This window comes from Vanellus vanellus (assembly GCF_965231255.1).
Source record: "Vanellus vanellus genome assembly, chromosome: 22".
Classification (NCBI taxonomy): Eukaryota; Metazoa; Chordata; class Aves; order Charadriiformes; family Charadriidae; genus Vanellus; species Vanellus vanellus.
In genome coordinates, this window is record NC_138927.1 from 3,697,205 (window position 1) to 3,837,448 (window position 140,244).

The 140,244-nt window shown below is 53.8% G+C and overlaps 4 protein-coding genes and 3 long non-coding RNA genes across 10 annotated transcripts; 1 reads left to right on the forward strand and 6 right to left on the reverse strand.

Annotated features, from left to right (window-relative positions):
- Positions 1 to 14,643: 14,643 nt before the first annotated feature.
- OPRD1 (opioid receptor delta 1) lies at positions 14,644 to 22,466 on the forward strand (the record flags this gene model as incomplete). Its single annotated transcript, XM_082494049.1, has 3 exons — positions 14,644 to 14,882; positions 20,882 to 21,231; positions 21,934 to 22,466. 3 exons carry the CDS (start codon positions 14,644 to 14,646, stop codon positions 22,464 to 22,466), a joined length of 1,122 nt encoding a protein of 373 aa, XP_082350175.1.
- Positions 22,467 to 31,744: 9,278 nt separating this feature from the next.
- Positions 31,745 to 37,693, reverse strand: RCC1 (regulator of chromosome condensation 1). Its single transcript, XM_082494175.1, has 10 exons — positions 37,670 to 37,693; positions 36,826 to 36,910; positions 36,531 to 36,718; positions 36,070 to 36,249; positions 35,888 to 35,984; positions 35,174 to 35,296; positions 34,805 to 34,960; positions 34,318 to 34,437; positions 33,731 to 33,883; positions 31,745 to 33,112 (listed from the first exon to the last, which is right to left on the reverse strand). Exons 2-10 carry the CDS (start codon positions 36,896 to 36,898, stop codon positions 32,937 to 32,939), a joined length of 1,266 nt encoding a protein of 421 aa, XP_082350301.1. The 5' UTR covers positions 36,899 to 36,910; positions 37,670 to 37,693; the 3' UTR covers positions 31,745 to 32,936.
- Positions 37,694 to 39,310: 1,617 nt separating this feature from the next.
- LOC309680550 lies at positions 39,311 to 40,662 on the reverse strand. Its single transcript, XR_014269958.1, has 2 exons — positions 40,610 to 40,662; positions 39,311 to 39,974 (listed from the first exon to the last, which is right to left on the reverse strand). It is a non-coding gene; the product is annotated as an uncharacterized lncRNA (long non-coding RNA).
- A 1,071-nt stretch (positions 40,663 to 41,733) lies between these two features.
- Positions 41,734 to 86,034, reverse strand: PHACTR4 (phosphatase and actin regulator 4). 4 transcript variants are annotated; one of them, XM_082494068.1, is made up of 13 exons: positions 85,881 to 86,034; positions 56,659 to 56,835; positions 56,138 to 56,218; positions 52,886 to 53,050; positions 52,396 to 52,755; positions 48,370 to 48,967; positions 47,436 to 47,659; positions 46,826 to 46,976; positions 46,121 to 46,176; positions 45,175 to 45,236; positions 44,230 to 44,367; positions 43,458 to 43,534; positions 41,734 to 42,858 (listed from the first exon to the last, which is right to left on the reverse strand). In XM_082494068.1, exons 1-13 carry the CDS (start codon positions 85,894 to 85,896, stop codon positions 42,843 to 42,845), a joined length of 2,121 nt encoding a protein of 706 aa, XP_082350194.1. In that variant the 5' UTR covers positions 85,897 to 86,034; the 3' UTR covers positions 41,734 to 42,842. The 4 variants fall into 4 exon arrangements, 2 of the variants coding, with proteins under 2 accessions (XP_082350194.1, XP_082350193.1); XM_082494067.1 differs by lacking the exon at positions 85,881 to 86,034 and adding an exon at positions 65,335 to 65,573; XR_014269944.1 differs by lacking the exons at positions 41,734 to 42,858; positions 43,458 to 43,534; positions 85,881 to 86,034 and adding an exon at positions 65,335 to 65,573 and having other exon boundaries at positions 44,264 to 44,367; positions 45,064 to 45,236.
- Positions 86,035 to 120,271: 34,237 nt separating this feature from the next.
- Positions 120,272 to 125,225, reverse strand: LOC309680642. The gene is made up of 4 exons (XR_014269965.1): positions 124,647 to 125,225; positions 124,332 to 124,520; positions 123,075 to 123,335; positions 120,272 to 120,543 (listed from the first exon to the last, which is right to left on the reverse strand). It is a non-coding gene; the product is annotated as an uncharacterized lncRNA (long non-coding RNA).
- A 2,154-nt stretch (positions 125,226 to 127,379) lies between these two features.
- Positions 127,380 to 131,770, reverse strand: SESN2 (sestrin 2). Its single transcript, XM_082493995.1, has 9 exons — positions 131,599 to 131,770; positions 131,244 to 131,441; positions 130,607 to 130,789; positions 130,021 to 130,230; positions 129,325 to 129,475; positions 129,006 to 129,121; positions 128,510 to 128,700; positions 128,140 to 128,284; positions 127,380 to 127,901 (listed from the first exon to the last, which is right to left on the reverse strand). The coding sequence occupies exons 1-9, from the start codon at positions 131,713 to 131,715 to the stop codon at positions 127,815 to 127,817; spliced, it is 1,398 nt and encodes a 465-aa protein (XP_082350121.1). The 5' UTR covers positions 131,716 to 131,770; the 3' UTR covers positions 127,380 to 127,814.
- Positions 131,771 to 138,649: 6,879 nt separating this feature from the next.
- LOC309680435 lies at positions 138,650 to 139,728 on the reverse strand. Its single transcript, XR_014269942.1, has 3 exons — positions 139,517 to 139,728; positions 139,261 to 139,349; positions 138,650 to 138,974 (listed from the first exon to the last, which is right to left on the reverse strand). It is a non-coding gene; the product is annotated as an uncharacterized lncRNA (long non-coding RNA).
- Positions 139,729 to 140,244: the final 516 nt, after the last annotated feature.

The window sequence follows — 140,244 nt, forward strand, 5'->3', positions numbered from 1 at the left end:
AAAAAAATTGCTGAGCTCCGGGCTGGGATGCAAACTCAGCAGTTGCCATTCTCCTTCGTTTTTGCGCGTTACTGCGAGAGAATCAGCCGCTGCGCAGCAGCTCTGAAAACCATACGGCTTTTGCTCTTTCCCGGCCAAAAATACTCTGAGTAAAGCCATGGATTTGGCCTGACTGGATATTTGGGTTTCTTTTCCTGCAAAACAAAGGGGGGGGGGGAAAAATCACTTTGTCACCCGCAACGTTTGCGATTCATTGGAGGGAAGTGGTTCATTGAGTCGAAGGGGTACCCTAAATCATCCCCCAACCTCCCCCCGGGCTCTTTGATGATTAAGTGCATCAAATCAGCCCAAACCGGACCCAAACCTTTGCTTCTAAGATGAAACGCGTCGCGTGGAAAATTACAGAATATACTTTTCCTAAAGAAAAACCCGTGCCCTTTTGTTTCCTGGCCAGAGAGGTTTGCTGAGTCTGCAGCGCACTTTGATCTCAGCCTTCCTAAAATCACAGCGCTTGGCAGAGACTTTTTTTTTTTTTTTTTTTCCCCCCAGAAGATAAAGAACCGATTCCCCATGAAAAGCAAAAAAAAAAAAAACAAACCCAAAAAAACCATTCTCCACATTCGGCTGGAGCCATGCACCTTCTTACCTCGCCAGGAGAGAGGAGACGCCAGGGAAAACACCCCCAAAAATGCAATAAAATCACCCCTCCCCTCCCTCCCCCCCCCCCGCTCGTCCGCATGTATTCCCATCCCTGCGCTTCCCACATCGGTAAGTCGACCTAAATATTGCAGAGAAGAAGAAAAAAAAAAAAAATATTATACCACGTTGGCTTTTTCGCCCGACGCTTATTTTTCCCCCCTGCCAGGAGCTCGCGGGCACTCGGCAATTAGGAGCGGCAGATTAATCTTTAGTGATATAATGAAGTGCCACGCGGCTTGAGGAAAGGGCTGGCGAGCGGGGAGCAGGGGCGGTTCGTTCTCCGAATTAGGAAGGTTTGGGCCAGGTTTGGGCAGGGGCAGAGCAGGCGGGGTGGTGGGAAAGAGGAGGGGGCTGGTGGGGGGGGGGGCTCAGCGGGATGGCCGATGCTCATCCCCATCCCCTGGTCCTCCGCATCCCACCGCGGGGAGCCGGCAGGGTTCGCGCCCTAGAAGAGAAATGACTTTTGCGCGTTTTCCACCCCTGCTTTGCTCGTCTGCAGCGTCCCCAAAGCATCTTTCCGCCTTCTTCGCCCCATCCCAGTGCGCCCCGGCCCCACGCGCTCCCCGGCCGATGGTTTTCTTGAGCAAAAAGTGCCCCAAGGAGGGCAGGTGGGGGTTGTGCCCGAGCTCTGCTTCGCCCCAGCCCACGTCTGTGCCTCCTTTCTCCAAGGTCCCCGCGAGCCCGAAAGCCGAGAGCAGCTGGCACCGAAGGCCACATTCTTCCAACGAGCCGCCTTGTCTTTCCAAAGCGAAAGTATAAATAGCTCGTCCTGTAACGAAGTGATTACCCAGGAGCTGTGCCACCACCGCCAGCCGCTCTTAGCAAACCCATTACCCACAGCAGCCAATTTACTCCCAAGTCTGGCAGGGTCAGCAAGCGTCGGGGAAGCAAATGCTAATTAATTGCACTCTGCAAAGCAGCCTGGCCCAGCGCGGCGTGCAATTAGTGAGTTAAATGCAACCGCCGCTGCGCTGGGATTGTGGCCGAAGGGGTGACCGAGCTGCCGTCGGCCGCGCTGGGCAGGGAGCCGCTTCGGCTCCGCAGCAATAACTCCGGGCGAGGGCAATAACTTTGTGTCGGGGACGTGTGTGTCACGCTGCAAACGTGGGCATCGGCGAGGCTGTGGCACTCTGCGTGTGTACATGCATCCCTTCGGTCCCGCCTCACCCACCCCGGTCCAGCGCCCATCTCCATCCCAAGGTGTTCCTGCATCACCCAGCCCAGTCCAGTGTGTCTCCATCCCGAGGTGTCCCTGCATCACCCACCCCGCTCCAGTGCCCATCTCCATCCCAAGGTGCCCCTGCATCACCCGTCCCGCTCCAGTGCCTGCGAGGTGTCCCTGCATCACCCACCCCAGTCCAGTGCCCGTCTCCATCCCGAGGTGACCCTGCATCACCCGCCCCAGTCCAGTGCCCATCTCCATCCTGAGGTGTCCCCACATCACCCACCCCGGTCCAGTGCCCATCTCCATCCCGAGGTGTCCCTGCATCACCCACCCCGGTCCAGCACCCATCTCCATCCTGAGGTGTCCCCACATCACCCGCCCCGGTCCAGTGCCCATCTCCATCCCAAGGTGTCCCTGCATCACCTGCCCCAGTCCAGCGCCCATCTCCATCCCGAGGTGTCCCTGCATCACCCACCCCGGTCCAGCACCTATCTCCATCCTGAGCTGTCCCTGCATCACCCACCCCGGTCCAGCGCCCATCTCCATCCCGAGCTGTCCCCTCCATCAAGGGGACGGTGCTCCCTCTGCCTGGCCATTTTGCAGGTAAACGTGATATTTCCTCGGGGCAGGAGAGCTGCTCGGAATATAAAAACTCCCGGTGATGGGAGATGCAGAGCCCTGGGAGGAATCATGCGCTAATGCCCTTACATTGCTGCCGCGGTGAGTCATCCAGGCCCTGGGAGGATCCCGGCTGCGCTTGGATACGGAGGAAGGTAGAAGCACAAGGCGAGAGGAAAAATTGCTTCGCTCATAAGATATCTTGGCTACAACAAAGAAAAACCGTCCCCTTGCCATCCACCCACAGCTCCGGTCCCAAGGCCACGGGGAGGAGGGGGTTCAGCGTTTGTTGTTGGGTGGACAAGGAGAGAGGCTCATTTAGCGGAGAAATGGGAGCACTTAGCCTGGGAACATTTCAAGTCATTAATGGAGCACAATTATTAGTGTTTTTCTTCCTCCCCCCTCCGGTAGCTGGTATCTTTTTGCAGGCGAGAGGACGACGCATCTCTCCATCAGGGCGGGTTGGAAAAATCCATCCTGGGGTTGGGAATGGGGTTGGAGGAAGACCTTGAAGGTGGTTATGGGCAGATGCTGCCTCCCTCCGCCCGTGGCAGCATCGCCGCTCCCAGTCCCTCAGCCGCATCCGTGCCACCTTGTGCCGCGTTGATGGGGACAGGAGGGTCCCCCAGCTCCCGGGGACCGCGGCCACCCCCGACCAAGCTTTGCTCCCTGCTGTGTGCTGGGAGAGGCACAGCCGCGTTTGCACGGGAAGGGAGAGGTAAAAACCCAAACGACAACCTTAAAATCCCTTAAATCAACAGCTCAACAGCATTTTAGCTAAACCAACACCTCCGTGCACCGGAGCTGCTTCCCGAAGGCCGAGTCGGGGAGCGAGAAGGGATGCACACATCAAACACAACCACCTCCCCCCCAAAAAAAACCCCACCTCTGCTGCAGCCAAAACCTTGGCGGGGGGGAAAGTCTGTTTCCAACCTGCTTTTTTCTCCTCCATCAATAAACATCTCCTCTCAGCAGAGCTCTCCCTTCAGCCCGAGGGTTTCGTTAGGCATCGGTCATTTAATACTGCTTTTTAAATACTTGTGTTTGGCTCTCAGCCGCTTCACCTGGCTCTGAGCGGGGACGTGGGCATTTTGTGTTTAGGAAATGTATGTCTATATTTAGACGGGCGGACGGATAGATGGGGCAGAAGAGCTGTTCCAATCATTAAACTACCCCTTTCAATTTTTCCTTATTACTATTCTTTACGGAACCACAGGTTGGGTTGGCCAACTGCTGCCCGGGGACTGCCCAGCTGAGACCTGCCGGTTTGCAGCCCTTTAGAGGGTTCTCCAGCCAAAAAACTGACCCCAACCCCATAATATTCCCTGCAAATGTCTTCCCAAGGCTACAGCGTGCGGGAAGGGGATGGGAACGTGGCCGGAGGGTCGAGGTTGGTGATCCAGAGGTGAGTCTATTCCCATCTTCGTGCCGGGCTGGGATGGTTTCGGGGAGGAAGAGTAGGAGCGGGAGGGAGGAAGATCCTGCAGATCTGTGAGATGCAGAGGGGGGGGTGGGGGGGTGTGCGTGTGTGTGCAGGGGGGATTTTTATGCCTCTCAGGAGGAGAAGAAAGAAAAGAGGGCAGAGAAATCACCTTCTGTGATCAGCTGTGGCAGGTTCCGCAGGCTGGAGGAGGGGGAGCTGCCTTCCAAGTTGGGAGAAGCACGAAGAGGCGACGGCTGAGCGCGGCACTGCTCCTCTCCCTCCGGCCCCCGCTGCTCTCTGCCCTCGCCCAGCGCCGGACCGGCACCGCGGTGCTGGCAGCTCACCCTCGGGATGGCCAAACCGCCCGTTCGGGGGTGCCCAGCATCCCACTGGGACCTCGGCCGTGCCGCCCTGCCGGGCTCTCACAGCACCGCAGATTTCCTCCGAGATCCATCACTGATGGGATTCAACTTGTAGTTTAAACCACCTCAGACGTGTCTGCGTATCTCCTCTCCGCCAGTACAGACCAAACCAGGGGCGCCAGCACCCCCCGAGGACCCTCGCTGGCATTCCCACCCCTTTTCCCTGCATAACAACCACCGGCTTCGCCGGGAGCAGCCGTTTACTAAATGCCACGATTCGCTCCCTCCCAGCCCACGTCACTTGCTCGATGCACTCAAGGCCACCCATCCAAGTGCCTGACCCCCAGCCGGCCACCAGTAGCACCGAAGTCATGACCACAGAAGAGCCGTGCCATCTCCCCGGTCTCCGGAGGCTCCCGGTGCTGGCTGGCAGACCGGGAACGCCGGCAGCGGCTCTGCCCCACGGCTCAGCATCGCTCCCAGCAGCGGCGTGGGAAGCAGGTGGCCGTCTTGGCGCGACTATGACACTGGGCAGCCACCATCTGTGTCCCTTTGGGGTGGGGGGGGGGGTGGGGGGGAGAAGGAGGTGCTGCCCTCCCCGGGTGGTTCTCCCGAGACCACCGGGACAAGCCAGGACAGACGGCGGCCGCCACCTGATTTTATCAGGCTGGGAAGCAAAAGCAAAGCAGAATCCCCCACGTTGGGAAAGGGCTGGAGAAGGGACCGGCCACGGCGGCGCGACTGCGAGCATCGACGTGCATCTTCTGCAGCTCTGCGGTGAGGGTGGGAAGGTTCGTCACCTTTATTGGAAGCTTTTTTGAGGGCAGGTTCTCACCTCCCGCATATTCACAGCACCCGGGAAAGGAGGAGGCACCACGAGAAATAGGGCAAACCTTCACCTTACGGCTGCGTTTGACGCACCGGAGGGCTCAGTGCTGTAGACACGGAGCTTCCCGTATGTTCCACGGGTGGTTACAGCTCTCAAGGAAGATTCTGGGCACCTCCAAAGCCCCGACCTGCAGCGATTTATTTGAAGACGCAGGTAGGGTTGGCACCTACAGCCAGATGTTTCCAGCCCTCAGCAGCCGCCAGGGAGACAGGCACGCGTACGTGGTGGTCCCTGCGTCTCCGTCGCTCGAGGCACTCCGGGGCTGAAACGCCTCCTGATGTAGGGGGGACGTCTCGAAAGCCAACACCCAACGCACAAGGGCAGTCGTTGGCTCTTCTGCTCTCTGCCCTTTACGGAGGAGACGACGTGGTTTGGAGAAGCCAGGGGTGAGCTGGGTGGAAAGCGGGTGGCTGGTTGGTGACCAAAAAAGCTTGGTTTGGGCTTCAGCCGAGCCCGCGTCACCACCCCCGACACCCAGGAGCGAAGCCGGGCAGGTGAGGGATGCTCCTTCCGCAGCTCCTGATGGTGATGCCTCCATGCCCGAGCCGCCCAAACCTCCATCCTTCAGCCCGAACCCAAACTTTAGCCAAACCCTCCTGTGCTTTCCCACCGGCTTTCCACCCAGAGGAGGTTTCCTCTCCTCTCCCAACCCCAAATCAACCCATCCCACGGGCACTTGGAGGAGCGTGAACAAGTAGAGGGGAGAAGCGAGCGCTGTGCACCGGAGCAAGAGGCACCAAAGCGGCGCTGGGGGAGAGGAGCCGGGCTGTGCCCCGCGATTCAGCACCATCACAGCAGCAGCATCGCAGCTGGGTTAGCGCTGACCTGGATTCACAACATCAAAGGAGACACTCGCTTCCTCCCCGGTGGCCCCGGAGCTCTTGGAGGAGGTAAATCAACGGGCTGAACATCCACGCATCCATCCCATCCTGGCACCGGTGGTGGGTCACGGCAGGAGCATCCCCCCTGCTGCAGGTGCTGTGGCCAGAAGCTAAAAAGCTGCAGAAAAAATGAATACTTTATATGCCGAGACGGAAAATTGACTCCTCCCTGACCAGGGCAGTCGAAGGTGGCCTAGGACACACGGTCCCCAGGTCATGACCAGCCCCAGGTGCCAGGACACATGGTCCCCATGTCACAGCCAGCCCCAGGCACCAGGACACACAATCTCCATGTCACAGCCAGCCCCAGGCACCAGGAACCAGGACACACGGTCCCCATGTCACAGCCAGCACCAGGCACCAGGACACACGGTCCCCATGTCACAGCCAGCACCAGGCACCAGGACACACGGTCCCCATGTCACAGCCAGCATGAGGACACACAGTCCCCATGTCACGACCAGCCCCAGGCGCCAGGACACACGGTCCCCATGTCACAGCCAGCCCCAGGCGCCAGGACACACGGTCCCCATGTCACAGCCAGCCTCAGGCACCAGGACACACAATCTCCATGTCACAACCAGCACCAGGCACCAGGACACATGGTCCCCATGTCACAGCCAGCACCAGGCACCAGGACACACAATCTCCATGTCACAGCCAGCACCAGGCACCAGGACACATGGTCCCCATGTCACAGCCAGCACCAGGCACCAGGACACATGGTCCCCATGTCACAGCCAGCCTCAGGCACCAGGACACACGGTCCCCATGTCACAGCCAGCACCAGGCACCAGGACACATGGTCCCCATGTCACAGCCAGCCTCAGGCACCAGGACACACAATCTCCATGTCACAACCAGCACCAGGCACCAGGACACACGGTCCCCATGTCACAGCCAGCATGAGGACACACAGTCCCCATGTCATGACCAGCCCCAGGTGCCAGGACACACGGTCCCCATGTCACAGCCAGCCCCAGGCACCAGGACACACAATCTCCATGTCACAACCAGCACCAGGCACCAGGACACACGGTCCCCATGTCACAGCCAGCCTCAGGCACCAGGACACACGGTCCCCATGTCACAGCCAGCATGAGGACACACAGTCCCCATGTCATGACCAGCCCCGGGTGCCAGGACACACGGTCCCCATGTCACAGCCAGCACCAGGCACCAGGAACCAGGACACACGGTCCCCATGTCACAGCCAGCACCAGGCACCAGGACACATGGTCCCCATGTCACAGCCAGCACCAGGCACCAGGACACACGGTCCCCATGTCACAGCCAGCCCCAGGCACCAGGACTCACGGTCCCCATGTCACAGCCATCCCCAGGCACCAGGACACACGGTCCCCATGTCACAGCCAGCCTCAGGCACCAGGAACCAGGACACACGGTCCCCATGTCCCAGCCTCAAGGGACCTGCAGCCTGCCCGGGAAAACCCAGCGCCAGCCCCCCCGGGGAGCCCAGGGCGCACGTTCACACCAATTCCCTCCACCAGCAGCTCAAAGCTTTATTTTTTCGCTCCCAGCTCCAGCTGGGAGCAGCATCCCACCCTGGATCCCCCCCCTCCCTCCCCAAGATGGTTCATTTATGAGATGACTCACAGGTTGTTAACGCTCCCGAGGCGCATCCGATGGAAAGCAGTGATGCCACCTCCGAGAGCCAGCCGCAGGGGGGGGGGGGGACGACGACAGCCCAGCCTCACAGCTCCCCGAAATCCGGGGAGACGCTGCCAGTTCCCAATCAATGCTCCATTGTCAGCCGAAGGCGGCACCGAGCGGGGATGTGAAAATACCTAAATAAGCAACAATCAGGAAAAAAAAAAAAGGCTCCTGTGGGGACCGAGTCCCCCGAGGATGGGGTACGGCACAGCGTCCTTCGCTGCCGGCGCGGCTCGGGGAGGCTGGCAGTGCCCGTGAGACATACGCTGGCTCTGTCCCCGTCCCCGTCCCCGCTGTGGGGCCAGGCATGAGCTGGGGTTCGGTAATTCCTCAAATAAAATAATCAATTTGGAGGCATTTTTCAAGGAAACGGGATGAACCAGTTGACGCACCCACCCTATATTTGTAAGGACCCTCGGTGCACCCAGCCCTGGGTGGGAGCGGGGGGCTCGGGGCGGGCTGACACCGTCACCGGCTCCTGCCCGGCGAGGGGACAGTCTCCCTCGCGTCCCGGGGATGCCGAGAACATCTCGGGGACAGGGAGGACATCACCCTTTGGGAGACGGCTGATCTCCCGGAACGGGATCGGTGCCTGCAGAGTGCCGAGCTGAGATTTTCCCATCCAACCTCCTCAGCCCGGCTCCAGCCCCGGCCCTCTCGCAGCACGTCCACCGCTATGCAAATCGCTATGCCCCCCCTGCACACAATGCCGAGGAAATAATGCTGGGAAAAAAAAAAAAAAACAACAAACCAACCAACCCTCCCTCCCTCCCTCCCTCTCGCCGTTCAGCCACGCATAATGGCGAGGCAGAGAAGAATCTCATCTAATTTTAACTCCCCTGACGGATGGGCTTTGTTCTTTCCCAGCAGCTGCCCCACAAGGTACGAAAACACTCACATCTGTTGACATGGGAAAATCAAACACACAAATCAGCCCATTTTCCTCTTCAAGGCCAATTTACCTGGAGCTGTCAGGGGAGGGAGGGGAAGCGATGAGCCCCGGGGAGCAGCCTGGACCCGCAGCTCGGTGGGTACCGGTGAGGTTGGGCTGATGCTCGTGGAGCATCTGGTCCATTCACTCCCTTTCTTACAAGTCCCCAAACGCCTCAGACCTACAGAAAACAGAGCGACCTTCTCTGCTGCGGTTCCTCAAGGTGTGATCCTGCGCGTGCCCCGGGTCACCCTTCTAAACAAAGGAAGGCGGGTGCAAAGGGAGCACCCCCAAAAGCGGCTCACCACGAGCCGGCCTCCATCCAGGTGGTTGAGGGAGACAGAAATCCTCCGAGCACATCCATCCAACCCACCGGGAGGGGCTGAGTTAGGACGGGGTCGATCAGGCCCTGAAGAAGTATAAGGGCAGCTCAGGGGGAGCAGGTGGGGTTGGTAAATACCATCTGGTGTGTCAGTGAAGTAAGGGCATGGATGGATGGATGGGTGGGTGGGTGGATGGACAGATGGATGGATGGATGGATGGATGGATGAATAGATGGATGGATGGATAGTTGGATGGATGGATAGTTGGATGGATGGATAGTTGGATGGATGGATGGATGGATGGATGGATGGATAGATGGATGGATGGATAGATGGATGGATGGATAGATGGATGGATGGATAGTTGGATGGATGGACGGAAGAATAGATGGATGGATGGATAGTTGGATGGATGGATAGTTGGATGGATGGACGGATGAATGGATGGACGGATGAATAGATTCCTGTTCGGGACACGCATATGGGACCGCTCTCACCACCATGTAACCTGGTTTCTGCCTCTCGCTGCAGCCGGTGCTGGTCCTAGCACCCATCCCCTCCCTGGGATGCTCGAAGGGGAACTGGGGTCTGTGGGGACCACGTGGCTCTGGCTGTGTGGATGGGGCACAGCCACACTCAGTCCCGACCTGGAATTCATTTGGGCACTTCCCCACTGCTTCTTTGCTTTCAAAGCAGCTTCCCTGAGGGACACCATTTGCTCTCTGGCTCGGGGAGGTGATGGGCCGGGATCCATCCCTGGGCGGGGGGGGGGGGGTGGGGAGGGTGGATTCAGGGCAGAACACCCCACCAGCCCTCCCGCAGCACCCACAGGCTGCAAACACAACCCTGCTCTTTTCTGCCTGCGGTTTTTGCAGGTGCTGCAGCACCCGTCTGGATTTCCAGCCTTGGGGGAGCCCGGATCCCCTCTCCAACTTCCCATCTTTGACCTGGAAAAGCCCAGCGGCTCAGCCCCCAGCCATCCCGGCGAGGTTCCTCCTGCGGCAGAAGGAGTTATTTTCGCTCGCCCTGCTCTGCCCCAGGTTGCCGTCTGCCTCGCTTAGCCCAGCTGCCTCCTCGCCTGCGCGTCCCCCTCCCGGCTCCTCTTAGGCATCCTGCTATTTTTAGGCTTCACCCGCAGACCCTGCGACGGGTTCGCACCCCCCGAGGGCAGACGGCTTCGCCGAGCAGAAGGGAAAGGAGCTGGTGGGCTCCGCAGGAGCTGTTGCATCCCCCGTACCACGTTCCTTCCTTCCCCGTGGGAGGTGGGGGTGGGGGGTGGTGGGGGGATTGCGTTTGCTAGGCAGAGCGAAAGCCGTGGGAATGAAGTCCCCCTCTCGGCACGGCGCGGATGAGACCTTCGGGAAACTTTCCAAGTTTCCGGGTTTGATTTTTGACCGCTGGTGCTGTGGATTTGCCGAGGCGGTTAATCATTGGCGGCCGCACCGGGACTGTTTTGGCATCACCCAGAGATGCTCAAGAGCCCCACGAAATGCTTTTGTCGAGGGCAAGCGGAAGGGCAGGCAGAAAAATGGTACCGACGCACACGGTGTGTCCTTTCTCTCAGGTACCATCCAGCACCGGGGTCACGCCAGAGCGCTACGAAGGGCCGCGGACAACGACGGGACCGGGATGCAGCACCCGCAGTGGCATTTCAATCGGTCCCCGTCCGCGCAGGATGGATTGCCGATGCTGAACTCCGGGTCTGAGCGGTTTTTCCTTTAAAGGCAAAACAAAAAACCCACTTCAGGAGGCGAGAAAGCGGCGCCCGCCGAGGAAATCCCGTGCATCCAACCCTTAGGGCTGCTCCTCTTCGCCAAAAGCAACCCTCAGCCCCACTGAAAGCCATGGCACCTGGCTGCCCCGTCGCCGCTTCTCCCAATTTTGGGCAAAAATATCCAGTAAAAAAGGGAAGTCGAGCGCCAGAGTGGGGGAATAAAAAACGTAACTTCCCCTCTATGCGTCACAGCCCTGGGCGGTCGCAGGCAGGACTCAAGCTGGCTGCTAAGCTTCGATTTAAATTGTATTTCTATCTGTAAAAATAATTATAATTTTAATATATGTATACACACGCTTATATTATTGTCGTTATATACCGAGCAGAGCTGCCCCGGTGACGGGGCTCCCCGGCTCACACCGGGGCCGTTGGCACGAGACACAGCCGTCCCGGCGCTGCCGGAGCCGCTGAGCGACGCTTCTCTCCGACAGGACCGCAGCCAGACCGGCACGTACGGAGGCTCAGCATCCTCCCGAGTTCCCAAAAATCTTTGGGGAGAAATCGTCTCCCACCGTTTCCTCCTCCCTTAACCTCCAGAGATTCCCACGGATTTTGACTGGAGTCCTGCCAGAGCGGATTCACGCCTCCCGCGTGTTATTTTTACAGCCATTTTAATTAAAAGCAATAAATTCCACAGGGGAAGAGGGTCTTCCCGTGGTGAAATATGCTTTGTCGAGTTTGAGGCCTCCGAGTAAATCAGAATGCCGCTGTTGGCAACCGGGGCTGTAAATCCCGCCGGATGGACCCCAGCTCGCCGGGCAGATGAACGCCATGAATTTTCCTCCTTGACAGCCTCAGCGGCGCTCTCGCCATCTCCATTTGATTTAACTCCTCTCCCCCGAGCAGGGGCTGGTTGGAGGGGAGGGTGGGAGAGGCGGCGTCCCCCCCCCCGTTATCCAGGGGGGCGGAGGAGAAAAATACGAGCGAAGACGATGCTACGAAGAACTTTCTAAAAGAAGAGCAGTCCTCAGAGCAGAGGGGGGGCTCGAGCCCAGATAAAGCGGCGCCGTTAAACCTCAGGGCGCAGAGATGTCCCTCGCTCCTGCCTGGGGAGCGACCGGCACCAGCGATGGGGGTGAGGACCCGCAGGAGCCATCACTTCCCTTCGCCTCCGGCATGTGCCGCGGTGGGGTGACGCTCTCCCCTCCGACGTGACCTCCCTGCCTCAGTTTCCCCAATTGTGGAAACTTTCTCCGTGGCAGCGGACCGACTCGGCAGGCAGAGCAGCAACAACCGAACGCAACAGCAAAGCCCTTTTAAAGATTTTTTCCGTTTGTTTTATGTATCCGCTGGGTTTATTTTTAACAGTCCAGCTGAAAAAAAAAAAAAAAAAATAATTAAACAAATGCCCAAGCTGAGCCGAGCGGACGTGTTTGCTGGAACCTGCCAGGACGATTAGTCCTTTGCAGCTAACCCCTTGGAAAAGCGAAGGGATGAGCCCTCTTCCAGAGCGCTCCTCAGCCATGATAAAAATCTCTTTCGCGCTCCCCGACCCGGCGTTTCCCTCCCTCCCGCCGGGAGCCATCGGCAGCCGGACTGCGTCAGAGCTGCGCGCAAACGGAGACTCGCCGCCTTGCTCTGGGCCGGGGAGGCCGCTTTCGCCCCGGGAAAGTGTTTAAACCCCACGTCCCGGAGGACACGCACCTGCGGGACGGAGTCCTCTGCCCCATTGGGGCTTTCGGTGCCTCCTTGCAAAACCAGAACGGAAACACCCGGAGAAGCTGGTGCACGGCACGAGGACGCAAAGTGCGGGAGCCGAGGAAGATATAGCACGTTAAAACCATCCCCGTCCTCCCAATTCCTGCCCGTACCCGTTCCATCGTCCCTTTGGGATGATGCTGGGACCGCTGCCACCGAAACCCTCGCTCCGTGACGGCAGAAACCCACCGCGTGTCGTTGCTGCCTCCTCGGTCAGCCGCCCAGGAGCCGGTTACCATCTGAACCATCAGATGAATGAAAAGCTATTAATTCCCTCCTAGGTGGTTTTATGAGGCTCTTGATGAAATATCTGGATGCTTCGACACTGCAGGAGTTTTGTGCTGGCAGAGCGCTACGCAGACTGAAAACCCCTTCTCCAGGGTTGAAGCGGCTGCCGACCTTCCCTCCGTGTCCTCCGTCCCTCCTGAACCAAAAGCACCCCAAATTGGGGCAAACCCTCCTCCCTGGCCGAGCCAGCTCTGCCCCAGGGCACGGGGCAATGAATTAATCCATCCCCAAAGCGAAGAGGCGATGGAGGGACCCCAAATATGGGTTCCCGCAGCCCCAACATCCGCTGGCTCTCCAGGAAAGAATAAGGCTTTGCAGCCCCTGAAAAGGGGGTGACTTGCTGGGGGGGTGTCCTGCCCCAAGGAGGGCGAGGGTGACACTCAGCATCCTGCAAGCGCAGAGCAGGCAGTGCTGATGGGTCCGTATTTGCACCCCCACCCTGCAGCATCCCCCCAAATCCCTCACCCTGCAGCAGCACCCCTCCTTACCCCCCCCAGCATCCCTCCTTACCCCCTCAGTATCCCTCCTTATCGCCCCCAGCATCCCTCCTTAACCCCCCAGCATCCCTCCTAACCCCCCCAGCATCCCTCCTTACCCCCCCAGCATCCCTCCTTACCCCCCCCAGTATTGCTCCTCAATTTCTCTTCAGCATCCCCCCAAAACCCCCAATTCCACAGCAACCCCCCAGATCCCCACCAAATCTCCCCCCCAGCATCCCTTACCCCCCCCAACTGACAGCATCCCTCCCAGTCCCTCCCCCAAGCCCCCACCCCACAGCATCCCTCCTGAATCCCCCTGCAACCCCCCCAAACCTCCTTAGCATCCCCCAAATCCATCCAGCACCCCCCAACACTCCCAGTATATAGGGGGAGAGAAAGAGGGGGAGAAAAGGCACCGGTGGGGGGGGGGGGGATAGGAGAACCCCCAGCTTTGCTTTGGAGCAAGGGGGCTGTTTGCCCCCCCCCCTCATCTTCCAGACAAAGAAAACCAGAAACAGCCATAGTGCCGAGATACATGGCCCCCCCTCAAGCCCACTTCCCCCCCCCCCCCCCCCCCCCCCGGCATCCTCACCCCCCCTGCCGGCACCGGGGGAGGGCGGCAGGCAGGGATGGGGGGCAGGCAGGGACCATTGCCGGGGGGGGAAGACAGGGACTGGGGCGGGGAAGACAAGCAGGAAGGGGGGAGAAGCAGGGATGGAGGGGGGGATGCAGGTAGGGACATGGGGGGTGGGAAGGAAGGGGGGGGTGGGGGTGGGTCAGAAAGGGGCTGGGAAGGGAGAAGGGAGGGACCGGAGGGGGGGAGAGATCGACAGGCGGGGGGACGCAGGTAGGGACTTGGAGGGGGGGGGGTAAAGGCAGGAGGGAAGGGAGGGATGGGGGGAGGCAGAGAGCGGGGGTGTGTGTGTGTGTGACAAGGAATTGTCGTGGGGAGGAAGGCAGACAAGGACCGGGGGGGCGGGGAAGGCAAGCAGGGATGGGGGGGGGGAGGCAGGCAGGGATGGGGGTAGGAACAGGGATGGAGGGGGGGGATGCAGGTAGGGACAAGGGGGTGGGAAGGGAGGGGGGTCAGGAAGGGGCTGGGAAGGGAGAAGGGAGGGACCGGGGGGGGTGCGGGTGGGGGCGCAGGTAAGGACCCGGGGGGGGGAAGGCAGGCAGGGATGGGGGGGGGGACAATAGGCAGCCGGGGGGAGGATAGCAGGCAGGGCCGGCAGGGGGTGTAGGCAGGGAGGTGGTGGGGGCGGGCAGGGCCGCCCCCGGCCCCACGTGGCTCGGGGGACACGGCGGGTTTATAAAGCGTCCCCGACCGCCGGGGCGGGTGCGGGAGGCGGCGGCGGCGGCGCTGGGCGGCGGCGGGACTCGAACCCGCGGCGTTCGGATGCGTGCGGCGGCCACGGCGGGGCCAGGGCCGCCCGCGGGCCATGGAGCTGCTGCCCACGGGGGAGCTGCCCACGGAGCTGCTGCCCACGGCTGCCGGCACCGCTTGGGGCAACGACACCGACTGGGTCCCCCCGCCCGGCCACGGGGTCAACGGCACGGGGCCGCAGCGGGCCAAGAACGCCACCTCCATCCTCATCGCCATCGTCATCACCGCGCTCTACTCCGTGGTGTGCGTGGTGGGGCTGCTGGGCAACGTCCTGGTCATGTACGGCATCGTCAGGTGAGAGCGGGGCGCCCCGGCGGCACCCCTGCGCCGGCCTCGGTGGAAAGGGGGAGCGAGGGGGCGTGCGGGGGTGAGAAGGGAGCGCGCACTGGGGTGAGTGTGCACTGGGGTGAGTGGGCATCAAGTATGAGACGGCAGCTGGAGCCACTGTGCACCAGGGATGAGTGTGCACCGTGGGCAAGAAGCGAGACGGCAGCAGATGCGAGCGTGCCCCGGGACTGGGTGTGCACCGGGGGTGCGACAGCGGCAGAAGTGAGTGTGCACCGGAGCTGAGCGTGTGCTGTGTGTGAGACAGCGGCAGAAGTGAGTGTGCACTGGGGCTGAGCGTGTGCTGTGTGTGAGACAGCGGCAGAAGTGAGTGTGCACTGGGGCTGAGCGTGTGCTGTGTGTGAGACAGTGGCAGAAGTGAGTGTGCACTGGGGCTGAGTGTGTGCTGTGTGTGAGACAGCGGCAGAAGTGAGTGTGCACTGGGGCTGAGTGTGTGCTGTGTGTGAGACAGCGGCAGAAGTGAGTGTGCACTGGGGCTGAGTGTGTGCTGTGTGTGAGACAGCGGCAGAAGTGAGTGTGCACTGGGGCTGAGTGTGTGCTGTGTGTGAGACAGTGGCAGAAGTGAGTGTGCACTGGGGCTGAGCGTGTGCTGTGTGTGAGACAGCAGCAGGAGCAAAGGGTGGGTGTGCACCGGGCGCTTGTGAGCGGGTAGCACCGAGATGGGTGTACCCGACGGCTGTGATGTGTGTGAACAGCGCGTGTGCGAGCACACACATGTGCGGAGGATGTCCAGATGCTGTGCGAGAGGAAAAAGCAAAGACTGTGTGTGCGCGGAGCAGCACTGGGGGGTGCAGGGGAGCCGGTGTTTTGGGGGGGGGGGGGGAACTGGGGGACACACCCCGACACCACCATCCGCGTGTTCCTCACGCCTGCGTGGGGATGTGGGGCCAGAGGAGCTGTAGGGCCGCTCACGCCGCCGTTTGGGAGAGGCGAGAGGTTTGCAGGGTATTTATTTCCGCCACGCAAATGCCACCGCTGAGCGCTCGCCCTGTTCGCAGCCGGGGGAGAGGGGCTGGTGGGCTCCCGCTGGTACCCACCCCCCCTCCATCACCGGCACCCGGGATGCTCAGAGCACGAATCGCCCACCCCAGCCCATTCCCGGCTCCGCTGTGAGCTCGTGTTGGTGCCGTCGGCATCTCCCGCAGCCGCCCGACTCCCGCTTTCCTTTAACAAAGAGCAGGAGCCCGCGTCGCCCAGCCCACACCGCGGCCGAGCCGTCCCCTGGTCCCCCCCCTCCAGCACAAGGTACCGGCTGCTGCAGCAGCGAGACCCGCTCGCATCCCGGGGGGGGGCCCTGAACCCCGTTTTGGCTCCATCCAGCCTTGCAGTGGGAAAGCGGGCGCCGGGGCAGGTCCTTGGCTGGCAGAGACACCTCTGCCGAGTCCTTCCCTGGGCAGGGATGGGGGGCTGCTGGGTCTCGGCACCCCAGGCCACGTCGCAGGACCCCAGTTGCCCCCCCCCCCTTTTTGGCTGTGGGGGCACGGTGAGACGCGGCTGCATCCAGCCCGGTGCTTCCGCCGGGGTGGGAAATCTCCTGCCCGTATGAAGAGCCCCTTTGTCCGAGACGTTGGTTGATGTTCTCCGGGTAAGATGGGTTAACGCGGGGACAATAAAGCCCGATCTCGCCCAGCACAGGAGCACCGCCGGCAGCGGGGGCTGGCAGAGCCCCCCCACGGCCCCCAGACCCCACCGGCAGCGGAGGCGAGAGCCGCGCTCGCTGTCACGCCGCTGTCGGCGATGGGGCAGAGCCTTCATCATCTCCAGCCGGGCAGGAGGGAGCAGAGGTCCCGCTGTGTCCCTGCGCCCCAATGCACCCCCCTCCCATGCCGGAGGGGGTTCGTCCTGGGTGGGGGGGACACACAACCCCACCAGGATTCATGGGGTTAATCCCAATTCCCATCATCCCGGGGGTTGCTGTGACCTCAGCCGGGGCCAAAACCACAGCGTGGCTGGATGGAGGCAACCCCCTCCCCAAAAAATCCTCATTTTTAACCGTTTCCATTCCCTCCCTCAGCGCTTTCCGTCCGTAGCGATCGTTGGAGGAGGTCAGCCCAGCCCGGCGCTGCCGGCGCCCGAAATAAATGCGGTGACTCATTTTTGGGGGGAGGAAGGAAACCAGCCTGACCCGTGCCCAGGAGCCGCGCTGCGCTGCCCGGTGGCCCTCGCGTCCCGTTCCCCGCGCTTTCGCTTTGCGGAGCCCCACTGGGTAGTTTTAACCATCCCAGAGGGTGGGCAGACTGGTAAAGGGGACGGGGAGGGGGTGTCGCTCGCTGAACCCTATTCGGCACCAGAGGGGATTTTTCATCCCCGCGAAGCAGCTTTTTTTTTTTTTTTTAAAAAATAAAATAAATCAGCCCTCGACTGAAAAAGCAAACGGAGGGAATTGTTGCGGAGGCGTACGCCACGCCACGCCGCGCAGGGTGTCAGGGTGAAGGATGAGCGTTATTAGACACTCCCCCCCCCCCCCCCCCCTCCCCCCTCCCGCTGGTTCTGCTCTGCGAGGAGAGGGGCGGCGTTGTAAAGAGAAGGCTTTAACGTGCAGCCGAACATCCTCCCAATTTAACTCGCTCCCGGTACCCGCGCTGCGGAAAGCCTGAGGCTACAGCATCCACGGACCCCATCGCCGGGGGTTGTAGCCCGCCCCCTCCCTCCCATTTTCCACCCCACCAGCTGATGCTGGAATTAAACCCGTCTCCCAGGGAATGAATAAACGCTGCCCCCCGGGGCTGCGGGGACACAGCCCCACGGGCGCCTTCGCCCCTTATGTGGCCGAGGCCGCCTGGAGCATCACAGGGCGCCGCTCCATATCTCAGCGGGGTTTAGGCTGGGACCGGTTTGGCTCCACCGGGGAAATCCGTATCCACGCGGGATGGAGCTGCGGCGAGGGATTCAGACCCGGCCGCCGGGGAGATGCCGGGCATTTGCCTCGTGGCCCTGGGGACATCTCCCGGTGTCACCTCCCGCTGCCTGGAGCTACCTACCACAGCTGGAGCGCATCCTGCGGGGCTCGGGGACCTCGGGGGACCTCGGGGTCCCTCGGGACACAGCCGAGGATGCCAGGGAGCGGGTACACACAGGACCCTTTGCCGGCAGGGAGCTCAGCGCCCTCCGACAGCGGCGTGGCCGACAGCTCCGACGGCGGTCGCAATTACCGCCGCGCTGTCGGGCGTTTTTAAAAATACCCCTGGAAGCGATTTGCGATTTGCCCGCGGCCCCGCAGAGCCCATCGACCCCCCACCAGCCCCCACGCGCCCCTTCGCCGGGCGCAGGATTTGTTAAGCCGGGCTCTTTAAGCCCAAATCGGCGGCTTTTAGCTCCTCTGGGAATTTTGCAAGGGGTTTCTTTCGCTTATTTATTCCCCCGAGAGGTTTGGAGAGCTAAAGGGGGTCCTACCGGGGAATCCAGACGCCGACATAGGTGCCGGAACGCGGAGCCGCCCGGCGCTCGCTCCCGTCCCTTCGAGTCTCATCTCTCCCGTCAAACCCCTTCCAGATTGTTTCGTTCAAGTGCATAACTTCCCAATCAAGGCACTCGCTTAATTGCGATGGGTTTGGCAGCCCCCGGGGGAAACTCCATCAGCAGAAGCGATCGGTCGGGTTCGCTCCGCTGCGGTGGGATAAAGCTCTTTCCCGGAGCAGCGGCTTCGTTTGCGGCTCTTGGGGGGGGCGTGGGGGGGGGTCATCACGATGGACCCCCTGTACCCCATGCGGTGGGTTTGACCTTCAGCCCAACCCCGCCCCAAAACCCCCAACTCCGGGGGATAAATTGAGTCATCCCCATCAGCCCCATCGTTTCTTCGCCTTCACCAGCACAGCCCCATCCCGCCCGGAGAGGGGGATACAGCCCCGGTCCCCCCCCACCCCTGCCACATCTGGCACATCTGGCAGGGGGTTGGGGAAGCGCTTACCCAGCAGGGCCGAGCGCGCCTGGCAGAGCACGGCGTGAATAACTTGATTTTTTTTCTTTTTTTCCCCACTTTACATGAAAAGCGGAGATCAAAGAAGTGTGAATCTACCCGAAACGACTATTTTTTTTTTTTATTATTTTTTTAATTTAGGTGAGGCAAAAACCTGACAATAACACAAATCCTCAGGTTCTTGTTTAACCTGGAATGAAACTTTTCCGAGAGATGCGTTCGCAGAAGAGCTTGGAAAATGACACTAAAGAGAACTGAAAAGGGCTTTTCGAGGAAAAGACTTGGTTTTTTGTTTTTTTTTTTTTTTAAAGCCGTACGTAAAATAAACCCAAGTTCAACTCGGCTCTTTCCACCCTTGGGCAAGGGGCTGCTGCTTGCAGCCGGGGTGAAGGAGGAGGGAGAGGAGGGAACGCCGTTGGCGCTGGGCGCCGGTCCGAGCTGCTGGTTTCTCCCAGTGAGAAATGGGTTTTTGAGGAATGGATGCGGGCTCCATCACCTGGCTCTACCGCCAGGAGACCCTGGTGGGTCTCTTCCCCTCTCCGACACGCTCTCCTGACCCTGCTGAGATGGAGAAAAGGGTAAAGCGAAGGGAATGGATGTCACCACGGAGCTCGGGAACCTCTTTCCTACACCAACCCGCTCTCCCGGTCTCCAGCCACGGCGGCAGAGCAACAACCGTCTGAGATGGGATCTACTCGATGCCCTCACCCCAATTGACTCCAGGTACCCCGTCCCACGACGGGGTTCTTCTACGAGCTGTGCCGGTGCCTTTTCATCTGGCAACCAAGGGGTTGGCCCCATCCGCCGCGCACCGGGGCCGAATTCAGCCCCGCTCAGTGTAGGACCGAACCCCGCGCCGGAGATGCTGCAGGCAGGTTTAGCCGCGCGTCGAGGTGCTCGTGTTCAAACTGACGCTTCTGTTAATTAATTAGGGGGCGTCTAAATGAGCTCGGGGCTGCGGGGGGGGGTGGTGGCGGTGCTCTGAGGAACGGGGACTCCCAACCCCACCGCGTTGCCCTTTGGGGACCCCCCCCCACCCCCCATAGCCCCCTCGGCAGCGGGGATGAGCTTCCGCTCGAAGCATCGCCTCCAGCAGCGCCTTCGAGGTTGGGTGCCCCGAGGACACGCACCTCTCCCCACCACCCACCAAGACGGTGCCTCGACCCTTCGAAGAAGGGTTTCGGCGCTCAGGACCGCGCGTTTCTCTCACCGTGACGTGGCAAGGACCAGAGGCGGCGCGCCAGCCCACGGGCGGCTGCAGCCCTTGGCGAATGCCCCCCCTCACCCCCCCCAACCCCCCCCTCCCACCCCGGGGGGACGCGGCTCCGTGTCCCCGAGGGCGGCCAAGGCAGCCAGGCTTCCCCAAAGGCTCCGGAGCTCCAGCCCGGCTAACGGGGCTGCTTCCAGATGGTCCGTTTCCGGGGGTAATCGATCCAATTTCTGCAAGTAAACTCGCCAGGGAAGCAAGCTAGATAATCACGATTTACTGGGTGGAAAATCAGATAAAGGCAGTTTCGGGAGATAAAGGACATTGCGCAAGCGATTCAGGGAAATGGAGTAAATCGATTTAATTAGAGAAGCGACTCCTCTGAAAATTTCTTCAGATTTCCTTTGAATAACGGCAGCCGCGGGAATGAGCGTCACCTCCCTGGCCAGGTAAAGGGATAACCGCTTCAGCAGGTCCTAAGCCGCGTTCTGCAGGCGCTGGATAAGGTCTCACATATAAGCGCAACCCCCCGCCCGGGCACCAGCGCTTCAACACACGCTAAAACCACACGCAACCACAAGTACTTTCTGAAGGTGCTCCCTGGTCCAACTGGAAAGGCGCCGAGCACATCGGTGCTGCAGAAGGGCACGTCACAAGCACGTACCTTTGCCCACCGAGGGTTGACGGCACCTTGCAAGCAGCCGGGCAAAGCCAGGCTGTGCCTCCTCCTCCTCCTCCTCCTCACGTCGACTGTGCACACATGTGCTTGGGCATGGTAAGCCAGCTCTCACCACCTTTAATGGCTCCCTCCTCTGCCACCCCCAGGTACACCAAGATGAAGACGGCCACCAACATCTACATCTTCAACCTGGCGCTGGCAGACGCGCTGGCCACCAGCACGCTGCCCTTCCAGAGCGCCAAGTACCTGATGGAGACCTGGCCCTTCGGGGAGCTGCTCTGCAAAATCGTGCTCTCCATTGACTACTACAACATGTTCACCAGTATCTTCACCCTCACCATGATGAGCGTGGACCGCTACGTCGCCGTGTGCCACCCGGTTAAGGCCCTGGACTTCCGCACGCCAGCCAAGGCCAAGATCATCAATGTCTGCATCTGGGTGCTCTCCTCCCTCATCGGGGTGCCCATCATGGCCATGGCGGTAACCAAGTCAAAAGGCAAGTGGCTTCTAGGGAAAGGTCCCCTCCTGTCCCATCTGTCCATCCTGGGGATGACCCTTCTGGCAAACCCAAGCCACCTGATCCCGTAGCAGGTTTGAACTCCATGATGGGCACCCCTCCATGAGATCGTAACCATGCGCTGCCATGGAAAATCAAAATCATCATGGTGGTGTTTTCCATCTTGGCTGCAGAGGTGGGAAACTGTCCTTCTCCATCTCCAGTCCAACCAGCGCCTCTCCCTAGCTCCTGGGGTGCAAATCAGGTGCCTAAAACCATCCCCCAATGGTATTGCCAAGTCCCCAACTGGCCCACACTGGTCCGCAGCTCCTGTGTGAGGATACCAACCCTTGGCTGCTGGGAAAGCTCTGGGCATCTTGAGGAAGTAGACAGGTTTCAGTGGAAGGTGACACAGGGACATGTCCACCACAGGGGTTGGGAGGAGATAGTGTGGGGATGGCCCAGGAGGCTCTGCAGGGAGCAAGTCCTTGGGTCACTGCACCCACTACATCCCATCGGCACCCCAAGGGCAGGGGGCTGGTGGCACAAAGCGCCCAGGGGATCTCTGCAAAGAGCTGGCAGGTGGGCATGCGTCTCCTTGTGTTTTTGACAAGCACGGACATGCCCCAGCCATGACCAAGCAGATGGTATTCATAGCAGACACCCCACCGGCTCCCTCTTTGATCGTCCTCTCTCCCACAGACGGGACGGTGCTGTGCACCCTCCAGTTTCCCGATCCTCCCATCTACTGGGACACCGTGACCAAGATCTGCGTCTTCATCTTCGCCTTCATGGTCCCCATCTTGGTCATCACCATCTGCTACGGGCTGATGATCCTTCGCCTGAAGAGCGTCCGCCTCCTCTCAGGCTCCAAGGAGAAAGACCGCAACCTGCGGCGCATCACGCGCATGGTGCTGGTGGTGGTGGCAGCCTTCATCATCTGCTGGACGCCCATCCACATCTTTGTCATCGTCTGGACGCTGGTGGACATAGATAAGAAGAACCCCTACGTGGTGGCCAGCCTGCATTTCTGCATCGCCCTGGGTTATACCAACAGCAGCCTCAACCCCGTCCTTTACGCTTTCCTGGATGAAAATTTCAAGAGGTGTTTCCGAGAGTTTTGCCTGCCTTTCCGTGCCCGCGTGGACCAGAACAGCTTCTCCCGCGCCAGAAACACCACGCGGGAGCGCGTCTCCACCTGCACCCCTTCTGAAGCCCGCAACAAGCCGGCATGACTAGACGTGGGCAGCCTCCAACGGGGCTGCCAGGGCCACGGAGGGGACGACCTGCGCTCGGAAGTGACCCAGGTCACCACCACGGAGCTCTAGAAGAGCAGTGGCCTCCAAGACTTTTTCATCCTGGAGAACCCAGGATGGGGGAATCAGGACTCGCCAAGCAATGTAGGGAGAGGATCGAAACGAGGGGCAACCTGAGCAGAGCTGCTCCCACCGTGTCCAGGGACAGTCGGTAGCCTCAGACACCCAAAAAGGGCTGTCACCCTCCAACACACGGCTGTCAGCGAAGCCCAAGCATCCCAGGACACCGTGATTGCAATGACCGTGTGCTTCTCCTGCACGGGCCAAAACGGCGTTGCAGTTCGAGGGGAAATGCTCCCGTGGCAGAAGGGGACTGTGCCGCGGGGTGATACCACATCATGGGGCCTCACTCCATCCCCCCTCTGAGCCGTGTCCAACAAACGGCCAGAGATGGGAAGAGAAAACGATGCCGCTTTAGAGACGCTGTTATCAAAGAGCTCCATGTCCATAGTAAAAATTTTACCGGAGTCCTTCGAAGCGGGACTGGCCCCCGAGGACAGCTTTCTACTGTTAATGTCATTACTGTATTATTTAGAGACCTCTGACTGCAGCCAGGGCAGCCCACATACGGGATATGGATGCGATGCTGGGAATACGGATACGGCCAGGGGACCGGTGGGGGGGACAGAGCAGGGCATGTCCCAACCTCACCCCACGTCCACGTGCCGATGCCGAATTCCCCCGGCGCAGCATCCATCAGGGTGAAGGGAAACCGCTCCTCGCCCATCTGCCTCCAGAGTCATTAAGCCCGAGAAACATCTTATTAAGGGAACAATTTATGGGGACTCGAGGAGTTTCTCGCAGTGCTAAAGCAATTAGGATGGACTAACGGGCGGCGCTGCGAGGGCTCTCCCTCCCCTGCCCGCTGGGTGAAGGACGAGCAACAGCACTGCCCGGAGTTCCTTTAGCAAAGCCAAAAAGGGCAGGATTTTATTTATTTATTTATTTATTTTTAAGGAGAAGATGGGAAAAATATCACCATCATTTCGTAATTCCCCAAGCAGGGGAAGAACAAACTCTTTCTGTGCCGAGAAAGGACCCACAGCCCGCAAGAGGTAGAGATTTTGGGATTTCGTGCTCAGCGCTCACCTGGATGGAGCAACCATCCTTCCAAAGCAGCAGCCGAGCTCCAAGGCCACACGTCCTGCAGGAGCCACCAGCCAGGGACCTCCGGACTGCGTTATCCGCCGCTAAACGATGACTTGATGGGTCCTCCCAACCTTCCGCTCCCCGAATTCCCCACGCCGGCTGTGAGCAGCCTCCGAGAGCCGCAACTTTCCCTTCCCCTCACCTTCCCACCACCGCGGCTGTGGCCGGGAGGTCAAACGGGCCAAGGAAGAGGAGGAGGAGGAGGAGGCGGCTCGGTGGGACCGGTAATAGCATTTAGCGGACAAATTGACGCAGCTGGAGGAAGCAGGCGAGCGCCCGGGTGCACCTGGGGCTCGCGGGTTGGATGGAGAGCCTGGATTGCGTCTCTGGTTTTTCCAGTTGCATCAATTTAGCCTAATTAAGGCCATTACCTCTCCTTACCAGCCCTACCTTTCTCCGGAGCCTGTGGAAATTGCAGTCTCCCCGTTCGGAAGGCAGAACCGATGAGGCAGTCAAACCCCAATATTTTTTGGGGTTGTTTTTTTTTTTTTTTTCTTTCAAAGGAACCAAAAAAGGATGAAATTGCCCATTCGGATCTCAAATCGAGCGCCGCTGAAGCGTGCGAGTGATCCTCCTCCTCTGCTCCCACCGTGTCCCCCAGCCCTGAGCAAAAGCCTCTTGCTCAGCGTCGCATCTCCAGCTCCCGCCCGGGGTTCCTCGGGATCCCTTTGCAGGTACGGATGGAGTCCTGGACCACCAGCAGAGCCACACTTGGTCTCCTCATCCCCTGCCACCACAAGCCCCACCGCAAGCTTGCGGAGCATCGAGTGCGGGAGGACGAGCAGGATGAGCTCCAGGGCAGGAATCGGGGGGGGGGAAAACCCTCAGGGTCCCACGAGGCTGAGCTTCAGCTCCGTGAGAAGAGAGACTGAGGTGTCCAGAAGGAGTCGGAGACCACCCTTCAGCTCTCCACCTCCACCCACCCTGGGGGCAAAACCCTCAGCGCCGCGTGGTGGGAAAGGCTCCTGGTTTGGAACCGGTTCATGGTGAGGTCCCGGTAAAGCTGGGATGTCCCGGCAGAGGTGGGATGTCCCGGCAGAGGTGGGATGTCCTGGGGGGGGGGTTGTGGGATGCCCCACACTGTGGACCAGGACATCCTGGGTTTCGCTCCAGGCTTCAGCATGAAGCTGAATTCCAGCTTGATAATCTCAATTGGGGAGGGGTAACCCCCCAAAATATGACGACCCAACATCATCGAGCTCTTTAACCCGCCTTAGCCAGTCCCTCCGTGTCCCCTAGAAATACCGCCCCCCTGCTCGAGGCTGGTAAAGGCACGGCGCAGAGCAGCGCTTCCAACCCCCGCGGCGGTGGCTGCCGAGAGCACAGCGGAGAAACCGGGGGGGACACGGAGGAGGTGAACCCCATCGGATGGGGCATCTCTGCCCCAGCGCAGCCCCTTCGAGGACACACCATCGTGTTGGGGGGGACCCAGTCACGAGTGTCGGGGGGCTGCAGGTTGGCTCGGCACCCCGCGGGCAGCTTGGCTAACCCCCCCCCCCCCCCGAAGCCCGACTGCCCCATTTGCCATCCCCACGGGATCTTTCCATGCGGGGGAGCCCTGCCAAATTCCCAGCCTGCTGGCAGACCCGCCCGCAAACGGCCTTAAAGCAGGTTAAAAGGCTTCAAGTCATTATTTTTTTAAACGCGGCAGAGCTGGGAGCCCGGGACGCAGCGAGGACGGCGGTTTTTCTTAGCTTAGGTTTTGCTGAATAAAATAAAAAAAATAAAATAATAATAATAATAAAAAAGAATATTCCTGGGGAAAAGGGGACACTGATGGCAAACGCCGCACCGGAGCCCTCGTGATGCCACGGACCTACAGCATCACCCGCCTGCCTGTCTCAGCAGCAGCCCGGCAGGCGCCCGAGGGCCGGTCCAGCCTCTTCCCGCAACGGCACTCGCCCAAAAACCAGCTCCACCAGTCCCTCTCCTGGACTGGGAAACTGGGGTCGAATCCTGACCCAGGGAAACAATGTTGGGAGTTTGTATCTGCCCATGCAGAGCCGTGCCGCAGCCGGGATGCTGGGAGGGCGCTCTCTGTGTACTTATATATATCTATATCTATATCTCTGTATAGCTGGCTCTGTCTATAGCTGTATGACATTAAAGTGACCCCAGGTCACCCCATCCCACCCCCCCTCCCCCCCCCCCCCACTACTCTGCCTGTGACAGAGCCGGGTCCGCAGCACCCACCGGGACCTCGCGCAGTGCTTCAGCCAAGATTTCCAGCTTCAGCCCTCACCATTTTGGGCTTTCGACGGCATTTCTGTAGAGGAACCACACTTTCTAAAAAAAAAATAAAAAAAAAAATAATAAAAATTAATAATAAATCAGAGCTAGCACACCGTTTCCAGCTCTCTCCTTCGACTCTCGGGCACCGAAAATGGGCAGGGTCCCGCTCGGGGTGGTGTTTTGGGGAGCGATGGGAGAGGAACCACCTTGAAATTCAAGTTTTAAAAACTCTGCCGTACTGGGGGAAAAAAAAAACAAAACAAAAAAAACCCAAAAAACCCACAACCAAAAAACCCCAGCCCCTTTAGCTGAGGTTATTTTGCAAGCTCCGGTAACCAAAAGCCTTCGCGGCGCATCGAGACGTCCCTCTGCTGCCGGTCATCCAGATAGTTTTATTTTAATAGCCCAGCAGCTCAAATTCCGGCCCAAATTACATTTGTAATTTAAATGCAAATGAGGATTTAGTGCAAACGCGAGGGAAAGGGGTGTCGGAGCCTCTAACTCTGCTCCCGCTTCATGAGACTTCGGATTTTAAAGCGTTTATCGCTTCGGCCGTGTCAATTCGCAAAGTGTTTTGCGAGTTCCCAAAGACCGGCGAAACCGGGAAGAGAACGGGGCGGATGCAAAAAGCAGATTTCCAGCCCGGAGGTGATTTTTAGCGGGGGCATCACTGCTCCAGCGGTGCTCTAATACCCCTCTCCATCACCCAGCGCCTTCGGAAAACGAAGCCGGGCGCCGACTCCAGCGATTTCACAGCCCAGTTAAACCAGCAGCCAGCCCAGCTGAATAATGCAGCGACGTCTGCGAGCGCACGGGAGCTGCCACGCACCCACCAGCTATTTCCAGGGACCGTCTTTGCAATTTAACACCACATTCGCTACTGCAGAAAACGTTCTTTTTTATATATATATATATTTTTTTTTTTTTAATTAATCCACCGAATAATGAACCCTAATGTAACAGGCTTTATTCTTACACGTGTGATTAATTACGAAGCCGCCCGTTTCTTTGTCTGCGCCGCAGGTTTAGGCTGACTTTGTAATTGCATTATTACGCGGATGGAAATGAGTAAATCTGGCTTTCCTGGCGAGGACGCCGGCGCTATCTCCCACCGCCCTCGCTCAGGAGCAGCCCAGGTTGGATTCAGGCTCTCAGCCCTGGAGAGACGCTTCTTGACTTGCAATTCATCATTTAAAAAGAAAAAAAAAAAAATAAACCACACACACAAAAAAAAAACCCCAAACACTATGAATAATAATTACTAGGGCTTTTTTCTTGTTTTCTCCCCCATCTCCTTTCAGAGTTACAAATTCTGCTCAACTCGTGCTATTTAATTTAAGCGGGACGGGGAGGAACGGGCAGAGCGCAGGGATCAGCCGGGGGGGGGGGGGTGGTTGATGTCCCGTGGGAGCGCCGGGGCTCCCGTTCCCCACCTCCGGAGCGACATCCTGAGCCGGGCGAGAAGTTTTCTCTATTTTTAGACTGTTAAAGCAGATGAACCGGGACTTCAGCAGTTTTGGGAGGGGGCAGAGAGCTCCACGCATCGTTACTCCAACCCAATTCCCATCTCCCAAGAGACCCAACACGCTCCTCTACCGGGAACGGCACCACACCATTGCGCACCCCAGTTATACTGGGATATACTGGGTAGGTTCCCGGCCTTAACGATAAGACTCAGGGAGGCGAGACCTCCCGGTGCAGTGACCAAATTCTCTCCCTCGCTCGCAGACCCATCATTAAAGACCCGCGCGACCCGCCGCGCCGCAGCAGGCTGTTTAATTAGCCGCTTCCCAAAGCCCGGGGAAAACCACGCGGCCGCGCCAGCGGGCGACTCGGCAGTAATTAAAGCTCGTTTCCTCTTTGAGGCAGTAAAAAGGAGGCCAAGAAATCAACTCAGTACGCCCCAAACCCTCTCGAAGACGCAATTCCCTCCCGGCAGATGCTGCAGGAGCATTGCATAGGTAGATTTTTTTTTTTTTTTTGGCATCCAAAAAAGCAACGTGTTAAAAAACAAGAAAAAAAAAAACAACCAAACCCACCCACAAAACCCACCCATCGCTCAAACAACACACCGAGTGCTTTTATTCCGGAGACAAAAGAGCCTCACAACACCAGAGCTCATCCTCCGCGGATGCTAAAAGCCCCAAATCCCACGTTCCCATCTTTTGTCTGTCAATTAAAAGCCTTTTACGCACTTCGAATAGCAACAGATGGGGACCGGGAGCGCGGGATGGGAGTCGCCGACCTGGGACCCCCCCGCCGGCAATGAGAAAGGGTCTGGCTGTGCCGGCGGCTCTGCCGGGCACCGAGGCCGGACCCTGGCACGGCCGGGGTTCCTCCCCAAAACCCCACCACAGGACCCCAATTCCTCCTCCTCCTCCTCCCTAAACCACCACCGCCGCGCTCTGCCGGTGCAAAACCTCATTAATGAGATGTTTCCCTTTCCTCAATTAAGCTGTTTTCCTTCACCCACCCTCTCCCCACCGTGCGGGGGCTCATCCTTCCCCCAATTTCCAGCAGCTTCCCATTGAAGTGTCACTCCAGCTCCCAAAACACCACCGGCTGATTCATCAGCTCTGAATATTTTAAATCCTATTGTTCTCCCCAGCCCTGTTTTCCCGTATTTGAGAATACCAGCGGGGTCCCTGCTCACCAGGGGATGTTTTCCCCTTCCCAGGAGCAGGATCGACCCCTCGAAGACAGGCAGATGGGAACAATCCCGTCCCGTTTGGGAACAATCAGGGGTTTGTCCCCAGCTGCAGGAGATGGAGGAGGGAATTGCAGCGGTTCCAGGCAGGATCCAGCCCCGGGAGGACCATGGAGGATGGTACCACCAGCTCCATCCTGCTCGTGCTGCAAGAAAGTGCCCAAATCTGGGGGATGGATGCTAAAACCCACCTGTGCTAAGAGGATGGGGAGCAACTGGGAGTAGTGGGATGAGGCATCCTGGCTCGCACTGCGGGGAAATTTGAGGAGGAGGTGGAGGTTGGGCAGGACCAGCATGAGCCGACCCCTCCGTACGGGTGTCCCTGCCCCAGGGTCGGTGTCACCCAGGAGGGACAAACCAGCCCTTGGCCAAGAGCCGGGCGGGCGTTCGCTCTCCGGGGTTGTGGCTGGTGCTCGGGAGCAGAGCCCGGCCACCGCCAGAGGCTCCCCGCTCGCCAGCACCCGAGGCAATAAGGGATGGCTGAGCTTTCGGCAGCACCGGCAGCCGAGGAAATAAGGAAAATCCCGCTCAGCAGAAAGGAGGAGGAATCCTGTCCACCCACCGGGCGCTTTGCCGTGTGCTGCACCCGGATGGGGACACTGCGGTTCAGAGGGACGGGAGCTTCGCGGTGCAACCAGAGCAAACCGGGTACCAGCTTGGTCCCTTGCACCGGCTTTTCTTGCTTCGGTTTTGCATTGCAAAACTCTTCCCTGTCCAACGGGGGGGACTGAGAAGGAGGGATGGGGAAGAGCTGCCCCGAGCTGACGGTGGGGGGGAAGCTGGGAGCGGAGCTGGACCCACCAGGGACACCAGACCCAGGGACCGGCAGCCAAAGGGGTGACGAGGAGGCGAGAGCCAAAGCCCAGCCAGCCCCCGGGGAGGCTGCACAGCAAAACCCATCGCTGCCAGGCTGGCCGGGTCCCTCACGTCCCTCCCCGGCTGCTCTGTACGTCCCCTTCCCCTCCGCGCTGCCAGCAACGCCTCGGGGGGGCTCCAGCCCTCACCGGGCTGAGTTTTGTCCTTCCTAAAATCGTTTTCCATTGGGTTTCGAACAGGACATCACCTCTACAGAGTCCTTACCCTCTTTAGCAGCCAAACTATCCAGGAATTGCACCAAACCCCACACCTCAAACTCCCCAAACTAGGCTTAACTGGCAATTCAGTGCATCCGCATCCAACCCCAGCCCAAGAGCTGGGGCCGGAGTTGCCTCCTTCCACTCGGCGGAGCGAGAAACCGCTCTTCCAACCCCAGCAGCCACCGTGGCTCGGCAGCATCGCCCCGATGCCGGAGGAGTCCCACGTCTCTCTTTATTAAGTCTCTCTGCATTTCTTAGCTATAAATAGGTCGGCGAGGTTCAAAGCAAAGTGTGCGAAGACACATGTAAAGCAGCCGCCGCAGTGGGACTTTGCAGAGCCGTCTGTGTCACGGCAGCTTCGATGGGCTTGAAAAAAGGGTGGCAAAGTAAGTCAGGGTGAGAGATGTTTTGTTTTGTTTTTTTTTTTCCCTGGAAGGAATATAAAAATACCAGTGCTGTTTTTGGAAACAAGACACTAACATTGAGTTTGTCGCTGGGAATCAGGCCCGAGGCAACACGCAATTTCCCCACCAGGTACCCAGCACCAGCAGGTGGCATTTGATGGAGGAGCATCAAACAGAAGGTGACGGTCCCCAGGGATCAGCATTAGCCATGCTATTAGCCAACACTCGCCCAGGGCTCAGCCCGCAGCGACGGCAAATTACGGGCTCCATCCTTGGCAATAAAACACTCCCTGTGGCCCCACATCTCAACTTCACACTTACATGGGGGGGGGGGGGGGGGGAAAGCCCTTCTGAAGCCCAACGCTGCACCCACCGAACACAAACCCGGTCTTTAGCGGTGGGTGGGAGGAGGGGATGCCTGCAGCACCCCCAGCCTCGTGCTAGACCCCCACCAGCTCCACGCTGAGGCTGTATCTCATGGCAAACCAAAGCTGTATGTCATTGCAGACCAAAGCTCGTCCTTCCCCAGCCCAAAAGATGTGGGAGCAGCGGAGGTGAGAGGCTGCGGCAGCCCGAGCTGCTCCTGGTACCCACCGACCACCTGCCCAAAGCCCACCCCCAAGCAGAGGGTCATTAAGGAAACTGCTCCCTCCCAAACTTTTTAAGGGTAAACAGACACCGGGAGGGGGCTCTGGTCACACCAGGATGCAGAAATTTGCTCGGTCAGTGCCGGGACACACACACATGTCGACAGAGCCGCCGTGAGTGCCCAGCCGGTGGCAGGGATGTGCCACGACACCTTCCAGCCACACCAGTGGGCTCAGCCATGTCTCTGGAGGCCCAAATATGCCAGGAATAGAGGTCCCAAGGGGACAGGAGGGGTCCCAAGGGGACCATCCCCTTTCCCTGTCCCACATCCCCCAGTCCAGTGGTCCAGCAGCCCCCAGCGCCTTCTCTTGCTGCCATCCTGCGGCCGTGTCCCACAACTGCACACGTGCACCCGCATACAGCAGCGGACGGAGCTGTGGCCACGCTGGGACCACAGCAGCACCCAAGGGTGGTCCCACACCCCTACAAAGCAAGCACCCATCTCAGCCTGTCACCAAGTGCCACGGCCACAGAGGACTGGCCCTACGCCGTGGTGGCCACAGCAGCCCCTTGCCCGGGGGTGGCAGGAGGCAGAGGTGTCCTCAGTGCATCCCCATCTCCCCTGGAAGCACCGGCCGAAGGGTGCTGAGCATCTGCTCAGCCCTGTGCTCCCCTCCCCACAGCCACCTCAGAGCAGATGCCAAAGCTCAGCTGGCGGCGCAGCTCCCGTGGGAGCTCGGGGACAGCAACGCTGCAGGATTTGTGGAGCGAGGTCACAGGAGGGGACACGAGGAGCCCCTCCTGAACTCAGCCGTGGTCCCAGAGCTGGCCTGTCCCACAGGAGGGCCGCCCACCCCTCCCAACCGCAGGAAAACCCAGGCTTTATCAAAACTCAGTTTATTCCAAATGTTAAAAGATTACAGTTTTCTTCCTCTCTTCATCAATTAATCAACCAAAATACTTTACATTTTCTTTTAAAAAAATTCAACCTACTCTGAGCCACCCCCTCCCCTCCCCGCCCCTGCCCCGCACACACCTCCCACTTCCCCCCTATTGCTATAACTTAACTGGTAAAATTTAATCTTCGCAGACCCCCTTTCTCAGTCCAGGTACCTGGAAGGCAGCACGGAAAGAGAAGATGGGACAAGCCGGGCGCACAGAGCGAGACCAGTTTGGAGCGAGACCAGAGGCTATAGGGAGGGAGTCCCGTTGTTTCGAGCGATTCGATGCATAGCTGGGTTTTGGTTGTCTTCTCAGCAAGGCCCTAACAGCAAATGAAGCTCCTTCCTCAGCAAAGGAAAGAGGAAAAAATTACAAGAACAAAGTCCCCACCCGTGGGATGGATTTTGTTGGGTTTCCGAAGTCAATGGGAAAGAGCAAGAACGGCTGAGACTGCAAAAAGCAGCGCTGGAGGCGGCCGCTGCAGGCAGGAGGGAGCGGGGGAACCGGCTCCCGACCTCACTGCCTGGGGGATTTTGGCTCAGATAAGGAAGCGGTGATGGGTGGGAGGCAGGAGCCCCCACTTTTCCAGCAGCCACAGCTCCGTACATAGCGCAGGATGGGCATCATCCAGCAGTGTTTCCCCCTTGCAGGCTCCCAGCTGCCCGGGAGCATCTCCCCACAGCAGCTACAAGCGTTGGGTGCAGGAGAGAGCTCCGCCAGAGAGTTTCTGCTGGACTGAGCTCTCCCCTGGAACGAGCCCCGAGGGGGTTTGGTGGGTGGCAGCAGACAAATCCAAGTCAAGAGGTAAAAGATGTTCAGGTTAAGGGGACGGGGGGAGCACCCAAAGACTCGGGGAATGTGAGGATCTCAGAAAGCCCAATGCCCAAACCCTTTCGTGTAGTGAAGAACGAGGCCCTCAGCTTTGCCAGGCCAGGAAATATTAAAAAAAAAAAAAAAAAAAAAAAAAAAGACAAACAAGAAGTGGAAAACTCATCCAGCCACAGCACTGAGATCAGTTTAGGACCAAGCTAACCCAGGGGGAGCTGACAGAGCACCAAGCACCACGGGAAGACAGACATGTGCTTGCAGGGAGAAACGACGAGCATCCCTGAAGAGCCCTGCTCCAGCCACGCAGACGCTGCCGGGGCCCGGCTCCGGGAGTCTCCCACCCTCCCCACCGCCACCGGTGGGAGACCAGAGATGGAAACCGATCGTCCGACCTGGGCGGAAGGTGGGGGTGTGTGCACGGGTCCCGTGATCCCGCTGGGCTCGGCTGTGCGGCATCGTTTCATCAACTCTGCTCCTTGTCCTTGACCAGCAGCACCGTGTGTTGGCCACCACTGGACACGGCTAGGACGGTGCGGTTTTCCAGCTGCTTGCCCGTCATCTCCACAGGGCTCCAGACGTCGTCCTCCTCCCCTGTGCCCAGCTGGTAGTTGGTGCCCATACCCCAGGCAAACGCTCGTCCTGAAATAGAGGTGACAGCAAATTTTGACTTCAAAGTGGCAGCAGGATGGGGTGGGATGGGGCCCCAGCAGCCGAACCCATGGGGACGTTGCACCCGGGCAGGGGGATGAGCGATGGGTGCCTGAGACGCAGGCAGGAGGAAGAGGAGCAGCGCTTGGCAACTCAAAGAGGCGTTTCATCACACAACCAAGGCAGCATTTTTCCCCCAGAGAATAAACCAGAGCCATCAGCCCACCACAAGCCCTCCGTCCCACAGCCGTGGGCTGCAGATGCTGCGCACGAGCACGCACGGCACCAAAGCACGCAGGTCTCGCAGCAGCGGAGTTCAGGGTGCGTAGAAGGGACCGGCAGGCCAACAACCCCATCCCGGTCAACACCCTGTTAGGAGCCTTGTTGCCAATGGCCCACAAAAATATTTGAGCAGCTGCTGCCCAGCTGCCCCCAAGCCGGGTGCATAATCAGCGCCAGGACCTGGCTCCAGTCCCGACCCAGCCAGCAGTGTGCGATGAGGTTGTGTGGGGCCACCCAGATCCAGGGGGGAAGAAGGATGGATGGATGAGGGGTGGGGAAAGTAGCTAGGGTGGTGTTCCCAAGCCCACGGAGGCCTGTGGCACTCACCATCACTGCTGACGGCATAGCCGACTGATGCACCGCACGCAACAGAAGAGATGCTGGGGAGCTCCGGGATGACTGTGGGCGTGCTTTTCTCCTCTGCCCCCGCTCCGAGGCCCAGCCGACCGTACTCGGCCCTGCCCAGGCTGTAGGCTTTACCTGGAGCAGGACAGACACACAGGAGAGGTTATGCGGGGGGGCAGAAGCCTGCAGCAGGCCACAGACAGACGCTCTCCCCCTGGTTTGGCTCCTGGAGAAGCATCGCTCCCCGCTACCACACCCTAGATCCCAACCAGGAGGTGCAGGGTGGGACAGAGACCATCGAGCTTCCCAAAATCCATAGGGTGGGTGCCTGGACAGACTACTGAGCCTGTGAGAGCAGAGTTCACAAGTGACTGTGGGTTCCGGTCATCCTCCCCTGCCCTCTGCGGCAAATTCATTCCACCCTTGTTGCCTTGAACAGCGAGGACTTGGAGGGCTCCACAGCACGTCACCCTCACCCCAACACCTCTCCAGCCGGGATGAGGGCTATGGGAGTCCCACCCTGTCCCACTCTGTGTGACTCCCAGCCCACCCTTCCCGCTGGCACTCACCCTCCGAGTCGACGCACACCGTGTGGTGCTGCCCACCGGAGAACCCGACCCAGGACTTGGTGGAGTTCTTGAAGCACGTCAGGTTCTGCGGGGAGAAGCAGGGCTCGGTGCCCTGGGTCCCTGTGGGGTAGGATGCAAAAACCCAGGCAGATCAGGTCGGCGTGCACGGACAGCCCAGGCCTGGCACCGGCACTGAGCCATCCACCCTGGGGCTCACCCCACCAGAGACTAACACAGCCGCCCCAAGCCCACAAAATCAAATTTCTGCTCAAACCCACCGGCTGCAGGAGCTGACACCTAAACCCTGAGCTATGCAGGCTGACCCCCACCCCAATTTCCAGCTCTGGTGTGTCCAGCAAGTGCTCGGTGTTCGGGATCCGGGGTACCCGGCTGCATCTCCCCACCAGGCCAGGGGAGCACGGGACCAGGGAGTCTGCAGCCAGACCAAAGCAGGCAGGAGACGTGGGGGGGCATAAGTGAAGCTCACCCAGCTGGTGGTAGTTGGAGAGGCCAAATCCATAGATGTGTCCCTCCTGCGTGACGGCAAAAGTGAAGTAAGCCCCACAAAAGGCATCCTGGAAGCGCATTTTGCCTCTGTTGCCTTTGCCTCTGACAGGGACCCGCTGGGGGACCAGCAGGCGCTCTGGGGGCAGGAGACAAGGTGTCATAGGAGGACCAATGATTTACACCCTTTTCTTCCCCCCTTAGATTCAGCTCAATGAATTCAAGCAACAGATTTACACACAAGCCCTCGAGCAGCAGGGGAAGAGACAGGGTCTCTTTGCTCCTCTGCAAAGTGCAGAGCTGGGGCCGAAGGACACAGCACCGCACGTCTCTGAGCACCAAAGCAACTCACGCAGCCCTTTCCTTCCTCCTCGGTTGGCAAAGAGCGCTGGCACTCGCCCCAGCTGGCCCTGCTCGCCGCAGCCGCACGTGAAGAGGTCACCATCCACCGTCAGCATCACTAAGTGGTCGTTCCCTGGGAGGAGATGAGAAGAGCGAAGCAGGAGTCACGCTCCAGGAACCCAGCAAGACCCAGGGGCTGAGATCCCACATATAAACCCCAGCTGTCCCAGCTTTCTAGAATTCAGTGGGGATACCTTGACAGCAGCTTCTGGCACAACTTAAAACACGAGGATCTCCCTCTTCCTGATCCCAGTTCCCCATCTGAAACTCCAAAGAAGTTTCTCTGGGACGGTTTGGGGGACAGATCCCCCCCAACCTCACCTGGCCCCTAGACAAGTTCAGCAGCTGCTCTGCCCAGCTTCCCCAAGTTTAGAGAAGAGGGCGAGCGCTGTGACCCTGCGGAGTCAAGGTCAGGGCACTCTTGTAAGGCATTTTACATCAGAACGGGTCAAATATTAACAGTATTGTTGGGGCTAGAAGAGATACAAGGTCTGTTCTCTCAAGAGCCAAATGAGAGCAAGCACAGCCTTGTACCTGGCTCGGAGCAGCCAAGGGGGAGGAAAAGGACATGGACCTTCTGGACCTTCACCTCCTCCCCAGGGTTGCAAAAGCTTCATGCACCAGCCCGATCCCACACCAACGCACACCCCAGGACCTTGCTCACCTGAGACAATTTTAACGATGGGTGCACTGAGCTGGAGCAGCACAGGAATGGAGCTCGTCTTCATGGGCTCCAGCAAGCCAATCACCCCATTGTTATCCTGGGTGGAGAGACAGACACGGGGACGTGAGTCACAGAGGCAGCAACCATCAGGAGAGCTTCCAGTATCTGAGAAATCAACATACCCGGAAAGAGCCCCAGACAAACACCCTGCCGTCCTCCGTCAGCGCAGCCGTGTGGCTGTCCCCTGCAGAGACCTGCACCACCTTTTCTGGCAGATCCACCAGCCCCGGTGTGGTCTCCGACCCTTCTGCAGAGGTGTCACGCCCGAGGGCGCCTTCATCGTTGCAGCCAAAGGTGTAGATCTGCAGATAGAACGCAAGACGGTCAGGATCGGACCCAGAAAGGCAACAGGTTGAGTGTGAATCCAGGGCACAGAGACTCACCAGGCTGAATTGTCCCTTTGACCCCCTAAAATTTTGTGGTCTGTGGCACAGAGACCATGCTTAACCCCGGAGCTGGAGTGAGCTACATGTCTGGGCAGAGCAGGGTCCGATTCAGACCCCCCTGCTCCAGGACATGTCCCTGAGCTTGCAGGGAAGCATGGCTCAGCCTCCCCATCTTCCCCCCTCGCCACTGCACTCACTTTTCCCGTCTGGCTGAGGCACACTGTGTGCATCCCTCCGGCTTCCACCTGCACCATCATCTCCGGCAGCGGCACCAGGGCCGGCTTCTTCCTCTCCATCACGTCCTCCCCCAGGCCCAGCTGGCCGACATCCCCCTGCCCCAGCGTCAGCACCAGGCCGGGCTGGACGCAATGGGACGAGTGGCAGACTACAGGGCAGAAAAATAACATATATAATATACAGTGGGGGAAAACCCCTTCCATTAAAGGTGGTCCCCAGGAACAGGGAGGGAAAACTCCCAGGGATTTTTCTTACCTTTAACCTTCTTCCTTCCAGGAGAGTCTTCTTCTGGCCCCGGGCTCTTCTTCGCAGTGCGTTTCCCTGGCATAGTGCCTTGGATCTGAACACCAAAGACACCCTGTTAGGGGCTTTGCTGGAGCCCAACAGCGTGGCTGTCAGTTCTTTGGGATCTTTTCCTCCCTCTCTCTGCTTTAAAATCACCTCAGATCACCTGAGAGGCTGGTAACGGAATGAGGATTTGAGCACAGATCTCCCGCTTTGGAAAAATGTAGTCTTGTGGTTTTGTTTTTTTTTTTTTTTTTTTCCTTGAGTGTTTCATTCACGGTCCCCACTCTCAGGCGACCCTGAAGCCCCTCCACCCTCCCCTGGGGGTCACGACAGCGCGGGGAATGCCGCCAGGCCAGGCCGGGGAGAGCCCCAACCCCCCGCCTGCCCTCCCCCCGCATTCCACACCCCACGCAGGAACACGGCCCCGCGGGAGGGGGTTAGGAATCGTGTCCCCCCGCTGCCAGGGACCGAGCCGTGGCGCCGGGCGGCGTGTCCCGGCCCCACGGACCCGCGTGGGCCTGGCTCCCCGAGCCCCCCCCCCTCCCTTTCTCTCGACCCCCCTTCCCGCCGTTTGAATTCCGCGCCTCACGTGGGGCCGGCGCAGGCCCGAGGCCCGGCCCGGCCTTCCCTCCCGCCGGCTGCCGCTCGCTGTGGCCACCGGGCGCACCGAGGGCGGGCCGGGGCTCGGTAGGCACACCCGACCCCCCCCCCCCCCCCCCCCCCCCCCCCGCCCCATCCCCTCCCGGCTTCTCCTCTCCCCGTTCTCCCACCACCTCACCCCGCCGCCCCCGGGGCCGCGCCGCGCTCTCACCTCCGCTCCGCCGCCCGCTGCCGCGCGCCCTCAGCGCGCATGCGCGGCGGCGGCGGGAGGGGAGGCCCAGCGCCGGCCGTTCGCCCCGGCACAGCGCCCCCTGCCGGCCGGAGGACCGAACAGCCACCTCCCCCCTCCCAGAGCCCAGCGCGGGTCGGGGGAAACACCGACCCCAAAACTGAAGGTATTTAACCCAAGGAGAGACTAATCGAGCGCCCATAACGAAGCATGACAAAGAGTATTAACACAATCCGGCGGGCGCACGCTCTCGGGTCTGGCAGCCAGGGCCACGGCAGAGATGCTGCCCAGCAAAGCTTGTTCTTGAGCTATTTGATGAACTTATAATTTATTATACAAACTTACGATTTTAACAGGTCGCCCAGAGAGGTGGGAGATGCCCCATCCCTGGAAACACTCCAGGTCAGGTTGGACGGGGCTCTGAGCAACCCGGTCCCGTTGAAGATGTCCCGGCTCCTTGGAGCAGGTGACCTTTGGAGGTCCCTTCCGACCCAAACCAGTCTACGATTTAACTCATTTACCCCTAATTCGATCTGTTTGGATTGGTTTGCATAAAAGCAACAAGTTTGGTGACACACACGCATCGGTTGTGGGTCAGCAACAGAGACAACAAGGAAGTTTCAGCAGGTTTCCCAGTTGCAGTCAGCGCTCAACCACGACTTTGTCCATTTTAATTTATTTTTGGCATTTGTGCCTGCCTAATGTTGCAAGGTTCCAGGACTTTGTTTATTTGAAAACTGGCGTTATTTGTCATCACAGATTCATCCTTACAACCGGACTCCTTAAGAGTTCCAAGGACTCCCTCAGAGTGCAGTTATTGGAGTTTTGGAACTTTTTGGTCCTCCTAATTATTACCATTAGCTTAAGATAAAGCCAAAAGCTTCGGCTTCCTGCAGGGGCTCACCAGTTGGGGGCAGATCCTGCTACCACAGGGTTCCCCCCCATTGCAGCTCTCCATCCTCATCTTTGTTATAGACCACTCCACCTTTCCACCACCCCACTGCTTTATCTGGAAAGCCCACTTTTATTCTGCCACTCCAGTGGCCCAGGTGACCAGAAAACCCTTCCAGAGGGGGACAACCCTGGTTTATCGGAGGAACAATCCGGGCATGGGTCCTTACACATCCATCACCTGACCCTTCGGCTTTCAGGTGGGGCACAGACAGAACATCCAGCCAACTGCTGCACGCTGGCAGTTGGTAACTCATTAATCAGTGTTGTAACCTTTGATTTAAGCATAACCACCACAGAAGCTGCTGATGGCATCAGCATTGTTCATTATTTTGCTGAGCTGCCGTTCCCCCCCAGCAGCACACCCAGGGTACAGACCACAGCAACCATTCCGGGTCTGACCTTTAAGGGCTGTATAAAGGTTTATCTGCCAGGAGATGATCATAAACTACACTGAAGGTATTGCCTGCTCCAAATCCAGCTCGAGCAGTTAATAAGACGGGTTTGAAAGGGGTTTCTGCACCTTTCACCATCACACTCCAGAGAGTCCACACAATTATCCCACAGGAATCCCACTTCTGACTCCAAGTGAGGGGCACCAACAGGAGCACCTGCGATTTCTTTCATATTCCAGCACTAACCGATCCATCACTCACAAAGAAACACACCAAGCAATGAAAATAAAGTTTATTTAGTTCTCTACTGCACCTAGATGCAGGTTTACAATCAATATTTTGGGGTCTTATTTCAGGTATCACAGATGTACAAATTACTGCCCTTGCTCCCGTACTATAAGCCACCCCTCCAGTATTTGTTTCCCCCAGAATGTCCTCAACATGCTGGAGCGGTGTTGGGTGGATTGATGTCCTCCTGGCAGTTGGCGCCAAGTCCGAATCTACACCGACAGCACGTGGCTTTTTTTCTTACACCCCGGGCTCTCACCCTCTGAGAGGACCCCCAAGGCAGCCCCCTCCCTCTGTGTCAGGCCAGTTAAGAGTCCTACTCGTGACTTTGCAGCGCCTTTTGGGGCCGTACATGCCAAATTCACCACAGCCCCATGGCTCTACCGGCCTTCCCTGTGGGCAGCTCAGCCCCAGGTTTCACTGTACCAAAATTCAGCAACCACCACAACCCAGCACGTGACCAGGCCTTTTCTTCTGATACATGGGGCTCTTCCAGCCCATTCCAATCTCTGTGGCTACATTTTGGCATGAACTGAACCTTAGCTATCACCTTTATTTATTATTCCGGGCAGTACTCTCCATATACTTACACTCTCCCACTAGACACGCGGATAGTTTTCTCTCAGCATTTAATCACAATCTGTCCCCAGTATCTGTAATAATTTAGAAGAGAAAAATAAAATTAGGAAAGTTTACCAGTCGGCAAGAAGCACATATCACACACCTGATGACCAGTTTAAGTCCAGCCATTTCCCCAGTCCTAGCCAAATGTGACATGTGCCTACCACGTGCCCTCCCCAGTATCACCCCAGTGCTCCACGTTAATGACATGTTCTTCTTTACCGGGGATAAAGGGCCCGCTGGGACCGATTAACGCGCAAGAAAGGGCAGTTAAAGGGGTCTAAGACTTGTTGACTTTCCGCTATGTTTGTTTCTGCTTTCCCCAGTTCCCATATGGCACAAAGAATGCCTCAAAGCTGATCAATCGTTCACTTCCACTTCCCTAAAGATTTGTTATTGCTCTTCCTTAAGAGGATTCAGGAATCCGCCTCTTTCCCCCGTCCATCCAGAGGCCAACAAATCCAGAGAAACTAGGGAACGCCTAACCGAGCTTTCGCTTTAAAAAAAATGCTTATAAAACCTACATCGGCATAAAATTACTTCAATCCGATCCAACTTAGTTTCCGTAAAGCCACTGAGCAATAGCTCAAGGTTATTAAAAGCATAAAATTAACCGTCAAACTACGCACAGCCAACAATGAGACGATATTAATGCAATATTACTCACCTTCCAAACCAGTGCTCCGCTCGCTTCAAACTTTTTTAATTTTAGAACTGGAAATAGAAAAGATAATGCATTGTAAGTAATTGCTCAGTTTCTCCTTTCACCCCGCCCCAACCGTGCAGAGCGGCACATGTCTCCCCGCCCACCCACCGCCCCGAAGCCATTTTGGGTGGGAAAGCTGTTTCCTGCATGGTTTATCTCCCCCGTCACGGCCCGAGGGCTCGGGGAAGCAGTAGGAATATGCAGGCTGCAGGCCCGAGGCCCGGCTTGTTCTCCAACGTCGTGGAAAGGGACTGTACGTCAGCGGCCCGAAGGCCTACGCTCCCGTGCGCCACAGGGACAGAGCCGAGAGAGAGCGACTTCTCCGGATATCCACGTTGGGTAGATGTTTGAAAAAAGGCGGAAGAGTTAGAAGGCCGCGGCCCCGCCGCCCCATCGCACTCACCTGCAGCCACCATCGCCGCCCGCCGAGAAAGAGGCCGAGCGCTGCAGCGTCGGGGTATTTATAGAGCCGCCGGTGGGCGGGGCCAAGAGGCGCATGCGCCTCTATTAAGGGGCGGGGCAAAACGGCGCGTGCGCAGCAGCCAGGGAAGGGCCTCCGCTGGGGCAGGAGGCGGCGATTGGCGCACGCGCAGTGGGGAGGCGGGAATTGCGCGCGCCGCCGCTGAGGGGCGGCCATGGCGGCGTGACACACCCTCACCCCCCACCCTTCCCCAGGCATTTAAAACACGAGCACGGATGCACAGTTTTTCTTAAAAAAAAAAAATTTCCTAAAATACTTTTATTCAATAATTAAAATCTGTTGATGAGGAGACTGATATACAATGCAATGATTTAGTCTACAGGCTGTACAGGGGGAAGCTGTGAGGGGAGACTCCCCGCCATCTCCCGGGGCAGGGCATGGCGGCGGGGCCGGGGCAGGCCGGGGGGGCCCGGCCCGGTGTTGGCACAGCACGGAGGGACCGGGGGCAGAGCCAGGCCCACCCCGAGCAGGTCTGTGAACAAGGCAAGTCCTTTTCTCCGTTCCACGCCCCCGCCATGCTCCCTTCTTCCCCTCAAGTGGCATCTCACAGGGGTTAGGTTCGTGCATGATAAGAGCAGTGGCCAATAACAGATCTTTTTAAAAAAAAAAAAAAAAACACATTTAGGAAGAACCAATATGAGATCATGCTCAGAAGAGAAAGAGTATCTTTTTAAGGTCACTTTTTAAACCTCGTCTTCCCCTCCCTTCCACCCACACAGTGAAATTATCAAGTTTCCAGTAAGCTTAGCTGTAAAACTGAGAAAAGGCAAGTTTCACCCTGATTTGGGAGAGTAAAAAACATCTGAGAGGAAGCCACAATAAAAAAAATTGACTACTCTCACAGCTTCCCCAAATTAAAAAAGTTTTAAAAAGGCAACAGTCATTTCCTGGTTCTGTAATTTGTTAAACGAGCCTAGATATTTCAAGACAGGATCTGTTAACATCACAGCGAGTGTGAGAGAATGGGGAGGGAATGTTTTATACATTTAAGTTCTGGGTTTTGTTTTTCTTCCTCTTTTTTTTTTTTTTTTTTTTTTTTTACAAAAAGATGCAGCATATGTTAATATCTATACAATTCCCTTCCAGGACAACAAACCGTTGGTCAGTAGTGATTCAGGACATTAAGGACACGACAGAGACGCAAGCAAAACCAAAAAATGACGAGCCGCATGTCAGTTGTCTGCCAGGTCAGCATCTGCGCAGGGTCCTCTGTACACAGCTAATATACACACGTGCTTCCTAGCACGTCCGCTCTCCATTCCTCAGCTTTCCAACACTAGAGCTGCCTTTTTTTTTTTTTCTCTCCCCCTCCTCTAGGTAAAGGAGGAGGAAACGAAGGAGTTGCATCCCCAAAAGGAGTATGTACAGCTGAGAACTGGGCCTGTCCGGGCTGAGAAAGGGAGCTGGGGAACGAACCGTTCATTCACATGTGCATGGTCTCCTGGCAGGGATGCTGGCGCCAGAGCAGAGGCGTATTGCTGAGTCGTGCGAGGTATAGTGTTCAGTTCCAGCCTGATGGCACTCGAGACGTGTTTGTTCCAGTGAAATGCTACATTCAGACAGGATTCCCCTTCCCTGGCCGAAAGCCCTTTTCTGGATGTGTTTTGAAGGCAAACCTTGGAAGAGCCGAGGTTCCACCCTCGCTGTATTGCCTCGGAGAGGGACGCAGAAAACTTCCAGTCCTCTTGGGTCTCTTGCTCCCTTCTTGGAAGATTATGGTCGATGATACCTAAAAGCCAAGTGAAAAATCCAAGTGTCACCCTTGGAACTGGGGTTAAATGGTTACCAAAGCACTACAGATGGCCCAAAAGAGTAAACAGAATTATCTCTGAACTCTCAGCCCTCCGTGAAGCTGTTAACGTCAAACAATTTCACCTCTGCCTTAGAAAGCTCTTGTGCTCAGCAAACACTCATCTTAGCAACTGGGCGGGGAAATCACTTAGGCCATGATCCACAGGTTACTTCATAGATAATATCCGAGCTAACTACCAAGGTGTTTTTGTTGGTTGTGGCTCCTTCTGTACACGTCTCTAGCCCCAGAAAAGCACGCTCCAGCTGCAAGGTCACACTGGTTTCAGATACACCTCAAACCAGTCACTGGTTCCTTTGAGTTTCCAGGATGGAAGCCCCAGTTTAACGAAGAACAACCCACTTCATGTCTGGTATTCCTCCAGTCACCCAACACCACCAAGGCAGAAAGGGACATTTAATCTGCAACTACTGTACCAGTCATTTTTTTAACGTTTTAATGGTTTGCCTTTCAGCACTACCCCTGCAGCACAGCTCTCCCGACAAGACTGTAACTCTAAGCGAGGGATGTGTTCTCACCTTGTGAACTGCTTGCTGTCCTCGTGGACTTCCATTTCACAGCTCTTAAACTCATTCAGCTCCTTACGGATAGCAGCCTACACAAAGAGGGAGAGATTTTTTTTATGTCTTTTTTTTTATCTGCTAAGCAATTTACCTGCTAAGCAATACGTATATCACCCTCTCTTCCATCTCCAGTGAGCTCAGACAGGGCAAGAAGGTGCCGTACCTTCAACACCCCTGCTCAGGGCTGATGTGTACCACCATTCAGCAGTGAAGAGCAGTTTTGATATGCAGAGCTGAGTCACACAGCCCCTTTGGGAAAGGAGGGAGCTCAGAATGCAGCAGCCACCTGAGCTTTTGCAGTCCATTCACACTAGGTTGAGTTTAAATCTGCCCCACCTCCTCCACACGGAGGGCTGGACCATCCCCCACAAGCGGTCAGGGAAGACAAGAACAGTTTGCTTCCCCGCCAGCTCCTCGCCCAGGCCTGCCTCAGCTTGCAAGGACCAGCACTCCTCTGACCAACGCCCTGCACCTCGCATCCTTTTAGATCGCTCAGGAGCTGAGGCAGAGGCCACGCTGGCGTGCAGACCGTGCCCTACTTGGGCTCCACGTCACCACGGAGGGGGCGGCAAGCAGGGCTGGGTACAGCACAGGTGGGTGAAGGGACACCTTTTGCAGAGGTGGAGCCAAAAGAACAGAGCAAATCTCCTCGACTCATGCCCTTTTGCATGGGACACCCTGCTCTAGCTCCCCTCCCCACACCTGGGGACAGGGCGCTCCCTGTTACCTTGTCGGCCGGTGTCAGCTTTGTCCATGGCTTATCCGCTCGCCGGTCATAGTCTTGAGCATCTGTTACTTCCACATATTCATTAAACCTCAGGATCTTCCTGGCCTGCAGCTCCGCCACTGTAGGCCTTTGGCTAAGCTGAACACCAGGAAAAACAAGGAAAGTTAGTTTGTGCCTTGTCCACAAAGCAGTGCAGGACTAAACATCCCCAGCAAAACTAAAACCAGTTCCCTCACTGGACCTGAACCAGAGACACTACCAGGTCCTGCTCGCAGCCTGCAAGGGAACAGGCAAACCCTCTTACAGACAGCGTAGTCTCATTTGGATCACGAAGCCAGGCTAAGGCAGAACCAAAGCCACATTGCCAAGGAGAAGGAAGACACTGAGGGGTTTGGGAACAGCCATTACAAGGGCGAGCCCTGTGTGACACCCTGAAACCAAGCCCATTCCCCGCTTCAGCAATGGCAATACTCACAGGCCCTTGGGAAGCTTTTCCCAGCCATGAGTAACAACCACAAGTAACTCAGATGTAATAGCTAAAAGCAGCTGTTGCTCTGCGCAGCTTCTCCCACGCTGCCGTTACTTTAAGAAATGGAATTTTGGGGAGCCTGGTGTGAAAGCGGTGGCCACTGAAGTACTGTGTTAAAACAGCCAGGCCAGCACCAGCAAACCTTCCAAGTGCCAGATGCCAAATTTAGTTCTCATCTAGCTTGTTACACTTGATGCCAGCTCAGATCAATCACTGACAAACGTGGCTGCAGTGCCAGCAGCTCACCGTTGGTGACAGCCCACGTTCCAAAGTCACTGCAGTCAGAGGGCACTGGGGACACTTACACAATAGCCCTGTGACTTCACCCACAGCAAGGTACCTACGATGTGCTCATAGCCACCACCATCCCCGACAGCTCTGCCAGATGGCGATCACAGCACGGCGGCCAGCAGTACCTTTCTGGTGAGCCTGCGTTTGATCTCTCGCTTCTCAGCTTGACGGTCAGCTTCATTTTTCGCTGCCAAGGGAAAAGAAGAAATAAATTTCTCCTGTAAGCATCACAGGCTTTGAAAAGTGCTTTCTGGACTTGAAGACAGGAGAGTGTCGAGCTATATCAGATTATCTACATATCTGAAAGCTCATTGTGGCGTGTCTGCACTTATTACAGGCAGAGAGCGCAGTCCAACTCAATACCCTTACTCACCACGTGCCCCCCGCCTGACAAGGGTGACACGGGCCTTTGCACAGCACGCATGAGTCACTCTCTGCGGCCCCAGGTACGTTAAAGATTAATGGCCATATTGTCAAAATACATCCAAAGCCACTTTGCAGATTGCTCCTCCCCAGAGCTATTATACTAATAGTTTAAAGAGAATAGCAGCGCAGATAAATATTTTAAATGGAAACTTCCTGAACTGACATTTCCCTTTCCTCAAGATGTTTATTTAAAACTTTTGCAGAGCAAGGTATGGCCAAGAGAAACACCACTGACTTAGCAACGAACTGCTGCTTTTTGGATCGTGCAATACAATGCTGTAACGTCTGGACCACAAATAAAAGTCCAGCCCAAACAGAAACACATTTAACAGTTGCTGTGTAACGTCAGAGTCGGAACCAGTTCACACACTGAGGTGTCGGGCAGGGGACAGGTAGCTGTTCTATAATATGATGCTTTGAACTGTATTGCTTGGTACCACTTGCTAAGGTTTGATTTTATCCAGAGCTGGTTTCTGATGGTAATGAAGTACTGGGAAAAATTAGTGGAACCACTTTGCTACAGTGATAACACCAAAGCGCAGTCCTCTGTCACTACATTTCAAGCAGATTCCAGGTACGCCTGGACTGAGGTGATAAAGGCAAACTTATCTTATTACTTAGGACCACTAGAGAAGCATTACTCACGTTGAAGTATGTTCCTCTGCTCCAGTTCTTCTGCTGTCGGTCTCTGGCTCAGTCGCCTAAAAAGAAGCACGACAAGTGCGTAATGTTTTATCTGGTCATTCATCAGTGAGGGATGAAGAATACATTTGCTTGGTTTCAGTGCACTGGGAAGCCTCCTCAACACCCCTCATTCACCGGTGGAGACCACTCCTGCCCTGTTTTGTGCTCTCCTCCACTCAAACAGCTGTTCAGCCAAGGGCACAGGTTTGGAAAGCGCTATGGCTCTCAAAAGCTCAGAGGCACCTTCACAGGGAACTCGAGGCGATGGCAGAGCCTGGACTATCAACAGCCCCAGCTTAATCCACCATCTCATGCCTCAGCACTCGGCCTGCATCTGTCCACATCTTTATACACTATCCATATTTTACAGCGGTAAAATTTCTGTAATCCTGGAGATTTTTCCCCTCCCAATCCATTTAACCTCTGGAAACAGGAACCTGTCAGGGGATACTGCTCAACTCCAGGAAGAACTTCCAACTTTTATAACTGGGGGGGGTGGGAAGCAACACTTAGCCTCCCAGCCCCAATCCAGCAGCAACCAACACCCAACCACCCATCATATTCCAGCACAGGCTGATCAGAGAAGGCAACAACTTTGTCCAATCCCACCCCTCACATACCGTGCCAGCAGCTCAAATGTAACACCCTGCCCTTCATTCTCCGTACCTGATCAGTGTCGTTCCAATCTGGTGCCGAATTTCATTCCACTCCTCCTTGGTCTTCCGAGGGAAGACAATCTTCTCCTCCTGCGGCGTGGTTGCGTTCCCCAGCTTTATAGCTAGTGTGTCTTTCCTCTTCACTTTGTTAGCCAGCGTGCCTGTGGGGAGGAAGAGCAATGGGATGTGACTGAAGACTGCAGTGCCCGCGCACAGCAATATCAGCCACGTGCCCCTGGCAGTTGTGCTCTCCCCTGGGGCCTGCTTTCTGAGCTCTGCACTACCGAGCTAGCCAGAGCTAGTCACTACAGCAACGGCCAGCATTTCTGTGTGATGCCCACATGCTCACCCAATTCTATCCCACCTGAAGGGGCGGGACAGCACAAGCTATTGCAGGAGCCAGCTGCAACTGGAGGGGGTGCATCTCGGCGGGTAAGCATACAGGTTTGGCTGTAGAGCCTTTGAAAAAGTGAGGCAAAGGACACGTGGTACATCATGAAACCAAGAACCAGCTGCTTTGAGGCACTGTGTGAACTAGCTCTTTGATCCAGATCTCAATACAGCTAGGCACGAGTTCAGCAGAGGAAAAAAAAAAGCCAGCTGCAATGTCAAAACCTTACTGTTATGGCTTTCATCTTCTTCCTCATCCTCATCATCTTTGTACAGGATGGGCCCCTCCGAGTCAGAGTCGCTCATCCCTTCATCTCCTTCCTGCTCCTCTGGCAGGACCTGGGGTACCAGTTTTGGGATGACTGTGACAGATGGCACATCTCCAATATACACACGAGGGCCCGAACTCTGGTCCTCTTCCTGGTCATCTTCTTCCTCTTCCTCATCGTCTGGACTAACGAGAAGGACACTATTACATCTCTTAACACATGCTAGAGGGACTGGGCAATACCCCCATGATCAACACCTTGTTAGCTCTCCTCAGCTCATAGAAGCACATCTGCGGGGAGCCCAGGAACCAGAGATGCGAGAACAGCCCCACAATGCTGCACTGTCCCCTTTCTCCAAAGCACATGGAAGCTCTGGCAGAGGAATGCCAGAGGAAGGTTCTTTACGGAACCAAATAACCCTCTCGCCCCCCTACTCTGGGATTCTCAGGTTCAAATCTGTTCTAATACAAGACAGTCCTTTTCCCACTTCTGTTTTGCAAAATGAAAGCCTAAGTAAGGCCACAAATGGATGAAATCCAGGACCTTGTTTTGTCTTGGTGCAATTAAAGACAGGCCTGGATTCCTGGCATCAGCCTGTATTTATAGTCTGGAACCCATTTTCCTTTGTGAGCAATAAAATCTCAAAACCAGGGTTAATTTCCCAGGAAAGATGCACTGCCCCAACTAAGAGGCTGAAACACAGATTCAGCCAACAGGCAAAATGGTTTCTAGGCTGTTGTAAAAACCAGCAAAGAAACCAGCCCTACCCACAAGCCCTCCTCACCTTCGCAGCCTCGTGGCCAGAAGCAGGGAGTACGATACCAACGTGTCAGAGCCCAGCATGACCCACACCACTGCTAGGTGTTTATTACACTCACGCACAGGAGGTACTCACACTTTCAGCATCTCGATGGTGACAGGCAGGGACCTCGTCCTGCCCAAGGTGCCGTTGTCCTCTCCAAAGCCATCGTTCTCAAAGAGCAGCGAGTGAGCCCTGTGCGACCCCTCAGCAGGTGGGGTGACAGGCAGAGGACTTGTCAGAGCCTGCTGAATACGGATGTGCAATGGGATTTGGGGCAGGCGAGGCAACATGTGAGGTTCGACAAACCCTTGCTCTGCCATCCTCTTTGATGCTTCCAAGGACCTGAAGTCTTCAGGAGGAGGAGGAGGAGGAGGAGGAGGAAGAGTCTCTTTGGGTAGGTCTAGGGAGCATGGAGCTTCCGAGACAGGGGTGGAGGCAGGCAAGGGCATTCGCGGAGGCTCAGGGGGTATGTGTGTGGGCAGTGGCGGTGAAGGCGAGGGTGGTGGGTAAGCAGAGGTCATGTGCATCGGTATCAGTGTGGGGCGGTTAGTTGTCACTGTCCTGTCATTCGGGGGCTTGGAAGCGACAGCTGCCTCTGACGTGTTGTTAGGCAGGAGGCCTCTCTTCGGTGGGATAGGAGGGGAAGGCTTGGACAAGCCTGTACCACTGTTCATTGCTTGAGAAAGTTCAGCTGAGAACAAAAGAAACACAAAAGCCACGATATTTAACATGGCGTTTTCCAGATATCCTTCACCACTGTGGAGTAAGCATGGCAAAGCACTCGGAGCTTTGGACCACGTAATCTCCGCTGCTTTTCTGCTAGAACATGGTGCCAGAAGTAACCAGGTTGCAAGCCTCTAGTTTGTCCTTCCTGCAGCAAAGGTAAGAATTGGGAGAGCAGCCAGAACCAAGCAGGCTGGGAGAGAGATCTGTGTATCCTGCTGCTTTGGAGAGAGAGAAACAGCACCAGCCCTCAAGTGACAGCAGATGGAGCTCACCCTGATCAGCACACTGCCTCAGCCAAGGAATGCAGGTATGTAGGGCACTTCATGGCTGTATTTACAGCATCAGTTTGCAAAGGAATTTGAGACATCCAGGACACCCCAGATTCCAGTTGTGTTAACAACTCCTTTGCACATTAAAAAAACCCACTTTTTGGGAAGTCTTTCTTGCAGGCAGAAGTCAGAACTGTAAGCAGCAACGTGCTCTCTCCCTTTGCATTCACCTGCCAGACCCAGTCCAAGAATACCCTGCTGCCAGCAGCTCCTGCCTCTTTGAGGATAAGGTTCTGCTCTACTCCCTCTGCACTCTGTTCCTTAAGCCCCATATAAACTTCTCTGCAACTACAGAATAACCAACAAAACTTCCAAAAATATTTAAGAGCCCTGAGTCTACACAGAGTTTATCTGCTGTGTGATGGAAGGGAGAGGGAAAAATGAGGACCATGTCATATTACAGAAAACGCCTGCAGCAGGCAGCGTCGGATTCCTCAAACACCCTTTGGTTCCTAGGGAAGAAGTTGCACCAGTGAAGACTGCTCTTGCTATAGGAGTTTGTAGCCTTTATCATTCATCTATCAATGGCTTCTTGGGCTTGGAAAGTTTTTGCCCACCTGCTTGAAGAGGATGAAGTTTACTACACATTTCACCTGGAGTGAATGTGGTGATGGCCACACAGCAGTGGCCCCAGGACGGAGCTGGGAGGAATCTGCAGTACTGGACACCACAAGAGGGTGCTGCAAGCGGGGAGTGTTTCACGAAGATAAGGCTGCATAACCGGAGAGAGGTGGGCACATTTTTGGGATGCTTCGCATTTTCAGACTTTCCCCTTGTAGATTAAGGGCCAGATTGTGCAAAACACCTAGTGCCCTCAGCTCCTGTCAACTTCAGCCCAGAGGGATTCCAGTATCTCCTCAGCAGTACTCGAAGCCTGGCAGGACCAGCCACGAGTCACCTTTGGGTAAGGATAGACAGATTTTGAAGGGGATGAAGTAGCTGACAGAAGAGAGAGGAGACAGAAAAGGACTGAGGCGCCACTCAGAGCATCCTCCCGAGCCAGCCCGTCTCCCTTCAGTGCGATAAACTCAGTGCAACAGTTGGCACAGCCTCTCGTGACGTGCCACAGCGGCTGGAGCTGGTGCTCTAGCACAGGCTGCAGTAACTGGGGCTCCTCAAACCTGTCAGCAGCATCAAGCACCAGGGCTGCCACCAAGCTCCCAGCCAGCACCACAGCACCGTTCGCCCTGCTTGCTTTTTCAAGCTCATGCTGATTTAATTCCCACTCCCCAAAAGCAAGTGTTTCCTGAGCCTCATTTTTAGCTACTGCATCAGACAACCCAGAACTGCTCAGAGAATGAACATAAGGGAACACCTTTACCAGGGAACAAAGGGACGATCTGCACATTAAGTCCTCCCTTGCCTTAGGTTATAACAGCAGCACAAAAGCACACACATGCCTGAGTCAGAGCGTGCATCAAAGACCCGTGGATAACTCACGAAGCCAATTCCACTGCTGCTGTTTATCGACAACAACAAAACAAGGCTTGCACAGCAATGCCTGCATGCATGCCACAGTTACAGCTCCATCGTGCCGGATGCAGGGTCTTGCAGAGCTGCAAAGCCGCTCTCCGCATCTGCATTCTCAACCAGGAGACAAAAGGGGGGCTGGCTGCTCTCCTCTCCTCCCCTCCACACACCCCTGCAGCCGCCAGCGCGCTGAGCCCGGCCCTGTCTTGTTGCCCGACAGGCTGGGTCTGGACACATGTTTGATAGACTTCTGTCTTCAGCCACAGGTTTTTGCTCCACAAGTACCTCCTGCAATTAGCGCTGGGGCATTTCAAATACCATCTGTGATGTGTGCAAGCAGCTTAAGGAAAACAAGAAAGTATTTCATCAAGTGCTCAGGCATGGTCAGACTAATCAAGCTGGTCTGGCATACAGAAGTGTTTAATACCATATCAAGGTCGCTTGCAAAACCTGCTAGAAGCAAGGAGAAGCCCCAAGGAGAACAGAGCTGCAGTTCACATTGACAGCAGTGGCCCAGGCTCCTTCAGATGGTAACTTGCACACGATCTAAGCTTCTACCACTGCCTCCCCAACCACACCTGGGTAACGCCTCCAGTTTCTCCGATAACAGTGCAGACCTGTCTGATGGATCTTCCCAGGAACCTCCCTCCTGATCTGTACTAGCCTCTGCTAATCCAGTCCAAAGATTAGCAGGTGGTCTGTGAAATATCAACAGGCCATCTACCGGATAGAAGTTGTCTCATTTACTCCAGCAGTGTTGCATCTTTAAGACCTCCAAAATGCCTAAAGAGAGCAGAGACTCATTCAGCTTTAAGAAACTCTCCCCAGATCTTCTGCTTCGAAAAGTTAGAGAGATAAAGACATTTAATTCTTTAAGTGGGAAGATTCAGCTCAAGTTACAATTGAGCCGATTTATCCATGGGATAAGACTAATATGGCAATACCCTGGCCACAGACCTTAGAGAAGGTCCCTGAGTATAACCAGTAAAGTCTGAACTACCCCTGCCAGCTCCTGGCCTCTCTGCATGAAGAGGAAACCACACAGCCCAGCAGCAACAGCCATAAGAGACCTTGTTTGGTGTGATGTGGATTTTTTTGTTTTGCTTTTTGCAAAGACCAGCTGAAAGTATCAATTCTCACTGGCCATAGTCTTGTAAGGCAAAAATCTCATACATTATCCACGAATACTAGCTGAAACCCAGACCTCAGTGAGTCACCAACATTCAAAGACACTGTCTTAGGGTTGACAGAAAAATGCCTTCCTCTCTCCTTGCACCAACCCATCTCCTGCCAAAAGCAGGCAGAGATTCCCTCCTGCAGGTAGCTGTTGGAAACACACACCTCTGACAGATTGCATGGCTCACGGCAGAAGACTCCAGTAATTACACTGTTCTCAGCACACGTGCGCCCTGGCTAAGCACTGGCAGATCTTCTGAGTCCAAACTGGACTGTATTCAGGAAAGATGGTCAGACAGTCATTATAGAACATTTGCTACATCGTACTAAAAATCATCCCTTATGAAGGGAAGAGACTCTCAGAGCAAGGGCTCCAGAACTTCCCACGGTACAAAAACCAGCTTATGGAGGCACTTACCTATTACTGAGTTGCTATTTCTGTTGACAGGTTTGGGAGGAGGGACGGGAGGCTGTTTGGCAGGAGCCGTGCTGGTTGTACTCGTGGGAGCAGTAGTGTTGGCACTGGCAAGAGCAGGGGGCAGAGTCCTGGGGGCTGGGGAAGGGGCAGCTGTGGAATTGACTGTCTTTGCCACAACAGGGGCTGTGGTGGAGGGTGCAGTTTTTGCAGTGCTGCTGGCAGGCATTGGATCCTTTGCCTGCACTTCGTTTGCCTCCTGAGAAGTGGAGGGAGGTCTTTTTGGAGGAAGCAGAGGCTGTCTGGCAACATATGGCTCCTGAGGTGGTTCCGGTTCATGCCCAGAGTGGCTGCTGGATGAGCCTGCAAAACAAACCACCTCAGTTTAAGAGCCTGGAGGGCCCAGAGTGGGGTGGGAAGAATCAGAAGAGGACCCACAACTAATCCTGGGAGAATCTGAAGCAACCGATTTTGTACACATCTGGTTTCTTACCCTGCCTTCTCTTTGGTTCCTCAGGTGGAGCAGGCTTCCTAAGGCTGGATGGCTTTGTGGCCTCTTCCTCCTGGCTGGCCAGGTTACAAACCCCGGGACCACCGATTGGGACTGTGTGGCCATTCTTCAGTGCAGGCGGGTTCAGCTTGTCTGGTTCTTCACCATCTGCAAGGGGTCAGGAGGGGAGAGAAGCAAACAGAAAACACTCAGGAAGCAGGAGATGGAAGAGACATAGCTGAGCTGACTGAACTGACATTGATCCGCACCAAATTCTCTCTGGCTTCTGAAACAGTTAGTCTTCAGTTTACCTGCCGCAGAGGAGAGCACAGCAACCCCAGAGAGCTGAAGCTGAGAGTCCTTGATTTCATTATCAACAAGCAAAACAGTACAGCACCGTATCCCATCAAGTGTTTTTCTTCTTCAGCAGTCTCTTAATCTACCACCTTGTTTAAAAAGAATGCTACTGCATTTAAGAGCAGTGTGCCTAGTGCTGTGCCACAGCACAAGGAAGTCGCAATCGCAGCTAAAAACCTCCAGCAGCTTCTGTATCTATCTACCACTACAGAGTATTGACAAATTTTCTGCTGCAATACAAATTCCAACACTGGCCAAGTAATCTACTGGACATGCAATATTAGGTTTAAGTACCTCTATTTTCCTTCTGTTTCTACCCTGAATTTGGCACAAAAATCACTGCTCTACCCTAAACATCCCACAGCAAGGCATGTTTCTTCCTTATTTTTACCTTTGTTTTCATCATATGTAATGATACATCTCTAGAATCTGATGTAGCTCATCTTAACTATTTCTGCTTTTACAGATGGAGTTTCCCAATTGTTAAAAGCAAGATGTCTTTTGGAAAAAAACCCACATCCTCTTTTCAGCCCATCCTTTTAAGAGCACTTAAAGCCCTAGTCACAACAAGGAAATACTCAGCCATTCACTGCCTCTAACTGCCCTGACAGGCCAAACTCATAGTATTATTCCCCCAAATCAGACTTCGCATCCACTCTAATGAGGCACTGCCCATTTTGACTGTTTTTCAACAGAGGAAAACTTGAGCAGATACATCACCAATTTGATTTAAAAAATCCTTCACATTTCCAGGCTACCACGTATCAAACAATTGCAGCGTATGGCATCATGGGCCCCCCAGGTGTCAGCCCCAGTGTGTTCCTCTGATTTTTGATGTTTTATTCCACTGCCGCCTTCAGTTCTCTCCCCCACAAAGTATTACCTCCCTTTTCCTAACCTGGTGTTATTCAGAAACTGAAAACAAAGACGCCAAGAAACCAAAAGCTCCCCAGGCCTTTTTTTTTTTTCCTGAAAAAAATAGCCTTGGATCTGAGAGGAGATGGAAGACGACGCTGCCTCACTTGCTTCACTGCCCTTCCCTGCAACACAGGAAGCACGGACAGCAACCAGAGGGAGTTTCCTCCCCAGCTAGGGCTGAAACTCAAGAGATGAGCCAGAGCTTTTTATAGCAGCAATTGCCTCTGGCTAGCTGAAGTTTTCAGCAAGGCAGACAGAACAGTATGAACTCGCTTTCCTGACCATTGAAACCTTGCGTGCCCTTCTCTGGCATGGAGCTGCAGCACACACAGAACGCTCCCGATGGCCTCCTCACGCAACCTTACTCTCCACTTCAGTTCCAGTGACCTTCTTCAAGGTCAAGACAGTCCAACACTATCTTCTTTCATTACTATGAGCCCAGCACAACCTGCTGACCACCAGCCCAGAGAGCAGCAGGGCCTCCTCTCCCGGCTGCACCGGGTTTGGAAGCCTCCACTATGCCTCTTCCCTACCTCCTTACTCACTCCATTCCAGCATTTTTTCCCTTAAGAACTTGCTGAAGAAAATTAACTGACCTTGTAAGTTTTAAAATTGCAAGCAAATACAATAATCTACCACCACTGTCTTATGACTGCCCAAGTGTCTTAAACTCATAGAAGGGATTAAGATAATGCGCTTTCTAATCTAACCCTTCTGACAATACTGACTGCTCCCTCATACCTTGGGTTTGCACTCTGTCCCGATTATAGCCATCTTCCCTTTCTTAAGCCAGATCAGATGACTCGAAGCAGAAAATAATTCCACCTCTTAGCCATGCTTCTGTTACACCCTTACAGTTTGGAAGCTCTCTCCTCTGTCATTTCCAGTTGGAAGTTTGTTACCCAAAGCCTTTGATTGCTCTTCCAGTTTCATCCTGTGACCTCATACACTTTTGTATCCCCGTGAACTCTTCCTCCAGACCAGGATTTACACCCTCAGATAGTTGTAGATGGCTTTCATTACACTGTGGCTGCAAACAACTGCATTAAAGACTTTTCCTCTCAGTTTTGCTTTCAGTGGTTTGATCTGAAAACCACTTTTTCACTTCCACTTTTCCACTTTGCATCTTTCTTAGAACCACCCTGACATTTGCATTAGGTGAAGGCTGCCTCTGCAGTATGCCTTCGGAGGTGCAGTTTTACATCTGTCTAAGCCAAAGACCATGCTGCCACCCAGACACGTTCCTGCCCCCTCCCTTGTATCCACATCACCCAACACGCAGCCAGGTGACTAGATGGTGAACTGATCTGCCTGAAAAGCTCTTTTAACAGGATGGCCTCAACTCAGAGACATTAGGGATGATAAAAAGGGGCTAAATATTTCTTTGACAACAGGGCAAGCTTCAATAAGTGTAGCCATGACTAACTACGGCACCATACCACGAAGCACCTCATCTATAACTCTTTGAGGAAATGCCCCTACCCAGGCAGCTCCAAAGTCATCAATTGGTTTCTTTTTCCATGCCTAAGGCCTTCGAACCTGAGCTCCGAGCTTGGCACCTCTCCTGCGGTGGGAGAGTGCAGTCTGGAGCCGGAGATGGTGAGCGCAAGTGTGATAGAGCAGCTGAGCTGGACAAGACAAGGCAGCTGGAGCGGGACATGTACAAGGACAGGATAGGAAGTGACACACAGAACATCCCTTCCCTCCCCACCGGCAGCAGACAGGAAGATGTCCAAGACAGGCATTGCGCTTTCTTAGCGACGACATCTTCCTAACCGAACAGGCTGCCTTCCTTGCCAGGTGCAAAAGTCAGACGAGAGAGGATATCGAACAGGGCAAGACAAACAGACAGGAACTACATTAGCAAAGAGCCATCAAATTTGTCTCCCAAAAAAGAATGGCTGCAAGGGTGACGTTTTGCCAGAGGAAGATCAGCTACAGAGAACACAGACAGGAGGACAAGTTCATTTGCAGACTCACCCTGCTCAGGGTCTTCCAACAGAACCCCTCTTTTTACCAGCTCCTCTCTTGGCTTTCGCATAGAAATCTTTCGTTCTAAAACTGATATTAAATTGAAAAAAAGCACTCAGAAAACAGGGTAAGCTAGAAGTTCAAGAAGCTACTTTTTTAATGGGATCTTCTGGAGAAAATAAAAGGGCTTCAAATTTCATTGTTTTTGCATGGATTAAGAGGGAGGAGGGACTGCACGTTCAGGCCTGTGCTTCACACTAGATTGGTGATCGTGGAGCAAACCCTCCCTCCCCGCAGCTGCTCAGGGAGGTTCCTTGCAAGAAAGGAATTTGTTTGTCTGAAACTACTGCTCCATGGCAAGGTGTTTCTGGAGAGACTGCAGGTACCAGCCCATCACCAAAGTCACATTTTGGTTCTTACACGTGTCAGCACTCAGGCTTGTGACAGCAAGCCCTTCTCACTAGCCAGGTGGTTAATGACAGGTTTCCCAAGCTGAGGAAGGGACTCCCACCCAGCCCCGATTACTCTACCTTCCGAAGTCTCCTTAAATTTGTCACTGCTTTTCTTTTTCCTCCACTTCCAGGGTTTGAAGATCTTGCCAAAGCTTGAGAATTTGCTTTTCCTCTTTGTAGGAGGTGTAGTGTCACCCGATTCCAAAACATCTACCCCCATGCTGGCATCAGTTGGGGGGTGATCCACCTCTTCGGCTGCATTGGAAAAAAAAAAAAAAAAAAAAAAAAAAAAAAAAGAGAAGAAGTTACCTTTTATGCTGCAGATAACTGCTGCCATCTCCCACCAGCCTGCCCCCTGCACACTGGGAAACGGTGGTGCACGGTCATGCAGAGAAGGTAGCAAGACTCCATGCCTTCATATAACCCGTCAGCGTTTCACGTTAGCTTGGGGAGACAAGAGTGGGGTTTCCGATGTTAACAGCGCAAAGGGTAACTGATAAGAGGCTTTCTAATGAAACAGGGATTAGTTTAAATTGGCAGCGTCACAGCTTCGCCCAAGGAACACAAATCACTTTGTTGCAGTTTCTCATCTTCAGTTGGAAGCAACTGGTGCTAGACGCAAGTAATTACATGAACACAAATACCTTCCAGACTGCAGAGCCGGCTTTCATGACTCTCTACACACACTGAAACTACCAGACCTATTACAACAGCTGCATGTGCTAGAACGTAGCCTCTCTGATTTTTCCCTCTATAAATAAGGCCAGCAAAGCTGGCCAAAAGCAACAACTACACAGGAAAGCAACACAATGCAAGCCCGCGCTCCACCTACTGTACTCGAAGTCTCTGGAGAGCAACACAAGAAGGACACGGAGGTGGGAAGGGACACGCAAAAATCCCCAACTTGCTGCAACAAAAAAAGCTCATAAAGAAACAACTTGCGAAGCAGAACCAGAGCACGAAACGCTAAGCTGGTGACTGTCAGTTCTGGCTTGCCTGATGTTGCAGTTCTCTGGGTATTCGATGAAACATAAGGGAACACTTACAATCAGCAGAATCTAGCAATGCCTGTAAAAAAATAAAAATCAGAGTGCATACAACTTAAGTGAAGCCAGCTGGTTGCCTGCTTCGTGGTCTTAATTTACAGACCCAGAATCCCTTGGCTTCAGCGCTGCAAAAGACAGGAGCATCCAAGCTGTGTCGCAGAACTCCATGAAAACACGCAATGTAGAGAACAGAGCCTCAAGATTTCCTCCAGTCCTACGACGCAGTCCTGCCAAACACCGCATACCGCAGGCTGAGGTGCCATGTTACAAACCGCACTTGCGCGTCCTATTTTTGAGCCTCTAAGTCAAACGTTCTGGAGCTTGCAAGCCTTCTGGGATCACAAAAGACCTTTTAGTCAACTTCAGACAAGCCTGTATGACGTGCCTGCAGAAAAGACAATACCCTGTAGGCCATGCAGGAAGTTCAGCCAAGAATCCCATCTCCTGAGGCTAAGAGATTGGGAAAGGAATTTTAGGGGAAAGCCATTTTACACATAGGACAAAGAACTAATAACGTATCTGCTACATCCTACAAATATCCAGCAGGGATACAGACCCAGATGTGAAAAAGCAGATTCCTGTCAACATGGGGAAGAGCAGGTTCAGGACAGGGGGGGAAAAAAAAACAAAAAACAAACAAACAAAAAAAAAACACCCACACACAAAAAAACCCAACCACAAACAAACCGTAGTGGTTCCTAGCATGAGATTTCAGACCCCAGGAAGCATCAAGCATGGGAAGCCCCAGCCATGGACTCCCGAGCAAGCCTCAGGCCGGCTGGGCTGGGCACAGGCTGTCATTCTGCAACACTGCAGGACAGACATAGCCAAATTTTTCAGTCTGAGCACAAATGAAATGGAAGATTACTGAATAGCAGGGAAGAGACAAGCAGGCCATGCTAGCAGCACAAGGGAAACCGGAGAGTATCTCAGTAGGAGGATCCAGATCCCACGCAAGAAGTACAGTCTCTAAGCAAATGGCAGAGGAAGAGGAAAACCAGCCCAGAACTCTGGTTTACCGAGAGGCTGGAGAGGCAAGAAAGTACCACTGTACTAACCATCAGGAGAAAAAAAGGCTAATTGTGGCCATTTCAGGCTTTACCTAAAAATGCATAACCTTTCCAGCTCTGTACGGGTTTCTCTCCTCACACTCATGGGGCTCCAGATTTCACACAGTGGTGGTTGATGGGGTTCTTCTGGGTTTTTTCTTGGTTTGTGGTGGTTGTTTGTTTGGTTTTTTTTTTGTTTTGTTTTGTTTTTGGTTTTTTTTTTTTTTTTTTTTTTAATCAGCCACCTAACAGGAAGCTCACTCAGAACCAGTGAAAAGCTGATGTCAGCCAACATTTATTTGAAAAAGCAAGATCAATTCAGCATCTGAGCTGCTTCTTAAAAAAATCTGGCTCCATAACAGGAGAGAAATTGGGTGGAAAGTAACATAGAATATGTCAGCACTGATCTGTGATTTTCTGGGGCTCTATTCTGTGAGTTTCTGCCGGGAGGGAGGGTGGAAATAGGGACAAAAAAAAAAAAAAAAGTGGCATTTCAAGCTCCCAGAAACCCAGGAGAAATTGTCTGGATGTTTAGAGGCACTTTCTTCAGAGACAAGAACATTAGCCCTGGAGTTGTACATGTAATTTTAAAAAGCAGTATTCACTTTGTTCAACAGAGCATTCCCAAAGTTTACCAGGCAGGCAAGCCCGCTTGCCAGGCACAAGCTGTGGACTGAATTTGGATCCCAAGTGCCACACAGAGGCATTTCCCTCACCTTTCCAAGGAGCTGCAGCAGCATTGAAGGCAGTCGTACTTAGCTCACTTCATATAGAACCCTTCCCCGAATTGCTCTTTGGAATGTAACTTATGTGCTGCCTGCCACCCAAGGTATCAGAGTGCTGCACTAAGCAAAATAAGTTATTAAAAGAAAACTTAACCATCAGGTCCAGAGATTAATGAACGGAGCCCTCATCAAGCTGTGATGTCTCCATTTCCAATTAGAGGGAGAGTGACAAGCATTCCCCTGGCACAGCCACCTCTGAGCAGCCAGGGAGGAACAGTGGACATGAAAGGATGAGCCGAAACTGCAGGAGACACACGATATCCCCAAAGCAGGAGCGGCTAAAAGCAGGGAGGGCTGGAGAGAGCCCACATGCGAGTTTTACTCCAGGCGGAAGAACCTCTTTCAGCAGCTCCTGCAGTCCAGGGCTGGCTGTCAAATCAAATACCATCGCAGGGTGGAGTTTCACACCAGGTGCCTGACTGCCATTAATTGCAATCACGCAGGTTAATACAAAAGCTAGGTTTCACAATGACATTCAGCCTCAATATCAAATAATTCGGTTCTTGCTTCTCTGCCATGCCACGCCATCAGCCATGCTATCAACTGCTTCGAGGTTCATGCTGTGAATCAGGGCTCATCCAACATGAAAAAACTCGGGTTTGCTGTTTTATAATCAGTTTCTTGTCTAGAAACAGCCACACAAGAGGGAGACAGGTATACCACGTACCCCTTCATAGCATAAAACCACAGCCCAAATCATTTTCACCACCCTTTTTGCTCTGTGTAGAATAAAACTCAGCACCCGTTACTAAACGGTGTGAACATCCCAAGACAGCCCTCCGGGTGATATTGGTACTGTGAAAACAAGTTCCCTCCCTGATACAAAGTGGGATTCATTCTGTCCAGTTCTGCAGCACAGGCTGCTCACCGGAGAGCTCAGAGCTCGTAATGCCCGGATCCCTTCCACAGCACTCTTCCTTTTACCATCCGTAATTACCAGGCGAACATAGACATTTAAAATAGCCTGTTGTGATGCAATTATGAATTACATTTACTGCTAATTAGCGGGTGGATCTGCAGCTGAAGGTGTGCTTTACTGATCTGTATTTTAAATAACCTCATTGTTCAGTGATTGTTCACATTAGATAGTGCTCATACTCCTTCCGAAAAGGGCCTTCCCTTCCATTCACAGCCCATTTGCAGCTCAAATTTCCATGAAATGGTGCAGAGAGGACATTTCTGGCCCAAGCCACCTTCACTGTGAAGGGAGCCTGGGCAAGGTGGATTCTCTGTGCCTCCTCCTGCTCTGCTCTACGAGGTACAGGAGGGTCCCTAAGCCACTTTGCAACACCAGGCAGAAACCCCATGTCATCCACTGGGAAACTGCTAAGGAACTGCAGTGTGGTGCTTGGGGAATGAAACGGGGAGAAAAAAAAAAAATAAAAAAAAAAGAGGAACCAGGCTTTAAGGGAAGGGTGGGAAGGGTGAGAAGTGTCAGGAAGCTGATGCCCTCGCCTGACCTGGCCCTTGCTCGGCACCAAAGCTCTTTACCTCATTGGCAAGGCCGTGTCCCAGAGACCAGCCTCACCTCCACTGCAGTCCAGGCTGGAAAACCCATTTAAAATTTATGAAAGAGGTTAAATGAGGTCATACAGGCCTAGGTGAACCCAGCGGAGTCCTCAATAGAAGGTCAAGAGCTTACCCATAAGCAGGTTTGTGTTGTCCCCCCATGCCAAAGCATGACCTTGCCTAATCTTTCTGCAGGAACTCCATGAAGTATCCACTTCGGAAAAGCGACCCTGAAGCAGGAAGGGTCCCCACAGAGCCCACCCTAACATCAGCACTCCATACCTAATGCAACGACCTGGTTGACAACAAGTCCAGAATAAAACATCTACTGCAACCTCAGCACGTTGTCCCAGGCAAGCGTGGGTGCTTCTCCTCAAGAAGATGGCCTGGAGCACCCAACTTGCCGTGCCTCAGACAGACCCCCCAGGACCCAACTGGTGTGGGGAGGGAGCGAAGCCCTGGCTGCTGTCAGCCAGCATCCCCACCAGAGCCTGTTGCCATTTCAGATCTTCTCTCTTGAATACTTAACACACCCCAAGTGTGTTCCATCAAAACAAGCAGGTGAATTTGAGCTGTTTAAACAGCAGATTTGTGTTAACCCAAAATGTTTAGACTGAAATAGTCTAGGGAAACGTCACAAAATTGGCACAGCCTGGAGACACAAGAAGGCAGAAAGCTCCAGCAGTGCCAAGCAGCAGGGGATGCAGTTCTCCATCAGTACGCCTGGCCAGCTGGTCTTCCAAACCCTCCCCCTGCAGACTGCTACACACATTTACACTCAAGTCTTGCTGCTTAAATGCAGGTGGAAAAAAGCTTTTCTCCCACTGCACCTTGTGTTAGGTGCACACTGTTGTGCAAGAACACGGGTGGTGCGGAGCTGTAATGTTTTGGTTTTTTTTTTTTTTTCCCCAGAGAAGACAAACTATTTCAGTGGAAGAAGCTGGAGAGCCTCAGTCGGTCTCCAAGCTCATCACGCAGTCAGCAAGCGGCCGTGCTGCTGCATGTGTCATCTGCTCCCAAAGCTTTTGTCAGGCTTGGGGCTGTCATTCCTATTAAAGACAGCAAAGCTTTCACTTCTACCGCTGCTCTCAGTGTCTCAAACCAGCAGAGCCAGGATCGGTGGGGTCAATTAAAAATACCACACGTGTTCACACCATTGCCACGCACACAGGACACTCACAACAAGCAGCTACCTAGCTGACCTTTAGGAAATACCACTATATAAATGTAATGCTTTAATGGTCACACCGTGGTCCAAGGAAGGAAAAGCCATCATGTAAGCAAATACAGTTAACCCTCATCTTCAGAGATCGAGTCCCAGAATACCGTTTTGTACAGCAATACGCTACCAGCCTAGAAAAAGGCACAGTGGAAACTTCAGGTACCAACAGGAATACATGAAAAAGCATTTATTTCATGAAGGATCATCTCTGACAGGGAAGATACCTGCAACAGTACATGAGATAGTGGCAGCTCTGATGCACAGTATTAAAAAAAAAAAAAATTAAACCCAAACTGTATCCAGTGTAGATCATTGCAGAATTCATCTTGGTGACTTTTTAAACCATTTTAACTTGGGCCCCACACCATCAAAAGCCAGCAAGGCTATAGAGAAGCTTTATTTATTTTGTTTTTAACTGGCACACCATTACATAAGCTAAAAATCACTTCAAGATTCAAGTTAGAGACCCTAACAAAAGCGAGACTGAAGGCTGCAAAGAAATCAAAGAATTGCATCCCAGATGCTGACAATTCACATTACATTGCTATATGCCTGGGAGGGAAACTACTGATTTCCAGTGTTCATGAAGCAAATGACACAATCCTTTAAGGATGGAGGGTCAGTGAGCCCCAGGACAGGACTGCAGACTGAAGTGGTTAGGAAAAGACTGAGAACACGCTGGTTTTCTCCCTGAAATATCTCTGCAGGCATCCAAGAGTTGGTGGAACAGACTAACTCCAAAAGAAGATGTGTCTCACCACTGCCTGCACCGCAACAGGCTCTTTGCCCCAGTCCTTTTCAGAGATGTAAGATCTGTTAAAGTCGATCCTCATTAAGAGACATCCTCCCAAAGGAAACAAGAAAGCATCAGTATTTTGCTTTGACACAGGACCGGCATAGCGTATAAATCATGAGCTTAAGCCAGATTCTTTCCATCTGCAAACCACAGTTCACTTAGAACCTGATCCATCTCTTATCGTAATAGTTACTAGAAGATTTCCACAAATCCAAGGAGTTTCTGTTCACAAGGAGCTCACCGGGCATTTCTGTCTCACAATCACAGCCTCAAGGCTCACAGACAGACAGAACTGCACCAGCGCGACTATGCTACAGCAAAAGCCAGTGTAAACGCTTAGCTGAGAGCTAAAAAGCACTCAGACAAATTAGGCACTTCAATGCCACAGCACCAACTCCAAACACTTCTGCTTAATCACCTTTATTTTCCTAAGTTACACCACCCCCCCCAAGTTCTGCTATCACACAAGCCCAGAAGGTGCATCAGGAAACTTTTGCTGAGAACGTGGCTGCTCATTATACACACAACGTTTGGCAGTTTGGGTATGTTTTGTGGTACAGCCCGGACCTAAGGCTACTGCGGGACCAACTGCCTCGCAACACCGAGCCTGCGCGGGATCCTCACCGGCTAATGCCGTGGGACTGCGACAAACCCTCCCGTTGCCAAAACAGTACTGATGCCCAGGCTGGAGAATAATTCAGCTCCCTCATCTTTGGCTTTGTTGTGCTGGGCAGAGCAGTTAAGAATCCAAAAAGCTTTCAAGCAAACAGCTACAACTCAAAAAGCAAACAAAGACTCTTGAGGGAAACACTGTTAAGGTTAAAGTATCAAAAAAGCACTTTAGGTAAATGTTTCTAGCTTCCTAAAACAGCTTTAAAAACTTCATGTACATTTCCTGAACAGTCCAGGGAAGACGTGAATCCTGACCTTAAAGCAATAAAAGACTGTGGTCACAAAACAGCCTCAAATAATCCCAGCTCTCAGCTTCCCTGTCCTTTACGTTTCTAGTCACCATAATCTTCACTAGACTTTTCTTTTCAAGAGCATCCTGCCGAAGTTCATGCAAGAACTATCTCTTCAAGTTCACAATTTATTCAGTAGGAACTACGCAAGCTGCACCATGAGACTCCAGATAGCAAATGACCAGTTGAGGAAACACCAGGTCTGCCGGCCGCCAGTCTCCAACAAAGGACAACGTCGTTACACCAAGTGAGCCCACTCCCCTGAAAACTACCACTGTCTCTGGTACTTGATGAGGTAAAGAGCCCAAGACTGAACAGGTCGGCTTCTAACAGCACATAAATCCAAGGAGAAGATGCTGTTAATCTCCATTGACAGTACAAAGATGACTGAAATTTTACTTCTCCCTTCCACTCACCCAATACCACTGTTTTTAGCAGCTCTTGAACAAGACTAGCTGGAGTGAACTGGGGGTGGGGAAGAGAGAATCACTGGTTTAATCCGAGCCCTAGAAGTACTTGGTAGGTTCAAAGTTATAAAAGTGAAAAAGAAAGAAAAAAAAAAAAAAAAAAGAAAAAAAGAGTCTGTATCTCAGGGAGCTTTCCATGTGCAAGTGTCCAGTGTTTCTCTAAAAATCGGATAATTCCACTTTACAGATGAGAGTAAGCAACTCAGCCCAGACAGCTGACAGCGAGCCGGTATGGGATAAGAGGCAACAGCACGATGCGTAAAGTCTCCTCTTATAGTCAGGGCATGGCAGACCCAGCACTGGGAACAGCACCCAAGACAGAGACATGGAAACAGCACAGACCTACGCACCCTGTTCTGGTAGTAGTGCTACTGCCAGGACTTAAAGCAAGGTTGTGTTTGCTACAGCCTCCCAGTTACTCTGATACCTTGCAGAGCAGAGAGAGAAAACAAGCAGGAAGGTGACTGCCAAGCACCTTCTCCCCTCAAAACTACCATAGCTGCCACAAAAAGCTGGGTGACATCAGGCACAAGGAGGTGATTCTGGGCAGCTTTGGTCCAGGCAGACTATCAGGGCTGGCTCCTACCCCACTCCGGTGAATTTTACCGCTGTCCAAGCACTTTGCAAAGCTAGCGTCCCTGAACCTGGCCGGGCAGGACAGAGGCTGTCCCTAAAAACTGCAGCTTGGAGCCTGTCTAAAGATCAGCAGAACATGTTGCACAGCAATTGCATGTGACATGAGTAAGAAAAGAGGAAGGAAATGGAGTTATTTCTTTGGTTTCTCTTCCCAGCTCCCAAGCCGGGCGCAGGTTACACAAGCCCCGCATTCCACTCCTCCCGACTCCTCCGTTTCACCTGCAATCCTGCCCTGCCGCAGCCCCAAAGTTTCCTCCGTCTCCCTTGCCCTCCATTACTCACCAAAAGCAGCTGGATTTACCGGTCTCGAGAAGTGCGGCTGCCCCATTAGATTCTTTTCTAAGCAGCTCTCCGGGAGGAGGTGGGAGGGGGAGAGGGGGAAAAAAAAAAAGTCTACCCTGAGAGAGCACTTTAGTCCTTTAAAATGATAAATCCACGCTTCGGACTGGGGAAGAACCTAGCGAGCGAGGTGGCTGCCAACTCTCAGGCAATGGCACGGGTGTCCGTTGGTCCAGCACAGGTCCTGTTCTCCCCGTACCCCATGGTCGGGCACTTGATTCTCATAAATAGGCGTCCGTGCCAGCTCCCTTCACACAGGAATGCCTGTCATTCCAGAGCCGAGCTGGCTAGGGCCGAAGCTCAGGAAGGGGAGGAGACAACCAGCCACGCTCCAGCCACTTAGCTGCATAATCCAAATTATCAACACGCCTCACTCCTTCCCCGCATCAAGTTTAGGGAGAAGAGAGAAAAGCTGGGAGCGAGGAGAGAGGGAGACCCGGGTGTTTTGCTCAAGGAAGAGCTTGGAGAAACCGCACACGCCAATGTACGCAGAGGTTTCACCTCCCAAATGGGATCAAGGAGGTAATAGCGTACCTGAGCCTGTAAAATACAAACTAAGGAGTCATGAATGAGAAAGTGTGGTACTTTAACTGTTACAGGAGCTGCACTATCCTGAGAGTAAAGGGAATTTCAAAGAGTGCCTGAGCTGATATGCATCTAGCCAGCCGTCTAATAAAAATACAATTTCATAGCAATTCCTCTCTCCGCTGAAGTTACCAGGAAGAAGTTAGGAGCAGGGAGTGTGTCTTCTCATTTTCCTTGTTAAATTTAAATGAAACAAGAGTTTATTTGTGTATCACATCTTGAGAGTTAAAGTAACAATTATCCCCCTCAACATTTACATCACAATAAGAAAGCTCTCCAGAGTTTAAATATGTCCACTTGGATTCTTTTTTTTTTTTCCCAATCAAAATTTGTGTTAGGACTTCAGTGAACCTACAGATCATTTCCAACCCCTGTACACCAAACCACAGAGGTGTGCGCACACACACCCCCCCTTTAAACATCCAGAAGCTTAATCTTAACTCAGGGGAAAAGGAAAAACAATTTTCAAAATCATACAGGAATTTGCTGCAGCATCACACCAGTGACTAATCAGGAACTTGAACCCAACTGACACATCCAGGTTTGGTCCCTCCACTGTAGGAAGGGCTGTAGGAAAAAGCAGTTTTAAACACACTGAGATTTGCTACAGCCTTTGAGGTCCCTGCCCTCGAGGTCCCTCAGCAGCCGCAGAATTTCAATATCGCTGAATATTACTCAGGCAGCCAGGAAGAGTTCAGGGGAAGCTCACTACTGCAGCAGTCCCGATAGTAAAAAAAATTCTATTCTGGGAAACAACAAAATCCAAGATTGTCAATTTGGGCTGGTGCAGCTGGGAACAATCAATGCCGCACATTAGTCAGAACAGACACCCAAAGCGAACGCCCGCTTCACAGTGGCGGAGATGGTCGTTCACAGCCACATGTCACAGTGGGAGACCCCAGAAAAGGGAAAGGGGTAGTTTTGAAATCTAGTAAAACTCCACCTAAGCCACAAACACACCTGGAAGATGCTGATGCTCTTGGTTCCTCCACTAACTTATTGGACATGCCATCAGACAACTTGCAAAATCCACTCCTCCCTTCCTAAGCACAGCTGTAAAAACATAGGAGAGGGAGCAGGACATCTCCACACTAGCCCACAACTCATCTTTAACCCCTGAGGTCCATAACCCACCTAACTCGTCCTTAACCTTCGTGCTGAGCAGATGACTGCCATCCCCATGGACAGCACGAGCACAGAGGCAGGAGCAGGTGGAGGAGCAAAGGATCAGCAGACACGTGGAGGTGGAGGAGCAAATAGAACTCTCCTCCCTCGCACAGAACATATGGACGTTCCTGAAAGCATTGCTCTTCTCTGCCTCCCACCACCAGACATCTCTGCGCTCGGAAGAGGAGCCCGCGTTTCTGTCTGGTCAGCCAGAGTAGTCCGTCTTCCAACTACTTTTGATTTTCATTGTGGGCAATTACCATACTGATTCACAGGCACGCTCCACCTCATTTAAGACTCTTTGCTTTGAAACAAAGAAAAAGCCATTTTAAAGCCATTTAAATACACTGCCATCTGGCAGAGACGCACAAAGTTTGGAGATAGAGGCTGGAAGACTTCTCCAAGTCTGTAAATCAGCTGTCCAGCTTGGAAGGAGGTCTGGAAAAAATATCCCTGCATCTTGGAACGCTACAGAATGCTAAACACTGCATCTAGGCTTGCCTGACTTCCAAGGAGATTAAAGGCATTGCATTTTATATTGCATTTGCTGTGAATTAAGAGTGCACAAAGCTCTGCTGCAGAACAGATGACACACGGTAGGTTGTGGAAGCACAGCAGCACAATCATGTGCCTGACCCCTTATTTTTGCATTAGTAAAACATGAAATATTAGCTTAAATTTCAATGAAAGCAACTTAAACTAACGTATCTAAATTCACAGCGGCTGCAGTCCAAGTGCACATACAACAGTCACTCGGGCTCCAGTGCCACGCAGTAACTCACAACGCTGTAAAAAGACAATTATACTATAAAGCACTTTCATACCTCTGTATCATTGATCAGGCCTCACGAATCATCACAAAGAGATTAACAAGCCTATTTGGCAAAGGCACTCGTAAATAGTTTGTACCAGAAGCATTAATATCTGCTTCTGACGCGCAGGGCTGTGGTGCTCAAGGAGCAGAGCTACAAATCTGCATTTCAAATTGCCACTGGGTTTAGACTTCAAACATCCTTTAGGAGTATCAGCAACAACTCTCTCCTCTTTGGGGTAGAAAGAACCGAAACCCTGCCAGAAGAGGGATGACAGAACACAAAGAACAGCAGAAATCCAAATCAAAAGTAACACCAACATCATTATTTTCAAGGTGGGCTCCTGGCCAGAAGGACCTGCAAAGGAAGGTGCAAATTCTGCACCAGCAGACACAACACAAAAGAAATATTCCTGTCTCACTCCAGCCCGAGGACAGAACCTAAGAGCAGCCGTACTTGGTGTGCTCTTAAGTAACCCTTTGCATTCATAGTGCTTGGTTTCACAGCAGAGGAAAAATACGGGAAGAAACAACCTGCCCCAGCTCCCACCAAGAGCACCAACACTCAGGGTTTCGCACCCTGTCTTGGTAAGGTTGCTTCAGCTCTCCCAACAGCAGCGAGACAAAACCTCAGTCCCCATCCAGCTGCACATCTAAGATACAGGAAAAAGCCACATTTCAAGCAAGGACAAGTAACAAGTGTCCAAAATTCCAATAATAACGCAGAAGGGCCATCTGACATAGCAGCAACCAGAAGAAACCAAAAGTAAAGCCTTTACTCCTCAGGGATGGGTGAGGACCTTTATGAGAAAGAAGAGCTTGAAATAGCAAAGAGCTTTCTACCAGAAAGCAAGAAGAGATACAACTGATAGTTCTTTCAACATTTTCTTCTGAAAACACAGCAACCAAGAAATCCCAGGTACATGAAATTTTTTTACTGGATTTCAGGAGATGGCTGAAAGATGACTGGTTCTGGGCAGTAAACACCCAAGCGCTTTCCTCCCAAGTTTCATTTCCTCTCCATCCAGACCAGCATCCCATTAAAAGCCCAGCATTCAAATGTTAATAGTCTGTTTATATACATTGTAAAAGGAACTCTTCTGGATTGTTTCACTTTAAAATCTAATGAAACCCATAATGAGCACAAATATTAGCTCCTGTAATAAAGACACTGTTGTTCACATTTCAGTTCACACCAACGTGAAACACCACATTCATCTGCAGTGACTCAAACATTTACGTTCCATGATTCAGCCACAGGAACATTAAAAAGGACTCTTGCATTATCCCATGTATGCAGACGGAGCTGTCTATTTAAAACCAGCGATACTGGGCGTTTTCCTTTAGAGCCCATCAGCGAAAGAGTCAACAGGAGCTACAGGATGTTCAAGGCTCTTTCCTTGCTGGAGATGCTCCCACTTGAAATACTAACACCGGCCCATGGTACCATCTCACCAGGAGGGTCAGCAGGGAGAAGAAAGAGTGGCAGCACCATGATTCTGGATGCTTTTCACCACAATCTGTTTGCTAGCAATCCTCAGCAGCTTTGGCAGAACAAGGAGAATATGACAAAAAATATACATTCTATAAACATAACAGCTCTGGCTACCTACAAAGCTGACCGTTTTGGGGCTGTGCTCCGAAAGAGAGCATGTGGAAGAGTTATTAACTGGGGCAGCAGAGCAAGGGGAAGCAAGCGGGTAGGAAGCCGGGCAGTCAATCTGAAAGGTCACAAGCCAAAACAACGTGACGCTCTTCCTTTCTTCTTACATGGTATTAAAAGTCAGCCCGATACCCGGTGTGGAAATGGCAAATGGTTTATTTATAAGCCAGCTGGCATCACATTGTTTAGGTTCTGTATACTTTGATGAAAGGGCGCTGGTTCAGATGAGACAGACAAGTGAGGTAACCGCTCCTAAACCACATGATTTCCGCCACGCTTCCTGTGACATTTCCAAGAGGGAAACTCCTATTTCCCAGAGCATTCCAGTCCCCTTGTCCCCACCAATTCATCAAGCACAGCGCTAGTGGCTGCTCGATCTCAGAACGCAAGGGGCAGCGGATCCAGCATGCCAGGGACTGCGGTGATGCCACCACGTACATGCTGGTGGTGGGGAAGGTGAGCAACCCATGTCCTACAGCAGCCCGGATGCTGGCCGGGATGGAGCACAGCTGGAGGAAGAGCATTGCTCCTGGCTCAGCAGCAGCCTCTGCCAATGAGCTGTCTGACAGCACGTTCAGCCTCACATTTAAGAAAGGAAAATAAAGTTGAGGACATGCTCCTGGAAAGCCTCGTGATCACAGCGGGTGGCTGGAACACAAGGAATCGCTTAATTGTCACAAGGTCCGGGCTAAAGAAAATTGCATAGCAGGTCTTGGGGCCAAGAGGAGCTTAAGGCCAAAATATCTCCCAGCCTTGTTTTCCAGCAGAGGAAGCGCAACTTTCAATGAGAGCACATTTCAGACAGTACTGAAAACGTATCATCTTCAATGCCTCCTCCCCATTCACTATAATTACAACATATGCTAAATATCGTCTTGTTTACTAGTGAGGGAATCCAAAGGAATGTAATCCTTAGAAAATTAAAGATTCAGTCACATCTTGGCTAATTCAATGACCGTGGTGATTCATGGCTATGCCATCTTGAGACAAGGGAACCTCCAAAGCTGACAAACTACTTTTTGGAGCACCTTGAAGCAGCATTAAAAGAAACACTGGTCAGAAGCCAAAGGAAGCACAGATATAGGACACATTCCAGCAAAGCATCAGGCATCAGCAAAGCATCAGCATATTCCCAACAGTGAAGCACTCGGAGGCAGGATACCCATCTGCCACTTCCAGCTATATTATTAGGAACACATTAAGCAAAAACACGGAGAAGAAAATTACATTTAATTATTCCATTGTTTAGGGAAGAAATAGGCATGGCATTTAGCTTAACTCTTCTTTAACTCTCTCCTTCAGCAAAGACTAAGATACTCAGAGAAGAACCCATAAACCACCATCACCTCAGGCTTCCCATTGCAAAACACTGGAGATAAAGAATGACAAAACTAACAGACCTTCAGCACAAACCAAAAATATATCCCTCTCCTTTCAAACCACTACCTGGCACATGCTCTCAGGACTGGCACAGCACAAGTGCACAGTGCCCTTCCTTGGCGAATGGCTGCAGTACAGATGGGCTTGACAGTCCCATCCTCTGTCCCTGTTAACTACCCCACTGGACAAACCTAAGGTTTTACAGCTTTATACAGATATTATTCAAAATTACCGAGTCCTCTGGCAGAGGCAAATCCATCTGCATCACCTATAAAACTGATGGGACAAGCACTACACTTGAGACTACAAATTAACAGTGAGAGTAGCAGTAAGTTTTAAACCTCTAAAATAACGATTAAACTGAAATTAACCCTCAGAAGTAGCACTAATATTTAACTCTAGAAGCTAATCTGCAATGTACTGGCCAAGGTCCACAGGCTAGCATCGCTGCTCTGATTCACTAAAAGACTAATGATCCCAAATTTCTCTTCCTACCTCTAATCCTTCAAGATGACAAACTGTGTCTCGAGCTGAAAGCCTCCCTGCCCACACGCTAGCTGAAAAGAAAGGCAGCAAGATTTCTCCGTAAAAGTCTTGTCCCCTCTTTTTAACATTTCAACAAAACCTCAGTGAGCACACTCATTCTTCATATCCAAAGATAAAACTGCAGCAGATTTTCGTATTTCCTCTGCCACTGCAAAGGGCTTATTGCAGGCACACCACCCCAATAGGCCAAATTATCCTTCAACACTTAACAGTTCCTCAGTCTGAAATTACATTTTTTCCAAATTACTATATGAAGCCAGCCAGTGCCAGGGTATCCTGCCATCCTTCGCTCACTTGGCTCTGCCCAGGGAGACTTACAAAAGCGCCTTGGTTTAGCTTTTGGGGAACACCCAACTTCCCCACCGCACCTGCTCTGCTTTAATTATTGACTAGGCTAGAAACTCCTTATTAAAATGCAAGGCAAGTTTGGCACACAATCTCAGCTTCTGATCTTCTCCAGCAGATATATTTGGAAGAGAAACCCAGATTCCCCGACCCAGTTCAGAAACTAAAAGAAACGGCAGATAGATTTGGCTTAAGGTCCTCAAATTCAGCAAGAAAAATACTTTTTGCACCATGCAAACTGAAAAGTCTCCAAAAATTTGAAATTTTAAACTGTACCTTTAGATTCACACACAAACATCAGGTTTAAAAGCCTCCTTCAAGGGTATTGTGTTTTTACAAGACGTTTCTACCGGAGTGAATCTGACAGGTAATTACAGGTTTGACCTCCGTCTATTGCACAAATATGCCTTTTGAAACAACGTGGATAAATATTTGCCCAATATGAGAAGACGGCTCCAAGAGAGGAACCATTCCAGTTTATCAACTTTGTGATTCATGTTGATACAAGCTTTATTCTCTATTTAAGGAACAAGATAACGCCTAGGAAGTACATCTAGCCAAATAGGTTTCATAGATCTACCGTGGACCACCCTAAAACAGTGGCACATCCAGACCACGGGGCACACCCAGACAAGAGCCATCAGCAAGACAGCAAGTGAACCTCAACCTCAACTCTCCAAATATTTACCATTGTTCAACCACCAAGGTGTCTCCAAGCAGCAGCGAGCCTTAAGATTGGAAGAGGCCGAGTAAAAGATTGCTGCTAGCGTGATTAAAGCAATGCTTGGGTTTGTGTTGCAAATCATCCCCTTCCCTTACCCCTTTTGAACTGCCTCGCTGGGGAGAGAATTAGGGAGGCCCCAAAGGATCTGAAAGCAAAATGTGAAGTCCCATCGAACCCCCTTAGGCTCCTTTTGAAATCTCGGTCCTTGCCTTGATGCTCCTGTGTTTTCTGCCAGTGCCAAGAGCTCTTCTGAAAACAAGACGGTGACAGACACCAGCGCTGAGCGCCAGCCCACAACATGGCATGACAACCAGCCGTGACAGTTAAACAGGTACCTTACGTCCCCAGACATACACAGATCAGGTCCCCCAAACCAAACGCTGTTTATGCATCACATTGACTCACACAAGCTGCAGGGACAATGCCATGGCGATTGTTTACAGCGTCAAGGCCATTTCATATAATTAAAGGAAATGTCAAGAGATGAGATAACACCAACAGTTCAGGAGGTACAGCTGATAGTAACCTTGTAAGAAGCTGTTTCTCCCACAGTTGTTGCCGCTCTTGTAGACACGACCCTTCACACATTCCCAGAATCCTCAATTCACATAATTTCACCTAATTCTGTTGCTCCTTCATTTATAGAGCACCAGCAGTGATCTTCTTTAGGAACAAGCAGCACCACACCAAAACAGCAGCCAAAACCTCTTTCTAAGACTATCAAACAACGCTCCCGTCTACTCACACTTGGCACAGCTACATGTGGGGCTGCAGACACCACTGCTGAGAAGAAACATGGTTACATTGAAACAGGACCTTTTCTGCCAGTAAGAGGTCTGCCTGTAGCCCAGCATGACCACTGCAGTACATCAGGACCAACTTTCAAGCACCCAGCTCAAACGCCAACAGCCGCCTGCTCATAACAGCCCTGAGCTCCGCAAGGGCAAGTTACTCAAATATTTACTCACCTCCTCAGACAAATTTTGCAGCATAAGAGTTATATAGCACACTGCTATTTCAAGTATGTAAGCTAGCAAGCTTACAGCCAACCCAGAAGGGTTTACGTGAGCTGTAGTCCTCCCTCCACTTGCAATGCAGATAACCCCCAAGTCAGCGGGCTGGACAGGGCAGCACGATTCACCTTGGCAGCCTTTGTAAGCCTCACAACTACATTAACCACCTTGAGATAGGGGCTTGGATCAAAGAATCATGCAGCCATGGAGCTCCTTGCTGGTTGGCCCAGAAGGCCAACCATATCCTGAGCTGCCTCAAAAGCAGCACGGCCAGCAGGTCAAGGGAGGGGATTCTGCCCCTCTGCTCTGCTCTGGGGAGACCCCAACTGGAGTACTGCATACAGCTGTGGAGCCCCCAACATAGGAAAGACATGGACCTGTTGGAGCGGGGCCAGAGGAGGCCATGGAGATGCTGCGAGGGCTGGAGCCCCTCTGCTGGGAGGACAGGCTGAGAGAGTTGGGATCGTTCAGCCTGGAGAAGAGAAGGCTCCGGGGAGACCTCAGAGCCCCTTCCTAAAGGGGCTCCAGCAGAGCTGGGGAGGGACTTTTTACAAGGGCATGGAGTGATAAGACAAGGGGGAATGGCTTCAAACTGGAAGAAAGCAGATTTAGATTAGATATTAGAAAGAAATTTTTCACTCTGAGGGTGGTGAGCCCCTGGTACAGGTTGCCCTGAGAAGCTGTGGCTGCCCCATCCCTGGAGGTGTTCAAGGCCAGGTTGGACAGGGCTTGGAGCAACCTGGGCTGGTGGGAGGTGTCCCTGCCCAGGGCAGGGGAGTGGGACTGGATGAGCTCTAAGGTCCCTTCCAACCTAAACCATCCAATGATTCTACAATTTCTCCATGCACTTTAGGTTTGAGATAGGGAGTTTCTTCTTGCGCTGGATTCCCACCTAAACAAGCTTGCAGAAGGGACTAGCTCCCTTACTGTTAGAATGCCGTCCCAGGGCTTCCCCCAAGGTCCCTGAAATTACAGGCTACACCACCACCATCTAATCCATTACCTTATCAACAGCAGGGCTAGCTGGCCCCTGGGCACTTAAACTCAAACCCCAGCTAGTCCGAAACCTGAGGTGGCCCCTTTGCTACATCAGCCCACGTCCTCTCCCTGCCTTCTTTGAGGCACATGAGTCATTAGCAATGCTGAAGCCAGTTTCTGCTGTAAGGGAGCTCCTCAGAGCTTCCAAAGCAATTCTCACCTTCGTCAAGGGACTAAAAGAGAATAAAACTTTACAGAAGAAATCTGCAGTTCTTACCAGGATTCAGATCAGCCTTAAAAAAAAAAAAAAATAAAAAAAAAATCAAAGCTTGGAAACTAAAAGCTGACTGACCCTTTAATGGAACTTTCCCATATTTATGGAAATTTCTGGTTTGGCACAGAAACATCTGGTCATTTAGTGGGTGTTGTAGAAATCACTTCCTTACTCCAGTGATGCTGAAAGAAAAAGGCCTGTTTCATTGTTAATTGAGCCTCTGGCTACAGAGTAGAGAAAAAAAAAAAAAAAAGTTTTCCCTAACTTAGAAACTCTAATTCTCACCAGGGTGTAGATCTTTCCCTCTCGCACCATACGCGGCAATCTGATTTCTGTCCGGAACTGCAGGCAGAACCCTAAGTCACTAAGTTTTGCCTCACTGCAGCCAAGGACATAACTTGACCTGGCAGTGCCAACGGCATTGCTCCAGCTCAGGACAAACCCTGCGTAAGTCAGGCCACTAGAACTTGGAGGTTTGCAGGTCCGAGAGGAAAGCAATCACGTCTATAACGAACACCAGCAAGTGAATAAACACTCATTAGGGCTTTTCTCTCTCCTCCCTACATGATTTTGGTCTTGCATTTTCCTGACATTAGTTACCTTGTAAGTTATCAGACTGCTTAAAAACAAACTCAAGATAATCCTTTTAAAAACCCCACTGGTTACTTTTGTTTAGAACAATTGCTACAGGCTATCATGGACGCAAAATGACGCTTTCAAACCAGAAATGATTACACTCTGCAAATCTGATGGCCCGAGAACAGTCTCCAGCACAGGAACTCACTCAACTGCAGATTCTCGATGCCAGGAAGGCATGACGAAGGGAAGTCGCCTTTTATACTTGTCCTTGTTCTTCAGTTCTTTTCCTAAACGTTTATTTAGGGATGGGCTCAAGGGATCTTTGCTGTGGAGGAGTGAATGGGTTCATAAGGCAACCGGGTGCTCGTTATCAAACTCATTTAAAAAAAAAAAATAAAATAATCCAGCACCGCTGGAAACCAGTGCCCCAGAAAGCACCTCCCAAAACTAACTCTAGGGAGACTGATCAATACTTTATCCTGAACAGGAAAATAAGAAAAAGCCCAGAGATAGGGGGTGTCGAGGGCGCCAGACTGACTAGAATAATCCCATTATAGAGTTATCCAGCGCAAGAGCAGTTTGCTCAATATTTGTGAGATAACAGGATTAACTTCATGTTCAACATCATTTCAGCCTAATAATTGCAGAAACACTCCTAAGGCCCTAATGTCATTGATTCAACAGGGGATTCCCATCAACCCACCCCCCCCCCCAGCCCCAGCTTTGAAAGCCCGTTCATTAGCGTCAGCATCTTAAGTTAATTACTTTGAGAGATTTTCCTTTCCTCCCCAAAGCAACATGTAACTTAACCCCTGCAACGCCCAACGCTTGAGCAGAACAAACTTCTACCTTCCCTCCAGGAAGGGATCATGTTTACTTTCCTAATCACCACTAATATCTCCGAGATCTGATGTTAAGATCAAAGGGCCGCCAAGGGGTGGGGGCAGCTTTTTCAACATTTTGGTTGAATTTTAACGATAACCAGCCTCTGCAACGATTTCAGACCTCTCAATAATCAAGGGTCAGACGTCAGCCTAACCTTCCCTGAGATGGGGAGGAGGTGTTGATCTACCCTCCAAGAACAGAGCTGCCAGCAGATCCGTCCAGCAAGGATCACCCCCGAGTCCTTCAGGAGTTACTTTCCTTGCCAAGCCATGACTCACTGTTCGCCAGGCTTTGGAAATAAGTCCCTTACTGCAGCCGTGCCAGGGAAGTAAAGGGAAAACATACAAAGGGAACAGCACACAGAGCCCTTTCCTAGCCCGCGGGAGAGTGCTGGGGGGAACCACGGGATCCAGGCCCTGTTTTTCTATGGGATTCTTATATGCAGCACGGAAAGTTATTAAATTCCAGCTTTTCAAGCGCAAAGGGGAGGAAGGGGTTTGTTTTGGATGCGCTACACCAATTAGGCCACCTGTATTATTTTATCCCTAACCCGATGGGACTGCAGCATGCCACCCCATCTCACAGCGTCCTGCGGGCTCACCGCCAGCGAAAGCCCACGGCCAGGGCCACTGCCTGGAGCACCTTCACGGTTTGTTGCCCCCCCCCTCCCCCCCAAAAAAGAGGCCCTGACCTTGGGGGGTGTCCTAGGGAAAGGAGGCTTTTACAGCCAAACGCCCTGGTTGCTGGCACGCAGTTCTCCGCCCGCCGGTGGTGAAGCCATGGGGGGGAGGGGGGGGTTAAGCCATGGGGAGGGGGCGGCAAAGGGGTCTCCACTCACTCGTGTCTGTCCCCCCTCCCGGTGCCACCGCTCCCCGGTGCCGCTCGCCCCCTGGTGGCCACCGCGCAGGGCCGCGGCCGGTCCCCCCCCTCCCCGGGGGTTTGCGGGGCTCGGGGCCGCTGTCAGGGATACCCGGCCCGGGTTAAACCCGTGTGTGTTCCCCCAACCCCGCAGCGGGGAAAGAGGGACCGGGACAGGCTGAAGAGGTGGGTCCGTGCGACCCTCGTGAGGTTCAACCAGGCCAAGGGCAGGGTCCTGCCCGGGGGTCGGGGCGACCCCCAGCACCAGCACAGGCTGGGCGAGGGGTGGATGGATGGGGAGCAGCCCCGGGGAGAAGGACCTGGGGGTGTTGGTGGGAGAGACGCTCAACACAAGCCGGCAATGTGCGCTCGCAGCCCAGAAAGCCACCGGCATCCGAGGCTGCATCCCCAGCAGTGCGTCCAGCAGGGCGAGGGGGGGGGATTGTGCCCCTCTGCTCTGGGGAGACCCCAACTGGAGTACTGCATACAGCTTGGGGGTCACCAACAGCAGAAGGACACGGAGCTGTTGGAGTGGGGCCAGAGGAAGCCCCGGAGATGCTGGGAGGGCTGGAGCCCCTCTGCTGGGAGGAGAGGCTGGGAGAGGTGGGGGGGTTCAGCCTGGAGAGGAGAAGGCTCCGGGGAGACCTTATTGTGGCCTTCCAGTGCCTAAAGGGCTCCAGCAGAGCTGGGGAGGGACTTGTTACAAGGGCATGGAGTGATGTGACGAGGGGGAATGGCTTCAAACTGGAAGAGGGGAGATTTAGATGAAATATGAGGAAGAAATGTTTCCCCTGGCGCAGGGTGCCCCGAGAAGCTGTGGCTGCCCCATCCCTGGAGGTGTTCAAGGCCAGGTTGGACAGGGCTTGGAGCAACCAGGGCTGGTGGGAGGTGTCCCTGCCCAGGGCAGGGGGTGGCACTAGATGAGCTCTAAGATCCCTTCCAACCCAATCCATTCTGTGATCCTATGAAAGCGATGGGAGCAGAGGGGTGCGAGGGTCCACCAGTGGTCCCACTTGGTCCCAGCCGCCGCCGCACTGGGCAGGGAGAGGTGCCCTCTTGCACTTGCAGCAAACAGCCGTGTTCATCCCATGAGAGAACTCTCGCAGGCGAGGTGCTGTCTCAGATCTCTGCACTGATTCTGGCCTCCTTACATGACTTTAGCACAATCTGCTTCTATTTCCATCTCCAGCTCTCTCCAGTGACCACTCTGCAACTGGCCAGGTTAGCAGCAGTGACGCTCCATACACCTGAGATGAAAGCAGGTTTCCAGGCTGAAATGGAAGCTACTGAGAGGTGGCACAGAAATCGTACAGCTGAGTTACGCCAAAGTACAAAGCCATGTCTTTCACAGCCTTTAAACGAGCTGTAACAGGCACCAGGATCCATTGCAGATCCTGAGTCTGCAAAGCTCAGCTCAGAATAGCCCGAGTACCAACAGGCTACACAGATCTGGAAGTGGAATTTACTAACTCCTACAAATATGGTTTTTAATGTACACGGGAATATAAATTTATCATAACACAGCTGGTAAGTTCTTCAGAAGTCTTAAAAATCTGTGCTTCACAAAGCAAGACAAAACCCAGCTGGGTTGAAGAGCAATATTCTTCCTAACCAAGTTGGGGTTATCGCTTGTCCATCACAGTTGGATCTGTAAAAAAGCCACGCCAGATCTCTGGTTTCTTGTTGCACTCAAGTGTTTTACAAGACAAAAGACACCTTCAGAAATCAGAGCCAGGCTCCTTTTCAAGACAAATGAGAAAGAAACAGATAAAGCAGTGACGTCAGCAGTGACAACATGCAACTGTTTGCAACCGGTCTGCGGATCAGCACCAGCCCCGCAGCCCAGCGGGGCCAAGAGGCAGCTCTTTTCAGCCAGTGGCTCAGCCAATACTATTTACAGCTCACTAGGGCAGCAACGATAATGAGAACATTCAGTATTTTGTTTTTAAAAGAGCTAGGTTTGCCATTCAGCCTGGACACGCTGCTGCGTGAACTAAGAAAAACAGTAATAACAAAAAAAGCACTTCATTTATACTAACCCCACTTACCTCTGGTTCCAGGCAGGCTCCTCTTCTACCCCTAACCCCAATAAAATCAGCTCCTAAAATCCCTTGATGGAATTTACAGGCAGCAATGTTCCAAAGAGCAAGGTGAATTTAAGGTCCGACAAGTCGAAAATGAAAACTAGAAACTCTCGAAATCTGACCCTTCTGCTCAGTGCCCTACTTACAGAACCACAATAACTCTACACTCACTATTTTACAGTGAGTCAGCCTGAATTATCCAGAGGATTGATTACATGTCCTACAAGGTCTTATCTCTTAATACAAGGAATAAGATCGTTCAACTCAATCACAAAGGACTTCACCGGATACATTTCTCACTCCACATCAGCCTTTACCACTATCTTGCTCCAGCCAGCCTGGAGGCCAAAGCATCTCATTCCCAGCACATCCCCAGCTTAGCCGCTAAAACCACAAAACCAGCAAAATTAACCTCCGCTTTCCTCCAGGCAGAGCTATCTGTAGGAACTGCACAGCCATTTACTACAAAACAGCTTTAAAAAGTCACTTGAAACGGGGTGCCACGGAATTACAAGGTCTCTGGCAGGTCAGGAAATAATCTCTGTAAAACACTTGGCTTGTAGATCAGGAGGGAAAGGCAGCAAGAGTTCAGGCACCTACTCAAACCATATGGGTCTTGTTCGGGGGGGGGGAGGGGGAGGGGGGGAGTTATCGGGCATTTATTTTCTTAAATGCCACAGCAACTAGTACAGGAATAGCTGATCTGCATCACTTGCAAAGACAGCAGGCAGGAGAAGAGCACTGGCAACCCATTAACTGCCCCAAGCACCCTGACAGCACTCAGCACGTTAATCACACTAAGAACTAGAACGCCCATCGCAAATTTAAGAACAAAAGGCTGCCAGGATAACGTCCTGAAATATTTTGCTCACTTGTCTAGTGTGCTCGACTTATTTACAATAATGTTTTCACATGGGTAAGCAAGTGTTCTGCACTGCACCTTGTTTAGAAGTCAAATGGTGTCCACCACAATCAGTTCAACCCTCTGGTAAATCCGACTAAGGAACAGCAGGATTTTGCTTTTCTGCGTGCTTGCAAATTAGCATACTTCAACTGTAATTAAATGTTTAATCTCAGGCACTTTGACCACTTTGTCTCTCTTCTGTTGTACTGCACAAAGCAGTTATATTGCTGTATACATAATATACAGGATCTCATCAGGGAATTGCAGCTTCTGTGTCTTCCTGGAAGAAAAACCTGTTCTTTTGTTCTGGAACCGACTTTATAAAGTGATTTCCACCGGCTAGTTGGCATTAACTGCTCTCTCTGGCAGACGTCAGAGCTGTGTCACAGTGAAGCACTGCGATGCTCTGTGTTTGACCCTGCAGATCAAAACCAGACAACAATGAATGCCATCTCCAGCAGCCCAGTTTAAACCAAGAACCACATCGTCAAAACGCTTTAGTTCAACATAAAAGGGCACATTTGACAAGCTTTCCCTAAATGCTGTTGAATGGTTAAATGCCTGTCCTGGCAGCAGACTTGAAGCAGCTGATTTCCAGTAGAAACTTAGTCAGCAAAAGGGGATTCCCACCCAGCCAGTGCCTGGCCCCAAGCTGCAGAAGCCTGGGCTGAAAGGCCATTGATTGCAGTTCTTCAGCAAATGCAAAGGGCAAAACCAGAGTGCCCTCCTCCTCACTCTCTCCCTTCCCACCCCTACTTGGACCCTTCCCTTTTTGAAGCACATCACCTAAAGCACCAGAATGACTGTTCCGAAGATCTGAAGCTCTGTTAGGTTTCTGAGGAACAGAAGACACTGAGAGCAGCACATATTTCCTCCTCAGCCCTGAGCCCTGGTGGCATTCACCATCAGGTCAGAGGGAGGTGCAGGTGGAGACCTTCTTCCCACACAGGCAGCTCCTTCTGCAGCTGTGGTCCTCACAAAGTCCGTGTCTCTGCCACCAGCCTTCAAGTGACTCCAGCAGCACAAGATGGGAACACATACTAACGATCCCTCTCCTTCGGTTCAAACTAGCAACCTACAAGCCAAACATTTTCCATCCTAGCAGCCGCTCCCTCAGCTTTCACTCCTGCTAAACGCAAAAGGCTTCATACACAAAGGAATGGCGAGAAGAAAGTCACTTGGCAGACACCTTTGAAGCAGAAAACTGGTTTTCCTGAGCAGGTTTTGTTTTCTCAGAGACTTTGCACATCTGTAGTCTTTCGCTCTTTTCTACTTGTACACGGTACCCAGAGGAGATGCCAAGCTTGGCGGCAAAGAGCAGCAGCAGCAAGGGGTCCTGGCAGAGAGCAAGAGGGATGATGCCACACACATCCCACACACCAGTCATATGAAAACGAAGTGTTATTTTCAGATCCCAAGGCAGCAAGCTGATGGAAGCCAGCGATTAAAGCATCTTTGGGACAGGTCGCGATCACTGCACCTTTAACATTGCGTCCATCTCCCTTGTAAACGTTAGTCTTTTAAAAGGCAGCAATACCAGAACCTGCTTGGACAATCTAGCCCTGGAACAGCTCGATATGTCTTTTTGATCTCAAACTTCCTTTCAGACAGCAGGGCTGCTAGGAAGTTGGCAGCTATGGATGTATACTATGAGGTATTGCTTCTACAGACATGCTTTGAACCAAAAATGATCTAAAAATCCTGTTACCTATGCACACATTCTGCTCAGACGCTTATTTCCTTAATGGTTTTGAACCTCTGAACATCTCAAGGCATCGCTTGCATTTTTAGGGATAAAAATGGGAATCGGGTAGCCAGCCATGCATCCTGCCAGGAACAAGTAGCAAAGCTGGTGGCATAAGAAGCAAGTACTCACATTTCTAGCCATTTCCTCTGCTCAGACTATATTTGGAGACGAAGTCTCCAAAAGCAGCAGATTCATATCACACTGGTTTCCTTATGAGGCATGTAGCCCAGAAGTCAGCATAGATGCTAAAACAAATTACTTCTTTGTGTGCACAAAGGTTAAGGACTCGAAGAGTATTTCCTATTTTTAGTAGGAAAAGAATTGGAAAAAAGTAGCACAGCGGGAGATAAAGGGGATGAAAGTCAGCCTTGAAGAAAGAAATAACTGCAGAAGCATCCATAAACTCAGTATTTCAAGTGCTATTCTAAAAAAGTAGCTTTGGATAAGAGCCTGTGTGTGCAAAGGCCACTTCACTAATTTTCCAAAATGCTCCAGTTATCCCACAGAGATTTAGACCTTTTAGGGAAGCTACTAAAAGGTTCATATCCCAATACCTGCAGAGGAAGCGCCTAGCCACAAGCAGAAACTGTAAACAGAGCACCGAAGTACAAGAGGCCAAAGGACCCAAAACCAAACACTTCCCATGAAGAAAGACATTGCCATGCTCCCTCCACAGCTATTCAGGAATGATTAGATCAAACCTTACCGGGCAAGTGGACTGCAGGCCCACTTCCATGTTAGGTCAATCCAACGCCACAGCAGAGCTTTCAAGGAACTAAAGGCACAAGGTAAGACTTGCCCTGCCAAGCACAAAGCTCCAAAGCTCCCACTTCTTCCATATTTTGCTTTTAAACATCCCAGACTTACAGGCAGATGAAACACTAAATAAGAAGGCAATCCCTTGACTAAGAAAAAGGTCCAAACTTGGCTCATAGCATGCTAAGACAAGCAAGTGGTCTTTGAGACGAGGTCTGGGCAGTGACGGCGTGGGCAGTAGATGGAACAGTGCAAATAGGCTCCGAAATTAGTGTGATCCTTCATCCGCACCACAGGAAGGATGTGAAGAGGGGAGAGGTATTGCAGTGACACTTCCCTTCAACAGATCACTTGCGTAGGTGGGACCTTGGAAAGCAGGGAAACTCAGCTCAGCAACATGTGTATATTTAGATTTCATTTATTCCTCTCACTAACCTCCGTCCTCCCACCTGCCTCACAGCTCTGCTGACGACTCGGGGACAGCACTTTCCCTCCAGCACAGACCTCACACCAGGGCACGATCCACCGCCACCTCTCAGCTCCTACACAGGACCCCACCACTTCAGAACTTCTTCCATCTCCAGCAGGTGTCACAGAGCGAGTCCGTAGCCAAGGGCTCAGGCTGACAAGCTACACAAGTTGCTGCAACTTGAGCCATTTATGCATTCATTAAGCCAATGCCAGTCACAGCCTATAGCAAAATAATTCGGTTTTGCTTAAGTCCAGCATTACAGTGAAAAACTAAGCCATCTGATGCTGTCCTACCTACAACACATGCACATCCAAATTACTGCAGATAACTGACACATGGTTACTTGCTTAGGGCCACAACCCAAGGCTCGCAAGAAGTTTCTGGATGGTCTTCTCTATACTCAACAAACAACCCAGGGTAGGGTTGAGAGCAAATTTTAAGTTGCATACCTGTTCTAAAATAGCTGCGTATGGAAAAAAGCTCTGCAACTTCACTGCAGCTGCCTCGAGACCATGCTTCCCCTAGTCTTCAGGGATGAGCGTGAATCAAAATCTGAAGACAACAGCAAATTTCATTTTTAATTAGCCAGGGCAGCCAGCCAAGGAGGGCTCCCCCACCCACCCGTGGCTAGCGAAGCCTGACAGCTAAAAAGGATTTATGCTTCACTGTGCAGTCCCAGTGGCCATTCGAAGCACACCGACTCTGAACACGCGCCAATGCAGTTAAAACAAAAGCCAGCCATGCAGCATTGTGAATGCAGTTAATATACAACCAGTTAAGGACAGCAATACATCAAAAAGCACCAGGCTTTGAGGGAACAAAGGGCATCGACTTCAGTTCAGCTCCTGCACGCAGCTCCACCTTACCTCATCTCCAGCCTCAGTGCCCGGAACAACCCAGGAGTCCTGAGCTTAGCAGCACTTGGAGAATGAGCGTCCTTAAAAGCAAAGTAATTTTAAGGAAATTATAATAAAAGATCCATCTGCTTATTCTGCCTTTAATATGGGGCTCTTAGCTCCCAGCACTAAGAAGGCAACACATAAAGCTTCACAACCAGCTGTGTGGGGTGCCTGTGCATGCAAAGATCAAGTACAGACACTCCATCCTAAACCTGCACAGCTGAATTTGTTCAGAGGGAAAGGGAGGTAATTTTACTTAAGTTGGCAAAATGCAAACAGAACACAAGGCCTTTCACATCCCAGGCCACCAGCGCTGCTTAAATCAGGAGTCAAAGCTCTCATCAGCCTCGACAGGCTCCAACCCCATGGCTCACTGACCTACCCAAAAAATGGAGTTCAACTGCATGTAAAAAAGGGAGAAAAAGCTTTGTGGCATGAACACAGCTGGCTGCTGGCAGTCCCAGCAGAGGCCAAGTCCTGGTGAATAAGCAGAGCTCGCAGTGTTGCTCAAAGCCATCCCATTAATGCAGGCTGGAGAGATGGAAAAAAAAACTCGCCCTGCTGCTGTCTGTGCCTCGTCCTGGGGTTGAGCAGGGAGCTGTCATCTCCACAGCTTCAGCATCAGCTGCCAGCGCCACACTCATTTTACCCATCCTCCCCCTTCCAAAGTCATCATTTGGGATTAGTTTGCCACGAGCAAATCATAAGGGAAAGCAATCACCACAAATTAAATGTGCACCTTACAGGCTAACAATTAGAGGGCACAGCAGCAATTCTTGCCACCAGGATTATAAGCATTATAATATGGTTTTATGCGTGTACACTCAGCTCATAGCTGTTCCAAGTGGGCCACTGGGTTCCACCTGACCAGCTCTGCATGAAGTCAAAGACTAGCCTTCAGCAGACAGGCCGGGTACATCTGCCATGCCAAGCACACCACGCTGCTGACAAGTACATGGATTCTCTAAGGTTGAAGGATGACATCACCTAGCTGCATAGGAATAATCTAGAAATAGTATTTCTGGTCAGAGTTGCAATTCACTAGGAGTTAGAGGTCACCAGCTGCAACATCATGGTCCACAAGATGAAAGGTCAATATGCTTCATGGAGACTGGCTTCCCATGGGGCAGGCAAAAGCTTTCGCGCAAATCTCGTTTCAATGGGAGGGAAAAAATGGCCATTTAGCTAGTGCCTTCCATAGACATTTTAGGCAAACAGATGGAAAAAACATTCAAGGCAATCTCCAAGTCAAAAATCTACCAGTTTTAGTTGCAACTATATCCTTGCATCAGTTAAATCTAATGACCATGAGTTTGCTTGCCTCGGGGCAAGCAGTACACAGTGCCTAAAGCAAAAGCTTTAAATCCTACATCTTCTGCAAGACAGAGCAGCCTAGAGAAATAAATACAGTAAGAGAAGTCAGGAGCTACCACGAGCTGATCCTTCTTTACGGCTTGCCATGTGCCTCACTCAAATCACATGCCAGCTCAATGCTCCTACCCTCTATTAAGAAAGGGGATGTTACTTGTTTTCAAGAGCTTGGGATATCCAATAGAGTTGTATTCCAGGTTTTCACAGATGGGAGATTTCAAAAAAAGATCTTCCAGACACACAACACATCTTTAATCAGATCTGGTCCACACAGTTAGCGCAGTCCAGTTGCAAGTGATGCATCTGCCAAACTGTCTTACTTTCTAATTACCTTCTACATTTGAATTGAAGACATGAAGTTTAAAGTAATAAGGTTCTTTATGATGCTTAATCAAGGAGGAAAGAACAAGTCCACAACCCAGGGTAAGATATTTGAGAGCGTACTCACCAGTGTTCTCTTCCATTCCTCTTGCACACTAGCTTTCTGAGCAATTCCTGCAAAAACAGGAAACAAAATTGACACACGAGTTAAAATTCCAAGTGTGACCAAACCCCAGGTTTAGTTTCACTTCTCTATCAGCTCTCCTTAGTCTATACATAACCAGCATGGAGGGAACCTAGGGCAGAAATCCTGCCCTGGCAAACGAGGAATGAGAGCATGTGGCATCTTCACCCTTCTTTGAAGATCTCACTAGCCTCTAACCACACACGTGCCGTGTTGGAAAGAAAAGGGAAACCGGATTAAGGTGCAATAATTACAAAGCATCAAATGTTTGTTCCCAGGAAAGACATCCCACGTCTGCCTCTTGAAGAAGGCGTGTCTGCTGTAAAAGGGAACAGCTAATGCTTATCTAGCAAAGGCAGAATAGCACATGCACAGGAAGCATTTTAGATGTCACACAACATCAAGACAGTTCTGAATGTACCGGGGGGGGGAAAAGAAAAAAAAAGAGAGACAAAAAGGAGGAACTAGGATTTTAGTAGCAAACCCAGCTTTTCTCTGGAGAAAGTTCTGAAATGAGGTGCAAGAGGAACTAAGTTCAGGGAAATCAGGAGACATCTTGATTCTGATATATTACATAGCACAGTAAAAATATGCTCAGCATTTTAGAGAAAGAGACCTTCTGTCCTAAAGAGCTTGCAGTTCAAACTAACACAACCACAATAGGAAATGTCAACAGGCACAGCATGGGGTGTTGGGAAAGAGCTACAAAATAAGCTTGTTTCTAATGCTGAGAAGTCAAAGCTAGCTTTTACATGTAGCCCATTTCAGCCTAACCCTTCACCGCTAAGTCTAGGCCAGCCCATCGTCAGACCTCCCAGCAGCACGGTGCAGTTTGTTGGCTGAAACACCACGTCAGATCAGGTGCATCACCTCCATCTGATAATTTGCTGATTTTACAGCAGGTGCTCAGCTTGCACAGACAGCACCGGCGCATCACAGGGCTGCGGCGACGGAGGAGGTAACCCTGCCACACCATCACTGGAAGTGCGCCTGAACAAGCTATCGCCAGCAGGGCTTTTTAGCTTTGCTTCGCTGAACTGCGTGGGCGAAGCACTTCTTTTGATCAGACAACCATGCTCCAGGCTACTTCTCTCTGTGGCAGCTAGAACACCACTGCAGCAATGTTCTTTGATGGGGAGAACACCTCAATAAAACCATTAAACTTTCAAAACATCGTTGGCAATCACAGCATTTAAACAGCTTAGCAAAAAGAAGCGCTATCTGTGCAGACTTCTGTGCAGGAAGTCAATCGCCCAAGAACATCAGATGGGTCTTCATGTCAGAGGCACGTTACCGCCAGGTTACTTGGGAAACACCCTCTGGCTTAATCCATTAACACCCTTAAAATACAGCTAACTTTCGCATGCATTTTGGATGCGCAATTTTGTACACCCACGCAATGCACCTATTCTAAAGACTGCATCAAGACCACCGCTTGCAAAGACTAGAAGGAATGCTCCCCACTGAAGGCAGAAGAGCCATAATGATTTTTCTCTTTTTACAGATATTATCAAGTCAGCATCTTCACACAAACCCAAACCCCCAGTTAGTAGCAACTCTATTTTACAGAGCGTTTGCAAGTAAGGTCTCCCCGCCTGCCCTTTCAGTAAGCCCTTCTGGGAAGGGAAAGCAGAAGAAAAACAAAAGGAGACACCTCAAAACCTACTGGAACCACCTCAGCACAGATGACAGCAACCCTCCTACTCCCCCAGAGCCACCAGGGAGTTCAGTTTAATTTGCCTTTCAAGGGCATTCCTGCACAGGCTGCGCTGAGCTTTGCATATTCTAAGGGGCATGTTTGTGCCTGGAATACTAATCCTGGCAGCGTTGCTGCTGGACACTCACTGTGCGCACCAAGGACATCTGTCATCGCCTGACAGCACGGCTGGAAGCACCTCTGCCTGCATGAGGAGGGATCCTTCTGAGCAAAACACAAAGTCCACAATCATCTGGTTATTAATAGAACAAGCATAAAAAGCACACTGGAGGGGAAAAAAAAAAAAAAAAGAAAGTGATGCCAGGTTAGAGCAAGAGGGAGTAGAGTCAGGACTGCCACAGCATCGCCACAGGGCTGCCCAAGCAGGAGTGCACTTCTCTGCCTGCACTAAGAAACAGGCACTTTCTCATGGAAGCAACAGATGAAGCTGTGCAGATTCTGCTGCCAGCGTTAACTAGGACCAGCTAATTGGGAAGCTGTATTCTGCAACGGACAGTGTGAGATAACCTGCCCCGCAGAACAGAAAATTACTTTTATCCTCTACTGTCAGACATTTCCCAGCTACATAAGGCTGAGAAAACGTGGATTTTTGCATTTCATTTCGCATGACACATGCTACAGCTCCTCTGAATATTCATGTCCCCCCAAGTGCTCAGACATTCCCTGGGCCTGACAGCTGTGTGAAATTCCTCTGTCACCATTACAGCCCCTTTCACCGCTCCGGGACACACAGCTTCGCAGCCCCGCTGCCTGCCCCTTGCTGCTGCTCAGCATCGCAGCGAGCAGAAGCACAGCCTTTGTCTGGCTTGTTAGTTCAAACACTTAGCTCCCCCCCCCCCCCCCCCCAGCTCTTCGTACCAATCTAAGAATATATTCTTGTTCCATTGACCCGTCTCTGAACTCTCAGCAGCAAGGTGATGGCTTTTTTCCAGCTAGGCAGCTAATCCACACACAATAGAAAATGACTGCTCCGCAGCCATGCTGTAGTATTTTCTATGCTGTTTTCTACCCTCTTTCTTCAGCCTTAACATGCTCTCTGCCGAAGAGGGGAATTTCATCTGTCCCAGCTCTGCATCCTCCTGAGGGTGCGGTCCCACGGCCAAAGTCCAGACTCTGGACCTCCTCCCATGCCTTCCCAGCCCTTCCTTACACTAGCGCTGCTCCAGTGCCCGGGTAGCAGCCAGCACGCTGAACCAGATGCAAACTAAGCACTTTCAGAGGAGCACGCGGTGGGTTGGGAAGGACAGGACCTTGACATCCCCAGTCACCACGAAGCTGCGCATTAAGGTGCCATTGGTTTGTTTTTTCCCAGCCCCAGGCAATCCATCCAGGTAGTTCAGCTACGAGCTTTACCGATTACCAGCTTACCCGCCTTCTCACGGTCTCGTTTTCAGCAACCCTTACCCAGACCTCTGGAACATTATGCTTTCAGCTTCCTCCACAGTGAAGCTCATTAGCTCTGTCCTCGCAGGCGTTTCTGATGTAGGACTACACTTGTCTCCTCCAGCAACACTGAGCAGCTTCCTTCAAAAGACTAAGGGATGTTTCCCAAAGTCCGACTAAAAGCCAAGCCAATGTTGGTTGTTTTCCCCCCAACTAAACTAGAAAATTGACTACTCTTCCAAACAGAAGTAGCACATTACTTCTCCGCAGCGTCTTCTAACAGACTTGCCTTAGGTGTGGAAAGCCAGTTTCCACGCTGGCTCAGCTCTAAATCACCATTCCAGAGAGAGGGATGCGACAGCAGCCGGACAGCTCCTACAGGACTCTCACCGTAATGAGAGACAAAACCAGAGGCTGTCTTGGGAAAGAAGCACGTAGGGGAGGGAAAGGATGTTCTTACAACAGTCTTGAATGCTACCGATCAGCTGGAGGGAGAGGGAAAGGGACGTGTTAATAAACACCCAGCAGCCTGAGGAACAAGGTCCTGCATTAATACAGACCACTTCTGAGCGCTCAAGTGACATACCCATGAAGGGAAATCAAACTCACTTGACAACCTCCCAGAAGGTATTTTATTTTGACCTAATATGGTGCTAGTAACAGTCAGTAAACAAAATATTAGAATTCATTATGCTAGTTCAGTCCTTTGCTTTACACTGTTTTAAAAACAGTATTACAAACCAAGCAGCACCCAGAAGCCCAAACCCAGAACTGGTCCCCACCGGACCAGATGAGCCTAGTGAGGGACTCTCCTGCCTGGGAGAGCTCACAATTATAACAAGAAAAAGTGGATAATGAGACTAAGGGCAGCTGGGAGAGCGAGGCCAGGCACCGAGCAGCCTGTTCTTCATCACACAGGTTATCAGGGGAGGTTCTGAGTCCTCACCCCTAGTTTGCCAACCTTTACTGGAACAGTTAAACCAAGCCATCAGAAGGACCCTTCTCGGTGCAAACCCAGCTCCAGGTGTTTCTGAAAGGTTGGACTCACAGCAAAAACTTCCCAACTGCCCCAGCAGATCTGGTTGTCCACCCCTTTTTATAAATGCAATTTAAAAAAAAAAAACAACAAAAAACACACCCACAACATTTTATTCTCTCACCAATCAATTACTCATGCCAGGAAGACAGATGAGCAGATTTTTGCAAAGCTGAGATAACTCCACCTAATGCGATGGGTATGCTGTCCATGAAGCCCCATGAAGTCCCCAGAGGAAGGGCTAAAGTAACTCAATTTATCTGCCAGTCATAAGATTAAGAGCATGGTAAACACTATTAAAATTCTGTTCTACAAAGCAGAATAACTCAACAGCACGGAACAATTCTCCCAAGGGGCAGCTTATAGCACGGGTGCACAGACGAAAGTTTAAATATCACAAGGGACATTCTTAAAAAAAATCCTAAACAAATCAACCATGCCCAATGCACTACTATAAATTACAAGACAAGGTGTGATGGCAGAGTTAACCTTTTGTTGGACTGAGTAGTACAGAGGGGAAGAGAGATGCACAAGCCCTTCTTCAGGTCAGCAGAAGCCAAAAAGCTCATCTGTTTTTCTGACTTCATCTCATAACAAATCAACTCCACCTAAAAAAAAATATCTCAGTTTGCTCATGTCCTTCAGTTATACAATTTGGACATAACTCACTACAAATGGATATACCAGTTTCAAAATCCTCCCAGCAGCCTCTGCTGACCCAGTTTGTTCTGCGCTAATCACACCCAGACCAATGGAGAGGTCAACTCCTGTGCATCCTGGAGGTAAATCAGAATACTCCCCCCCCAATAAAAGGACATAGATTAAACCAAATTGTTCTCACAGCCTAATCTGGCATCACGTCAATGAATAGGTTGTGCCGATAATTAACAGCCCTGCAGTTTCTCTCACTTGATGAAGATCCCAACACTTCAAACGGGAACACGGCTTGTGTTTCTTCACTTGTAGGAAAGCAATCGCTTCCAGCAGGAATGCAGCAGCTGCTTAGCACAAGGGAAGGGTTTTGTGGAAGAAGTGGGAAACAGTGGAAGAATCAGAAAACAGCGTAACAACTACAAATGCAATTTAACCAGAATACTAGAATAACTAGATTTGAGAAATCTAAGTACAGCAGATATTACAGCAAATAAAGTCATGGGCTTTTCATCACAGATTGAACATTTGATAACCGGCTCCCCATGCAAACAGCAAATATTTTTCAGCAGCGCAGTAGCTGCCTGTGGGTGGCACAGTAATATAACATTACCAGGGAGGAACTGGAAAGGGAAGGGAGCTGCATCCTCCGTGGCTGCAAGATGTGGTAGGTGAGTGGGGGTTTTTCATCACTTGCGCAAAGTAAACCTTAAAAATACTCATTGACATGCTGTTCCAGACCCACCTTCACTCACGGCTCTGCTACTGACCAGCACGTTCCACTCCAGACAAGGCCCTTTGTCGATCCATGCCTCAGTTTCCCCCACTTCAAGAGATTAACTTCCTTTGTAGAGCAATTCAAAGCCAAATTAAACCTTGCAATACTCCATTTGCTAGAAGCTGCTACCTTATATAGGACTCTCACAGTAGCACCTGGACACCTTATTCAGCTAACAAGCCAAACACAGCAAAATTTATTTTCATATTTCTACTTGAAACAGACCAAAAAGCCACTATACCCTCTCCCAGGTGTTTCAGTTCACTGAATGAGCCATATTTACCAAACCTTAAACAAAAGCCTATAAGAAAGCATGGAATGGAGAGGAACACAACGTGGCTTCTAAGCCAGCTCCCAGTGACAAATGCTATTTCTATTCAGCTATCAGTGTGGTAAACACTTATAATTCGCCTCCAGACCTTTTGGCAGCTGATCAATCACTCCAGAGTGTAGATGCACGCAGGGGAAAAAACCTGCAGAGCAAACCAGCTTCCCTACTCACTGTCCTTGAAGCAGCTGAAGGGCTTTCCTCTACCAAAATTATCTTCCTGATAGAGGGTAAAATTAAAGCAGAATGGCTGATTTGTGCAGAGGACAGATGCTCTTCTTTTGATTATCGTGGAAGCTGACATAGGAGTAAGAGCATCCGAAAGGAGGTGGCAAGGCACGGCTATTCCTCCCAACAGATGGAAGCCCCAAGTCACCCAAGAATGAGAGGCTGTTTATCCTCTGGATTCCTGACTGACAGACTGTAAAACTTCAGATTTACCTGTACTGTTGAGTAGATGTGGAAGTTTTTCCCTAGAAGTCTTGACAGATGGACTCATCACCTGCAGGTTACCACACGTCTGTTTGCAGCTGGTATTTAGTGCCCCATTGTCTCAAAACTCCATTTCATCAGCTGTCTGCCCAATATTTAGCAACGCAGGTTTCAGCTTGGAAAAGTTTCATAAAAAAACAAGATTTCAGCTTGGCTCAGCAAGAAGGGTCAACACCTAACTCTTGAACCGGAACGCTCAAAACTCCCCACCACCGCTGCAAAACAGTTCTACTGCAGAAATCTTTTCAATAGAGGAAGATGTACATTTAATTATAACACTGAATGAACAAAATAGCCCATTTGCAGAGATCAAAGATGAGAACTAAAAACAACCCACGGCTGAAGGTTTTAAAAAGCCAGCCAAGCTTGATATAATTAAAACCAGGATATTAAAAATGTTCTAGACATCCACAAAACACATTACTATACCTATCAATACATACAGCCCTCAAAATGTGAGTGTTAATAAATTCTTACACCAAAGAACGCAATTCATGCATTTTGCTGTTACCCAGAAGAGTCTGGGCACACCAAAAGGAGAGAAGGAAAAGAACTGATGTATTTGTACACTAGTTTCCTCAGAGGATCCCAGTTTTCTGAGTACCCAACTCATTTTTGCACAGCAGGACTTAAGAAAACGAACCGTCTCCACCAGCACCTCCTTCAGCATACTGCAAGCAAAAAACAGCAAGTATTTGAAGTACAGAGTTCATTTGTCCAAAATCTAGGCTGTACTTTTTATTTCTCCCTCCTTCCAAAAAGCACAAGACAACAAACTGAATTCTTGACTACATAAATCCCATATTAGGAATAACTTTATTGCTGCTCGAGCCACCACAGCACCAGCGCATCCCTCACCAGCTACAAAAATACCAGCTGAGCCCCTGCAAACCCAGACCACAGCCCAATCTCTGCAGCCAAACAAGGTCTGTATAAATTAATTAGTGCAGTAATAGGAAGCACACAGGAGATCAGGAAACGCCTACAATCCAATTCACCTTTCAGAGAGGGTTATACCAGTGTAAAGGGAAAGCATTCAGGAGTGTGGTTCTTATTCCTCAGCTTAGTGAATATTAAGAACATAAAGTCTTGAGATGCCTTTTTTTTCCCTAAAGGCTATAAAACAACACACGACATTAAACATTGAGCATCTAAGATTCAAACCCAAAAGTCTGCCTGACTGCCTTAAACCACCCTAAATGCAGGCCACCAATAAAAGGATTCATTTTCATCCAGCTCTTTCCCAGCTTGTTGCATTGCTACAAAACCACTAACCCCAGCGTTTTTTTAAGGCAGAAAAAAAGGTAGACACAGGGCTGCACGTCTCCCTTCCAAAAGGAACCTAAGGTCAGCTTGCAGCTCCTGCTAAATCCCAGCCCCAGCAGCACCACACTTGTTTCAGCTCTGGAACTGGCGTGTTTCCATCGTGTCTTTCTGCACAACTGATTTCAGTACAATAGGGCTTGTCAGAAATTAAAATTCTTTTGTGATCGGTACATACCTGCTCATACAACAGTTTGTTCTTGTACCACACCTCGCAGGGAATTTCAGTTTACTCTAAAAACCTCTAACCAACTCTACCCGTACAGAGCCATGGACACAATTAGAAATGAGAAGATTACTGACTCGGGGGTGAAGAAACTGCAGCAGCCCAAATGCATGGGACAGCTCGTCTGAAGGCAAGATCCAAAAAGCAGAGAGACTCATGATAGTAACTTCATGAGGGAAATTAATGCACCTGCTGACTTGCACTCAACTGTACATATGAAGTTATGGGGTTTTTGCCCCCAATTTTAACAATGATTTTCCACCCTTTCTGAATTTGTACAGAGGCCAATGAAGAATCTCACACTTCTGCCACAAAAGACTGATCAGAGATAATCATCGCGTTCATTAGGTCTCAGCACTGAGTACAGCACTGGTTCAGCGAAAAAGGTTTTCTGTTTCCGAGGAAGCCTACAGCTTTTGAAGTAGCAAAACCCGCTTTTACAACCCAACAGCATCTCCCCAGAAAAGCTTATCTATTTAACAAAATCCATTTTAACCTGACAAATGCTGCTGAAAACACGAACTCAGTCCTCTGCTTGTAATGGTCTGCCATGAAGCATAAGAATGAGCTTGTTTGGATGTATCGGCAACAAAAGCCTCCAGCCTCGACCTACCAATAAGGCATACAGTTGAGGGCTGTGGGTTGCACATATCATCTGGGCTATATATAATCCGCGTCTGCATTGCACTGTAACATGCACCCAAAAGGCACATAATAATAGGGTTACTCTGGCTTCTGGGGTAAAATACAAACCACCTTTGCCTTAGTTTTGCGGTTTCCATTTTCGTCAAACTTTCAATGAAAACAAAGCAGCTGAGTGCACATGGCAATGCTGCGGTAATGCCCCCGTAATTATGACTCGATAGACGATTTCATTTGCAACCACCATTTCCTCACCGAAATGGGGCCACTCATCTCCGCTGCCGCAAAGCCAGTCTGCGAAGCGTTTCTTTTTGCCTCTTTTTAAGAAGCAACAGGAATGAGTTTAGCCACTCTCAAAGCACTCAAACGCATTTGTCAGAAAGCTCACCTGAACTCCGAAAAAGCCAGCAGCAGTCAAGGCAGTAGCTGAGTTTTTGCAGTCCTGCCATATGGGTCTTTCCCAAGGCACGTTCGCTTCCTGCCGCACGCCCGACTGCTTCCTGGGATAAACAGACCGCAGGGTAGGCACAATCTGATTAAACCCCCCGCTTCTACCGGTGCGCATTTGAGGACATAAACCAGGCACCTCTAATCAAATTCCATACTGAAAGGCAACACAATGTTCCTACTTGAAAAAACGTAAGACACAAGTAACCTGTGCCATGTAGGTGTCTCTATCAACTGAAAGTATAAAGTAAAGTCAACACTTGCTAACCAGATACAGCTTAGCTATTTAAGATTAAGGCTCTTTCTGTATGGATACTCTAGAATCGCATCACTGCATCGACAGCAGCCTCAAATTTCATTTTTCAATTTGGATTTTGTTAAACAGTAAGCAGTTCAGGTAGAGTTTGCAATTCAGTTGTAGCCTTATTTTTTCCTTCAGTGTCTCACTACAGTAATTTCTAATTACTTCTGATTAAGATATCGAATTTCCTTAAACCCTCCCCAGTCAATTTATTCTTCTTGTGTTCCACAGCTCCGGCTTTAATAAAAAGGGTGCCCCAGCCATAACTAGGAAAACAGAGAAGTTATTTCCCACTAGTGATCTGGCAAACTCTGTATAACACAAGTACAGGCAGCGAGGCATCCCACCGTGAAAATAAGCCCATAAAGTTTCTGAACAAGAACATTTCCTTTAAGGAAAAAAAAAAAAAATCATTTGTAGTTCTCATTGCTGTGCACAAAGTTTATGAAGCAGCAACACTGTTTGCATGAGGATCGTGTTTAGTACAACAATCTGACCTGACATGCCTCAAGTTGAGTCCAATCTCATAGGAAAGTTGATCCCTTCCCTTTGGAAGAACATTAAGAAAGGCACAATACCATTGCTAACTCACACATGGCCATTCTTCTTTCAGGCCTCTTGAAGGGTTTGGACTGATACAATCCCCCAAACCTCAAGGAGGATAATCTTAATAAAAAGTCGGTGGTGACCTCCTGAAATTCCACCATGAACAGGAACGTTTCTTTCAGCCCACACTTGTTCTCTCATTGCCACTCTATTAACTTTCAATTTAGAGACAACAATTTCCACAGCCAACACATTTAGCTGCATTAAGAGCTCAACAAACTATCACCGCTTCTTTTCAGCAACAAAAGGACCTTCCACCGTAACAAAGGCTAGAAAAACACCCAACTGAACAAGCAAATCTCACATCACGCCCTGCAAGCTGGCAAGTTCATAGAACCACAGAACAGTTAGAGTTGGAAGGGACCTTAAAGATCACCCAGTTCCACCACCCTGCCCTGGGAAGGGACACCTCCCACCAGCCCAGGTTGCTCCAAGCCCTGTCCAACCTGGCCTTGAACACCTCCAGGGATGGGGCAGCCACAGCTTCTTGGGGCAACCTGCACCAGGGGCTCACCATCCTCAGAGTGAAAAATTTCTTCCTAATGTCTCATCTAAATCTCCCCTCTTCCAGTGTAAAACAGTTCCCCCTCATCCCATGGCTCCCCTCCCTGATCAATGGTCCCTCCCCAGTTCTCCTGGAGCCCCTTTAGGGACTGTAAGACTGGTATAAGGTCTCCCCAGAGCCTTCTCTTCTCCAGGCTGAACAATCCCAACTCTCTCAGCCTGTCCTCAGAGCAGAGGGGCTCCAGCCCTCTGAAGTTGATCTGGTCCAAGTCAACCCAGTGAAAACTTCTACCAACTGTGCAAAATTAAACAAGAGGAATCAATTTCAACTGCAACAAGCAGATCAGTGATCAGACAGGACGTGGAAGGAGAAAGCATCAAGTGTCTCGAACACATTTCCAAGGCACAGAAGCTGCTAGCTGGGGAAATGCCTTCAGATGGGGCGGATTAACTGTAAACTCACTCCAAAGCTGGTTCTCTGGTCTGCATACCTGGCACGGTGAGCTCCCGGTTCACAAGCGGAGGGTCCCCCACATGAGACATGCCTCAGACAGGGGCACTCAGGGTACATCCAGCAGCTCACAGCCCTGCCTTGGGAACTGGCACACCTGGTGGTTTGCCACATCACTTGACTCTGGATCACCTTGAATAAATCCATCCAAGAGCTAAGCAAGAATTATATCCACCTGGCAAGGCGATACAATAGAAGTCCAAAACCAGAAAGAGCCTGTTAGGAGCTTCAGAAGAGACTTAAAATCCAATCAGGAAAAAATCCTTTAAAAATGAGCAGCTTGAACTGTGAAATACGACTTTCTGGTGACCTCTCTTGTATGCCAGATTCAGCCTTTCTGTTCTGTTCAACTGCTGTGTCCTTGGACATCAGAGCAGGTTCATTAACACACTCCCAAGCACGGCTATCAACAAGCCAGAAACTGCTGGTTTGCTCAGCAAACAAGACCTTTTGATAGGTGCCAGGACGAGGAATGGTTACAAACCCCCCATTCCCTCCACCTACACTAGCACTCCCAGCAAATTTTAAACAAGAAGGTTTCTGGGAACAGACTTAACTATATCAGAGCAACAAAAGAGATGAAAAGGAGTGAAATCAAAGGAGAATGTGATCACTTATAAAAAGTAATATGGAAAAGGCATATTAAGAAAAAATGTTAACGGTAGCAGGACCTAAATCCATACCAAGCCACATAAACTAGAAATAAACAAAAAGCACTTTGATATGCTTTTAAGACCTCAAAGGTAGCTCTGAGTAAGCTCAGGAATTAGAAGTATCAGGCAGCCACGAATATAAGCTGACAGCATTTCTGGAAATGTAAAAATATGCTGAAGTCCTGTTAGGTTTGTAGCCTTACCTACAGCTGGAAAACTCACTCATTTTAAGTGAAAGCTGACATCAGTCATGCAGAACACACCTTGGTTCAGTTCTTATAGAAGATAGCAGGTGGTGAAATATTCCATTTTAAGGAGAAGAAAGATTTTTCAGCCATGGCCCATGCTTCCAAGGAGATGTCGTTAGCCACAGAGAGACCACACAACATATACCCTCTCACGTTCAACGCTCAACCCTCTTAGATGTGCCCGCAGCAAGCCCTCTCCATCCCTACCCCAGCACATGCCCTTCTAAGGAACAAAACCCACCACTCTGCTGCTGCTGACAGGCATCTCCAGCACATACGTGGTGGCTCAGCACACATGCAAGGGCACACATTCACCAGACTTGCTGCATACCTCTGCCACGTAAGATAAGGAGCTTGGTTCCTGCACAGAGGGATTGCTTCGCTGCATGTAAATGCCCAGCACATTGTCACTTCTCACTTCCAAATGTCAAGCCAAGCTGTTCTAAAAGGACACCTCGTAGTCAGATGGCCAAAGGAAGCATTTGTGCAGGTTAGCCTGACCTACGGCAGCAGGTTTGTTAAAAGGAAAATCATTTCTGCAATAAAAAGGGTATTGAGGAATAGCTATTTTGATGTAAGAAGGAACTGAAGTCTGATCCAATCTGACCCAGCTTCGCTCTGCAAATTAATGATGCTTACAGCAATCTTCAGAAATGATAGGTGCCCTTTCCCCTCTGACATCAGTCAAAGTTGGACAGATGATGTAACTCATTTGAAGACCACAGAGCGTATCTGTCAGCCAGCTTTGGGGTTGGCCTACAAATGGAGATTTCCTAAATGACTCCATCACAGGAACACTTCAATTCATGAAAGAGGTAGCCACAAAAAAAAAAAAAAACAAAAAACCAACAGTGTTTAGATACCCAACAGCTGCGTAACAGCAATCAACAGCTATCCCAGGATCCAGTGAGCTGTAAAATGCCCACACCCAATTGAATACAAACCTACCACTGGGACTTCAGCTGACAGGTTTGCACTCTCATACCCCAGCAGTGAGGAAGGAGCAGGCAGAATCCCAGACTGGTTAGGATTGGAAGGGACCTCTGGAGCTCCCGCAGTCCCACCCCCTGCCAGAGCAGGGACACCTCCAGCAGTGGCACAAGACAGCGTCCAGGCGGGTTTGGAATGGCTCCAGAGTGGGAGACTCCCCCACCTCTCTGGGCAGCCTGTGCCAGTGCTCTGCCACACTCGCAGGAAAGAAGTCCCTCCTCAGGTTGAGATGGAACTTCCTATGTTCAAGTTTGTGCCCGTTCCCTCTTGTCCTGTCATTGGGCACCACTGAACAAAGACTGTTCCCACCCCCCCGGCACCCTGCCTTGAAGGGTTGATAAGATTCCCCCTCAGTCTTCTCTTCTCCAGACTGAAAAGCTCCAAGTCCCTCAGCCTTTCCTCATAAGAAAGATGCTCCAGTCCCCTCATCATCTCTGTAGCCCTTCTTTGCTGGGCCCTCTCCAGCAGTTCCCTGTCCTTCTTGACCTGGGGAGCCCCGAACTGGACACAGTACTCCAGATGTGGCCTCACCAGGGCAGAGTAGAGGGGAATGATGACCTCCATCGACCTGCAGGAGCTCTGCCAACTTCAGTTGTTTGCTTCACTGTAGATTTACCTACTGGAAGCTGTACCTGCACCTTCTCTGCAGCCTCTCCTGTCCCTCCAGGTGGGTGAGGGTGCTTCAGGGAAAAGCAGCCCATGGACCGAGCTGTAACTGCTCTGCAGCAGGGATTAGCTCAGATCACTTGGCCGTAACACTCTCCTACCTCCATCCCAGCTTCAGCAGTCAAAGGGAACACAGTGACAAATTTCTTCAGCTGCCTTCCCCTTCGCCAGGACTCGCTTTCAGTCTTGGGTTAGGGCTGCGTATTAACTATCTTGCTGCAGAGCCAAGTTTTGAGTAGCTTTTACCATAGCGCAAACTAATGAGGTCTTTATGTCGCATACCTGTATTTGCAGCAGTGTGCATCACAGAAAGAACCAAAGTACCCCTATTTCCCTGATGTCTTGCAATAACACAGTAGTGCATTTGGGATAAAATAAGCTTTTTGTCAGGAGAGAGCATTCATCTATGTGAGCCAAAGGAAAGAACAGCCTTCCCACAAAAATGTACAGGCCTGAGGAAGAGCCCTCCATTAAGAAACCACCCTGATCCCATGGAGTTCACTGGAGCTCTTCCGTGCCTGCAGCAGCACTGCTCTTTCTCTGGTTTCATTTTTGGTACAAACTAACCTGAAACAACTAAACCTGAAAGCTTCCCTCCAGGGAGCAATTCCACAGCAAGCACCAGCTGAGGGCACGCAGGCACAACCACCAAACACAGACCGGAACACTTGAACCCCAAAATACCTCTGTGCAGAAGGCAAGGAACGCCATAGTTGACAGGCACTTGGCAGCGCACACAGCAGCCCTGCCTGCCCTCCTCTCTGCTGGCATCAGGAACCTCATCCAGCAGCCGACCCCAGTCAAAACCAGCCTGGTGCAGAAACAGCTGGGTTTAATCCCATTCAGTTCCTCAATTTGTTTGTCACATGGCCCACAAACAGTTGTTTGAGTATAAGGGAAGGGAGTGAATACACAGGACCTCTTCTTCGGCAGCTAGAGCAGTTTTAGGTGTTGACACAGCTGCAATCCAAAGCAGGGGTCTCACACCGGAGAGCAGTTTGCTATCACAGAGAAGGGGTAAGACTGGGTTAGGAAGGCATTAAGTCATGCTTCCCAGCACCACAAACAGGCTTGAAAAATCCAACACGAATCACCAGATCCTGCCCACTCCTCTACTCCTTTTTCCACAGCAAACACAAAGGTGCCATCCTTATCTTTCCATACTGTTTGAGGCACTCGGATCACCAAGCCGGGAGTATCTATGCTAGATACTCTCCGAGTATCTAATGTTGTGACAAAACAGGACTTGTTTACTCATATTTATAGGATTATTTGAGATCTCTGCTACAAAACTATTATTAAACTCCTCTGATGTGCTTAGGAGCAAAAACCCAAAACGCCGATAGATCCCAATGCGCCAGGATTTTCCAGCCCCAGGTTTTGAAGCGAGCAGGACTTTGCTGTTCATAACCTAAGGCCAGGCATGACCCGGGAATTCCAGTTCAACCAGTTCCACCCTTTCTGCTCCTCATTTCTCCCATTTTCTTGGAACAACAGACAGCAACAAAGCCCTACCCCAAAGCCCTACCCCAATCTACACCGGAATAAACAATTCATTGTAAGCCCATGCAATGGAAAGCCACCTGCTCCCCCCTCAACAATTAAAAGCATTTCCAAATTCCAGCTCTCCCTCAGCCGAGGCAGACAGATGGACACACACGGCACAGAAAACCCTCTCCACTTCCAGCAAAGCCTTTGTACTGCAGTGGCCCGAGACACAAAGCCTAATGGCAGAGCCTGCCTCGGCGAGAACTGTTTTGTTAAGGGATCACAACATAAATCAACAATCCTCCAGCCACAAAAACAGCTCAAACTCACATGTAGGCCAATTAAACTTGCAATCTGCTAAAAACACACACACACTCTCTCTGACTTCTGGGGACTGTGTCTCTCAACCAGCAGATCAGGCCCTGCAATCTTGCTGACACATCACCTGCCCCAGATGTCCCCCACAGTAAACGTACCTAAATTTAAAATGCAATGGCTCAGTCATCACCACAGACAACTACAGATTTTCACTTTCTTGCACACCCTCCTCCCATTCAGTACCATGTTACAGGAAGGAAATAACCCCTTTGCAAAGGAAGCAATAGCCCTGAGAGCCAGCAATAAAATGCTGAAGCGGGAGCTGATCTGCCTTGCTCGCTCCTGCAGGACCTGCCCTCAGCAGCAAAATCCCTCCAGTCTGCAGCTATTTCGGCCAGACCTGGTTTCCCAGCAGGAACCAGGCTGCACCATGCAAATGGAGCTCCTGGCCACTGGAGACGGACGATTATTCAAACAGATACTCACTACTGTCTTTGCCAAGACACAAAATCAGTGCGAGAGGCTGTTCCTGTAGTGCTTTGTAATGCACACCACGCACAGCAAGCACCAGAGACCGAAATCTCCTTCCCTTCTCCCCCTGCTTGTGGTCCCTGTGTGCCGCTCAGCCAACCTGGCCGTCTGCAGCCGACCTCCCTTTGGAACACCGGCATGCTGCCTATCGACAGGGCCAGATTCTGGTGTGGTTAATCATTCCCCCAGCATTCCCGCTGCAGATCTGCCCGCATGGCGGCAACCCACGCACAGGCAGAGCCCTCACTCACCCAGCGCTGCCCTGTGCCACCCTCCCTCTCCGCACACCCAGCACAAGGGGAAGCATTTGTGAGCGCGGTGCTGTGCGGCTCACGTACCTAAGCACCAATTCTTCCAACCTCCTCAAGCCTATCAAGAGCTCTATCCGCAGGCCCCACCGCTCAGGAACTGTTTCTGTTAACTTTTGGCTTTCAATGCGATTTCTTTGAAGACTAAAGGCTAACAGCCTTTAAAAAAAAAAAAAAAGAAAAAAGTTCACCAATCCAAACCCAAAGATTCATCATCCTTATGAATCACACAACTTTATTATTTCTCCTGCCCATCAAAACAGAAACGTCTCACCTTGCAAAACGATGGCTGTGGTCACCCAGACTCACAAAAACCTACCCCATCTGTTAAAAAGCCAAGTGCACTGAATGAAACTATTTGACAAGCACTCTGCTGAAAGACAGCAAACATTTCACCCCACAGTGGCTACTTCAAACATGTTCAAACAGCAGTTGGAAGGCAGCTCAGCCCAGGTAGCACGAGCCATCAGAAACACAGCTCTCTGGCAAGTAATTCTTATTTTCAGACAGAGCCTGTCGGGACACTGAACTTAAGACTCAAGCCTGCAACTGGAAGAAATCTCCACAAACACAGTTTTAGAAGATCTCCTGCCCCAGCTACTACAGCCAGAAAGCAAGGAGTGAACTGTTTCTGCCTCTAACGCTGTAAGAGAAAAGGCAAATAATCCAGGACCTCCACTTCACCTGCCAAGCCTCTGTGTAACTGGCAGAGCTTCTCTGATCTCTGACTGCAAGGGACACCCACAGTAACACAGGAGCTCACCACCACAGAGGGTGGGACACTAACATTGCTGATGGAACCCAGCCGCATGCCGACATGCGCCACCCCACCCCAGCTCCTCAGGCACCATGTTCTCAACTGCTTTACTGGCAGTTTTTGAACAGCGGTTTAACCCCAGTCGTGATTCATCTTGGGGACACGGGCAAAAGTCACTCCACTGCTGGTGAACCACCGCACACAGCAAGTTAAGCGCAGTGATTTTTTAACCAGCATCTCCCTGACAGACTCTTGGCAAGGGACACATTCTCCTTCTGTTTAATGCAGATACAAACCCATTCCCAACAGATTCCTGTTTCACCCACCCTCGTTGTCACAGGCAAGTCACATGCCGTATCAGAACCAGAATTTTGGATGACAAAGCTTGCTTTATTTTTAAAGCATTCATGCTCAGAAGGGGTGCAAGGATGAACAAAGCGGATGACCGGTGCAGGCGAACAACAGCACAAGCCGTCATGCTTTCCAGAGCAACTACTCACACCGGCTTCAGACCAGGCTTTGTGGAAGCCCAACCCATCAGCAGCATGGTCAGTCACCCCAGAAGCACTGCCCACTGAGGACACATTCAGCTAATGCATTTCTCCAGGATCAATGTTGTCCTCTAAGTTCAAGAACGCACCTTATTTTTATAGGCCATGAGAGCAAGACAACATGTGGCTTTAAATACACAAAGAAACACTATCCACCACACTATCTTGATCACGTGAATCGAACCCCTTTGCTACTGGCATGAAGAATGAAGGCTCGAATTGCTTCCTGCAGCAAAGTCACCTTGGAAATACCCAAGAATTTGAGCTTTCGGTAAGACAGGATTAAACTGCAGTTGTAAAGAGTGTCCCAGTAACTTATAAGCCAACAGATAATGTCAAACCCCGAGGGAACGATTTATGGAGACCGCAGGAGGACTCACTATCATCCACCCGTATATGACGTAAGCTAAACATCTTGTACCAACATAAAGAATCCTACTCGTTGCATTTACTTCGCAATGCAGCCACACAGCACAGCAAAAAACAAACCTAAAGAAATGCTCATGCCAATTAGTAAAAGAGTTGTTTCAGTACTCATTACACGCACCACAAACGCAGACTATCCTTCAGCATCAGTCCCCTATAAAAATGACACTGATCAGCAGAAGATATTAATGAATCGTCCGTAATATTCATGAAAACCCTGCAATGAACTGGGAGTGAACTCCACCCTCTCGTTAAACATTTCGCTGCTATAGAAACTATGATTAAACATACAGGGCCATGAATCAGCTACCTGAAACAAACGTATGCCTCGGCAATCACGGAAGCGCCCAGCACTAGCAGGCACACTGGCATTTTGGTCACCAAAGACAGTTTGCCCCAGCATCCCAAAACCGCAGCGTCCTGCAGATGAGCAGCTTTAAGACACTTCCCAGTTCCCATGAACATTTAATCTTTCTTACCTTTTGGGTTGTTTGGTTTAGGGGCTCTCTTGGTTTTTTGTTTGGTTGGGTTTTGGTTTTCTTTTTTGGCAGTGCTCAAAGCTGCACACACTCATTAAAGGAACAGAGCAAACAGTTTCCAAATCCATTTTGACACGACTGGATAAAGCACCTAAAACCAACCCCCAGATGCCTCCAGAGCAGCTGCAGCTCTCTGCACTACATTTCCAATCAAACCCGCAGAAAAACTGGCAGAAGATGGCAGGGCTTACCAGCAGTTCCCTACTCTAGAGCCTGAACAAAGTGGATTTAAAAGAGGTTTAATTTTCCCAGAGACTAATGCTCTCAAGTCAGAATAAATCCTCCAAAAGAAGAGATTATCCATAAATTTACTAGTTAGAAATGTTAATATATCCAGTGTTTATGCAAGGGCTGCTGCTCTCTCCGTGCAAGAGCCTCACCTATACAATTTCATAGGAAAGGAGAAGATTTCTGCTAGTTTCTCCCCCCACCTCCTTTTCCACACTGAAATGTAGAACAGCAGCTTTATAAATACCACTTTCCAAGAGCAGAAGTAATTTACTAAAGAATCAAGGCAAACTTGTTCCTATTACACGGGGAAAGCTCTGAAAAATCCTCCCCTGCAAAGGAACTTAACACAGAAAACAAGATCCACAGGCAGAAGAGTCCAGCGTGAAACCTGGAAAAACATTCAAATTAAAAAAAAAAAAAAAAAAGGCAAGCAGAGCTAAAACTTCAAATTACACGTTCACAAAATATAGGACATGGTGCAAATTAAGGCACAACTACTTGAACACTGCTGATTCAACCAGAGCACAGCAGCAATACCCATCTGCGTTGCCGGACTTACCCAACACATACTCAGACAAACGCCTCCTCCTGTTATTCACATTCTATTTACTAAAGGCCCCATCCACACACCGTACAACACGTAGCATGATGGGACCCAGACCAGTATAACCTGGCGGCTAATGATGGCCCTTAAGGCTGAGATGCATTAATACATCCCTCTAGCTATGAACACAAGTATGACTACGCCCTCACTAAGCACAGGTAATCTCAGGGAGGATAGACAGGAGGATGAGGTGGGTACAGGAAAAAGTGACTTGCCTGACATCAAACAGCACAGCAGCAACACAACTGGGAGCTAAATTAAACCTCCTGTCCACCCAAGCATCCTTATTTTCCCTGTACTCAGCCTGGATGATAGGTAGACAGAACCCAGTCATTAGGACACAGATTGAAGGCTTCAGTTTGAAGCTAAAAGCAGATGAGATATAGTGCTGATTAATGTAATCACTAGCGTCAAATTGATTTGGGAGATCCAGCAGTCACGCAGCACTCCTTCATTCCACTTTCCAAAGCCTGATGCGTTCACACAGGTTTCTGCACACCTAATGCTGGTGATCGGATCGCACACACTGCAATGTGTTCAAGACACCTCAGAAAGCCTGCTTAATGAATTATTCTTGAAAATTCCCCGTTTTCTTTCCACCACATGCACCACCCCCCAGAGAAAATGGATACTTTCTTAATGCTCCCCAATAACAGCCTGGCTGGGCGAAGTACAGAAGAAACCAGCCTGAACTCAGGTAGCAGCACCAGCAACTGAGCAGCCCATGCATGAGTGAAGTTTTCCAGCCCAGGCACTTCTCCCTGCAAACTCTATCTATTTTTGTATTCAGGAAAAAAAAAATAATCCAATATTTATGAGACAAGTGCAACAGAACAATAACAACAGCAAAAAAACCCAACTTCTTGTAATGTTAGGTGTCAGGTTGAGTTAGCAGGTATGAATTTTCCTCAAGTTTCGCCGCTCTGCCAGTGCCAGTCCCTGTATTAACTGTCTTCACTTTGTGCTGAACAGGTAACAGAAGCGCCAGATGGCCTAAAGCCATAGCTAATTTCAAAACCGCTGTAAAATAGCACAAGCCAAGAGAGCCTGACAGCACTCATTTGACAATTCCACCCAAAGGTTGAGACTACTCTAAAAAGGTGCAGCTGAGCCAAGAGACATCATGTTTAAACATGCCTGCAATCTCAGTTTTTTCTGTCGATAATTGTGGAACTGCATGTCAGAAATTGATTTGGAGGTACAAGATGAAAAATTCTATGACCTTGTTCACCTCTGGCCCCGACCCACAGCCAGGAGGAACAGGACACAGCTCAAGTTAGGAGCTGAATATAAGTGCTAATTTACCTCTCAGCACAAGGTAAATGAAGCTCCAGTGACCCTACAGGGAACATGCCACTTCTCACCTGCTACTAATCAAAAAATATAAGTGAAAAAGACTTTGCTTCTCATTTGTTCTCTCTTTTGGCATCATACAAACACCCTTTACAGGGAAACAAACCCAAATAGACTTAACAGCCCGTTTCCTACTTCTGCCATTACACCTGGTTTGCAAGAGACAGACTAGACTTAATACCCCCAACAATAAAAGACCGACCTTGCCAGCACAGAACAGGAAGCCTATCACTTATTTCAGTAATTATTATCCTCCTCCTTCTAGGTCCCAGAGGATAAAGATAACCTGGGCAGCACAAGGTCACACCATACAGCAGCACAGATCAGTAACTGAAATTCTGTGGGTCCATCCAGATTTCCACTGTCAATATTGCAGCAGAGCAGCTTAAAAAAAAAAAAAAAAAAAAAGCATTCCCAGAGAACCTGAGGCAGCCTGTTCAGCCAGCAAAGACCGGTCCAAACCCTCCTGCCCCTGCTTCTATCCCTGCAGAAACCCACTGAAGTCTCTTCCGCACTGGGACACGAAGGATTACTGGTAATAGCTGTACCTCCAAACCTGCCTCCTGCAGATCTTAGCTGTACACCAAACCTGCAAAAACTTTTAGAGAGCTCGGGAGAAGAGAGTAATCAATAACACACCACCAGCAGCACTTTTATGCATCTGCAGGGGAGCTCTTGCCAAGGGAGAAATAATATTGATAGAAATCACACTTCCAGCAGGCACTGCTAGAACAGCAAATTACCCCAGCCCTATACCGGCAAATTTAGTCAGTGACATAAACATTACTGATTTGACTTTAAGTAGGACAGAAGAATTAGACAAGAGAACACAACCTTCACACAGGCATGTGAGTACAGCAAATGTCAAAGTCCCCTTAAAATTGGCTCAGGCAGTTACATGCTTTGTCCAAAGCTCAAATTCTCTGAAGGCAACGACCTTTTCTCCCATCCATAAGCACCTCTGGAGACTTCACCTCTGTGAGCACAGTCTCTGCGAACCCACCAAGACATGGCTTGCAATCCTAACCTCCTACCTGAAGGCCACAGCAAGCAATACCCCCCACACCACCCTGCCTATAATGTTGAGAGCCCTGAGCAAGCCCTGGCGCTCAACACTCTGCAGACACCAAATAAGACCGTGCTTCTCAGACTTTGATCCAAGTTTACAAATAAAGGCTTCTCAGTAGGACTTGGGCCAAATTTCTCTTGCTTGCACCCTTAAAAGTCTTTAGGGGAGAAAAGTAGGCACATTCAGAGAGACTCACCCCTCCCACAGGCAAGTGTAAGGCAAGGAAGGAAGCCCATAAGGGGCTGCCTCCAGTTTAAAAATCGATGGTGGGGATTAATCTTGATGGATTTTAGACAACTAAGTCTATGGCAACACAGCTCTAATTAAGGGGTTCACTTTTGTGGATTGGTTAACTAAAGGAAAACCGGGCTGCCAGTACCTCGCTTGTCTGCAAAGAGGTTTGTACTTTTGGAGCCGACAAAGGGGAAACGTTCAAACCCTCTAGTTTAAGTGCCCTTAGACTTTACCAAAGTCCAATGATCTTTACCAAATCTGCTTCAAAAGGCACACAGCAGGAGTTGAGCAGGAGCTTAGTGCAGGAGCTAGAGAAGAGCCAGACTTGCACAAACCAACCTCATCAGTATGCACCTTATTTTGCCCCATGACATTCAGCAGACATGGTTAATTAGTTTGTGATAATGCATTGCCCATCACGACTTCTGAACTTAGCTGTGCAGCTGGTAGGTAAGCAATTCTGAACTGTGTTTTGTAATCAGCATGCCAAAAGCACAAACACAAAAGAATAAAGTTAACAATCTGTTTACCCATTCCCCCCTCCTCTGATCACTGCTGTTACAAAACGGCTTGGGGAAAAAAATTTAAAAAAAAAAAAAAAAAAAAGATCAATTTCCAGGATTCACCAGAGAGAAATCATTTGGACTGCTCTCAATTTTCCTATCTTTGCCACCGGTGCTTCATGTTATTTCACACAATTCATTCAGTTATGAGATGAAGCCTGTTCCTTTGACTAATAGCATTAAAAGCCTCTCTCTGGAAATAATTAGTCCTCCCTCCCCCATCCCTTCCCCAGTGCAACGTGGAAAGAGCATACAGTCATCAGTAAACAAAGAAATTCAAATAGTGTGACAGCCAGGCTGTAGCTGGGGACGAGAGCTGCCTCTCACCTCCATATCTCAGCACAGCTGATAATCAAAAACAAGTCGACACCACAAGCAATAGAGCCAGCAACACACCAACAGTATCTATAGATTAAGGGCTTCATCATTTAGACATCAGGAAAACAGCAATTCCTCATTTGCAAGGAGCATAAATACCGATGCATAATTAGTCATCACTAGAGGTTTTGCATGGTCACCTTCCAACCCTGAAAGGTTGACTCGAGTCATTCAAAACCAGCAGATAAGAGCCAGAATCAGGAAATCTGCAGTCTTTTACTGATGATCCCATCAGCAAATCACACCAACCTCCGCTCCTCAGTTTCTTGTGAGATACAGAAAGTCCTCTGGGGCAGAAAAAAAATTAAGGCTGGTCACCATTTGGAAAGCACTTTGAGATTCACAAAATTCTGTATATCTCTATGCTGATTCCTCACCTGGAATTTGCCCTTGGATTTGGGGGCACAGTTTGGAAGGAGTTAAAAAAAAAAAAAAAAAAAACCAGCCAAAGGTATGACTGCTGGCTGGTGTAGTCACTGCCTGACTAATACATGACCCCACTGCGCAGAAAAGAAGTGGAAATAGTTATCACCGCAGCATTGACAAGTCAGCAAGAGCTACTAATTAAACGATAAAAATAGATCTCTGAAAGGGCTTTTTTCCCCTTGACACAAAGCCGAGCCCTAACACTGCCGCAGTCACACATCCATTAGTTTTCCATGGGCTCCAAACCCGCCAGAAAAAGAAAGAACAACTCTCTCACACTCACAAAAGCCCCACACCACACTTGTATGCACAAAATCCCAACTAAACAAAATTAGGGAACCAATTCTGAGTGACAGGGAGCATCTCTTCACTATGCACACTCCACTCCCACCTTTAACGGAAGCAGGAACGAGATGACATCTTTGCCCCCGACAGCCATATCAGCTTCCTTGCACTCCCTGTAGGCCAAAGTTCTGGTTTTGCACAAAAAATGAACACGTTTTGAGGTGACCCAGATGACCCCAAGGATATCAGCAACTTGCTTTGTGCGTGGCATCACTTAGATCAGGGACAAAAATCAAGTATCAGTGCAACTTCCACTATTGCACGGGTTTTGCTTTGAGCCCCCCCTCTCCCACTCCCTGCCAGACACAGGTTTTGTATAGCTCGTAACTGAATATTCATCACCAACTAATAGACCTGCAGGAACTGCACTGTCAGCGATTTTTAATACATATAATGCCCCAACACATGCCAAACACAATGAAATTTGATCAAAATAGAAGCCATTTGTTTAAATACAAGTGATTTGGCTCTCAAAACTGTCATCAAATTAAACTGGAAATCAAATTAACCAGTGACTGAATGAAGTAGAAGGCTGTATAATCACAGATTACTGATCCAGCAGCACGAAAACAAGGATGCAATCACATTCCCCTTGTTTGTGGCAGCCTCTCTGCAGTGCCCCGTGCTCCCAAAAGGACTCCCCCTCCTCATCTTCCAGGGCTTGAGGATGCTCTGTGCCGCGGATACAGCTCATCCAGCAGTTTTTTGGTAGTCCAGAAAGGAAACACTCCTTACAGAAACACCCTTTGAGATATTATCCTCTAACAACACCAGCCCTGTAAAAGTACAAGCTGACACACTTGAAACCACACTAATTTAGGACAGACCAGCGCAATGCTTTCCAGCACTGTTGGGAAGAACAAGTTTAAACCTACTCTGAATGGGAAAAGGGCTTGTTACCATCACCATCCAAGGTATTGACACCAATTGGCATAACTGCATGCCAACAAGGCTCCCTCGTAAGTGGCCTCATTTTGGCTTTATTTCCCCCCTTTTTTTTCAGTCTCATTTGAGAAGGAATTTAAACTATGTAAAGTTACAATTTTAGATCTTGTCTACTCTTAAAAGTAATCTGGATTAATTTAAACGGTGTGTTTGAAGAGCAACAGGCATTTATACGGAAATCATGACAGAGGAATTTAATTACGCTCCTGTGCGACTTCTAACACCACTAGCACATCCAGCTAATTCAGCTGAACCGATCCTTTACCCACCAAGAATGGACCACAGAAAACTTCATCGCTCCCCTCCCACCGATAGCAAACCTGACTCTGCCCAGGACTCACTAGTGTTCATGTTTTTCAAAGGCAAGCTTCAAGTTTAAAACTCCCTCCTGTACAATTCAAGGTTTCTTTACACATTAGAGGAGCAACCACACGCATTGCTCGATCGCTTCTCTTTCTAGGCTCGTGGAAGCAACATTTAAACACCCTAACGTTTGAGAAAAGGAGCTTTTTTACTTCATTTCACCCTCTATTAAGCACCTTCTCGCATCACTCACTTCTTTTTCCAGCACCTTCAGCCCCAGAGCAGGGGCACCAAGCCCTCACCTACCTTCACCTGGACAAACACAACCCCACGCCAGGCAAAGAGGTAAATAATTCATCTGCACGCAAACAGGAGGAAAGAACAATTAAAGGAGAAAGCACAGCAGGAACGTTTCAGATTTCAGCCAACAGTCAGCCACAACAGATCAAACAAAGAAAATACCAAAGGGGCTGCCTGGGACAGAACTTAAAAAGGTGAAAGCGCTCCCACAGAAAGCAGCGGGACGGCAACGCTGAGGGAAAAAGCAGATTTTACTGTTAGTCTGTTCCCTTCGGGGGGGAGCAGCGCACAGAGCGCGGGGCTCCGGCCGCCGCCGCCGCAAAGCGGTTTTACCTCAGGAGTTTGAACGGCGAACCGGCTCCTCAGGGGGGGGTTTCCCCGCCGAGGAAGCCCCCGGCCCGGCCCGGCGGAGCTCCGGGTGTCCCCCGGCGGGCAGAGCACGGCCTTTCCCACCCCCCTCCCCTCAGCGACGCCCCCCTCCCCTCACGGCGCCCCCCTCACCACAGGCCGCTCTCACCCCCCTCACAGCCCCTCGCCCACACACCGCCCCCCGCCCGCAGCGCTGCCGCCGGCGAGAGGGACCGGTCCGGGCCTGGCCACCCCCGGGAGGGACTCCCCCTAACCCCCCGGGAGTCCCCCGGGGCCGCCCGCCCTCACCTGCCGCCCGCCGCCGCCGGCTCCCTCCGCCGCTCCCGGGCCGGCCCCGCCGGAAGCCTCGGCGGGAAGGGGGCGCGGAGCATGCCGGGAGTTGTAGTCCGCCCGCCGGGAGGTCACGCCCCCGGGTGGCAGACCACGCCCTCCCGATGACAGGCCACGCCCTCCCGGCGGTAGGACACGCCCTCTGTCGCCAGGCCACGCCCCCCGGTGGTAGGGCACGCCTGGGGCCTCTCTCTAATTCGAGTCAGCTCGTACGGGAGCCGCTGGGGAAACGGGGTGACACGTCCTCGTCCCCCAAACCGGGCTCTGGGGCAGCAGGGAGGAGGGGACAGAGCCAGCAGTACATCCAGGAGGCATCGGACCCCGCTGCCCCGTCCCTTTCCCATTGGGCAATTGCCTTAAATCACGGGGTGAGGGGTTTTGTGGGGCCGTGGGCTGGCCCAGGGACAGAAAATCAGGATTTAAATGCTCCTGGGGCACAGATAGGGCTTCAGATCTGACCTGCTGGAGGAAGGGAGTATTTAAGGTCCTTGAGCAAACAAAGGCAATATTTTTATATATATATATATAATTTTCCTGCTCTCTGGTGAAAGCTCAGACATCAACAAACCCCTGTTTTCCTTGGATTAACTTTTATGCTCATGTTTTCAATCACTGTGATGCATTAACGTAGAGAAACACTTGCGACAGCGGAAAAAAATGAAAAGCTGGTCCTCACCAACCGCTCGACACCCTCTTAACAACCGCCTGCACCGCGTGAGCGAGACCCCGGTGCCCGCTGAGCCCGGCCACGTGCTCGCTTGCCGCCGTCCCATTCCCGGTGTCGTTTGTCTGGCTGCACCGTTCCCTCCCGGCGCAGCATCTCCCCACACCACCATCCACCCTACAGCCCTGAGCCCTCCCACTCCGAACCCCGGCCCTAAATTCTCCCCGGGGAGCCCCCGCTGGGGCTGATCTCGCTCAGCTTCTCCCGTTAGCGGATCCCGACGTCCAGCCGGAGGTGCGGCTCCTGAGTCAGGTCCCCTTAAGGCAAAACATCCCCTTTATACGATAAAACATCACCTTTATATAATAAAACACCTGCTGTTTTTATCCGCTGCCGTGTTTTCTGAGCTGGAAGGGGGGGCACATGTCACACCACCACCCCCCGCAGGGTGGTGGGCGCCCTGTCGGTGTGTGGCAGCACTCAGCCATTGTCCCCACCTCCTCGCACCGCTGTGCAAACCCTAAATCGTTGCAAAAATGCCCCAAATCTCCCATCCCCGCAGCATCCCTGCTTCCGCCAACGCCGAATTTGCCTCCCCCCGCCCTGGCAGCAGGGATGAGAAGCCCAAGACGATGTTCGCCAGCTCACCTGGGCGGTGGATTTAGCCCTTAGCACCCCGGCGAGGGAAAGCTGACCCCCGAAACCCCGGTGTTCCTGGGGGGGCTGCCGGCACGGCCGCGCACACGTGTGACACGGGTACTGCAGGGCAGGAGGCAGCTGCCCGCCCCCATCGATGGCGCTGCGGGGGTGGAGGTCTCTTACCCGCCCAGGGCAGGTTTGTTCGAGGGATTCTTCACCTCCTATGACACCCCCACACCTTCCCCAGCCCCGCTCGCCCCCCACCCTCCGCCTCCTCCGGCCGACATTTCCATGGCAGCCTCATTAATTGGTGCCCTCCAGCTCTCCAGCAAATAAATCCTGGGATGTTCAAGGCTCTGTGAGGGATTTCTGCAGGGAAAGCTGTGCCGGGGATGTCTCCCGAGCCAGAAAACCACACACTTTACTCTCCCGGTAATGCTGATGTGATTTTTCCAGTCGTACCAGTGCTCCCAGCAGCTGCGGGATGCTGGCAAGGAGACGCCAGGGCCGCAATATCCTTGCCCCCCGATTTGGGTGAGCTCTCCTGGCCGAGCAAGCCAAGGAGCATCCCGGCGCTGCCGGCAGAGCCAGGCAGGCAGTGTGCCGGCATCACGCACCGCCGGGATGCCGGGAGAGAGCAGGTGATGGCGCGACCCGCAACCGAAATCGCTCATGGCCACTCTCCCGCAGCTCCCAGAATGGCTCCAGTCTCCCGCGGTGCGTACGGTGCTCAGCGGCTTCTCCCCACGGGGTTCCGCCATCGGGGCGGGGGTCACCGCGCCGCCCCAGCTCCCCCCATCCCTTCGTGACAACACACATCACCTTCCTCCGTGACAAACCCCGGGTTTTCGGTGTCACGGCTTTGGCTGAGCCACCCAGCGCCCGCGCTTCCCTTCCTCGGCGTGAATTTACGGATTTATTTCCCTCCCTTCTCCCGCAGCTGGCTCTGGGAAACGTGACTCATCCTCCAGTCGCCGTCGGGGTTCCCGGTTCGGTCGCGGGGCGAGAAGCCACCGGAGCGGCTGGAAACGGCTGTCGTGCCTCCGCACCCGCCGGGGTTTTGCCGCACGGGGTGAGGGTGACCGCGACCACCCCCGCTCCCCCCGGGGGAGCAAAACCCCGGGGGCAGCTCTGCCTGGGATTGACCCGGGGGTGGGGGTGGGTGGGGGTGGGTTAAGCTGTAAACCACCCTCTTTAAACGTGTGGGGTGATAAAGCAGCTCATGGTGGAGTCCCACGGCTTTTGGCCGAGCCAGGGCTGAGGTGAGATGCTCGCCAGTTCGTCCTTCATCCCAACAGGACATCCATCAGCTCCTCCTCCTTCAGCTCCCGCTCCGGAGCCTCCAAACCCCGGAGAAACCATCTTGGAGACGTAGCGAGGTGAGGCCGGCGCTTACAAGGAGCTTCCTCTAACATCTCAGCCGGGAACAGTGGTTGTTATCGGCTGGAGAAGCCGCCGCTGGGCGACGCGCCCTTCCCAGCACACGTGGGTGGAAACGGTGCCAAACTGGTCCGTGACACGGGGAAAACGCTCGTGTCCCCATCCCCTGAGAGTCACGCAGGAGCCACCCGCCGCTGCAAAGGTGCCATGGTGATGGGGGGGCAGGTGAGGACCCCCCACTTCGTCACGTGTGGACACCCACTCGTGTCCCCCATCCTCACGTCAGGGACTGACCGCCAGGAGCAGCTCAGGACCATCTGTGTTTTATGAGTGCTACTCGGAGCCCAGCCGGTGGGTGATTAAACAGCAGAGGCGTTATCCTTGGGGGGGGGGAGGGGGGGTCAGGGCAGGTCACAACCCCCCCGGGACAGCTCGGGGATGCTGAGCAGCATCTTTGCGGGAGCCAAACCCAGAGCTGAAGGGCCGCATCCCAGTTCCAGCGGGGCACAGGCTGCCCTGACAGCCCACCTTTGATTTCCATCTCCCCCTTCCCTTCCTGGTGGTTTTAGATAAGAGCATCCCTCTCATGCGTTCAGCTTCCAGCCCTTGGGGGACACGCTTGCCCCAAGTCCCCAGGGACATGTCCCCAACCTCTGTGCCCGGCGGGATGGGAAGAAGATGGGGTATTTCCCTCTGTCGCCATCCAGAGCTCAGGCTCCACTGCCCCGGTGCTCCGAGCAGCCAGCGGGCAGGGGCAGGCGCGGGTCCCGGCCACCGTCCCGGCCACCGTCCCGGCTCTGCTCCAAGCTCTGTGACACGACTGCGGCACAGGGAGAGCGTTGGGGACAGGGTCCGAGTCCCACCACGCTGAGGGTGGGCAGCCAGCTCCTGCTGATTGCTCGGGAGGGACAGGGATGCTCCAAATCCCACATGGCAGAGGGAAGAACACAACTCGCATTTTCTTGTTTTTCTAGGGTGGGCCATTGTCCCCTGTCACCCTGTGAGCCGCCACTGGGCAAGAAAATGGGCTGAGGGAGGCCTTTCCCAGTTGGCAGCAAGATGGGGAGGGCTGGCAGCGGGGACATGGGGACAGTTTGCAGTGGGGCCGGCAGCAGGGACGAGGGGAGGGTTGACAGTGGGGCCGGCTGTGGGGCTGTGGGGCGGGTTCGCAGCGGGGAGATGGGGAGACGGTTCGCAGCAGGGAAGGTTTACAGCGGGGAAGATTTGCAGCAGGGACGCAGGGCAGGTTTGCAATGGGGTGGGTTGCAGTGGGGCAGGTTTGCAGTGGGGCTGCTTTGCAGTGGGGAGGTTGGCAGCAGGGATGCAGGGTGGGTTTGCAATGGGGCAGGTTTGCAGCAGGGCAGGCTTGCAGCAGGGATGCAGGGCTGGGTTGCAGCAGGGATGCAGGACAGGTTTGCAGTGGGGCAGGTCTGCAGTGGGGATGCAGGGTAGGTTTGCAGTGGGGCAGGTTTGTGGTGGGGCAGATTTGCAATGAGGCAAGTTTGCAGCAGGGATGTAGGGTAGGTTTGCAGTGGGGTGGGTTTGCAGTGAGGTGGGTTTGGAGGAGGGATGCAGGGCAGGTTTGCAATGGGGCAGGTTTGGAGCAGGGCTGCAGGGCTGCTTTGCAGTGGGGCAGGTTGGCAATGGGGCAGGTTTGGAGCAGGGCTGCAGGGCTGCTTTGCAGTGGGGCAGGTTTGTGGTGGGGCAGATTTGCAGTGGGGCAGGTTCAGAGGAGGGATGCAGGGCAGGTTTGCAATGGGGCAGGTTTGCAGTGGGGCGGGTTTGGAGGAGGGATACAGGGCAGGTTTGCAATGGGGCAGGTTTGGAGCAGGGATGCTTTGCAGTGGGGCAGGTTTGGAGGAGGGATGCAGGGCAGGTTTGCAGTGGGGCAGGTTTGCAGCAGGGATGCTTTGCAGTGGGGCGGGTTTGGAGGAGGGATACAGGGCAGGTTTGCAGTGGAGCAGGTTTGCAGCAGGGATGCTTTGCAGTGGGGCAGGTTCGGAGGAGGGATGCAGGGCAGGTTTGCAATGGGGCAGGTTTGGAGGAGGGATGCAGGGCAGGTTTGCAATGGGGCAGGTTTGCAGCAGGGATGCAGGGATGCTTTGCAGTGGGGCAGGTTGGCAATGGGGCAGTTTTGGAGCAGGGCTGCAGGGCTGCTTTGCAGTGGGGCAGGTTTGTGGTGGGGCAGATTTGCAATGAGGCAAGTTTGCAGCAGGGATGTAGGGCAGGTTTGCAATGGGGCGGGTTTGCAGCGGGGCGGGTTTGGAGGAGGGATGCAGGGCAGGTTTGCAATGGGGCAGGTTTGCAGCAGGGATGCAGGACTGCTTTGCAATGGGGCAGGTTGGCAATGGGGCAGGTTTGGAGCAGGGCTGCAGGGCTGCTTTGCAGTGGGGCAGGTTTGCGGTGGGGCAGGTTCAGAGGAGGGATGCAGGGCAGGTTTGCAATGGGGCAGGTTTGCAGTGGGGCGGGTTTGGAGCAGGGATGCTTTGCAGTGGGGCAGGTTTGGAGGAGGGATGTAGGGCAGGTTTGCAGTGGGGCAGGTTTGCAGCAGGGATGCAGGGAAGCTTTGCAGTGGGGCAGGTTGGCAATGGGGCAGTTTTGGAGCAGGGCTGCAGGGCTGCTTTGCAGTGGGGCAGGTTTGTGGTGGGGCAGATTTGCAATGAGGGAGGTTTGCAGCAGGGATGTAGGGCAGGTTTGCAATGAGGCGGGTTTGCAGTGGGGCGGGTTTGGAGGAGGGATACAGGGCAGGTTTGCAATGGGGCAGGTTTGGAGCAGGGATGCTTTGCAGTGGGGCAGGTTTGGAGGAGGGATGCAGGGCAGGTTTGCAGTGGGGCAGGTTTGCAGCAGGGATGCTTTGCAGTGGGGCGGGTTTGGAGGAGGGATACAGGGCAGGTTTGCAGTGGGGCAGGTTTGCAGCAGGGATGCTTTGCAGTGGGGCAGGTTTGGAGGAGGGATGTAGGGCAGATTTGCAGTGGGGCAGGTTTGCAGCAGGGATGCAGGACTGCTTTGCAATGGGGCAGGTTGGCAGCGGGCGGGTGCCCGCGGTGCTGCCGTCCCCCAGCGAGCGGCGCTGCCGCCCCGGGAAAGCCGCGCGGAGCGGCGGAGACCCGCGGAGACCGGCGGCGACCGGCGGCCACCAGCGGGGACCCGCCAGCCCCGGCTCCGCCAGCCCCGGGCCGGTCCCTCCCGCCCGTGGGAAGGTCCCCCCGGGTCGGGGTCGGGGACCGCCGCTCGGCCGGAGGTCGTTGGGGCTGAGAAGCCGATGTCGGGCAGAGAAAGAGAGGGACGAGCGGCAGCGGTGGCTGCGGAGCTGATTTGTCCCCCTCCATTCATGGCCCGGGCATGTGATGGGGACACCTTTGCACCCATCGGAGCGCTTCGTCCCCCGGCTGGCGCGGAGCTGGGGGTGCAGGGTGGCACCCCAGAGCCCGGGCGAGGGAGGGGACAGCAGCTCGGGGACACACGGGGACAATTCTGCCTGCGGTGCCAGCCCTCCCCGCACACCGCCCCGCTGCCTGCCTGCTTTTCAAGGGCTAAACCGCTCCAGCAGCCGGTTGGGATTTACAGCCCGCGGTGCCCAGAGCCTGCAGTTCCCCCGGGATAAGCCCAGTTTGTCCCCAGCCAAGACAGCCAGTCGCCCTCCCCGTGACAGCCAAATTGTCAATCTGAAATCCCAAGCAAACAGCTTATTACCTGCTGCAGAGGAGCAGAGGGCTGGATGCTTATCCGCCTCCACCCTGCCGAGCTCTCCCCAGTGCCTGCAATGATCAATCGTAGAATCACAGAATGGTTTGGGTTGGAAGGGACCTTGAAGACCACCCAGTGCCACCGCCTGCCCGGGGCAGGGACACCTCCCACCAGCCCAGGTTGCCCCCAGCCCCGTCCAACCGGGCCTTGACCACCTCCAGGGATGGGGCAGCCACAGCTTCTCGGGGCAATTTGTTCCAGGGGCTCACTGCCCTCACAGGAGAGAATTTCTTCCTGATATCTCATCTAAATCTCCCCTCTTTCCGTTTAAAACCATTCCCCCTCATCCCATCGCTCCCCCTCCCTGATCCGGAGTCCCTCCCCAGCTCTCCTGGAGCCCCTTTAGGCACTGGAAGGGGCTCTGAGGTCTCCCCGGAGCCTTCTCTTCTCCAGGCTGACCCCCCCACCTCTCCCAGCCTGTCCTCCCAGCAGAGGGGCTCCAGCCCTCCCAGCATCTCCGGGGCCTCCTCTGGCCCCGCTCCAACAGCTCCATGTCTTTCCTATGTTGGGGGGCCCAGAGCTGGACGCAGTACTCCAGCTGGGGTCTCAAATCAAGCTGCTTCTGGCAGTACTTTGGCTCTCGGCCACCGGCGGGATGGCTCCTGCCACTCCAGGGACCCGACGGTGCCCGCCTGGGTGCCGGCAGGGTGCGAAGCCGCCTGTCTGGGTAGAACCCAGACTCAAAAATGAAGTGCTCGGTGGCCTGAATCTGCAACACCACACGTGCACCCAGATGACACCGTCCATCCCACGGCAGTGACCCGGTGGCACGGCGGCCGGCCGGCAGCCCCGGCGGGGCTGGGCACGGTGTGGGTTACGCGAGGAAGCAGGGCTGGCGCCGGGCGCAAGTGGTGCCAGAGGATATTTTGGGCCCCATGGGCAGGACACATTCTGTTCCCATGAGCTAAGGCAGTGAGTCGGGGGGGACGGTCCCTTCCCTCCCACCCACCGCCCCACCAACCCCTCCCTGGGGTCCCTGGGGGGGCTCCGGGGCTCCACTGCTGGTAAGGGACTGGGAGGGACTGGGAGCAGTGGGGCTGTGGGGCTCAACGCCATTGCAGTCCGGGGTTGACCGCAGCAGAGGCTGTGCCGAGGCAGCTGCTCACCGCTGGGGAACGTGTGGTCCCACGGGAGACATGGGACAACTGCCCACGGAGTGGACGTGAGCACTGGGCTACGGAGATGATGAGGGCACTGGAGCATCTCTCTTACGAGGAGAGGCTGAGGGCCGTGGGGCTGTTCAGTCTGGAGAAGAGAAGGCTGAGGGGGGATCTCATCAATCCTCCAAGGGCGGTGCCGGGGGGGTGGGGGCAGTCTGTGTTCAGCGGTGCTCAGTGACAGGACAAGAGGGAACGGGCACAAACGTGACCATGGGCAGTTCCATCTCAACCTGAGGAGGGACTTCTCTCCTGTGCGGGCGGCAGAGCACTGGCACAGCTGCCCAGAGAGGGGGGGAGTCTCCCCCTCTGGAGCCATTCCAAACCCGCCTGGAGGTGTCCTGTGCCACTGCTGGAGGTGCCCCCGCTCTGGCGGGGGGTGGCACTGGGTGATCTTCATCCAACCCTCACCAGTCTGGGATTCATTCTGGGATGCAAAGGTGCGGCAGAGACCTGCACCCGCCACCACCGCTCGCTTGAGCTGAACCTCCACATCCACCTCCCCCTTGAAGAGCTCCCTTGTTTCCAGCCCGAATTTCCCCATCCCCATCCCACGCACTGGGTCCGGGTGTCCGCTCGCAGTCGTGGGGCAACAATCTGCCATCGCTCAGGACGTGGACATTCCCCCTCACCTCCGGCCCCGCACGGACCCCTGGGTGGGCTGACCCTCATCCCGACCCCCTTCCGGGCTGAGGACTTCCCCGGCTCCCCAAATCCCACCCGCAGCTCGGCGAGAGACAGCCCTTGGCCCGGCACGATGCCATTGCGCCCACCCCACGTTACGGCACGGCGAGGGCAGCTTGGCCCCAAAAATACCCATTTTAAAGCACTTTTGGGCTCCATCAGCCTTAAAACGCTCATTCAGCACAGCCCATGATTATGACTATTATTATTATTATTATTATTATTTTCCCGTCACCGCTAACACGTTATGTTTTTAAATTGAGGGCAACGGCAGCGCAGAAAAAAAAAATAAAATCGCATTCATTGGGATTGTAACTATCAACTACAGGTAGGGAGGTTGTTATCTCACCTTCTGCCCCGCGAGACACACGATGAAAGCCGCCGATAAATTATATATCTGCATACAAATTGCGGGCCTTGGTTAAACGCCGGCTGAGGAATTTATCGGTTTATAATTGTGACCGCCTGAAAAAAAAGGAAGGGAGGGGGTTAAACGGATACAGTGGGTTAAAGGAGGTCGCCGGCACCGGCTCCTACCCCGAGTTATTTGATGCTGTAGTAGAAAAATGGGAGAAAAACAAAGCTTTTCCAGTCTTTCCCGCGTGCCCCCAGCTGCTGGCAGCGGGAGGAGCATGGGACGCGCTGGGTACCGCGATAAATCCTTCGTGGATTTAAAATAAATCCAGGGCGAGCGGCGGGAGGGGAAAATTTGGAGCCCCAAGCCAGGACGTGCTGCTAAGGCCAAGTTTTGCAAGACTGTAGGGGGGGGTCAAAAAAAAATAAATTTAAAAAAATGGACTAAAAGTAACTTTTTCAAGAGCCTTCCTGCTCTACAGCTCCCCGAGGGATGCTCAGGGCAGCGCTGGCTCCAGGCACCCGCTCCCTCCCGGGCTGCATCCCGGGGACGGGGGAGCTGCCGGGTCCCGGGCGGCCCTTGGGGGTATGAACCCTCTTTTTTCTCTGTTTTAAGATGAAGATGTAACACCCCCCCGCCCCCCCCACCACGCCTGCAGGGAGGTGATTAAATCCGGCCTCGATGGAGGAGAGCAAAGATGGGGTGGCCGAGGGGCAGGGAGACGCCGTCCCACCCAGAGCGGGTCACTCCGCGTCCTCTTGGGAACGCTGCAGAGGACGGGCAGAAACAATAGGAATAAGGGAAGAAGATATTGCGCCTTCTTGGCCACGGAGTGGGCAACGCCACGGGCACACCGGGCTGCCAACCTCTCCCGGGGAAGAAAACCTCACTGCAGTGGGGATGCGGGGCTGGAAAAGAGGGATGCTGGAAGGGAGGGATGCTGGAAGGGAGGGATGCTGGAAGGGAGGGATGCTGCAAGAGAAGGATGCTGGAAGAGAAGGATGCTGGAAGAGAAGGATGCTGGAAGAGAAGGATGCTGGAAGAGAGGGATGCTGGAAGGGAGGGATGCTGGAAGGGAGGGATGCTGGAAGAGAAGGATGCTGGGAGGGAGGGATGCTGGAAGGGAGGGATGCTGGAAGGGAGGGATGCTGGAAGAGAAGGATGCTGGAAGGGAGGGATGCTGGAAGGGAGGGATGCTGGGAGGGAGGGATGCTGGGAGGGAGGGATGCTGGAAGGGAGGGATGCTGGAAGAGAGGGATGCTGGAAGGGAGGGATGCAGGAAGAGAGGGATGCAGGAAGAGAGGGATGCTGGAAGGGAGGGATGCTGGAAGGGAGGGATGCTGGAAGGGAGGGATGCTGGAAGAGAGGGATGCTGGAAAGGAGGGATGCTGGAAAGGAGGGATGCTGGAAGGGAGGGATGCTGGAAGGGAGGGATGCTGGAAGAGAGGGATGCAGGAAGAGAGGGATGCTGGAAGAGAGGGATGCTGGAAGGCAGGGATGCTGGAAGGGAGGGATGCTGGAAGGGAGGGATGCTGGAAGGGAGGGATGCTGGAAGGGAGGGATGCTGGAAGAGAGGGATGCAGGAAGAGAGGGATGCTGGAAGAGAGGGATGCTGGAAGGCAGGGATGCTGGAAGGGAGGGATGCTGGAAGGGAGGGATGCTGGAAGGGAGGGATGCTGGAAAGGAGGGATGCTGGAAGAGAGGGATGCTGGAAGGGAGGGATGCTGGAAGGGAGGGATGCTGGAAGGGAGGGATGCAGGAAGAGAGGGATGCTGGAAGAGAGGGATGCTGGAAGGCAGGGATGCTGGAAGGGAGGGATGCTGGAAGGGAGGGATGCTGGAAGGGAGGGATGCTGGAAAGGAGGGATGCTGGAAGAGAGGGATGCTGGAAGAGAGGGATGCTGGAAGAGAGGGATGCTGGAAGGGAGGGATGCTGGAAAGGAGGGATGCTGGAAGGGAGGGATGCTGGAAGGGAGGGATGCTGGAAGGGAGGGATGCTGGAAGAGAAGGATGCTGGAAGAGAAGGATGCTGGAAGAGAAGGATGCAGGAAGGGAGGGATGCAGGAAGGGAGGGATGCTGGAAGGGAGGGATGCTGGAAGAGAAGGATGCTGGAAGGGAGGGATGCTGGAAGAGAAGGATGCTGGAAGGGAGGGATGCTGGAAGGGAGGGATGCTGGAAGGGAGGGATGCTGGAAGGGAGGGATGCTGGAAGGGAGGGATGCTGGAAGAGAAGGATGCTGGAAGAGAGGGATGCTGGAAGGGAGGGATGCTGGAAGGGAGGGATGCTGGAAGAGAGGGATGCTGGAAGAGAAGGATGCTGGAAGAGAAGGATGCTGGAAGGGAGGGATGCTGGAAGGGAGGGATGCCACCGGCCACCCCGAAAGCAGAGCTATACCTCTGTGTATAGATGTTTTTTTTATTTATATATCTGTAAAAAAAAATAAAATATATGCATATATATATTTTTAAGCACTGGAGGAGGTGACCCAGCTCCAGCCGGCTGCTCAGAGCCCTCTCCAAGCTAAAACCCTTCCTGGCCACTGCTGCAGCCCAACCCCACGCTCGCAGCCCCTCAGCCCTCCTTCCGCCCGCCCCACGGCACCACGAGCTGAGAAAAACCACGGCAAAGCTCCGACGCGCACCGGGCATGGCAAACCGGTCACCGTCCCCGATGGGTTTGCGGGCGCCGATGCATCCCGCGGGCACTGGGGTTCAAGCCCAAGCCCGGCCTGGGCACCCGGGGCTGTGGGTCGGGTGCTGCGGTGGCATCGTCGCTCCCGGTTGGACTCAGTCTCATCCCAGTTATTTGGTATCGCTGGGAAAAAGGAAGACGGGGTGAGGACGCAGAGCGGTGACCCCCACAAGATGCCTGTGCTGATTTCGCCGGACACACTGGGGTGAAACTGCAGCAGAAAACAGAGGTTTGGGGTTTTTTTACCTCTTTTTTTTTTTTTTTTTAATATTTTTTTCAAAGGCTCAGCCCCTCCCAGCATGGTTTTATGACCAGAAGCGGCGCCTTTAATTAAAAAGTAAAAAAAAAAAAAAAAAAAATTAAAAAAAAAAAAAATGGAGGGGGGAAGGGAAGAGGGAAGGAGGGGGACGATTTCTTCCATTTGAACAAAATATTTTGGATGCCTCAAAGAGAGCCAGAAGGCAGCAGGAAAAAAAAAAAAAAACATCCCTCCTCGGATGGAATCTCCCTGTTGCCCCGACCCTTTTCTAATGACTGTCAGATTTGCTGCGCTGTTCCAGTTCCCTGAGAGATGACATTTTCTCCCTTCTTTCGAAAAAAAAAAACCAACCAAAAAACCAAAACACCACCACCCAAACACAATTTTCCCCTCTTTGCAGCTGAACCGCCGGTGCCACCCCCACCAGCACCTCCAACCACACCAGGTCCCCGGGACCCCGCGGCCAAACCCCACCGTATATAAAAAAAACCCACCAGCATTAAAAAAATCCCAACGCACCCTCCCTAAAATCGCGTTAGACTCCCTTAAAAATAAGCTCACGGTTGCTATTCCCAGGATATTTGGGGAATAAACCCACTGAGCTGCCACCCGTGCCCTAGGGACCCCGGGGGTCCCCAAGCGAGGTCCCTGGGCGGCGTTGTCTCCTCTCCGGCTGTGTGTTTTAGGGTGACACCCTGGAAATACAGCTCTTGGCTGGGGGGAGGGGGGGGAGGTGACTTTGCTCTTCTCTCCACAACCCAAAAACACCGTCGGCGGCTCAGCCTCCGCGGCCGGAGCTGGGAAATATTTGGAGGCTGCGCCTCAGCACCGGAATATGGCTCAGCACCTCGCACGAGCCCGGACAGAGCAGACAGGACACCTCCCCACCCCCCCCACCTCCCCAAAGGGGCTTCTCTGGTGTCTCGTAAGCGTTACGCTAACCCTTACCTGCGGTTTGCAAATGTTTGCTAAATCCGCCTGCGGTCACCGGCAATGCGAAGGGGATCGGGACGGGCACATGGATGGGGACTCCAGCCTGGGGACTTCATCACGACCAGCAAAGCCAAGGGAGATGTGTCCTCCTGCCTCAGTTTCCCCAGTGCCCTCGAGCTGCCCCTGGAGCACTTTTGCCCCCACCTGCGTGGTGCAAATAGAAGCTCTGCCCTATAAATCCCCCAGTAAACCCTTACTGAGCCCCAGCCAGCCACGCTGCCCCCCCCCACCCCACATCCCCACTCAGGTGGGAAACATGGTGGGTCCTACCTGTCTGCAGGGGCCGGAGGGTCCGGGCAGCCCTGGGGACAGGATCTGGCCCCTCACTGCTTCTGGGGCGCAACATCGCAGGGATGGACCTTGGTCTGTGGGGACAGGGCTGGAGCAGGGGGACGGGCAAGTCCCTCCTCAGGGCTCTTATCAGCAGCTCCCAGGGGCTCCTGCCCGCACCCTGATAAGTGCTGAGCTCCACGTCAGTGCCCCCCCAGTGCCATTTCACCCCCGGCCCCAGCTCCATAGAGTCACAGAGTGGTGTGGGTTGGAAGGGACCTTGAAGACCACCCAGTGCCACCCCCTGCCCTGGGCAGGGACACCTCCCCCCAGCCCAGGTTGCTCCCAGCCCCGTCCAACCGGGCCTTGAGCACCTCCAGGGATGGGGCAGCCACAGCTCCTCGGGGCACCCTGCGCCAGGGGCTCACCGCCCGCACAGCCAAGAATTTCCTCCTGATATCTCATCTAAACCTGCCCTCTTCCAGTGTAAAACTGTTCCCCCTCATCCCATGGCTCCCCTTCCTGATCCAGAGTCCCTCCCCAGCTCTCCTGGAGCCCCTTTAGGCACTGGAAGGGGCTCTGAGGTCTCCCCGGAGCCTTCTCTTCTCCAGGCTGACCCCCCCACCTCTCCCAGCCTGTCCTCCCAGCAGAGGGGCTCCAGCCCTCCCAGCATCTCTGGGGCCTCCTCTGGCCCCGCTCCAACAGCTCCGTGTCCTTCTGCTGTTGGGACCCCCCGAGCTGGAGGCAGCACTCCATGTGGGGTCTCCCCAGAGCGGAGCAGAGGGGCAGAATCCCCCCCTCGCCCTGCTGGCCACACTCCTGATGCGGTCGGCCTTCTCATGGCCGGCTCATGGTGAGCTTCTGGTCCATCAGCACCCCCAGGGCCTTCTCCTCAGGGCGGCTCTCCAGCCATCCCCGGCCCAGCCTGGGGTTGTGCCCGAGCCAAGTGTAGGACCCTGCGCTTGGCCTGGTTGAACCTCATGAGGTTCACACGGGCCCACCTCTCCAGCCTGTCCCAGGCCCTCCGGTTGCCATCCCTCCCCTCCGGCTGCCATCCCTCCCCTCCGACGTGTCTACCTCGCCACGCAGCTCGGTGTCATCGGCAAACTTGCTGAGGGTGCACTCAACCCCACTGTCCATGTCTCCGATTAAGGTGTTGAACAGCACCGGTCCCAGTACCAACCTGTCCATCCCAGCAGCAGGACCGGAGCATCCCATGGGACACCCGCATCGGGATGAGTGTCCGTGCCCCAAATTCTGACTTTCAGGAGGGTGTTACACCCCAAAGATTGGCAAGGAGGGTGCAGTGGAGCCAAGCCCACCCCCTGGGGCAACCATTTGCCCCCCTTGGACAACCCAGGGCTGCTCCCAGCCACCCCTGGAGCACTGGGACACCCCCAGCCCGTACTGCACTAAGCGGGATCAGCCCCCGGGGCTGAGCAAGGGGAGGGGGAAGCTGCATCTCCCACCCCCGTGTGGGAAAAATGTAAAAAGGGAGGAGAAAAAAAAAAAAAAAACCAAACGAAAAATTTTATTTTTTCCAAACAAGATCTGTAGCAAAGTGACGGTGGCATTTGCATGCCCAGTCAGGAGTAAATACACCCCACGAAAAGAAGTAGAAATAACTTAACTGGAGCTGGGGTTCAGCAGAGACACACCGAGAGAGGCCGAGCAGCAGGCGATGCTGCTGGACCCGCGGCCACGCTCCAGCAGAGCCCGGAGCGGCGGCTCTCCCGCACCGGCACCTCCGCGGCGACCCGCGCCACTGGGAAATGTTCGGGCATATCTGGGTAAAGCTATGACCACCCCACATCCCCACCAGTCACCGTCACCCTCGCAGCAGCCCCAGCACCGCCACGAAGGCTGAGGCAGCAAAGATGCACCAGTGGCTTGAAAATTATGCCAAAAAAATAAGAAAAAAAAAAAAAACAAACAGGTGCAAAACACACCACAGGCACTCCTACCCTCGCCCTGCCACTCAGGTTAAGAGGCACTTCACATCCTAAATTGCAGAGGGGCTCGGGCAAGCACCCCCCGCCGCCGAGGGGATGTCCCCGTGTCACAGCAGAAACAGCCGGGGCAGGGCAGGGAGGAGCTGCCACCTCTCCCCACAGCCATTCGGACCCTGACGTGGAGGGGGGGGGACTCGGCTCGGAGATGAGTGGCACCGGGGGCTACCCAACTGGGTGACCAGATGGCCAGAGCCTCCTGCGGCGCTTTCCCCAGGTGCGAGGCAGAGAGATGGGGAAGGGGGGGGGGGGGGTCAGTGCAGCATCCTCCCCAGCAGCATCCCCCCCCCCAGCAGCATCCCCCCCCCCCAGCAGCATCCTCCCCCCCCAGCAGCATCCTCCCCCCCCAGCAGCATCCCCACCCCCCCAGCAGCATCCCCACCCCCCCAGCAGCATCCCCACCCCCCCAGCAGCATCCTCCCCCCCCAGCAGCATCCCCACCCCCCAGCAGCATCCCCCCCCCCAGCAGCATCCCCCCCCCCAGCAGCAGCATCCTCCCCCCCCAGCAGCATCCCCCCCCCCAGCAGCAGCATCCTCCCCCCCCAGCAGCATCCCCCCCCCCAGCAGCATCCTCCCCCCCAGCAGCAGCATCCCCCCCAGCAGCAGCATCCCCCCCCCCAACAGCAGCATCCCCCCCCCCAACAGCAGCATCCCCCCCCCCCAACAGCAGCATCCCCCCCCCCCCAACAGCATCCCCCCCCCCAACAGCATCCTCCCCCAGCAGCTGCGCGTCTTCCAGCGCGATGAGACCCCAAAAAAGCAAGGGCGAAGCCCACGATAGGCTCTGGCGATCTCCGGCACGAGGACAGTCCGCTGCAGCGGTGGTGTCGGTGCCAGGACACGGCACGGCGGTGCGACGCCAGCACCGCAGCACCCCGGTTTGGCGACGTTCAGGCTCAGCCCAAGAAAGGTGCAGAGCAGCCGAGCACCCCCGGCTCTGCGCTCCGGGGTCTTCCCAGCACTTCCCGGCTTCTTGGGGGTGCCCTCTCCTGGAATGAGGGGCGGGAAAGCCCCCCCACTTTTCCTTCCGCAGCTCCAGACCCCTTTAGAAGGGGAGACAATATTCCAGCAGAGTCTTTAAGGCAACCAGCTCCCTCCTGGCCTTTCCCCCAAACCTGGGGCAGGAGGAGGAGGAGGAGGAAGAGGGAGCGGAGGCCGGTCAGGTCATGTAGCGGGTGACAGCTCTCAGGGCGTAAAGCAGAGCCGCCTGCATCCGAGCCTCCAGCAGGAGCAGGTTGACGTGCACCTATGCAGGAAGAAATTCTTCTGTGAGGGTGGTGGGACCCTGGTGGGGGTTGCCCCGAGAAGCTGTGGCTGCCCCATCCCTGGAGGTGTTCAAGGCCAGGTTGGACGGGGCTTGGAGCAACCTGGGCTGGGGGGAGGTGGCCCTGCCCAGGGCAGGGGGGTGGAACGAGGTGGACCACCTTTAAGGTCCCTTCCACCCCCCCGACGCTCTGCCAGGAGGGTAAGGGATGGGTCAGTACCTTCTCCGAGTGCTTGAAGTGTCTCCAGAACTGTGTGTACGTCCGTTTGGTCGTCTTCTCCGGGTAGCAAGCCACCGTCTTGATGTAGATCTTCAAGCTGCGCTCCAGGAGCTGGTTCACCTCCCCGTAGTCGTAGTCGTCGTAGCTGGGGGGGAGAGCAGGGCACGTTACCCCAGGCATAGCCCCTGCCCGTTCACGCACTCCAGCGTCTTTTTGGACTTAAGCTGAGCCCCCCAAGAGCATCACTTCGCCTTCATCTAAGCAGCAGCAACAGTCTCACCAAGACCAAGCCGCAGGCTCCCAGCCTGGACCTGCTCACGGGCTCTACCCAAGGTGGAGAACAGGCTCCGGCCGCGGCTCGGGAACCTACCGGATGCCAAAAACGCAGTGGACGTAGTTCCAGATGGCCCTGCGCAGCATGGACGTGTCCACGCCGCAGTGCATGGCGATGGTGTTGTACGTCAGGTTGTAGACGACCTGGAACTTCTCATCCAGGAGCTGCCCCACGTCGGGGTAGAGGCGGTTGATCAAGGAGTAGCCGTGGTCCTCCCAGGTATAATCCTGCGGGAGGAAGGATGCTGTGGGGTGGGGGCTTGATGGGGAAACGTGGGGTCCCTTCAAAGCTAGGGCTGTCCACAAGCTGGGGCGTCCGTCCCCCCCCCCATGTTGACCCCCCCCTCAACTATTAGCACCTTATCAGCTCAGGCAGCCCCAGCCCGCTCCAGCCCTTCGCCCCCCCCCCCTCCCCCGCTGTCCCCCGCCCCTGGGAACAGCCCCGCTGTCCCCTCGCCGAGACAAGCGGGACCCGCCACCCCGCACCCCGCCACCCCTTCCCCTCCGGCTGGCGCGGGACGGTGAGCACCCACCTGCGCACGGAAAGTGGGGGGCGCCTGCTCCCCCCTCCGCGTGAAGTCCTTGTAGCCGAATTCGGGGTCCTCCACGAAGCAGAGGACGTTGGACTGCAGGGAGTGATCCGCCATATCTAACAAAGCACCGCCGCAGCGGCCGTCAGCGACGCGCTGTGACCCCGCACGGAGCCCCAGCCCTGCGGCCGGGGGCACGATCCCGCTGCGCCCCGGGCAGAATCTGGCTCCTTTCCCCCCCCCCCCGCCACCACCACCCTCCCCCTGTCACCTCCCCATCCCGTGGGGACCCCGTCCCCAACCAGCTGCGCCTCCTCCTCACCCGAGGGAGCCACCAGCAAACTCTCCGTCTTCTCCAGCTCAAAGCGCGTGGCCATCTCCTCCTGCGTGACGCCTTCCTCCTCCAGCTGGCTTTCCTGCAGCAGCTTCATCCTCTCCATCAGCACCTCCACCTCCCGCATGGCCTCCTTGCCCTGGCGGAGCAGAGGGCAGAGTCAATGCCGCCCCAGGTCGAGCATGGCTGCAGAGGGGTTGCAAGCCCGGAGGGGTACGGAGCCGCTCTCAGCTCTGCTGTCACTCGGAGCAGCCCCAGAGCCCCTCTAAAGAACGTTTGCCTCTGGGTTTATCCTGCCCAGACCTCAGCCCCTCCCGTGCCTTATCCCAGGGGCTGGGAGGAAGGGGCGACCCTGCGGAGGATGCTACTGCCCAGCCCTAAAGCATCCGCCGCTCCCAATAAAAGGCCTTGGGGCAATTCCCAGGGGAAGCACCACAAATCATAGAACACCGGGTTGGAAGGGACCTCAAGGATCATCCGGTCCAACCTTTCTTGGCCAAAGCCCGGTCTAGACAAGCTGGCCCAGCACCCCATCCAGCTGGACCTTAAAAGCGTCCAATGTTGGGGAACCCACCGCTTCCTTGGGGAGATTATCCCAATAAAGCAGTCCAGCGCCCCGCCGTGCCCTTCCTTCCCCCTCCCACACCCCCACCCCTACAAGGCAAAGCCCCCCGACCCCCTTACCCCGGAGCCCCCCACGCTGTCGTCAGGGGCAGGGCTGCTGTCGCTGTGGGGCGAGGGGGGCTGGCAGCCGTGCCCCCCATCCTGCTCCTCCTCGGGGTTGATGCCGCAGCCGAAGACGAAGGAGGCGAGCGAGTGGTAGTGGGTGAGGAGCACCAGAGCCTGCACCAGCTCCGCCAGCGACCAGCTATTCTCCCCCGTCTTCAGCAGAGCCTGCAAAGCCCACGGGGTTGGACAGACCCCCCCGCAGCCCCCCATGTACCCTCCACCGCACCCCAGAGCCGGGGCAAACCGAGGGCAGGGGGACAGGAGGCTTTTTGGCATGTGCCTCCCCCACAAACCAGCCGCTGTCGGTAGGAGAGTCCCCAACCACGGGGGACACGTCACCCCTTCCCCACCCATCGTCGCCCCTTCCCCACCCATCGGGAGCAGCTCAGTCCCTGCCCTCCCACTCGGAGACCCCCTCAGCCCTGAAAGGGTTAAATCCGGAGGGGGTTGTGCAAGCAGGGATGTGGCCCCTGGGGGCAAGCCCCCCAAAAAATGGAGGTGGGGGAGGAGGGATATCTGCACCAGCAGCATCAGCTCTTACCTCGATGTGCTCCTTGGTGATGAGCCAGGGCCGGTGCGCCAGCAGCTTGTTGATCTCGTTGAGGTTCCTGAGTTTTTGGGGGGCACAGTGCAGCCCCTGCAGCCATGCCGGGTTGCCCCCCGCTTGCAGGAACTCCCCCATGTGCAAACCCACCAGGTAGGAGCACTGGTGCCGGGCTGCTGCCTGCGGGGAGAGGCGGCCAGTCAGCCCCCAGCACCTGCTGGGAGACCCCCCAACCCTGCTACGAGCCCTTGGAGAAGCCAAGGCAGGGAGCCATCCCTCCACATCGCCCTTGGATGGTTTTCCTTGGGGATGAGAGACTAGACAGGGGTCTCTGCCCACCCCCCCGGCCCCCACCATCAATGCTGGTCCCCAGGAACACTGGCGCGGAGGGGTGATGGGGTACCCTGGGTGAGCATCATTAGGACCAACCCCAAAGGGGCTTCCAAACCTCTGGGACTGCAGACCCCATCTGTGGGGTCCCAAACGCCTTCCTGCCACCAGGCAAAAACCCAGCAGAAGTGCTGGGACCACGCGTACCCCTAAGGGACCCTACACCCTAAAGGACACCACACCCCAAGGGGACCCCACACCCTAAAAGGACCCCCACACCCTAAAAGGACCCCCACACCCTCACCATGATGGCGATGTAGTGGCGCTTGTGGTAGGGCAGGGGCCCGTCCATGCGCAGCAGGAGGTACTGGGTCTTCCAGAAGCTGCTGAGATACTGGGGGTGCAGCCCCATGACCATGGTGATGTTGTCCACTCTGCCCGCCGAGACGAAGGCCTCGATGAGGAGCTGATGCCGGCTGCTCTCCGCACCTTCCCGCAGGATCTGCCGGGACGGGGAGAGGAGGGCGGTGAAGGGCTGTGTCGCTGCAGTCCCCCCCCCCCAACTCTTCCCAACAGCCCCCCTAACCTACAGGGAGACACCCCCATCTTGGTGGCCAGCAGGACCCCGGAGCACCCGTCCCACCGCATCAGATGCTCACCCCATCCGTGGTCCCCGTCCTCCTCCCCGCCGCCCAGTACGGACACCGCCGGCAGCCCCCGCTGCCCGTCTCCCCCCTCCCGGCCCCGGGGGGCAGGGGGTGACGGGGGGTCTCCATGCCGGACCCCGCACAGCCCGGCCGGCTCAGCCGGCGGGTTGGGTTGTTTATTCGGGTGCTGGTGCACAGCGGGGAGGAGATGGGGTTCAGCTCCCCCCTCCCCGTATCCCCCCCCCAGTCTCTCCACCCCCACCGCGGTGACGAAACCACGGCGCTATCTCTGCCGAAGGGGGAACCATCTGGGACACCCGACAGCGGGTGCTGAGATAGGGCTGAGGGGGGGTGCCCCCGGCACGGGGAGCCCCAGGGATTTCAGGGCATAGTTGGCTTTTTTTTTTTGGGGAGGGGGGGAGGAAGGATGGGAGCTGCTTTTGGAACACAGAGGAAAACCAGCCGCGCTTGGCCGAGTGGGGAAACTGAGGCACGGGCAAGGGTAGGAAAACGCCAGGGTGAAACAACACAGCTGCTGCCCCCATCCTCCAAAACATGACACCCCCCCCACTGCCACCCGGCTGGGTCACCCTTTCCCATCCCACCCCAACTGGGAACTAGCAATAAGGGGGAGGAGAAATCCTTCCTTAACAGCCCTCCGTGCCCCCCACCCAGGGCAGGGAGGGGTGGAGGAGCCCCCCAGCACGGCGGGATGAGCCCACCCAAGCCCATCCCCATCGCTCCTACCTCTCCCAGGGGGATGAAGGCGCTGGGACCCCCCCCCAGCTGCCGGGGGACCTCGACCCCTCCGTCCTAGGAAGGAAAGAGCAGCGGCTTTAGCCCAGCACCGGGAACCACCGAGCGTCCCCAGGAGGAGCAACCGCCACCGGTGTGACGAGCGCGGTTGTCACCGGAAAGGGTGACTCAAGCAGCCACCCCGGCACGGGCCACGGGGACACGCGGCCATCGCCCCCGCGCCCTTGCGTCAGGCCGGGCAGCGCCTGATGAAATTGGGCAGGGGTGTTGCTCTGCATCCCCCCCCCCCCCCCCTTCCCCCGCCCAACCCCAGGAGGTGTGACACACGGGGACCCCGTGCCAGGACACCGGGGCTGTGGCACCGTGGGCCGCGAGAGTGCAGACACCCCCGGGATTTGGTTTACCACCTCCACGGGGAAAAAACATGGGGGACAACCAGTTGGGGGGGTGGGGGGGTCCCAGGAGCAGCACAGCTCCAGCCACGGCACTGGATGCAGCCGGGCACAGCGTTTTGCCATCACCAGCGTCACTACGGTGCCCGGGGTTCCCGCTGCCACCCCCCCCCCCCCCCCCCGGGCACAAAATACCGATAAACATCTCCACCAGGGTTATTTCCCACCCCCCCAAATCCGTTAATGCAGTTAAGAACGAGCCCCCAGTATGGGGTAGCGGCTGCGCTCCGTGCACAGGGTTCGGCGCATTTTTGACACCCACCTCCCCCATGCTACATCCCTCTCCCCCACCCCCCGCAGCTCCCCAGGGAAGAACAAGCCTTTCCATGCTATATTTTTCCTAAGCACATAATTTTTCTCCTGCATCCAGCGGGTGGGTGCAGCGATGGGGATGCAGCCCCCACGCAGAGCACAAAGTGGACCGGGACCCTCCCAGCCCTCCCGCTGCCAGGGAGGGGGGGGCTCAGTGCCTATGGGGACACCACCACCACCCCCCCAACCAACCCCAGAGCTGAAACCCGGGGATGCAGCAGAGCCCAAATCCTCCCCCCCTCCCACCCACACACCGCAGCATCCCACCGGCTTGCGAGTTCGCAGCGGTGCAGGGAAAATTTCTCCACCTGCATCACAGCAGCACCCATGGGTGTCAACCGCAGATGGGGGGGGGGACGGGGACAGGGATGACACGGACACGTAGCATCCAGCCCCGAGAGCTAAAATAATCCCCGCAAAACACCTACAGAGAACCCAGAACCTGAACTGGGGCTGGGAGAGAGGTGGAAAAGGGTTCAGCACTGGGAAGGAGGTGAAGGGGAAGAAAGGGGGTGGCGGCACACGGTGTCCCCAAATACCGGGGGGGGGGGAACGGGACATAGCGTTGCGTGGAACCAGGATGGAGACAGGGCAGTGGGAGCAGAAAGGGCATTCAGCAGACGAACGCCCACAGTGTGGCTTCCTCCAGCCCACGCTCCGGATACAGGTGCCGGCGGTGGCACCGGTGTCCCGGCACAGAGGAGGTGCTCAGGGCCCCCCCGCTCCGGGTGGGGGAGCATCAGCCTCCTCTTCCCATTCCCTGTGGAAATCCCCTCGGGTCCCTTGGCCAGCAGGAGCCGGGGGGGGGAGGGGGGGGGGCGCATCACGAGGCTGGGATGTGTCCCCCAGCACGGGCAGGGTCTCAGCCCCCTGGGATGCCCATGACCACCCCGCTCCATCCCATGGCACACGTCCCCCATGCAAACCCAGCGGGGACCAGTGGTACCCACAGTGTCGGACACGGCAAAGCTCCCACGGCCCATCCGGAGGGATGTCTTGGCCGGCGGAGACCTGCCACCCTGCTCCAGGGGCAAGGAGAGACACGGCCGGGAGACAGGCACAGGGCAGCAACGGCCACCGGTCACCCCCGTGTCACTGCTGGGGACACGGAGGGAGCCGGGCACACCGCCCCAGCGGCTGCGGGCAAAGGCAGTGCCAGCAAAGGGATGCTCAGCCCCTGCCAACCCCTCAGGACCCAAAATAAACGGCTCATCCCCGGCAGGGAGAGCGGGATGCTGCCCGCACACTTTTCCTGACTGGAAGTGGGCAGCTCTGCTCCCACAGCGCCCAGTTACTGGGTGAACTGGCCGAAGCAGGAGCTGCAACTGGGGAAGGCGTGGGAAACCCACAGCATCAACGCAGGGAAAACCAAGCGCAGCACCCAGCGGCGTGTTCCCAAACCGAAAAGCCTTCCAAACCCCACGGCACAGCCGGACACGCACACGCACCTTCCAGCACGTTAATGGTGGGGAAGCTCAAAGGGCAGTTCTGCCCCCAAAACCTGCTTCCCCCCAACCCCCCCAGTTCAGCATCCAGCATCACACCCAGCGCCACGCTGCCGGCATCCCGCCACCGCGCAGGAGAGGCTGCGGCGAGGTGGCAGCGAGGGTCCCGCTGCCGGGATTCACCTGCGGGAGACGGGACATGTCACGGGGAGGGGGACGGTGGCAGCAGGAGGAGGGTGTCTGGACCCCAGACACGCAACCGGGGATGCCAATGGCCGGATGGCACATCCCACTCTCCAGCCGTGGAGCAACGGGGCAGGGAGAGGACTTTTCCCACGGTGTCCTATGAAGGGACGAGCTCTGGCGCTGCCGCCCGGCGTCACCGGGAGCGCTACCCGAGAGCTGGAGCCACGCACAGCCCCGGTGAGCGGTGGGCGCCTTCTCCCACCCGCTGCCTCCAAACCACTGCCGAGGCGGTGGGCACAGCCTGGAGCCCTCTCCGGAGCAGGGAAGGGGTGTGGGACAACAGGAGGTGACCACACAGCAGCTGTCCACGCGGCCACGTGTTCCTCACGTGGTGGACGGATGGTCACGGCACGCCGGCGGCTCAGCGGGGCCGCAGCCCCCCCACGCCAGCAATGCCAGCAGTGCCCGCATCCACCGGCTCGGAGCGCACCGGGATGCTCCTGCCCTGAGTCACCACGGAAGCGCGAGCGGGGTGACAGCGGGAACAGGCTCGTGCCACGGCCGCGCCGGGTGCTGAGCTGGCTCGGCGCTGACTCACGGTTTTGGGGAGAAAGAGATTCCTTGGTGCTCTGAGAGGCTCCTCAGGAGGGGACGGCGACGGAGACCCCGGCAGGCAAATCCTCGGGGACGCAGACAGCAGGAATTCCGAAGGCAGCGAGGAACCCGCCCCGTCGCTTTATTGGGGACAGCTCGGGGTGACCTTTGAAGGTGCATTTTAATCATCCCTCCGCAGAGGCTCGTTACGTTTTTGCTGCATTAAGCAATCCTCAGGGGCGCCGCTGTTAACCCCCTCCACCGGGTAAGGGCATCACTGCTTCTGCTCATGGGGAAACTGAGGCACGGAGGCGATGCCCGGACCCACACAACCTGCTCCCAGGCTCCAGCCGGCACACCGGGAGACACCGGGAGAAAGGAGTTAATCCCCTGGGAGCGGGAGAAGGGGTGCGCCGAGCAGCGAGCCCCCACCGGCGCTGGTGCCAGTGCTTAGTCAGGTGTTGGAAACTCATTCCCGATAAGGTGAGGTTAAACAAACACCATCGCAGCTGCCCGGCACAGCGGGTTTGCCCCCTTGAAACGGTGTTCCTGCCAAAAATCCTGCAAGGAGGTTGTCCCTGAGCCGTAGTGGGGAGGGGACGGGATGAGAGCAGCACCGGGGCTCAGCCCCCGCTGACGCACGGAGCCGACGCAGGAGCACGAGCCCCTTGGCACGAGCCACGGCTACCCCAGCCAGCCCCGCTCCCAAAGAGGGCACCTGGCTGCCACCACCCTCCGACACAAGGAACCCCAAATCCCACCCTGCCTCACCCCAAAAACCTGAAGGGGTTTCACGGAGCGGGACAGAGAGCCCCGCAGCGCTGCGAACCCCACTGCCGCAGCGGGTCGGAATAAAACCGAAGCGCTTTCACGGCGGGTGCGAAGGTCCCAACATACGGAGTTTCAGCGGTACCTGCCAGACGTCGGTGGCATCGCCACCACCCTTCCCCAAAGCACCAATTTCAGGCGCTCGTGCCAGGACAAAGCGCAGGAAGGGATTCCCATGGCAGCGCTGCTGTCGGGAGTCTTTCTGACCCACTGTTCCGGGGTTTCCAGCTTCCAACCCACGTCAGGAGGAACAGTCCCGGCAGCTACACGGCTATTTGGGGAGGCAGCAGCTCCCCGCAGAGCGGAGCAATCCCACTGTCCCTGGGGAAGCCTCCCCGGGTGGGGACAGAGGGAAGGGGACCGCAGGAGCAAGAGGAAAAACTGCAGGGTCTTTTTTTTTTTTTTGGAAGGGGGGAGGAAAAAGAAAAGTCTTACAAATAGAGGCAATTCCCAACTTTTCAGGAAACTCAGCAGGTTGGTGCCCTGAAGTTGCAGATGGGTCCGATTGCCCGGGAGGGACAGGGCGGCCTCGCAAAGCTCCAGTTTTGCACACCGGACCCCAAATTAACAGCACTGGGCCATGCGAGAGGTTCCCCAGACCTCTGCGTTAACGGTGACACCAGAGAGATCCCACAGCCGGCCCGGGAACAGCAACACGAGCAGAACGAATGGACGCAGCCCCCGGAGCACCCCACCAGCCCCACACCACCGACCCCAGTGGGGACATCCAACCACCAGCCCCTGCCTCAGTTGCCCTTCAACCCCCCCCAGCCCACCCCTGCAGGCAGGACCCCTGCCCGGCTCCTGGAGGGTTGGGGACACCCCAAGACCTCCCTGTCCAGCCACCCCAATGTCCCCTTGCCCAGACAGGACCACCCCGTCCCCGGCACCCCCGGGTGGGCTCTCAGCACCCCAACCTGCTCCCGCGCCCCAGCACCCTTATTTTTAGGCTCGCAGCAGATGAGCAAGAGGGTTATTTTGGCATGTCCGCCCGGCCCGACGTGTCCCTGCTCGTCCCCTCCTTGCAGCCGGCCAAGGGGGGGATAGCCCCGGGGGGGGGGGGGGGGGGGACGGGACGGGACACGGGGTGGCAGTGCCCCGTCCCACCCCGGGGGACGAAGCCGGGGGCGGGGGTAATGCAAACCGGGAGCTCCCTCCCCGGGCAGGCGAGCCCCGAGCCGAGCCCTTACCTCGCCGCCCCGCCGGGCCCCGCAGCCCCGGTAATCCTCCAGCCCCGCGGGGGGGTACGGCGAACCGGCCACCAGCATGGCAGCGCGGGGGCTTTTAAACGGCGGGTACGGCCCCGGGACCCCCCTACCCCCCCGCCTCGGGCTGTGGAGAGGCCCCGGGGCTCCCCAACCCCCCCTTATCCCCCGCCCCCCAACTCCTCCCGGTCTCCAGAACGTTCCCCGGTGGTTCCCCGGTACCCCGCGCCCGCTCCGCTTTCATAGCGCGCCGGCGGGAGGCAGCCGCGCCCCCGCCCCCGCCACGCTATTGGTGGAAACGGAGCGGGGGCGTGGCCAAAGCAGAACGTTAGCCAATAGAGAGCGGTGGCGCGGCGTTGGGGGGCGGTGCCGGGGGTTGTAGTTCGCGCCGGTGGGCGCGCTGGGCTGCAGCCGCGGGGGTCGCGGTAGCCCCATCCCCGAGCCCACGGGGTGGGGGGGGGATGGCCGTGGGGTGGGGGAGGTGTCTCCCTCCGCACAGCGCGGCCGCGGCACCGTCCGCAGGCTGTGACACGGAGACCGACGGCAAATGTCCCCTGGGGACGACAGAGAAAGACCCCTGATGGCACAGGGGCGCTTGTAGGGGCAGCGGGCTTGTTGTCCAAAATCCCCCCCCTCCGGTCTTACCTGGGGCACACAATATATCCCGCGGCTCTGTGTGGCCATGAGCACTCGCCGCGTGTCGTGTGTCCCCCCCCCCCCGATCCTGCCATCCCCCGCTGCCCCCCGAGGGTCCCCCCCCGGGGCTTCGCACGGGGCGGTTTGAGTGACCCACTGCAGAAGAGCCCCAAGAGCTGTTTCGGAGCAGCTCTCCCTTCCCACCCTCAACAAGACGCCCAGCTCCTGGCCGTTTGACTAACAAACACCAAACTCCATAAAAGAAGGTGAAAGAAGGCAAAATAATAATAATAATAATTCCAGTGCCACCGGCGGCCCCAGACAGCAGCGCTGATAACGAGCTGGTGCTGCTTGACAGCCTGCGCATGACAAAGTCCGGCAAACAGGAGCCGCTGCGCAAACAACTCGGGTTTTGCTTGGCAACAGCCTCCTCCGGCTCCTGCTGCCGACGAAGCCAACATGGCACTGCGGAGCCGGAGGCACAGCCAACGACCGCCACAGCCAACGACCGCCACAGCCGCACCAGCCTCTGCGGGGAGAGAGGACACAGCGGGTTCCAAACGCCGCCCGCTCGACCGTTCCTTGTCCTTGTCCCCTTTCCCGGTGTGCCGCAGCCGGCAAACACCCTGTGCTATTTTTAGGGGTGTTTTGCAAAGCTCTGCACCGAGGGCGAGGGATCCGGGCAGCCCCGGTCACCCCAAGGTGTCTGCATCTGTATTTGCACCCGCATCATTTGAGAGGAACAATTTGGGGTTTTAATCGCAGCTGATCCGAGGTCCCGATGGTCCCTGCTCCGAGGGGACCCGGCCCCACGCTCCCCTGGGGCCAGAGGTGCCGTTTCAGCCCTGTCACCCCGGTCCCGCTCCACCATCTGCTCCTTTTGCTCTGGACGTGAGGGGGACAGGCTGAGGTGGACCCGGGGGCTGTGGGTGCGCTTCAGGCGGTGGTCCAGCTGGAGGGACGCACTGGAGATGCTGCCAAATATTTAATATAAAAATATCCCATCAGAAGACAGCGATGCCAGGAGGACATTCACCCCGGAGCCGGCTGCCCGGCAGCAGTATCCATTGCCGCCGGCTGGCCGGCAGGACTGGCCAGCACCGTGGCTCCTGCGTGCAGAGCCGGGGCTGAGCACGGCCGGGCGGTCGCCGAGGCGGGCAGCGCACTGGCTCGGCAATAAGGAGCAGCACAGGATCCCCCATCTGCTCCACAGCCCCCGGTCGGCCCACCCCGGCAGATGAGAGGCAGTCGGCACGTTACCTGCAGGCTCGGCATTTTTCCTGACCTCTTTGCGATGCTCCTGCCCCCGTGGCAGCTGATTCGGGCTCCCGGCAGCATTTCACCCCGTCCTGGGCAAAAGGACATGAGCTGCTGCCACCTCTGAGCTGCCAGGGGGAGTTCGTACCCTCCCGTGCTGTGTGCCAAAAATGGGTGATACCCAGCACTGCATCTCGAGCATCAGCATCTCAAGGCCATTTGTCCCACCAGCTTCACCCAAGAGCACTTAAAGCCTCACCTTTTGTCCCAGTTTGAGCTCAGCAGCGCTCATTTTTGAAGGAAATAGGACTGCGGGAGGGTTTCTCGGTGCTGGCTAATTCCCGGGGGTTTCCCTGGGCACACAGCAGCCTTGCAGCTCGGGTCCTTACGATATTCATCGGAAAAAAGGTGGCGAAGGAGAGGCAAAATTTCCTCGAGAGAGGAAACCATGAGCTGAACCCAAACACCCTGTTTCCAGAAACGCCAATCACGGGCAACACGCAACGGCTCAGTAATTATTTAGGGATCGGCGGTGCCCTAGTTAGCAAGATGCTGACTGTACGAGTCTGCTGGTTTAGTTTAACGGTGCACCGCAAGGAAGCTAAACAGGAAGGCCGGAGCGATTGCTTAAGAGAAGTCACCTCAGAGCAAAGAGCGAGGTTGGCTGGGGACAGCCGTTGCCCTGTCTGGTCTTCTGGGACTCCACCAGCCCGGACCCTGAGGGCAATGGGAAGCAGCTGAGACCGCGCAAATATGCTCTGCAGGGAGCGACTGGGGCATCTGGAGCGGATAAGACATGGACCGTTGTTTTGAGTGTTTCCTTTCCTTATGTGCTCTGCTCCTGTCCAGAGATGGGGGAACTGGATTGCCACCACGGCTGGTCACTGGGGCATGTAGCGATGGGACGAGGGGGAATGGCTTCAGACTGGAAGAGGGGAGATTTAGATGAGACATTAGGAAGAAATTCTTCCCTGTGCGGGTGCTGAG

Bases quoted from the DNA above. Each gene is read 5' to 3' on its own strand.
- SESN2 (XM_082493995.1), bottom strand. From the start codon at position 131,715: ATGGAGACCCCCCGTCACCCCCTGCCCCCCGGGGCCGGGAGGGGGGAG. The intron at 130,231-130,606 runs GTAAGAGCTGAT...TGGGCTTTGCAG, and splicing joins TCACCAAGGAGCACATCGAG to GCTCTGCTGAAGACGGGGGA. The intron at 129,122-129,324 runs GTGAGGAGGAGG...GTGCTTTGTTAG, and splicing joins TTTGCTGGTGGCTCCCTCGG to ATATGGCGGATCACTCCCTG.
- PHACTR4 (XM_082494067.1), bottom strand. From the start codon at position 65,380: ATGGGGCAGCCGCACTTCTCGAGACCGGTAAATCCAGCTGCTTTTG. The intron at 56,836-65,334 runs GTGAGTAATGGA...TTTCCAATGCAG, and splicing joins GGTAAATCCAGCTGCTTTTG to CCGAAGAGGTGGATCACCCC. The intron at 48,968-52,395 runs GTAAGTGCCTCC...TTTTGTTCTCAG, and splicing joins AAATAGCAACTCAGTAATAG to CTGAACTTTCTCAAGCAATG.
- RCC1 (XM_082494175.1), bottom strand. From the start codon at position 36,898: ATGCCAGGGAAACGCACTGCGAAGAAGAGCCCGGGGCCAGAAGAAGAC. The intron at 35,985-36,069 runs GTATGTTGATTT...CTCTCCACCCAG, and splicing joins TTGTCTGGGGCTCTTTCCGG to GATAACAATGGGGTGATTGG. The intron at 34,961-35,173 runs GTGAGTTGCTTT...TCCTGCCCCCAG, and splicing joins AGGAGGAAGGAAAGGGCTGC to AGCGCCTGCTGGTCCCCCAG.